Source organism: Cryptomeria japonica, chromosome 8 (genome assembly GCF_030272615.1).
Source record: "Cryptomeria japonica chromosome 8, Sugi_1.0, whole genome shotgun sequence".
NCBI lineage: Eukaryota > Viridiplantae > Streptophyta > Pinopsida > Cupressales > Cupressaceae > Cryptomeria > Cryptomeria japonica.
In genome coordinates this window covers 150,345,429-150,489,607 of record NC_081412.1, presented here as the reverse complement: position 1 = coordinate 150,489,607, position 144,179 = coordinate 150,345,429, and the positions used below count along the sequence as shown (strand labels likewise).

General features: G+C 37.4%; 1 protein-coding gene across 1 annotated transcript; it reads right to left on the bottom strand.

Annotated features, from left to right (window-relative positions):
• Positions 1-41,393: 41,393 nt before the first annotated feature.
• Positions 41,394-110,804, bottom strand: LOC131031559 (uncharacterized). The gene is made up of 3 exons (XM_057962706.1): positions 110,434-110,804; positions 63,165-63,244; positions 41,394-42,820 (listed from the first exon to the last, which is right to left on the bottom strand). The coding sequence occupies exons 1-3, from the start codon at positions 110,722-110,724 to the stop codon at positions 41,965-41,967; spliced, it is 1,227 nt and encodes a 408-aa protein (XP_057818689.1). The 5' UTR covers positions 110,725-110,804; the 3' UTR covers positions 41,394-41,964.
• Between the last annotated feature and the right edge of the window lie 33,375 nt (positions 110,805-144,179).

The window sequence follows — 144,179 nt, the reverse complement described above, 5'->3', positions numbered from 1 at the left end:
CTTATGCAGAGTCATCGGTATCTGGTACACCGGTAGGATAAAATGATCATCGGCACATGGAATGACATGGAAAACACATGCTTATGTCGAAGACATCATGTGGACACCTTGTCTTGGAGTTTTGTTAATTGGCATATTCGTATTTACATATTTGTTGTTACTGGCAAATAGGTTCAGGTTACACCGGCAGGCTTATCTTCTTCAGATCAGCATGGCACGCTATGGAGATGACTTATTATTGTTGTAAATGCATTGAGCCGACATGTTGAATCGGTTATTGCATCGAATATTGTTTTGTTTATAAAATGATTTTATTGTAATATATCTTGTAGAGCCAACCTATTAAAATTGGTCCTAGGTTATGGTATAAATGTAAGATCTTATTTGTAAGATCAAATGTGGAGTGCAAAAAAAGATTGTGTGAAGATATATGTGAGAATAAGCAGAGCTATACACGCAGACATCATTTGAAGATTGAAGGAGGGTTTTTGTGAAGGCAATCAGAACTACACCGGTACTGAATCCAGCATATGAAGATGTTATTTTGAGTAGTACATTCTTATTGGATTTAACCATCCAATTGTAGTCAGTGTGACTCCCATTTTGTGTTTGAGCAATGATCTCTAGGCGCTTGGCCTTTCTGCATGTGCAGACCCCATTTGTATGCACTTACTATCTGCAGTACTATCATCTGATTGTGGGTAAGGTTTCCCATCGTGGTTTTTCCCCTTATAGGGTTTCCACGTACAAATATTGGTGTTATGTGTTTGTCCTTTTGTTTCATGCATTAATCCTTACCGGTATTGCAATTAACTGTTAAAACTGTCTACCGGCATATTAGACTGGTTTACCGGTATTAAGCATTAAGTTGATTAAGTTGTTTTTGGTTTAAATTTATTTGACAAAAAATTCACACCCCCCCCTCTCAGTTGTCTCCGGGACCTAACAATTGGTATCAAAGCAAGGTCCTCTTTTACAGAAGTTTAATAGCTTGAGGAGATCAAATGTCTACTAACTATTTTAGGAAGGACAACCCTAAACTTGATGGAACCAACTATGGCATGTGGAAGATCAGAATGGAGACACATTTAAATTGCATTGGAAAGGATATCTGGGATGTTACAAAGAATGGTTATACTGCTCCTACTCCTGGTCAGACTAATCCACCTACCTTGGGAAAAGATGAAGAAAATGATTGCAAAGCAAAAGAAGCACTTTTGAGCGCATAATCAAATCAACAAATCATGGGATTATCAAATAGGTCCACTGCTAAAGCTATTTGGGATCATTTGGAAACACTGAATGAAGGAGATTCCATAGTACTTGAAAGCTTTCGGGTCAGGTATGAACATCTGAAAATGGAAGAAGATGAAAGGATTTCTACTTTTATGGAAAGAGTAAATGAGATTGTTTTGGGTATTAAATGTTGTGGAAGAACCTTAAGTGAGGACGAAATTGTTTCAAAAGTCTTAAGAGGATTGTCACCGGCATATAAAATGAAAGGCACTGCTATAAATGAGTTAAGAACAATGCCTAATACATCAGTAACTAGGGATACATTGATTGGAAAACTTTCAGCTTTTGAAATTGAAGAATTTGGTCTTGTTGCTACTATAAAGATAGATTTAGCCTTTAAAGCATCAACATCATCTGCACCATCATTTGATAAATCAGATTGGAAAGCCTTTTATGCAAGAGAACTTGAAGAAAGCGGGAAAGAAAATGAAGAACTTGAAGAACTTGAAGCATTATTTGCAAGGAAAATGCCTAAAGGTCCAGCTGGAAGTAAGTATGAAGGTAAAGCACCCTTTAAATGTTTTAACTGCAATAAGATTGGTCATATGGCTTCAAGATGCCCTGATAGACATGCTAGACTAAGAGAAGAAGCTAGAAGAACATACAGGCCTAACCCTGAATATCAAAGATACGGATTTAAGAAGAATAAAGACAAATCTTGTTACATTGCTGATGAAGGTGTGACTAATGATTCTGATGAGGATCCGGCAGACAATGGATGGGTTTTTGTTGCTATAACAGAAGATCAACTGGCACCTACTGCTCAACCGGTAGAACAGGCCTTGGCAGCTAAAGTTGAAGTAAAAGTTGAGTGGATCATTGATTCAAGATGCTCACATCATATGACAGGAGATAAAGGTAAATTCTTGAACTTTCAAGAATACAATGGAGGCTTAGTAAGATTTGGAGATGATAAAGCTTGTTTGATCAAAGGTAAGGGTACAATATCTCTTGATGGTAAGCATAATACTGACAATGTTTACTATGTTGAAGGTTTAAAGCATAATCTTTTGAGTGTTGGTCAATTAGTTGAGAAAGGATTTTAGTTACAATTCAAAAATGCAAAATGCAAAATCATGAATAGAACTGATTTGGAAATTGCAACCGGTAATCAGACTAGAGGTAATATCTTTCATTTGAATAACAGTGAAAAGACATGCTTAATTGCACATATTGATGAAAGTTGGATATGGCATAAGAGACTCTGTCATGTAAACTTTGATTGCATGGTGAAAATCAGTACTATTATGGCAGTTAGAGATTTACCTAAAATTGTCAAACCTCACAATACAGTATGTAAGGAATGTCAATTTGGAAAACAAGTTAGAGCCAGTTTCAAAAGTATTCCAGAAAAATCCAATAATGCTCTTGATTTAATTCATACCGATTTATGTGGTCCAGCTAGAACTAAAAGCTTACAAAGTGATAGATATTTCATGTTAATCATTGATGACTATTCTAGAATGTGTTGGGTTACTTTTCTAAGAGAAAAATTAGAAACACTTGGAAAGTTCAAACTGTTCAAAGCTATGGTAGAAAATGAAACCAGTAAGAAAATCAAATGTCTAAGATCAGATCAGGGAGGAGAATTTACATCTAAAGAATTTAATACATTCTGTGAAGTAAATGGAATCAGAAGACAGCTATCAGCACCTCGGACAACATAACAAAATGGAGTTGTTGAAAGGAAAAACAGAACTATCTTGGATGCAGCAAGAAGTATGTTATCAGAAGCAAACCTACCACATGTATATTGGAGAGAGGCAGTTAGTACAGCGGTCTATACATTCAACAAAGTTCACATCAAAGGTGAAACCGGTAAGAACCCTCATGAACTATGGTTTGGTATTAATCTTACTCTTAAATATTTCTGAATTTTTGGAAGTAAATGTTATATCAGAAGAGATGAGTATATTGGCAAATTTGATCCTAGAAGTGATGAAGGAATATTTCTTGTTTATTCATCTAAGAGCAAGGCATATAGATGTTTTAACAAAAGATTGCAGAAAATTGTTGTAAGTACAAATGTAAAGATTGATGAACAATTCAAAGGAACTTCAAGGTATATAGACTCTGAACCGGCAACAGAAATTTTGACAAATGAACCTACACTGAATCCACCAATATAGAATGAAGATCTAGTTACACCGGTATCATCTGAAAATTCCACAGTAACTGAGGAACAGCAGCAAACAAAGGCACCACGGTATGTAAGACTGAATCATTTTGCAGATCAGATAATTGGAAACAAGTATAAAGGAGTTATGACAACAAGAAGATTGGCAAATGAAGAGGTATGTCTTATTTCTCAAATTGAACCATCATATGTTAATGAGGCATGTGAAGATAAATATTGGACTAAAGCTATGGAAGAAGAATTGGAACAAATTGAGAAAAATAACACTTAGACATTAGTTCCCTGGCCTAAAGATAAAAATGTAATTGGAACCAAATGGGCATTCAAAAACAAACTTAATGAAAATGGTAAGGTTATCAAAAATAAAGCAAGACTAGTGTGTAAGGGATATTCTCAGAAAGAAGGAATTGATTACAATGAAACCTTTGCACCAGTAGTCAGAATTTAGGCAATTAGATTATTTTTGGCTTTTGCAGCACATAAGAACTACAAAGTATATCAAATGGATATTAAATGTGCATTTCTAAATGGAGATATTGAAGAAGAAGTTTACATTGAACAACCTGATGGATTTTCTTTGATAGATAACAAAGATATGGTTTGTAGGTTAGGAAAAGCTTTGTATGGATTGAAGCAAGCTCCAAGAGCTTGGTATGCAAGATTGGATAAGTATCTTTTAAAGATTGGTTTTTCTACAGGTAATGCTGACAACAACTTATACTATAAAGTGACTAATGATGACATCTTGGTTATAGAAGTTTTTGTTGATGATATAATCTTTAGAGGAGAAGATGGATTATGTAAAGAATTTTCTATTAAAATGCAGCAAAAATTTGAAATGTCTATGATTGGAGAAATAAAATTCTTTTTAGGATTGCAGATTTCACAGACTGATAAAGGTATATTCTTGAGTCAATCCAAGTACTTAAAAGAGTTACTAAAGAAATTTGGGATGGAGAACTCTAAACCGGTAAGCACACCTATGACTACAAATGGCAAACTATCACTAAGGGATGAATTTACACCTGTAAATCCAACGAGATACAAATCTATGATAGGAGGTTTACAGTATTTGACACAAACCAGACCTCATATTATGAATGCAGTATGTATTGTTTCAAGAGTTCAGAGTAATCCTAGAGAAAATCATGAATCAGCAGTAAAAAGGATTTTCCGGTACTTACAAGGCACTATAAATCTTGGATTATGGTATCCTAGAGATGAAAACTTTGAATTATGTGCATACACAGATGCAAATTGGGCAAGAGATGTGGATGATAGAAAAAGCACCATCGGAGGAGCATTCTTTCTTGGAAACAGACTAGTTTCTTGGTTGAGTAAGAAACAAAGTTGTACATCTTTATCAATAGCAGAATCAAAATATGTTGCAGCAGCAACTAACTGTACACAGGTACTATGGCTTAAGCAAATGTTGAAAGACATAAAGATAAAATGCAAGGAACCTATTACTATCTATTGTGATAACACTGTAGCAATTGATATATCCAAGAATCTGGTATTACATTCTAAAACCAAACATGTTTCTATCAAACTAAATTTTCTAAGGGAAAATGTTGAAGCAAAGAAAATAAAACTGGTTTATGTGAATACTAAAGAGCAAATTGCAGATATCTTCACTAACCCTCTGCCTAAGGAGACTTTTGAATATCTTAGAGACCGGCTTGGGGTCATACCCCCACCAATAGAGACTTAGGAAGTTGATGTTTATCATCAACCGGCAGAATTAACAGAGAAATCTTTTTACTCTGGCTCTGATGAGGAAGCTACTTCCCAGGGGGAGTAGTTGGTATACTAATTTGGTTGGTATTTTGTATATGAACTTGGTTTTGTACTAACTTTGGCATTTGATGTCAAAGGGGGAGAGATTGGTATGGAAAAACACAAGGAAAACACATATTGCTCCCAGGGGGAGAGATTGTTATTTGGGAGAGATTATTACTCTCTGTATCTGTAATTTAATTTCTGGTTATGATCTCTTTTTGGGAGATTGTTGGCTTTTGGTATTTGGCATTTCTATTTTGGCACTTTGATGGTTTTTTCCATCTGGTGTTACCATCAATACCAAAGGGAAAGATTGTTGGTATTTTGGTATAGTTTTGTCATTGATGTCAACACCTACTAAACACTTATCAACTCTGGCACTTTGGAGAATCAGCAACATTCACCAGCAAGCGACTTATGCACAGTCACCGATATCTAGTACACCGGCAGGATATAATGATCACTGACACATGGAATGACATGGAAAACACTTGGTTATGTCAAAGACATCGTGTGGACACCTTGTCTTGGAGTTTTGTTAATTGGCATATTCGTATTTACATATTTGTTGTTACCGGCAAATAAGTCTACGTTACACGGACAGGCTTATCTTCTCCATATCAGCATGGCACGCTATGGAGATGACTTAGTATTGTTGTAAATGCATTGAGCCAACATGTTGAATCGGTTATTGCATCAGATATTGTTTTGTTTATAAAATGATTTTATTGTAAAATATCTTGTAGAGCCGACCTACTAAAATTGGTCCTAGGTTATGGTATAAATGTAAGATCTTATTTGTAAGATCAAATGTGGAGTGCGAAAAAGGATTGTGTGAAGATATATGCGAGAATAAGAAGAGCTATACACACAGACATCATTTGAAGATTGAATGAGGGTTTTTGTGAAGACAATCAGAACTACACCGGTACTGAATCCAGCATATGAAGATGTTATTTTGAGCAGTACATTCTTATTGGATTTAACCATCCAATTGTAGTCAGTGTGACTCCCATTTTGTTTTTGAGAAGTGAGCTCTAGGCACTTGGCCTTTCTGCATGTGCAAACCCCATTTGTATACACTTACTATCTCCAGTAGTATCATCTGATTGTGGGTAAGGTTTCCCACCGTGGTTTTTCCCCTTACAGGGTTTCCACGTACAAATATTGGTGTTATGTGTTTGTCATTTTGTTTCATGCATTAATCCTTACCGGTATTGCAATTAACTGTTAAAATTATCTACCGACATATTAGACTGGTTTACCGATATTAAGCATTAAATTGATTAAGTTGTTTTTGGTTTAAATTTATTTGACAACTGAATCACACCCCCCCCCCTCTCAGTTGTCTGCGGGACCTAACACAAAGTGTGTGCTAAGGTTGAGCTTGCCTACATTCCCATCCACTTAAAGCAAAGTCTTACTTTACCCCCTCCATTATCCAACACCTCTTTTCCATCCTTTCATCCATCCTATCCAATCCTTTGCATAAAGCCTCAGCTTAGTCCCATCTCATTTCCATGTCATTGTCCTACCAACATCTTTGAGCATACTTTTAATAGTCATGGTCCATCTTCCAAAAGGTACTATCCAAACAACAAGATGTTTGAGTCCTTCCATCCTCTATCACATGTCCATTTTCTACTAAAAAGTCAAACAAAAATGAAAAAAAAAAAAGAATAAAGAAATAATAATTCGTCCACTAGTGAAAACCTGGCAAACAGGCACCTTTGGCAAGTACCATGATGAAAACTTGGCAAACGGGCATCATGTGTAATCAATGAACTTCTTGCATACCATACTTGGGGGCAGGTTTTATCCTATCATATCATTTGTTCCCTTCATTGCTCCATTATCATGTCATAGCCTATTGTACCCCTATCATACCCTCCATTATCCTATTGTCCCTCATGTCCATATTCCCTTTTCCACCTTTGATCTTGACAAGGCTGAGGATCTTCATGAATGTCATGCATCCTATTTGCAGCTTCCATTCTATCATAGCTTTTGGTCTTCATCCATTGGATTATTACAACCTTTCTTCCATATTCCTTGGCTTATTGCAACCTTCTACCACTATCCCTTATCCTATCACAATCTTCAGTCCATATCCCTTATCCATTTTTTATCTTGCTTATCCAATCTATATCCTATCCCCGTCCATACACTCTTCTTCGTCCCTTGATCTTGATCTAACATAAGGACCTGTAATGCAAAACATGGTTTCAAAAACCTCTTGACATGTCCCTCATTCCATGCCATTGCTTTACATTGTCATATCCAATCCCTTATCCCATCACGCGATAGCCCTTGGACATTGAATTTTCTCTGTCTCCATAACAACTGGTCTCTATCTTCCCTCTACCCACCAACATTTCAACAAGCTTATTTGTCCATTTGTCATATTCTTTGTATTGCTAGACACTGGGGGCAAATATTTGTTACACTCATTTGACAGTTATCATAGTGAACAGCTCGGACGCTAAGGCATGTACATAACTATAAAGTCCTGACAAAACAACTAAAAATCAAATAAAGTCCTGAAAAATCCATAAAATTTGCAAAATGTCATGAAATAAAAACAAAAAAATGAAAAACATCCTAAAATTATCGAAAAAAATTGCAAAATGTTATGAAATAATCCAAAAAAACATTCAAAAAATATCCTGAAATAATCCAAAAACATCAAAAAATGACCTAAAAAAAATCCATTAAAAATCGTAAAATGTCTTGAAATAATCCAAAAACATCATAAAATGTCCCGAAAACACACAAAAAAAATCAATAAACTCAAAAAAACCCTAAAAATTGGAAAACATCAAAATCTAAAAATAGTCTTTTCATTTCATCAATTAAATTTCTCCTTTGTATATAGACAGACATTTTCAGCAGACATCAAACAGATGACGCATTAAACATTGTGCTTAACAAATCACGCATTAACATATGAACTATTCAATCAATCAAGCTTTCAAACTGATCAAAGTTGTCCTATCAATCAAATCGACATCAACATTATCATTGTCTTTTGTCAAACATTATCATGGGTCTTATACAGGGTGTAGTATACTTGAAACCAAACTGTGTCCTGTCTTAGACAGGGTACTACATTCTCTGAAACCAAACACCATAATTGTCCTTTAAACACAACATTCTCACTTTTGGCAATGAAGATCAGGATGTTTGTTTGACTTGTTTGAACTTTTGAATCTTATCTTTCTTTGATTTATCTTTGATCATGTTCCTATGCTACTTGATGATGTCACAAAGTGATTTAGAGTGGCCGAGATGGCTCATGGTCATTTTTGTTTTGTTTTCTGTTTGTGGAGTGTTTCATAAAATTATGGGGCAAATACACTCATGTCTTAGGATGTTTTGAACCATTCCTTGTTTGCAATGTGTCTATTTTATGCAAAGGGATTGCATTTATCGCCCTGGCCTATTAGGTCTCGGAGACAACTGAGAGGGGGGGTGAATCAGTTGTCAAATAAATTCAAACCAAAAACAACTTAGCCAGCTTAATGCTTAATACCGGTAAACTAGTCTTTTATACCGGTTGATAGTTTTATCAGTTAATTGCAATACCGGTAAAGATTAATGCATGAAACAAAAAGACAAAGTCATCCACAACACATAACACCAATATTTGTACGTGGAAACCCTTTAAGGGGAAAAACCACGGTGGGAAACCTTACCCACAATCAGATGATATTACTGCAGATAGTAAGTGTATACAAATGGGGTCTGCACATGCAAAAAGGCCAAGCGCCTAGAGCTCACTACTTAAGCACAAAATAGGAGTCACACTGACTACAATTGGATGGTTAAATCCAATAAGGATGTACTGCTCAAAATAGCATCTTCATATGTTGGATTTAGTACTGGTGTAGTTCTAATATGCTTTCACAAAAACCTTGCTTCACCTTCAAATGATGTCTGCATGTATAGCTTTGTTTATTCTCGCATATACCTTCACACAATTCTTTTTCGTACTCCACATTTGATCTTACAAATAAAATTTTCATTTATATCATAACCTAGGACCAATTTTAGTAGGTCGGCTCTAAAGGATATTACAATAAAATCAATTTACAAATAAATAAATGCCCGATGCAATAACTGATTCAACATGTCGGCTTAATGCATTTACAACAATAATAAATCATCTCCATAGTGTGCCATGCTGATCTAGAAAAGATAATCTTGTCGATGTATAACCTGGACCTATTTGTCGGTAATAGCAAATATGCTAATACGAATATGCCAATAAACAAATCTCAAAGACAAAGTGTCCAAATGATGTTTTTGACATAACCAAGTGTTTTCCATGCCATTCCAAGTGTCGGTGATCATTATATCCTGCCGGTGTACCAAATACCGGTGACTGTGCATGAGTCATTTGCTTGCCGATGAATGTTGTTGATTCTCCAAAGTGCCAGAGTTGATAAGGTTTAGTAGGTGTTGACATCAATGACAAAACCATACCAAAATACCAACATGGCCTTCATTGCCATGGTGCGCTACATCCGTTTTGCCATATCAAATAAAGGTTCTCACCTGCTATTTGCATTTGTGAAAGCAAGATTTCATCACACTACTCATTCTTCACTTCTCACTTGCATTTCTTCTAGCTAACATTTCTTCTATCCCATCAATCCTTCTATCTATTCATCAAATCAATCATTATCATGCTACCTATTCAATCTGATCAATCAAGAATTTCTTCATTTGATATCAATCAACTCTTTTCTACAATCCATTAACATTCTTCCCTTCCTATTAACATTTTTCTCTTTCATCATAATTTCTCTTTCTAATATTCTTCTCTTCTTTGAGAGATCATTCATTTATTTCATACATAAACAATCTCTCGAGGGGGCATCCTACCTCCATACTTTTCTCTACTAGGGCATGATTTCTCAATTTTTTCTTTGAAACAACGCTCAAAATCACATAATCTCAAAGAGGGGCAAAAATGTAGACACTAAAAAATGCTCAACACTTGTGTCTCCTATTTTTTTTAACATATCATGCGCATAGTGCCTCTTAGGTTTAATTATTTAATCAAAACCCCTATTACTAACAATTCTTCCAAGTCATATAGCCTGAGTTGGCCTAGTGGTGGAGAACTTGTGCTCTTGAAAGAGAGGTCACAAGTTCAAATCCCAAAGGGGGTAGGGTATGTACACCTTATCGACTTCGGCCCATTATGAATCAAAAAAAAGACAATTCTTCTAAGTCCTAAATAAATAAATTTAATATAGACTTGATTCCCGAAGCTAATTTGTCTAACAAGGTTGCACATTGGATGACACCGGCAAAAATGAAGAGTTCAATAGACAAGTGCAGGAGCTATCGAAGAAAGGTTTGATCAGAGAAGAGAAATTTTGAGTCCCTGTGCAGTACCAACAGTGTTAGCACCTAAGAAGAATAGAGAATGGAGGATGTGTACCGATTCCAGAGCAATAAACAAGATCACAGTGAAGTACCGATTTCCTTTACTGAGGATGGATGACATAATGGATTGTTTGAGTGGAGCCAAATACTACACAAAGATAGACTTGAAGAGTGGATATCATCAAATCAGAATCAGAGAAGGAGATGAATGGAAGACAGCATTCCAGATAAATGAAGGATTGTATGAATGGTTGGTGATGTCTTTTGGATTGACTAATGCACAAAGTACTTTCATGAGATTGATGAATGAGGTATTAAATAAATTCTTGGGTAAGTTTGTTATTATATATTTGGATGGCATTTTGATTTTCAGTAAGACAAGAGAGGAGCATTTGTTGCATTTAAGACAACTTTTGTAGAGGTTTGGAGAAGAAAAGTTATTGATAAACCTTAAGAAGTGCAGTTTCATGAAAGAAACAGTTAGTCTATTTGGGATTTGTGATATCTATAGATGGATTGAAGATGGATCCTAAGAAGGTAAGAGCAATTGTTGAATGGCCTACACCGGAAAGCATAAGAGAGGTAAGATCATTTCATGGATTGGCTAGCTTCTACCAGAAGTTTATCATAAATTTCAGTTCAATTTGTAGCCCTATGACTAAGACGATGAGAGGAGATAGGAAAGAATTCAAGTGGACAACTGGAGCAAATAAAAGTTTTGAATTGCTGGAGCAGAAGGTCATTGAACAGCCTATGTTAGCTTTACCAGATTTCAACAAAGTATTTCAAGTGGATTGTGATGCAAGTGGGAATGCAATTGGAACAGTATTGAGTCAAAAAGGGAGAGCAGTAGCTTATTTCAGTGAAAATTTGAATGATGTCAGGAGGATATATTCAATGTATGATCAACAATTTTATGCCATAGTTCAATCCTTTAAGAAATGAAGACATTACCTGTTGCCTAAGGAATTTGTGTGTATACTGACCATCAAGCTTTGTAGTATTTGAACAGTCAGAGCAAGTTGAATCAGAGACATATGAGATGGGTAGAATTTTTACATTGTTACACCTTTGTATTGAATTACAGTAGTGGGAAGTCAAACAAAGTTGTTGATGCATTAAGTAGAAGGAGGAATTTGCTGACAGAGATGAGAGTGATAGTATTAGGATTTGAGGAGTTAAAGACCTTGTATGATTATGACCCAGATTTTGTAGAACCTTGGAGAGCATGTAGAGAACCGATTATGGTAGACAGAAGAAAATGGTTGGATTATTTCATTCAGGATGGGATGTTATTCAGAGGAATTCAATTGTGTATACCTAACAGTTCTATGAGGGTGAATCTGATAAAGGAGAAGCATAGTGGAGGATTAGTTGGACACTTTGATGTTGACAAAATAGTAGCCTTAGTGAGTGAACATTACTTTTAGCCTCAAATTCATAAGGATGTCAAGATATTTGTGCAGAGCTGTAGAATTTTTCAAGTTGCAAAAGGTAGTAGTCAAAATGTGGGATCGCATAAATCTTTGACAGTACCGAAGAGACCGTGGGAAGACATATGCATGGATTTCATACTTGGGTTGCCTAAGACACAGAGAGGAAATGAATCTATATTTGTGGTAGTGGATAGATTCTCAAAGATGGTTCATTTCATACCTTGTAAGAAGACATCAAATGCAATGCATGTAGCTGACCTATCCTTCAAGGAAGTGGTGAGATTGCATGGATTGCCTAAGAGCATAGTTTCAGACAGGGACACTAAGTTTGTTGGTTATTATTGGAGAACACTTTAGAAGAAGATGAAGACAGATTTGAAGTTCAGTTCTACTTTTCACCCACAGACTGATGGATAGACAAAGGTAGTAAATAGGAGCTTGGGAAATTTGTTTGAGATGCTTATTTGGAGAGAAAACCGTAAGTTGGGATTTGATTCTTGCACAAGCAGAGTTTGCCTACAATAATTCAGTGAACAAGAGTGCTGGAAGAACACCTTTTGAAATTGTTACCAAAGCACACCCTAGAGGTATATCATAATTGAGAGATATTGGTGTTGAAGACAAGAGGAGTGCAGAAGTAGAATAATTTGCAGATCACATGGAGGCCTTGCATATTCAGGTTAAGTAGCATTTGGAGGATATGAACAGTAAGTATAAGGAGAAAGCAGAAGAGGAGACATAAGGAATTTGAAATTGGCGATGAAGTGATGGTATAGCTAAGAAAAGAGAGATTTCTAGTTGGAACCTATAACAAGTTACAGATGAAGAAGTTTGGACCTTGTAAGATCTTGAGGAAATTTAGTTCCGGAAATGCATATGAAGTAGAATTACCGGATAGTTTGAGTATTTCACCTATATTCAATGTTGCAGATCTACATCAGTATCATGGATCAAAATTCAGTGAAGACAGTATTGCAGACTTAGAGAAACAGTTGCCCCGGAAGGAACCAAAACAGATTGAAGACATTTTGGACAATAGGATTGGGTGAATTACCCAGAGCAGTTAGTATAAGGAGTATCTTGTCAAATGGAAGAACAAACCAGTTGAAGATTCATCTTGGATTTCTCAGGCAGAGGTAGACCACCTTGGTTTTCCTTTGACCCCAACAAAGTGAGAGACTTACTTTTTTCAACAACCCTGTAAAAATATTGTAATTTCCAATTTGATAAACAGGTTATATGCAGGATGGTGTATTTTAATTTTGATATTATGGCTATGACACTAATATTGCTATCTTTCTTTTACTACAGGTTAGGAAAATGAACATGTATCGATTTCAATGTCATCTCCTTTCGTTTGAATGATGTATAAGTAGAAGGATGACCACGATCAAGTGGCACCTTGATCGGACATGTCTTTTAGACATGTCCGACCAAGATGTCACTTGGTCATGACCCTTACTTATCTTTAACCGATCCATAACTAATCAGTGCTTCAAACATTAATGTATCGATATACTGATAACAATGCTTATACTCGATAATGAATCAGTTAATGCTTATGAACATACCCGATGGTGAATCGGTATCATGAATCGGTTAATGCTTATGAACACATCCGATCATGAATAGGTATTTGTTTAATTGTTTCAGATAAAACATACCCAATAATGAATCGGTATCAAAGCATATAATATAAAGTAAACAGTAACAATTACGGTTAGCATTATATGCTATCGGGTTAATACCCCGATAGCATATTAATGCCAATTCATATATGAATCGACTTTAGTATGCTATCAAGTTAGTAGCCCGATAGCCCTTTAGATTGACGCTTAACATAGTTAAGTAGATCGTCAATCTAATCCATCATTATCCAATATCAATAGCATAATTATGATCAATGTTATAGTCTAATAAACATAAAGCATGAATAAGTAAACTAATAACAGAGTAGAGAGTTAGGAGATTCTTATCTTGCAGAAGCTACTAATGCATTAACACTCCCTCTTAGCTTTTGGAAGATAGATAAAGTAACCTGCATCACATTTCTTTTCATAATGTCAGTCTCCAAGAATATATATCATCTATACATATGATATGAAGTATCATCAAGACATAGGATACAAATATAAGATTTTACTCTAAGTATGTATCACCCAATCATGTGATATAAAGAATTCATCATTTTATTATAATAAAATATCACCTAGACACGTGATATTAGTATTGCCTAAACACACAATGCTGAGGATAAACATATGAGGATGGTTAAATTCTCATTTTATCCATATTATGATATGTGCACAAACATTTTATTTAAAAGTTTTATCACAACACCATCATGGCACATCCATGATATACCAGAGATCCAACATGATAACTGGTTTGAGAATCATAAGATCGTCACCTTATGATGTTTGCATACAAGTGTTCATAATCTGAAAAATCGTCACCTCTTAGATATGAACACAGGGGGTAAAACCCATAATGTCTCAACATGACAAAAGAAGTTTACATTTTCAACATCTTATTTACAAAGCAGATTACCTTTCTATCATACCTAAACCTTTTCTGAAGTGATCAACCTTCACTCTGGAAAGTGGTTTGGTCAGAATATCTGCAATCTGATCTCTTGTACTAACATATTCTAATTTGATCACATTTTTGTCTACCATGTCTCGTACATAATGGTATGGGATCTCAATATGTTTGGATCTATCATGGAATACTGGATTCACTGAAAGTTTTATGCAACTTTGATTGTCGCAGTGGATGATTGTAGGTTTCATCGAATTACCAAACAATCTCACAAGCAACTTTCTAAGCCACACCGCTTCTCGGGCGGCCATAGAGGTTGCAATGTATTCGGCCTCGGTGGAACTTTGCGCTACAGAAGACTGCTTTCTGCTGATCCAGGATATCATGGCTGATCCCAAACTGAAGCAACACCCAGAGGTGCTTTTCCGATCAGTCACACTTCCAGCCCAATCTGAATCTAAGAATCCGTGTAGATTAAGATCAATTTTCTTATACTTGAGACCAAGGTTTAAGGTGCCTTGTAGATATCTCATAATGTGTTTTATTGCTACCAGGTGTATCTCCTTTGGCTCACACATAAACTGACTCAACACATTTACTGCATAGCATATATCTGATCTTGTATTTACCAGATACATAAGAGACCTAATCATTTGCCTGTATAGAGTGGGGTCAGTAGAAGGTGATTCTGTTGCTGCTTCTTTGAGTTTATGAAGATTGGTCTCCATTGGAGAGGTCATAGGTCTGTAGTTAAGCATTCCAAATCTCTTCAGAATGTCTAATGTATACTTGCCTTGGTTTAGAACAATGTTATCAGGATTCTGCCATACTTCCAACCCTAGGAAATAATGAAGGAATCTCAAGTCCTTCATATCAAATTCTTTGGATAGCTCTTTCTTGCATTGATCTATAAGGTGATCTTCTCCAGAGATTAATAAGTCATCAACATATAAAATTATTATTAGCATATCACCTTTGTTCTGTTTGTAGTAGAGATTATTATCTGCATCATTTTTAGAGAAGCCTAGTTTTGATAGATATGTGTCAATTCTTTCATACCAGACCCTGGGAGCCTGTTTGAGCCCATATAGAGCTTTCTTGAGTCTGCACACATGAGATTCTGCATGATGGATCTCAAACCCCTCAGGTTGCTCTAGGTATACTTCTTTAGATATCTCTCCATTAAGAAAAGTTGTCTTTACATCCATTTGATGTACCTTCCATCACTTAGCTATTGCAATGGCTAGTACAGCCTTGACTGAGGTATATCTGGCTACAAGAGCAAATGTTTCTTCATAGTCTATTCCTTCCTTTTGAGAGAATCCTCTGTCTACAAATCTTGCCTTATATTTTTCAATGCTACCATCTGCTGCATGTTTGATCTTAAAAAGCCATTTAGAAGAAACAACAGACTTCTTAGTTGGCCTGGGAACAATTTCCCATACATCATTTTTCATTATGGATTGATACTCTTCAGACATAGCAACTTTCCATACTTGATGTTTAAGGGCATCTGTCACATTGTCAGGTTCGTTTTTAGATAGATCATTCATAAGAGCAACATAGCTAGTAAATTCATTAGGTCTTTTGCTTTCTCTGAAGGTTCCAGAAGGAGCAGCAAACCTCTGAGCTTCTTCTACTGTTTTGGTGGCCCATAGTGGTCTTTTCTTGAGATATCTAGGTGAGTTTTCATTTTCATTTTCAGTTTCATCTAGATTCTCCCTCTAAAACTCAGGGGCAGGATTTTCATCTAAGTTAGAGGTGGGTACATAGATTTCAGGTTCTATGAAGTTCTGAGCTCTTTTGAAAGCTAGATCCTCTTCAAATATTACATCCCTACTTAGTTCAATATTTCTTTGACCAGGTACATAGATTCTGTAGGCTTTGGAGGTTTCACTATATCCTACAAGTAATCCTCTTTTTCCAGAAGGCTCTAGTTTTAGTCTCTTTTCTTTAGGTATATGGATATAGACAGGGCATCCAAATATCCTAAGGTGGCTAATATCAGGTTTAATCTTAGTGAATACTTCTTCAGAAGTTTTGTCCTCAAGATGGGAGTGAGGGCACCTGTTCTGTATATATACAGCGGTGATGGATGCTTCAGCCCAGAGATTTGTGTTAAGGTTTTCATCTAGGATCATGGCCTTGGCAGCTTCAACTATGGTCCTATTTTTCCTTTCTGCTACCCCATTTTGTTGAGGGTTATAAGGTATAGTAAGCTCCCTCTTAATCCCATTATCTCTACAAAATTCTTTAAATGAATCTGATGTGTATTCTCCCCCATTGTCGGTTCTTAGAGTTTTAACTTTGTTTCCTGAGTGGTTTTCAGTTAGTGATTTAAATTCTTTAAATCTAGAGAGGATCTCTTCTGATTCTTTACTTTTCAGAAAGTAGATCCAAGTCTTCCTAGAGTAGTCATCAACAAATATTACATAATACAAGAACCCCCCTAGAGAGGATACGGACATAGGTCCGCATACATCAGAATGAACTAATTCTAGAATTTTGCTAGTATTCCTAGTACTATTTTGAAATGCACCTTTAGTATTCTTACCTAGGGCGCATCCTTTGCATGCCCCTGAATGATCTTGCTTTAACTTGGGTAGACCTATGACAAGGTTTCCCATCGAAGATAAAGCTCTAAAATTCAAATGACCTAATCTTTTATGCCAAACTTCATTTGCATTAGTGGCTTCATTGATTAGGGCTAGATTAGGTTCTGTGCACAGTTCATACAGATAGCCCCGTCTCTGTCCAATGGTCTTTACCTTCTTGATGGAGGAATTCTTTGGCCAAGCCAATACTTTGTTGTCCATGAATGTCACTCTGTATCCGTTATCTTCTAGTGCCGATATAGAGACTAGATTTCTTTTGATGTCAGGGACATATAGTACTCCTTCAAGCCGTAGGGTTATGCCTATCTTCAATTTGATGGTGCAGGTTCCTACTCCTCTGACTGGATGTGTGGAGTCATCTCCAATGGTTACGTCCTCATCACTATCCTTTGTCATGGAATCAAGTACTTCTCTAAACCCAGTGATGTGCCTGGATGAACCACTGTCAATCACCCATGAGTTGATTTTGTTAGAAGTTTGACTTGTGAGTGCTAAGTAGAATACGTATTTCCCGGAGTCATCTTCTCCTTTAGTCTTTCTTGCTTTAACAAATGTAGCATGTTTCTTTGTTCTTTCTGGGCATTTTGCAACGAAGTGTCCAAACTGATCACATCTATAACATTGAATGTAAGATAAGTCCTTTGAAGTATTCTTGCCTTGACGACCTTTTCTCTTTCTAAACTGCCTTTTCTTGTTATGCTTGGTGGTGTTGGTGTTCAGAACTTGTAGGTCTTCATCTATATTCTTATGTTTCATTCCCATCTTGTTCAATCTTGATTCTTCTTGGAGACAGTCATCCCTTAATCTTTCAAACTTGGGATATTTGGACCTTGCACTGATGCCTTGGACGAATGTGCTCCATCCACTAGGCAACCCATCTAAAGCAATGAGTGTTAACGCTTTGCTTAGGATCTCATAGTCCAGAGTTGCAAGTTCATCATTTAGAACTGATATCCGCATAAAGTAGGCATTGATTGTCTCGCCTTTGTTCATGGTGATGTGATTTATTTCTCGTTTTAATGCTAGAGTTCGACTTGCATTCGATATCTCAAATGTGCTTTCAAGAGCTTTGAACATTTTATAGGTTGTTTGATGTTTTCTTATGATGGGCATTATGTTGTTTCTTACCCCATCAACTATTATTTTTATTGCCTTTTCATTTTCCTCAATCCATGTTGATTTGTCAGGTTCATTTTCGGTTTGAACATTTTTGGTTTGAACAAACGAATCCACTTTGTTCTCCTTTAAGATCATTTGAATTCTGAATTTCCAAGCTGAAAAATCATCGCCACCTCCGAGTCTATCTTCGAATCTGATAGCACTGGCCATTTGAAGAAATGTGATGTAGTATATAAACTTGTTCTTAAATTTGTTTCACGAAATTAAATAACCTCAAGTTCGGTCAACTTGGCTCTGATACCATGTAAAAGTATTGTAATTTCCAATTTGATGAACAGGTTATATGCAGGATGGTGTATTTTAATTTTGATATTATGGCTATGACACTAATATTGCTATCTTTCTTTTACTACAGGTTAGGAGAATGAACATGTATCGATTTCAATGTCATCTCCTTTGGTTTGAATGATGTATAAGTAGAAGGATGACCATGATCAAGTGGCACCTTGATCAGACATGTCTTTTAGACATGTCCAACCAAGATGTCACTTGGTCGTGACCCTTACTTATCTTTAACCGATCCATAACTAATCGGTGCTTCAAACATTAATGTATCGGTATACTGATAACAGTGCTTATACCCAATAATGAATCAGTTAATGCTTATGAACATACCCGATGGTGAATCAGTATCATGAATCAGTTAATTCTTATGAACACATCCGATCATGAATCGGTATTTGTTTAATTGTTTCAGATAAAACATACCCGATAATGAATCGGTATCAAAGCATATAATATAAAGTAAACAGTAACAATTACGGTTAGCATTATATGCTATCGGGTTAATACCCTGATAGCATATTAATGTTGATTCATATATGAATCGACATTAGTATGCTATTGGGTTAGTAGCCCGATAGACCTTTAGATTGACACTTAACATAGTTAAGTAGATCGTCAATCTAACCCATCATTATCCAATATCAATAGCATAATTATGATCAATGTTATAGTCTGATAAACATAAAGCATGAATAAGTAAACCAATAACATAGTAGAGAGTTAGGAGAGTCTTATCTTGCAAAAGCTACTAATGCATTAACAAACCCCAGAATCTGATGCAGGAGCATCCCCGGTTCTTGGCAATCTTGCATCAACCAAAAATATTTCTTTTCAGTTTGTTTTTGTTTTGCAATTTCGGCATTTCTTTCTGCATTTTCTTGCATTGGCTCACTGGATCTTGCGGAGCTAGATTTTGCTTGTTGACATGATCATCTTTCTTATTCCTAAACTGTGGAGCGTTTGGAGCATTTACCGGCAAGTTATCGATTCTGGATTCTGAGAGTTTTCTGGCCCCGAAACCGCTTGGACCTATTTTTATTGGTGAATCTTGTGGATCCCTTCCGTAGCTTGTGGAGCCTCAGTTCGTTGATCTTGATGTTCCTTGGCGTGTGGTCAACCTTCCCTTTGATCTGCACTTCATCCTTTGGATTTTCCGGAGGAATCTCTTTGGTGAAGGCCGACCTAGTGGTTCTTCACGTTTGATCTTGTTCTTTCCTTCTTGGGCCGACTGAATCCCTCTAGACCATATAAGTCAATGTAATTAAGCATCATAATCTAGTTAGGAAGAATATAGAAGGTAGATCTTAAGAATTAGAGGTCCAAAGTTGACCAATTCTATAATTGAGCATGTATGTGGCAGGCCAGTGAGCTGAATCTTGTAACTCGGATGTTGTCGGTTATCGGTAATCAGTTTTCATGATCTAATTCAATCAGTTTTGCATTGCCTCTATCATATCATCTTGTTTTCGTTGTGTTTACTCTTCCTGGCCGGTCTGGATTGATCTCTTTGAGGGCCCTCCTAACTGGTGACCACACCACTATAAATCTATTTGTTTGGCAATACTCTTTTACCTTTAGGAAATTCAACTAATTCTCAAGTCTAGTTTTGTATCAAAGAGTCCATCTACCTTTTTCATTCCTTGCTCTCACTTCTTTCTGGTTTCTACTTGCATTGCTTCTACATAACTTTTGGGTTCACCAAAATCAGTCAATAATACATAATATAATTAATGGCAATTTGGAGGAATTGATTGTGTTGCATTGAGGTTTTGTCATTGATGGCAACACCGACTGTTTTGGTTGTTTACCGGTTTCCAGTTGGTTCTGGTAGAGTGGTTGGATTCGATATTGATCAGGTATGCTCCAGTATGCTTTGGTTGGTGGAATTGGTTTGGATTGGTTACTCATGTGTTTTGATGTGTATCACATGCAATTGGTATTGACTTCATGATCGGATGCTATCTTATGTTCTAGTAAGCTTGCTTTGTAGGTCCAGTAAGGGTTTCACCGGAAGATCTTTATTGAAGATCTTTGATGTAATGCATAAGTGGTGTTGGTGCAGCTTCTAGAAGGGATTTAGGATGTTGATGGTGATTGTGTTTGTGCCTCGACTAATTGGTGTCATGGCTTTGGCATGTGTGGATCTAATTTAGGTCTGGTGCTATCTAGGTTATGGACCGGTTTCATGAAACGTGTTGGTGGATCCTTCTGATGCGCTTTCGGGATGTTTTATTGATTGGATGATGTTTGTTTGGCATTAGGCCGACATGTTTTATGATTTTATTTCTAGATTATGTAATGGATCTATTGAATTATCATTTGATTGGCTAACCTAATTAGTTAGGTCTCGGGTTCATATAAATATATGTAAGATCTCATTGTAGAATACACATACATAGGCAAGGAGCGAATAATGTAATAACCATTTGCGCAGAGGATTTGGTCGATCATAGGTGATCGAGTTGAGTTTATGTAAGAGGTTTTAGACCTCTGGTATTGAGCTTAACCGGAAGTGTAATCTGGCATGTTTGATGCTATCATAGGCAGTTCTTCTTTCCAGATTGTTTTCGAATATTTTGAGGTGCTTAACCTCTTTTGTAGTCAGTGAGACTCCATTGTGATGAGCAGTGCACTCTAGGCAGTGTGCCTTCCTGCATGTGCAGGACCTTATTGTAATATTTATTCATCTGATCAGTGGATAGATATTGTGGGTCTCCAATCCCATCGTGGTTTTTCCTCTTTGAGGTTTTCCGCGTATAAATATATGGTGTTATGGCGTTCATCTTTGTGGTTGCAATGTTGTTTATTGTTATATGCGTTATATTTACTGGTTGTTGAGTTGTTGTATTAATAAGGTTAAATTTCTCCATTCTGATAGAACACTGATTCACCCCCCCCCCCCTCTCAGTGTTCTTGGATTGTGCCTCAGAGGAAGCCTAACAGCTTCAGGGAGATCCTAAAACCAAAATCCATGGAGATGTGTTTTAGGTAGCAGCTTGAAGTTGCTCTTGAAGATTTTGAAGCTGAAAATTTTAAGAACATAAAGTTGGAAGATGAACTTAGATATGCAAAAGAATTCATTATCACTCTGCAAGAAAATCTATCTAATGCTCAAGCTAAAAGGAAGGAACCTATGCAAAATTAGAATGATGAAGAAAAGGATACTCTGAAGAACCTATGTCAGAAGATGAATCAAGAAAACGAAGTTATGAAGAATGAAATGCAAGCCCTAACTATGAGGATGTGCAAGGAGATTGAAGACCAAGAGAAGAATGAAGAAAATCTTGCTACATCTCTGAAAGACAGATCTAAGGAATGCATTAGGTTGGCGCATGAGAATGATATGTTGAAAACTGAATTGGTGCAATCAGAGAACAATGAGCAAGAGTTGGAAAGAATGATGATAATCCTAAGAGGAGATCTAGATGTTGCAAATGAATACAAAGATAAGTTTAAGGTTAGTTCTGCTAAACTTGATGAGCTACTGAAGGATCAAAGGTGCAAGGGAGACACTAGAGGACTTAGATTTGAACAAGGTCAGAGCTCCGATACTGCAAATGAAGATCAAACGTCCGGTATGTAGAATGATCAGAAGGTCAACCGGAATCAGAGGTCACCGATAAGGCAACCCAACGCACATAAATTTAATGGTAGATTTTTGTTTGCAATAAATTTGGTCATATCTCAAGACATTGTAGGAATAGAGCAAATTAGGATGACAATGCAGTTCCTGGTCAATGTTCAAATTGTAAAAGGTATGGTCATAAGGCAGAAGATTGTAGAATGAATGTGAAATGTCATGCATGTGGAAAGTTTGGACATATGGCTAATCAATGCAGGTCAATGAACGGTCAAGGTTACAGTAAGGCAATTCAGAAGAATAATATCACTTGTTATGCATGCAACATAGTAGGACATATTGCTAAATTTTCCAGAAGCAAGAACCTACCGGCAGGAAGTGATAAATCTGATGAAAAAGGAAAGAAGAGGGTTGATGACATTCAGAAGGAGCATGAGAAGAAGTGGGTTATGAAGTCTGAGGCTCAACCGGAAGAATCAATTGCCCCAGATGTTCATTTGGCTGAAGGATATACCTTGGCAGAGCATAATGTTCCTACACCAACAGGAAACTCATCCAGTAACTAAGGCATTTTCCTCAAGGGGAGGCAAATTGATGACAGATCTTGCATTTCCCTTAGTAGTGGTCTGAAAGCCTGTTTCAGATCTTTGGAGAAGTTAGTTTGAAGGTTAAACGATGAAGATTTGTTGGATCTTGGATCTGGTTTGGTTTATCGATAAGTCACTTTATGAGTTATGATTTGGTCATACACCTACAGTTACGTATTTCAAAATCGTTGACAGTGAATTGGAAGTTTGGTCCTAGATATGATGAAGGGATATTTCTTGGTTATTCTAAAAGCAAAGCATATAGATGTTATAACAAAAGACTACAGAGAATTGTGAAGACTGTTAATCAGAACTTATAAATGAGAACCGGAAGTGGAGATGATCATAACTGAACTGGTAGCACCTATACCGGAACAGAATGTTAAACCAGTTACCCCGGCAGTATCAGAAAATTCAACAGTAACTGAAGATCAGAGCATAGAAACGAAAGTCAAAAAACACCAAGGTATGTAAGGCTAAATCATTCTGAAAATTAAATCATTGGAGACAAAAACAAGGGAGTCATGACAAGAAGATGGTTGGCAGCTGATGAGGTGTGTTTCATTTCTCAAGTTGAACCGGCATCAGTAATTGAAGCTTGTAAAGATAAATGTTGGATGTAAACTATGAAGAGAAATTAGATCAGTTAGAAAAAGGACAATACATGGACTTGGATGTTTTTTGGAACTAGGCTAGATTGGTCTGCAAAGGATATTCTCAGAAAGAAGGAATTGATTATGTTGAATCCTTGCTCCGGTAGCTAGGATTTTTAGATATTTTCAAGGTTTTTCTAATATGGTTTTTGGTTTATGAGGACTTTACACTATGAGCATATTCAAATGCAGATTGGGCAGGTGATGTTGATAACCGGATAGGCACATCCGGTGGAGCATTCTTTCTTGGGAAGAAGTTGGTTTCACGGATCAACAAGAAGCAATCATGCATTTCTTTATCTACTGTTAAAGTTGAATATGTTGCAACTACAACTAATTGCGCTCAAGTTCTATGGATGAAGCAGATAAGGGTAGATTGCAATGAATTGGTAGTTATTCACTGTGATAACTCTGCTGCTATTGACATATCAAACAGTCTGGTATTTCACTCCAAGACTAAGCACATTTCTATCAAGTATAATTTTCTGATGGAGAAGAAAATGAAGTCAGATTGGCCTGAGGAATCATTTAAGCATTTGAGAAACAGATTGGGAGTTTCTGCCCCATCGGTAGAGACTTGAGTGATACTGATTAGCATCGGTCAAGTATGCATTTACAGAGGTTCTACTCATTCTAGATTGATGAGTTGGTGCTACTACTCAGGGGGAGTAGTCAGTTGTGTGGTTCAGAGGCTCTATGATTTTTTTTGGGTGTTTATGTCAGATTTTTGGCATTGATGTCAAAGGGGGAGAGATATATATGTGAAAAACAAATCTTAACAAGATATCAAACTAAAGGGGAAGATTGTTGGCACAAGGAGGAGAAACAAAATTTCAGATTAGTTGTATCCCATTGGGGGAGTTTTGGTTCAGGTCTATGGATGGTTAATTGGTACAGAGATATTTGGTTAAGAGCTTCATTGATATATCAGTTTATGGAAAATTGTTGGTTGTCTTCCATAGGGGGAGACTTGTTTGGTATTTCTTGGCACTTGGATGTTTTTCACATCTAGTGTTGCCATCAATGCCAAAGCGGGAGATTGTTGGCAATTTGGAGGAATTGATTATGTATTGCATTGATGTTTTGTCATCGATGGAAACAATGGTTGTTTTGGTTGTTTACCGGTTTCCAGTTGGTTCCGATAGAGTGGTTGGATTACGATATTGATCCGGTATTTCTCTGGTATGCTTTGGTTGGTGGAATTGGTTTGGATTGGTTATTAATGTGTTATGATGCGTATCACATTTAGTTGGTATTGACTTGATGATCGGATGCTATCTTATGTTCTAGTAAGTTTGCTTTGTAGGTCTGATAAGGGTTTCATCGACAGAGCTTTATTGAAGATCTTTGATGTAATGCATAAGTGGTGTTGGTGCAACTTCTAGAAGGGATTCAAGATGTTGATAGTGATTGTGTTCATGCCTCGACTGATTGGTGTCATTTCTTTGGTGTGTGTGGATCTAATTTAGGTCTGGTGTTATCTAGGTTATGGACCGGTTTCATGAAACATGTTGGTGGATCCTTCTGATGTGCTTTTGGGATGTTTTATTGATTCGATGATGTTTGTTTGGCCTTAGGCTGACATGTCTTATGATTTTATTTCTGAATTATGTAACGGATCTATTGAATTATCATTTGGGTGGCCGACCTAATTGGTTAGGTCCCGGGTTGGTATAAATATATGTAAGATCTCATTGTAGAATACACATACATAGGCAAGGAGCGAATAATGTAATAACCATTTGTGCAAAGGATTTGGTCGATTATAGGTGATCAATTCTGGTTTATGTAAGAGGTTTTAGACCTCCGGTATTGAACTTAACTGGAATTGTAATATGGCATGTTTGATGTTGTCATGGGTATTTCTTCTTTCTGGATTATTGTCTGAATATTTTGAGGTGGTTAACCTCTTTTGTAGTCAGTGAGACTCCTTTGTGATGAGCAGTGCGCTCTAGGAAGTGTGCCTTCCTGCATGTGCAGGCCCCTTATTGTAATATTTATTCATCTGATCAGTGGATAGATATTGTGGGTCTCCAATCCCACTGTGGTTTTTCCTCTTTGAAGTTTTCCACGTATAAATCTATGGTGTTATGGTGTTCATCTTTGTGGTTGCACTGTTGCTTATTGTTATATGCTTTTATATTTACCGATTGTTGAGTTGTTGTATTAATAAGGTTAAATTTCTCCATTCTGGTAGAACATTGATTCACCCCTCCCTCCTCTAAGTGTTCTTGGATTCCAACAATAATAAGGGATAGTATCTTTCAAGGGATCTACTTATCCAAGTAGACCTTCTTGCAAGAGTTTGAGGTACATATTGTTGTTCTAGTTGAAATTTTTAATTTTCTAGCACTATTGATACTATATTTTCTGGGACTTCATCGAGCACTGTATATTTTGTGTTTTCCTTTTCTTGTTTTGCTCCCTACAATTGTAATTTATACATGACCTTCTCATTGAATATGACATCTCTACTCATGATTTTGTGATTCTCATAACCCCATAGACGATAACCAAAATCATTAACTCCATATCTAGTAAAAGTAGGACAACTTTTTTTATTTTTCCTCAAGATTTGTTCTATTTTCTATGTCAATATGGAGAAATACTTCACAACCAAAAGTTTTCAAAAATGTGTAATTTACCTTTTTACCTATCCATCCCTCCTCTAGAATAGCACCATTTAAGGAACCTGAAGGCCCTTTATTTATTAAGTAAACAACAATATCCACAACATCTACCAAACTTGTAATTGCAATCCTGCATCCAATATCATACTCCATGCATGCTCCATGATTGTTCCATTCATCCTTTCAGACACCATTTTCTTGTGGTATTCCTGGAACGGTCTTTCGTCTACGAATCCCATGGTATGAAAAGTAACTATCAAACTCTTTGTTATAATATTCACCTCCATTAATTTAATTTGAGACACTCCAACTCATTTCTTGTATCATTCTCAACCAAAGCTTTCCAATTCGTAAAAGCGTCAAATACATTAGTTTTTTCGGGAATGAAATTGTTGCAAATGTGAAGTTAATGGTTGTCATTGATGTCAACATATGGTATTAATGTTGGTGATCCAGAAGATGTGTTCCTGGAATATTTGGTGCTCTGGAAGATGTGTTTCAGTTGATATTTAGTGTTGATTGATTGAGTTGATGGTGATCTGGATTTCTCTTTTTACCAGATATGGTGTTGATCAATTGTATCCATGAGTATCTTGGTTCCATTGTTATTTTTGTTGTATTGGGTAGTGCTTTTTTTTGGCAATTGACACTCTATTGGTTAGGTTTCATTATGTTGTCATTGATGGCGACATGTTTTTGGGTTCAGGCTTCATATGGTGTATCGGCAGGCACTTCACAGACTCTACACCGGCACCGACATAGGATAGAAGATTTATTTGGTCACCGGCAATGCAGGCCGACATGGTATGGTAAAGGATATCGGTATTGGAGGCCGACACATCTTGGATCCAGCATCGGCAACTTGTTTTAATGCTTATTCATTTATGTTATAAGGCCTACATGTAATATGTAACTATTCATATCCTTGTAAGCCGACATAAGGCATAAATTTATATAGGGTACATAGGGGAGATTGATGAGATCACTTTTTAGATGTATGAAAAAAAAAGGGGGATGGATGTAATGTAATGTGAAATATATCAGAGAGTATATATGTGAGGAATTCATTGTAAGGGTTATTCTAATACTGAGGTTTAGGGTTTTAACCGAAGGAGACAGAGCTTAAATCGGAATTGTATTCTGGCATAGGAGATGTTATACTAAGCAGTCCACTATTCTTTGGATTGTTCTCTGGATTTTTATGTAGTCAATGAGGCTCCTTTTGTGATGAGCAATGTGCTCTAGGTTGTAAGCCTTCTTGCAAGTGCAGGCCCATCATACATTGTAATATCTCTTCATATGGCTAGTGAATTGATATTGTGGGTCACAAATCCCACCGTGTTTTTTCCTCATTGAGGTTTTCCACATATAAATATGTGTATTATGATTCGCATTTATGTGTTTGAATTATTGGTTGCATTACTTCTTTCAATTCAGTTTATACCGGTATACCGATTGGTGTATGTGTGTTTTGCTAAGGCTAAAATCTTATATTCCGGTATAACACTGATTCACCCCCCTCCCCCCTCTTAGTGTTATTGGTTTCCAACACTTTTTGGGTCCGGATTAAGTTTAGAATTCGAGGATGAGTAACGGTATTTGTGTAGCATGTGAGTCATGATTTGGGTCCAGAATTTGTGATGGATGTAACGTGTTGATCTAATCGATGATGTGTGTTGCAATATGGTCTACTTATCATTCCTTCCCACCACTGGAATGTTTAGTGTTGACCTATTTTAAATCTTTGTCTTGGCCGACTTAGAAGATTATGTTTTCTGGAGACTGTATAAATATGAGGATGATCTTAATGAGTTAGTGTGGCATTTTTGTGGTAATGATATATGGAAGATATGCGAGACTGAAAAGGAAAAATCCAATTTGTTGATGATGCGTGAAGTGTGTTGTTGCTAAGGCACTAGAAACCATTCCAGTATTGCAAATTGTGTTACAGTGGTGGATTTATTTTTTTTTCTTCTTCTTTCGGTAGTGTGCCTTTTCTAGGCAATGAGCCCTCCTGTAGTGGGCCACCCTTTGTAAAAATCACCTTAACGGGTGTTATATATTGAGAACTAACATTCTCTGTGGTTTTTCCCTTCTTGGGTTTTCCACGTCATATCTAGTATTCATTGTGTGATTTGTGTTGTGGATGTGCTTCCATGCTATATCTATTTTAATTAATTTTGTTGGTTATTTCGGATCTGTGAAAATATTGAGGAAAAGTTTATTGTCAACTGATACAAACCCCCCCCCCCCCTCTCAGTTGCCCAAATATTTAACACAAATAAACCCACATTTTTCTAGTTGCATCATCAATGAAAGTTACATAATAATAAGAGAGTCATTAAGAGATGATACCTAAGTTGGTCCCCATACATCTAAATGCACAACCTCTAACTTTTCACTCTTCTTTTCCTTCCCAACTTTGAGAAATTTAACTCTCTTTTGTTTTCAATAAACAAAATTTTCATCGAAATCCAAATCAACTTACTCCTGCAATGGAAAATCTTCATCCCCTTCTCACTCATGTGCCCAAGTCTATTGTGCCATAACGTTGTATATGTTCTTGTGGAAGCTACAATGTACCAGTACACAGAAAAATGAAAATTACCAGTAAACAAATACAATGTACCTACGTTTTCCTTTTTTGCTATTATCAATGAGCCTTTAGTGACCTTCCATGAATTGTTTGTAGATGTAATTGTGCAACCTTCACTTCCTAGTTCCCTGCTAATTTAAAATTTCTTCCCAAATTAGGAACATGTTACACCTCTTTCAACAACCATTGATTTCCACTTGGTAATTTTACCTATAGATTGTCATTTCCAACAAATTGCATGTTTCATCATCACCCAAATAACCCTGTCAAAAATCACCTTGAACACAATCTAGAAAATATTTCTTATGGGGTGTGCCATGAAATGAAGCCCCTGAGCCTAACTCCCAAGAATCAATAATATTATCTAAAAAATGAATTAAAGCATCTTGTAACACATCATCTACTACATTTGCTTCCTTATTATTTTCTTGTTGTCCATCCCCCTGTTTCCTTTCAAGACAAACAATCTTTCTTTAGATCTCCTTTCTTCCCACAATGCCAACACTCCAACCTTACCCTAGATATGGTATTTGCACCTCCTAGATTTCCCATGGTTTGCTAGGATCTTTCCACTTTTTGTCTTCCCTTCTTCTCAACAGTCAAAGCATTACCTGATGTCTCACCTATGCTTTTTTGTTGCATTTTCTCGCTAAGGATAACACCAACAATATCATCAAACTTTAAAGTGTTTGAACCAGAGACAGAATTACTTACAATTATGACCAAGCTATTCTAGCTTAATGGCAATGACCACAAAACCAAGAGAGCCCTAACCTCATCATCAAAAGTTACTATTACATATCTTAGTTGACTAGTGATCATGTTAAACTCATTTAAATGATTGACAACAAATTCACCTTTTGGCATCTACATATTAAATAAACATTTCCTAAGGAATATCTTATCAGAATTTGAGGGTTTCTAATACAATTTGTCTAACACCACCATCAAGTCCACCATTTTTTCTTTTGCTATATTGAAAGCCACTAATGTTGCCAAGCACAGTCAGATTGTTTCAAGTGCCTTCCTATCAAGAACCTTCCATTATGGATATGTCATAGTCAACAACTTTTTTGCTTTTCCACCCAATAATAAGTAAAGATCCTTTTGGTATATATAATCTTCCATTTACATCTTCCATAGTTGATAGCGTTGATGTATAGCTAGGTCGGAGCCTTCTAGGGGCCGACCTAGCACGTTTGATGGCTAAGTGGCATGTCGGCCTTAGCCATAATGATGATATAATTTAATATGTAATCATGGGCGATAGCATGTAACTTGTGTAACTTGTAAATCAATTAAGTCTGGCCCTAAGTGGGCGAACCCCTTGTGCAATAATGTAACTTGTCAATATGTATTGGTCTAGCCCTAATTGGGCATCGTGTGTAACTTGTAATTAGGGCCGACCTATATGTAACTTGTAATTAAAGGTCTGACCCTAAAATTAACATGGTATCAGATTGATAGTAGTTTGCTTCACTTCTCCTACTTCACGCTACTCACCGCTTCATTCAAGATGGTGAACAATCTGAGGGTTGAAGAGAGATTGGATAGAGCATCAAACTTTACATCATGGAGATTCAGAATCACACTCGCTTTGAATGAAAGTGAGCTGCCAGAATTTGTGGACAGCGAACCTCCCGAGCCTAAGGAAGATGAAGAAAAGATTCAATGGAAAAAGAAAGACATCAAGGCGCAGAAGATGTTAGTTGACTTCCTGAAGGACCACATTGTTCCTATCATCTCCAAGTTGAAGACAACAAAAGAGATGTTTAAAACTTTGGAGGAGATGTACGAAATCAACAACACAAGTCATGCTCTAGCATTAAAGCAACAACTTCATCACATCAAGATGGCAAAAGGAGAATTTGTTACTGCTTACTTCATGAGGAGCTCTGAGTTGAGAGATCTGCTCTCTTCTATTGGTCATGTTGTTACTGCTTAATTTTTTTTGTTTTTAAGAGCAATAAGAATTATCAACCAACACATAACCCGTTAAGGTTAGAAAGCATAAACTCAAAGCTTGCTGAAAATGCAACCCTTCCACTTTCTGATCACCAAGTGTCCAATGTGGGAAGGTGGGAGCATACGGTGAAGAGGGGATCGTTAGATCACAAATCTGCTGAAATGACAAAGTAAATACAATACTAGGCGGTAAGCCAACCCCTTCCACTTATCCAACGAGAAAGAAAGAAACTTGGTGGTGAACTAGCCAAGAGAAACATACAACAGACACAAATCACTCAACCGCAATATTTCAGCGGGAGGACTGAATTACAAAATACTCAACTCAACCGCTTATGCAGCGGGATGACCATTACAACCAATCAACACTCGACCGCTTATGCATGGGAGGACTCAGTTACAATTTAACAGATGTAGGCGGCAAGCCAGCCTCTTCCACTTTCCAGCGGGATGAGAGATTACAATCCAGAATGGGTTAGTAGTACTACTACTTAACCTTACAATGAAAGGGAAAGTGAGAGAAGAAGAATGATGTTGAACATAAAGATAATGATCATGAAACTCTTCTAACATCAAAAACAGCAGGCTGGAAATGCATAACCAGCATTCTGTGAACCCACTAAGACACTCATATCTCCCTCAATACTCACTCAAAACACCCCAAATCACTCCCAAACTAACACTATAACAACAGCGACTAAAACAAATCAAATGGAAGCCATCAAAACCCCCCACATTATTTGGCATGCATCCCAATGCACCTTCAAAACCCCACGCCTAGCTAAGGAATTTCAATTTTCTTTACTAAATTCAATACTCAATGAAAGGTGCCACAAACTTACAATGTGAATCGCCAGCAGCGGGAAGGATGAATGAGTCGGTACCCAGAATGACCAGACACTCAGGCAGAGAGGTGTGATCAAAAACGTGCTTCAGCCACAGGGAAACTAGCAACTCCAGAAATCACTCCAAACACCAAAAAGACTAAGATATGCACTGAAAGTATGGTAGATTACAGCACATGGCTAGGTACTATATTTCAAGTACAAAACTGGAAAGCACTAGGGAGCCGCACTCCGAAGCCTCAAAGTTCTGACGCCAATCTAGCAACATAATAATGCAAATTTTCAAGATGTCCAGAATGAGAGCCCAAGATTCATATTTATAACTCCACGCCTCCCCAAATGCAAATGCAAATGGCACCAAACTTCATTCAAATTCAACTTCATTTCACCTTATGTCTCCCCACTAACTTGGCGCCTACTTACCTTTCTAGGCAAGTTTGAACTTCCTCATGGTGGCGTCTTTTTTGCAATAATAAACATTAGACGAAAGATGTTTAATCCCCTAAATGGCCACCACAAATTCGCCCTCTAACTTAGGAGATAATCAAATGAATATTAATTAATAATTTTTCCTAAGTCATCTCCACAATTAATCAGTAACTGCAAATATTTAAATATTAAACCTTTGACAAGGATATAATATTTAATTAAATTACTTATGACTCACATACTGATCATTAACAGAAACCAGGATGAAGAGGAGTGAAGAAGACCAAAGAACTATTGCAAGACTAGGACCATGTCCACTGCCAAAAATAGAAATATTCCATATTGTCACTTACTAAAAATAGTAAGTCATGAACTACTACTACAAAAAGCATGATCTTCGCACCCAGTGATAGAACATGGAAAGCTTAGTAGGACAGTATCATCAAAACAACCAACCCCTGACTTACTAAAAATAGTAAGTTCTCACATCATCAATGTTTGAAACCCTAATGCTTCTTTCCACATAGCCTACGGGTCTCAAGAATAGGCCAATGGACCACTGAAAGTACATCATCGAGAAGGGGACATTGCAGTCTGCCCTCCCCAAAATTGCTTGTCCTCAAGCAACTGTAAGGCTGGATGTAGGAAAATCTCCTCATTTTCCCATGTAGCATCCTATGCTGGTAAATTTTTCCATTTGATCAAATATTCGTTGGTCACCCTTCTCCTCACAGAACGTTCCCTGAAATCAAGGATAGCTTCAGGAACCAAAACTAGCTCTCCCTCCTCATCAAGGGGGGGTAACTCAGCTGAAGCAACAACATTGTGTCCCAGAGCCTTCTTGAGGCGTGACACATGAAATACATTATGAATCCTACTGCTTGTCGGTAATTCCAGGCTCATGCACACTTCTCCAATTCTTTTGTTGACTCTGAAAGGCCCATAGAATCATGGCTTCAATTTCTCAACCCCACTCTTCTTGAGAGTAGATTGTCTATAGGGTTGGAGCCTCAAGTAAACCATGTCGCCCACCTCAAAGGTGCATTCTATTTGTTGTTGATTAGCATACAACTTTTGTTGATTTTGTCCATGTTGGAGATTGTCTCTCAGAATCCTCAGAATATCCTAACTTTGTTGCATCATATCCTTCGCCTGAGGGGTTCTGCTATCACCAAATACTAAGTCAGCGAAGCTAGGAGCTTCATAACCATATAGTGCCATGAATGGTGACATCTGGATGGACATGTGATAGGAGGAATTGTAGCAATACTCTCCCAGGTGAAGCCATCATAGTTTCTAAGATATCCTTCCAACCACTTATTCACTATCTCGGTCTGCCCATCAGTTTGTGGGTGATAACTTGTGCTTCGAGTGAGCACAGTACCACATAATCTGAAAATCTCCTACCAAAAAGCACTTAGGAACTTGTTGTCCCTATCACTCACAATGTTCTTCGGTAACCCATGTAACCTGAACACCTCCCGAAAGAACACTTCAGCAACCTGACTTGTTGTAAACGAGTTGGTGATGGCAAAAAAATGAGCAAACTTACTTAGTTTGTCCACCACCACATAGATACTGACCTTCCCTTGAGCCCGTGGCAACCCAGTGATGAAGTCCATGGAAATACTTTCTCATTTTTTACTAGGAATGGGCAAGGGTTGTAACAAACCAGCTGGTAGAGTGTGCTCATCTTTGTTTCTCTGGCATGTGTGACACTCCTTGATGTACTTCAAGACATCATTTTTTAGTCCCTTCCAAGAAAATCTCTCTCGGATTTGCTTGTATGTTTTGAAGTAACCTTGGTGACCAGCAAGGGGGATATCATGGAAAGTCTTCAAAATCTTCTCCTTTAGCTTAGATTTAGCCACAATGAAGATCCTCCCTTTGTATAGAATCAACCCCTCAACCAATTTGTACCTTTCATCATGAAAAGTACCTTCTATAATGTCGGTTGCAAACTGATTTTTGGCATAATCAGCAAGCAACAACTCCCTCCAACCAGTAGTAAGCTCGCACAATTAGCTCAAATGGGGCCTTCTAGACAAGGCATTAGCCACTACATTGTTCTTTCCCTTAACATACTCACTATCAAAGTCGTAAGCATGTAGCTTACTCACCCACTTCTACTGCCTTCCATTCAAATCCTTCTGATGCATGAAGTGTTTAAGCCTATTATGATCAGTCTTAACAATGAACTTACTCCCCACCAGGTACTGCCTGAACTTCTTAAGGGCATGCATTATGGCAAGCATTTCCTTGTCATATATCGAATACAGTCTTTCAGGTCCTCCCAACTTCCTACTCTCAAAGACTATAGGATGCTTATCTTGCATGAGGACTACACCAACACCTTCTCCAGATGCATCACACTGCAGTTCAAAAGGTTTGGTGACATCAGGTAAAGCCAAAACGGGGCAGGAACTCATGACCCCCTTAAACTGATCAAAAAATGTCTGTGCCTTTTCAGACCATTCAAAAGCTCCTTTCCTTGTAAGATCTGTGAGGGGGGCATCCAACTGAGAGTATCCCTTCACAAACCTCCGATAAAAACCACACAGACCCAAGAATCCCTTCAAGTGTGTTATGTTTTCAAGAGGAGGCCAATCAATGATGGCTCTAATCTTTTCAAAGTCTACCTTCACACCCCCTGCACTGATAATGTGGCCAAGGTAAAGCAATTCTTCCTTTCCAAATTCACATTTGGACTCCTTGGCAAACAAGGATTCGAATTCCAGTATGCTTAGCACTTCATCCAAGTGTTGTAAATGCTCCTTCCAAGATTTGTTGAATATGAGTATGTCATAAAAGAATACCAGCATGAACTTCCTCAGCTGTTTCAGGAAGATTTTGTTCATGCATGACTGAAATGTGGGAGGTGCATTCGTCAAGCCAAAGGGCATGACTAGGAACTCAAAATGCCCAAAGTGGCATCTGAAAGCGGTCTTCTCCACATCTGAAGCTCTCATCCTAATCTAATGATACCCTGACCTGAGGTCAATCTTAGAGAAGAACACTACACCATGTAGCTCATCAATTCTCTGCATAGGATACTGGTTCTTGATAGTTTTTTGATTCAAGGCCCTGTAATCCACACATATGTGCATGGTCTCATCCTTCTTTCTTACCAAAACAACAGTCGACGCAAAGGGGCTTTTGCTTGGCCGTATGTAACCCATGTCAAGCAATTCTTGGATTGCTTTCTCAGTCTCATCCTTCTTCTTCTTAGGATACCGATAAGGAGCAGTCATAATTGTCTTAGCTCCTTCAAGCTCAATGATGTATTATGCACCTCTCTCAAGGGGTCTGCCAAGAGGTGGGTTCTCAAACACCTTACTTCTCTTGGTTATCAAGGCTTGAATATCTTCAAGATAGTTCTGATTTTGTTTTAGTGGTTCAGAGGGCATGACCATGACCTTACTTCTATCTGTGATCAATGCTTGAATGTCTGTGGAATAGCTACCCTTGTCTACCAATGGATTTGAAGGCATTATCAAACACTCTGTTGCCCACTCCACCTGGTTATAGTGGATCAACCTCTCCATCCTTTTCAGAGATACAACTCGAAGTCCACCATGCGACATTCCTCTCAGTACTACCTTCTTCCCTTCAGACATGAATTTCGACTCCATGGTTTGCAAGTTTAATGTAATCTCTCCAAGAGGTCTGAGCCATTAAATCCCAGGGACTGCATCATCAGTCCCACCAATGCTAACCACAAAGAAATCATCTCTGATTTCATGATTTCCCACCTTTAGAGACATGTTGGAAATCATCTAGTTGCAGGATATAGTGGAGCCATCTGCTACCATGACTTTGAAGCCCTCAACTTCCTCTGCCACTAGGCCCCTCTTTGCAACAATCCTCTCATCAATGAAATTGTGAGTCGCCCCTGTGTCAATGAGAGCAATGACATGATGCTCTCCAATCACACCCTGAACTCTAAAGGACTCATTCTTGTGAATGCTCAAGAGTTGAGCAACCACTCCTCTATCCTCTGACTCAATTTCAGGCCCTTCGGGAGCCTCTTCATACTCATTGTCCTCAACTTCGGTTTGTTGTTCTGAAATTTTAGAATCTGACCCATCTGCAGAATAGCACTCCATCTGATGCAAATTGCCCTTTCCATGACACTTATGTCCTAGGGCCCAAGGTTCTTTGCAAGAATAACAAAGATTCTTCCTTTGAAGCTCTTTATGGATCTCATCATCCATTCCCAAAAGAAACCTCTTGGTCTGATTTGTGAATTTCTTCTTATCCTTTCGGAAAGGAAAAAGCTTGGACTGAATTTTGTTCCTTGGGGCAGCCAACTCCATGTTTCGAGATTTCTTAATAGCTTCTGCCAAGGTGGGCGGATCAAATGCTTTAACCCAACCCCTCAAAGGTTCCTCAAGTCCTTTAGTGAAAAGACCAACTAACCGCTTCTCATAGATGCTACTTACCATAACTAATAGATTTTGGAATTAAGTTACGTAAGTGTCCAACGAACCTTGTTGTTTGAGTTGAGCAAGTTCTCTAAATTTCACCTCTGGATCCTTGGTGTCGAATCTCTCGATCAACTTGTTGGTGAAATCAGCATAGGTGGTGATCAAGTTATGACCAAGGGTGACCAACCCATGGTACCACCATTTGTGGGCCACTCCATCCAGGTGCAAGGTAGCAAACTTGATGGCATCTTCTTTCGGCATAGGCCTCAAGGACAAGTAATTGTCCAACTTCTGCACCAATGCACTAGTTGTGCTCTTAGTGCTTCCATCAAAGTGTGTCAAAGTCACTCTTCCAAGAGCTTGTTGATAATCTCTTGGGGCAGCAAATCTATTGTCATTCCTCCTTCCTCTCTTCATTTTCTGATTCATAAATTGATTCAAAGTGAGGATATCTCGGATCTCACCAGGAAGAGAAGCATACTCCATGTAGTTGTTCCTTATTTCATCAGTTGTAGGTATCTCCATTTCAGCTTGTTGTGCTTCTCTTGGTAGGAACACAGGTTGTAGAGGTCTTGGGGTTGAACCTCCACTATTGCTCCTATTGTTACTCCCATTTCCATTGCCTACAGGAGCATTAGAAGTGTTGGTTGCCGGTCCATTGTTCGGTTGGTTAGGGATCCCAACAACGTTCTGGTTAAGTTTGGCCAGCAGTAGAGACATCATGTCCATCATGGCATTGAATTGTCTCTCAGCCTTCTTATCAGGTGCCCCATTCTGTTTTGTAGCCGTGTCTGCCATTTAATCCACTGAATCTGCAGAATCCAAATCCTTCCCTCTATTTCTCAAAACCTCTGAAAATGTATCCTCTTTCGGCAATATCGGAATCTGAAACTGTTGTCTCTTCTGTTCACAGTTGTAGTATCGGACGTCTCTGTCACTCATGGAGAATTCTAACTCCTCTAAAACTCACAGGCTGGTAGGAAAACCAGCTTTGATACCACTGTAATATCTCAGATTAAAAAAATTTTGTTTTTAGGAGCAATAAGAATTATCAACCAACACATAACCCGTTAAGGTTAGAAAGCATAAACTCAAAGCTTGCTGAAAATGCAACCCTTCCACTTTTTGATCACCAAGTGCCCAATGTGGGAAGGTGAGAGCATACGGTGAAGAGGGGATTGTTAGATCACAAATCTGTTGAAATGACAAAGTAAATACAATACTAGACGGCAAGCCAGCCCCTTCCGCTTATCCACCGGGAAAGCAAAAAACTTGGCGGTGAACCAACCAAGAGAAACATACAGCAGACACAAATCACTCAACAGCAATATTTCAGCGGGAGGACTGAATTACAAAATACTCAACTCAACCGTTTATGCAGTGGGAGGACCATTACAACCAATCATCACTCGACCGCTTATGCACCGGGAGGACTGAATTACAATTTAACAGATGTAGGCTGCAAGCCAGCCTCTTCCACTTTCCAGCGAGATGAGAGATTACAATCCAGAATGGGTTAGTAGTACTACTACTTAACCTTACAATGAAAGGGAAAGTGAGAGAAGAAGAAGAATGTTGAACATAAAGATAATGATCATGAAACTCTTCTAACATCAAAAACAGTAGGCTGGAAATGCATAACCAGCAGCCTATGAACCCACTAAAACACTCATATCTCCCTCAATACTCACTCAAAACACCCCAAATCACTCCCAAACTAACACTATAACAACAGTGACTAAAACAAATCAAATGGAAGCCATCAAAACCCCCCACATTATTTGGCATGCATCCCAATGCACCTTCAAAACCCCATGCCTAGCTGAATTTTGATTTGCTTTAATAAATTCAATACTCAATGAAAGGTGCCACAAACTTACAGTGTGAATCGCCAGCAGCAGGAAGGATGAATGAGACGGTACCCAAAATGACCAAACACTCAAGCAAAGAGGTGTGATCAAAAACGTGCTTCAGCCATAGGGAAACCAGCAACTCCAGAAATCACTCCAAACACTAAAAAGACTAAGATATGCACTTAAAGTATGGTAGATTACAGCACACAGCTAGGTACTATATTTCAAGTACGAAACTGGAAAGCACTAGGAAGCCACACTTCAAAGCCTCAAAGTTCTGACACCAATCCAGTAGCATAACAATGCAAATTTTCAAGATGTTCAGAATGAGAGCCCAATGCTCATATTTATAACTCCACGCCTCCCGAAATGCAAATGCAAATGGCACCAAACTTCATTCAAATTCAACTTCATTTCGTCTTATGTCTCCCCACTAACTTAGCGCCTACTTACCTTTCCTAGGCAAGTTCGAACTTCCTCATGGTGGCGTCTTTTTTGCAATAATAAACATTAGAACAAAGATGTTTAATCCCCTAAATGGCCACACAAATTCACCCTCTGACTTGGGAGATAATCAAATGAATATTAATTAATAATTTTTCCTAAGTCATCTCCACAATTATTCAGTAACTGCAAATATTTAAATATTAAACCTTTGACAAGGATATAATATTTAATTAAATTATTTACGGCTCCCATACTGATCATTAATAGAAACCAAGATGAAGCAGAGTGAAGAAGACCAAAGAACTGTTGCAAGACAAGGACCCTGTCCACTGCCAAAAATAGAAATACTGCATACTGCCACTTACTAAAAATAGTAAGTCATGAACTACTGCTCCGAAAAGCATGACCTTCGCACCCAGAGACAGAGCATAGAAAGCTCAGTAGGACAGTATCATCAAAATAGCCAACCCCTGACTTACTAAAAATAGTAAGTTCTCGCCTCATCAATGTTTGAAACCCTAATGCTTCATTCCACATAGCCTACGAGTCTCAAGAATAGGCCAATGGACCACTGAAAATACATCATCGAGAAGGGGACATTACAGTAGCCATCATGGTTGTCACTATGTGACTTGGTTATTGAGAAGGACTCCTCCCTAGCTAAGAGGGATTGTTGATGTATAGCTAGGTTGGAGCCCTTTAGGGGCTGACCTAACACATTTGATGGTTAAGTGGTCTGTCGGCCTTAGCCATAATAATGATATAATTTAATATGTAATCATGGGCGGTACCATGTAACTTGTGTAACTTGTAAAGCAATTAGGTTTGGCCCTAAATGGGCGAACCCCTTGTGCAATAATGTAACTCGTCAACATGTATTGGTCTGGCCCTAATTGGGTGTCATGTGTAACTTGTAATTAGGGCCGACCCATATGTAACTTGTAATTAAAGGTCTGATCCTAAAATTAACATATTGTTTTGGTCATTGAACTTCTCAACCTTAAGCTTGCCTTCTTCTACAATTGCTCCCACTCAAATCTAAAATCCCCTACCAAATGACTTAAAATACATGGCTCCAATACCAATTGTTAGGGTTTAGGCATATTGAAGCAATAAACAATATAAATATAATGCAAAATAAAAGAGGCAAAAATAGCAAATCACAATAACTTGGAGATTGAATGTGGTTCACCGAATGTGGGCTGCATCCACAGAGAAACAATCATCCGCTTTCTTTCTATTATCTAAAGAAGAGCAAATTACAATATGGTCTTAAATTCAAGTCCAATAGCAAGATCAATTGCCACATACCAACAATTAGGACAACCCTTAACTACTGTCCTTCAATGACCAAGGCATTGCTACTAACCAAAGCTAAAGATTTTGATTGTACTAAACCTTATGCTAAAGGAAAGGTTCTCAAACCTTTTGGGAGAGATGTTTGTGCTTCTGACAAGGTTAAGAGAAAACTAGATGCATTTTTTTTATTTGGTTGAGTTCTCAAACAATAGTAAGACTTTCCACTCCCATCCTACCCCTCTTGAGGCCTTGGATAAAGTTCGAGTTCAATCCTCCTTGACTCTTCAGGTCTCCTTGTGGCTAGTTAATTTTTCAGAAGTTGTTTGGGCTAATACTCTGCTAGTCTTGGTGGCGTTGGTTTTTCCTTTTTGCTTTGTTGTTTTTGCATCTTCTTGTCTCACTTTTGGTGAGCCATGTCTTGTTCGCCTCTATGATTGTTTTTGTATCAAGTTCAGACTCTTTCTCATGTTTATGTAATCAAAACTATATTACAAGTTCAATATACGTATTTTATTTTATTTAATACTTATTTTCAAATGAGAATATTTTATTTTTATTTTTCTTAAAAATTGTTTCTAAAGGAGAATAATTTAATTTTGTTGTTCAACTTGTTTTAATATTATTATTTTTTATAAGTTACTGATTCAATAATAACTTTATGTGAATAAAAATCAATCTATTACATTAGTGAATAACTACAGGATAGAAGGGTCAGCTGCTTTCAAAATTGAACATTTAAAATTCTATTTTTTATTTGTATCTTAAAAATTTAAATATCCAAAATAATGCTAGATATCACAAGCTCTCATATTTACAAATAAACTTTTTTTTATTAAAATTTCATAAAACTAAATATCTAAAAGAATGCTAAATTTTAGAAGCTCTCAAATTAAATTTTGAATGAGTACGAAGACAAAATTTTAGAAGCTCTCCAATTAAATTTTGAATGAGTACGAAGACTTGAAGCAAAAGTGCTATCTTTTCCAACATTTTTCTTTAATTACAAATAAACCTTTTTTTAATTAAAAGTTTTGAAAACTAAATATCTAAAAGAATGCTAAATTTTAGAAGCTCTCAAATTAAATTTTGTAATTAAAATTTGAGAAAACTAAATATCTAAAAGAATGCTAAATTTTAGAAGCTCTCGAATTAAATTTTGAATGAGTATGGAGACTTGAAGCAAAAGTGCAATCTTTTCCAACATTTTTCTTACAATGGTTAAAGGTATCACACAACCTTAATTTTCAGATTATGGGCAGCCAGAAAAAGAAAAAAAAATCAAATGATGTGATACCTAATAAGTTGTGGAAGTACCCACAATTTGAAAGAAAAATATGACAGCGTGAAGGTTAGAACATTTCATTCATCTAAAAAGGAATTTTGATGTTACGAATGCAAATCAAAGCAGCCTTAGTTATTCAAGAATATCTTACAATACAGCATTATCAATTCAAGGCCATGACTTACACCAGAATTTGCGTTGAATGTATTCAAGTTTGACCTCATATGATCATTAAATTTAAGAGACTGAAGGAATCGTCCAAAATAGGAAGAGATTGATTAAGAAAAGTGCTCTGGCATTTTGTTTTTTGATTCATCCTATCCAAAGTAGAAATGAGGAATAAATGAATAAAAATCACGCAACTAATACAAATCTATAAACTATGTACACATTCATTTTATGAAACCCAAATATATACCAGTCCCTTCTATCCCCCAGGTACAGGTGAAACTCGAGCTGTGCCCCAAAACCACGACTGGGAAACATGATTCAAAGGCAAAAGCACTTGATCGATAGGTAGAACCCCACGAAAAGATGCAATACAGAAAACTATCCCAGTAAAGACAGCATCTGGGATCTTCTGAGGAGTGAAAAGCATGACTTCATAGATCTTGTATAGCTAAATACAACTTTTATCTCGTGAAGCTGAGCACCACAACTATATACAGACTCATTCTCAAAATAAAATAAAATGATTGAGAGCTCAAAATTGAGCCAGTTCTAATGCAGAAATTCCATTCCGTCCCAACTCTGATTCCAGCCAATCTCTTTCCTGTACCCAATCACTCAGAGACTTGGTTGTCAGTTGAGAATTATATCCAAGGAATTGTTCTTTCTTGTACACTCCTTTAGATGCACTCACATGGTCTCTTTTTGTCCTATGTTTTTTCTTAAATTTGCCTGAGTCACCAATACTCAAATTTTCATCTGCATTTTCAATCTCCTTCAAATGGAAAGAGTTCTTGCCACTATTTTCTGCACAACTATGCTCCCCATTTGGACTTTTCCCCAATTTCTTTCCCAATCTTTTTTCTCTGTTTTCTGCTTTTACTTGCCGCTTGTGCTCCTTGCGGAGGGCTTTCCTCTCTTCCCTATCGGAAGCATGTTTTGCATTCTCCAATCCCTGGACAGCCATATCTTGTTTAAGTTCAACTGAACCATTCAGAGGCTTTTCATTTTTATTCATCACACTTGATACCATAGTATTAGATACATCTTCTGCAAGTGTGTCATCATCGTCCTGAGTCTTGTTGCTTTCACTGCTGCTTCCATCACCTTCTGTCCATGCTTCAATACGGGGTTTACTGCAATTAGCTTCTATAGAACATTCATTTGTTTCTTCCTCATGTTTGTCCCTAAACTGATTTCTTCCTTCAAAGTCTGCACCCTTTCCATGAGAAATGGCTTCAACAGCTGATCTGAGGAAAAGATAGACATAGAATTTCCTTATTCTCACCTTCTTATATTGTAAATTGTGAAGGTCTTCATCATCAAGAAGATAGCGACCCCTTGCCTCTCGTTCAGTTACAAGCGCATATTTGGGACAGGTATATTCACACCTGTAATGCATTTCATTGTACCATCAAAACCTTTGATTCTCTCATTCCCAGAATAAACATATGGACATATTCAATAATCCCCAAAATTGATGCAGTGCAGAGTGCAAGTATTATAGCATGGTGGTAGCTTTAACTGACAACATGTTAAACGCAATTGTGGACATTCTGGAATAAAAAAAGATGTTTTAAGTTATATAAAATCCAGCACGATAAAGATCACGTTGGTTCTTAGACAAACTAAAGTCAAACGGCAGATATTGTTCCAAGATTGGATTAATTTCTCAAACATAACTATGAAGGATGATCCAGAGCGCAGTATCTGAAGTTAGTCAGCCACAAAACCTCTTCCCATTTTAAAAACATAAGGATGGCATTACATATTCTACTAGTTCTCGTATTCCAGAAGGCCTATATGCCCAACAAATATACCACATAAATCAGGCCTACGATTATGAGAAAACACTGAACTTGTTTTAAGAGATGCTTAGAAACCATCACATTACTCAAAAGCCAGGATAACTAACATTACGCAGCAGCTATCACGACCCTGTTTAAGCCTATACCCCACAAAACCATGAAATAATCATTCAAGATTAATGCAATACAGTCTGCAATAAGAAATAAAAGGATTCAAACACAACAAAGAAGACCAAAGGAGATGACGGCATCGTAATATCACCATCCTATCCTTATCATTCACTCTTTTGACATCAGCAGTGACGTTTTGATATTGACGATGTGTAATTGTAGCTTTCTGTAAAGCTACACAGAACAAGTTGGCGGACACATTAAAACATTAATTGCATTATTGTATAAATGGAAAGTTAGATCTCACTAAATGAATGCATAAGTCAGTTTCTCTCTCCTTTGCCCAACAAGGACAAAAAGGACAAAATTGACAATTAGGAAATGTTTGCAAAAATACGTCCTCTATTATCATTATATTCATTAGCCAATCAATATTACATTGTACAATGGCTTATACTAAGTTACTGGGTTCTTCTGTTTTGGCCCAGAAACTGGTATGGGTATGGGTACAGTTCAGGTATGGCCTTGGGTACGGTTTGGGTTCTTTTTGGGAGCCTGGGTTCTCTGTGGGTCCTTCTGTCCACAGCGAACCCAGGCATCTAGGAAGTACCAAGGACCGTACCCAAGCATAGTTTTGTAAATTAAAACCTCAGTTTCACTCTCATAGCTTTGTGACAGCATTTTTTATCAGAATATGCCCACAAGCAAGCAATTAAATATCATTTCAGTTGCATTTGTGAGCTATACCTATAAACACGGGGTTAGTAAACTTTATATCAGCATTAATGAGATTGATTTCAGTTGATTTACATTATGCATATGTAGTAGCTGTTTGCTTATGTTTTGTGAAATCACTTTCCTTGTGTCGTTAATGATTTGGCATTTTGTCAGATATTTGAAAAATGAAATTGAACCAGCTTCGGCACTTGACACAGCTAGTGGTAGTGGCAATCCAATCTATTGTGGTTGTGTCGTTAATGATTTGGCATTTTGTCAGATGTTTGAAAAATGAAATTGAACCAGCTTCCGCACTTGACACAGCTAGTGGTAGTGGCAATCCAATTTATTGTGGTTCAAATGAAATTGAACCAAATGTTGATATTGACCTTGATGCTTCTAATGAAAAAAAACATGAATATTAAAATCAATTATAATTTGAACTTTCATTGTGTAATGCATCTTGAGACTTGAGTATTTTCATTTTTGCAAATTATGAAAGAGGTATCAAAATATTCTTTCTTTTAATATTTATTGAAATTTATTGATAATTATAGATTCATAAGTATCACTCTTCTTATAGTTATATACTGATACAGTTTATATTTTGATGCGTTTGAACATATATATATGTATAACACATATAGATATACATATATCTATATGTGTGTGCATGTGTGCACGCGCGCGCACGAATCCATACCCGATTCCATATCCGTACCCATACCTGAACCAGTAACTTAGCTTATAATATAAGCCAAAGAATGAAACAACCTATGCTATTATTAGGAACAAACTCCAAACAACCTACAATCTACATGAAGCAACTTTCAACTATGTGCTAATGATAGCACAATAATAACAAATATAAAACTAGCACATATCCCATAATGCTAATATATATCCTATAATGCTGGCATTAATCCATATTAACCTAATACGATTCCAAGTTTATCTCTAAACTTCAACAAACTTACCTTTACCAAGTGGTTAAGCCATTATGTCAGCAAATTTGATCCACTGTGGCACCATAATAAAAACAAGTGTTCATTATCAACCAAGTGGAGAATGTAATGATGATGAAATTCAATATGTTTAGTTCGGACATGATTGACTGAGTTTTTCACAATCTTGGGAACACTTTGATTGTCTCAAAAATGTGAGGTGGGTGCAATTTTATCCAATTGAATATCAACCAATAGCCTTCTTAACCACATTGCCTCACAACCTATACAAACTCCTACCCAATATTCTGCTTCAGTGGAAGAAAAGGCAACCATGTTTTGTTCCTTGCTCTGCTAGGAAATTATTCTTCAACCAACAGTGAAAACATAGCCCTATTGTAGACTTTCTTGTATCCACCAATCCAACCCAATTGGAATCAATATATCCTATTAGCATAAAATCAATAGATTGTTAATATAGAATGCCAAAGTCAAGGGACCCATCAACATATCGAAGGACTTATTTTGCAGCTTGCAATGTTCTTGAGGATTAAACATGAATAGAGAAAGACATCTAACTACAAAACATTACTATGATCTAGTGGTAGTAATATAATTAAAAAATCTACCAAATGTTGTTACATAGGTTCTGTTGATGAGTGTTATGATCACACCAACACAGAATAAAATACCAAGGTATCTTATCCTCTCTTGAGCAAAATCTCGTGTATGCTAAGATTGCGAAAGATCATACAAGTGACTCCAAGGTTCTTCTCTGTCAGGTCCTGACATGTGGATAAGCTTAATGGTCGTTGTGATATGCTGGTAACACAAAGGGACTTACATTTGGATAGTTCTTCACTTCTTTTGCAATGCTGGCTAGAACTTCTTCAACAGATATTGCAATCTCGTGATGCTTCTTCTTTGAATGGACACAATTGAAATGAACCGAAATAAAAAGGGGAAAGGGTTAGAAGAATCTAAATCTACTCCTAAGGACAATGATATCAATGGATAGTGCTCTAATGGACGAATTCCAAATAAACCAAGTGCTGCTACACCAAGATCAACTACAACTCCACAAGAACTGGTGCAATCTTCCAAGGGTTATGCAAAGAATTTTCATATCATAATGAACACCATCATAACAAACAATGCACATTCAATGATTGAAGTTAAGCATCCATATAAAAGGCTCAGGCTAACTTTACACTGCAACTTATAATCAATAAGATGCAAAACGTATGAGCCATGGAAATTCATTAAAAACATTGCATTCTCCATTAAAACCAAAGTACTTCATCTGACAATTGAGAAATTGGAAGAACGCAATGCAAAAAGTTGAAATAAACATGAATCCACCATATCTTCAATGAAATCAAATTTTATTTCTCCAAGTCTTACAACAATGTCTTCTCCTTCTCCTACTCTACTTCTACTCTAGGGAGCAAGAGCTCTTCACTTCTAATGAGCTAACTATGAATTACAAATGAGAAGGCAAGGCCTTTTATAGAGCTCCTCCCACAAATGAACGGCCAAGTTTGATTTGAAATCAAGGGCTGAGATTTCAAGATGGAAACCTAATTAGAGTTTTACTAACAATAGCTTATGTGGCATAGAAAAGTGGGGCCAAGTCGACCAATAGGAAAATTACATACTGGGACACTTGTCCTCTAAAATATAAACCAATAATAAAATAGAAGGTTATTGCATCGTGAAATGTGCCTTCTAGAAGCTTTCTTGGATAAGTCAAGTTCATTGAATCTGGACATGTCGATTGGGAGACATTCGATTGGTCGGAGAAGGTGACGAGGCGCCACCTCAGCATGTTGGATGCCATGTAAACCCGGTAACTCATCGCGAAGAATATTCCATTTTGACTAATTGTGATGGAGCATATTCCCAAATTGCATCATCTAGAACGAGGTTCTAACTTTGATTAACTCTTATGAAATTATCCTTGATCATTTTCTTCTTTCCACATACTTGGGTTTCGAGAACTCGCCTTATTAGAATATCTTTCCTTGTCGACATTTGTCATTCCTTAAGTCTTTTCCTTCTGACTTTTGATCTTGGATTTCTAGAGGAAATTCTTCCTTCTACATTTGTACTTGAAATTTGATCTTTGAGGTCTTGAACCTTGAATGCCTTGAACTGGATTGTCTTGAATTAGACAACTTCACCCTGGGTCTCCATGCTTCTTGATAACCTAATGTTGTATTTGGATTGGCTAGATGAATATTTGATGTTTTATCATTTTCTGACTTGTCAAGAATGCCATGTTTATCAAAATATCTCCTTAGGAACTTCAATTTTATGTCTTCAATCACCTCTCTTCCATGGGCGCATTCTAGACATGGGGAGGGATTCTCGTCCTTTGACGTTTATCCTTGGCAAAAGAGAGGATTTATGCCAGAGTGTACCCTTGGGCATTGGAGGAGGATTTGTCCTTGTGACAAAATCCTTGCACATGGTGGAATTGCACTCATGAGTGCGGCTGAACCTGGGAGAAGGAATTTCTCCACACTTAATCAAATTTTGATCATTTCATACAATTTGAGAGGTGGGCGCATTTTGGAGGGGGTCAAAGAATTTCTCCATACAACCAAATTTTGCCCCATATCACTGAGTTCTTGAGCGCATTTGGACCTTGGAAAAGTTTTACCATACTTAGCCAAATTTTGGGTTTTATGCCATTTGAGTGCATGGGCACACTTTGACCCTTAGCCAAATTTTGGGTTTTATGCCATTTGAGTGCATGGGCGCACTTTGACCTTGAAGGAGGAATTTTGGACTTGAGGAAGAATCCTTCCCTCGTTGATATTTGCACTCCAGGATGCTTCCTTGGGCGTACTTTAAGGGTGGAGGAGGATTTTTCCATGCCTTAACCAAAATTTCTTGCCTTAGTCGAAATTCCATTATTTCTACTTCAGTCGTTCACTTCAATTGACTCGGATTTGGATATTCCTTGTTCCTTCATTGTCGACGTTCATTTGTAGCCCAAGAAAAAAGACTTACTAAAAATAGAAACTGCTAAAAATAGTAATTTTGTCCAAACTCAGAATCAGGCCAAATGGAGACCCAATGAAATTTACTAAAAATAGACTTACTAAAAATAGCCACTGCTAAAAATCGTGTCCAAACTCCAAACAAGCCAAAACTAAGACGCGCTAAAACTTACTAAAATAGTAAGTGCTAAAAATAGAAACTTCTGCCAGAAGCACCAAAAAAACACTACCACCAAGCCCCATGAAGGATTTTTCCTTGCCTTGGAAGAAATTCCTACTTCCTACCTTGCACTGACTCTCAAAGCGCAAATAAGACCCTGAGGAGGATTTATTGATGTACGGAATTGCTTCCTTGGGCGCAAATTCATGGGTAAGGAGGAATTTTCCTTGCCTTAGCCAAAATTTGCCTTTTCATTTTGATTTATACTCTGCCACCAGCAATACTGAATTGCTTCCTTGGGCGCAAATTCATGAGTAAGGAGGAATTTTCCTTGCCTTAGCCAGAATTTGCCTTTTCATTTTGATTTATACTCTACCACCAACAATTTCTAACTAGCAACCACCCAACTAACCTCAATCACGATGAGGGATGGGGTTTAAGTCCTTCCTGGCTTCCCCTTCTTTCTTCCATTAAGAGCCTCAATCACCCTCTTGGTTGAACCCCTCTTTCTCCCCCTTGCTTTTCCCCCCCTTTCCCCTTCCCCTTCCCCCTTGTGCCATCCCCTTTTCCGCCTTTACCTCTTCCCTCTATTAGTCCTTTTGTGTTTATTTTTTCTTCTTAGTCTTTTTGCTTTTTTGTTTCTCTTTTTTCCTCCCCTTCTTGTGTTGTTTTCCTATTTAATTTTTTATTTGTGCCTTTTCATTTATCTTACTTTTTCTTTGGTCTTCCCTTTCTCTCTTTGGTTCTCTTATTTCGTTTTTTAATTGCGCCTTTCTATTTATCGAATTCCTTTTTCGTTTTTAGTCTTTTTGTTCTTTTTGCTTATAGTATATTCATTTGCATGTATATATAGATATATACATGAATTTTGGTTTATGTGTGTGTGTGTGTGGGTGTGTGTGTGTGTGTATACATATAGGTATATATAAATATATAGATGTATGTATACACACACACGCGCATGCATATACACACACACGCGCACGCATATACACACACACGCACACGCATATACATTCATTTATTCATACACATGCACACACATTTATATATTTGGTTGAATGTATACATATTCTTGTGTATTTATAGGTAAGCTATTTTATATATATATATATATTTTGTTAGGCTTCCTTTTTATTTTTATTTTTAATTTCTTTTCCTTGATTTTGTTGTCATTATTTCTATTCCTTCTTTTTATTATTATTATTGCTTCTTATCTAATGTAATGTGCTTTCTTGGGGCATTCTTTTGTCCTTTTTCCTTTAATTGGTAGTTAAAACCTTCCTTTTCATTTTATCTTTTATTATTTTGTTATTTATATTATTTATTTCTCCCACTCCTCGTTTTATGTGCTTGGGTGTGTCTCTATGCCTAATCCTTTAAATACAATCTTGAGCTTGTCTGAGTTTGCAATTGACATTCTTTCATATCCTAACATTCTCTATACATCCTGATGATGGATCACAGAGTGTGATCCAAAACATTGATGCAAAAAAAGGTCACACAATCATATCTAGAAGCAGCTCCAATAATATTTTTCGTTGCAACACTGAATTCCTCCTTGTTGACTCCTTTGATAGACTTTGTCCAAGCTCCCCCTTTATCAATTTTCATCATTCCAAGTCATTATATCATCAAACACTGAATTCCTTGATCTGGAGCGCATTTTCACCCCTGGGGAGGAATTTTTCCAAACTTAGCCCAAATTTTGGCTATTCAATTTCATTCCTTCATGCAGACCTTTCAACACGTAGTCAAATTTCCATTAGTTCATCCTCCTTCTAGTGAATTCCTTGTTATATCATTGCAATCTCTTCCTTGTACGATGATATCATCCACTCAACGAGGTCCTCTTCTCAACATCCAAAGTCTCGCTCCCCGCAATGTACCTAAAAAAGACAAGTTAACATTGTGAAGTACAAGTATCAATCAAGTTCATAGTTAGCAAAATGCAAAGTTTGAAGAATAAAGCAATAAGCACAATGCATTTCCTAATACATCAAAACCCTAATTCTTGACTGATGACAATATTGAGACTGACAAGGCTTTATACTCTTTAAAATCCATTCCACACTTACGCATTTCATCACCTCCAAAGGTCAATCTAGACTAACGGCTCAATCCTTAGAGTCGAGAGACGACACTAATCACAAAAGACTTGGTTTATTCAGTGAAAGAGGGGGTCCCAATTTGCGATGGGGCAATGTGTGAAAACGTCACAACAGGTTCATTAACCAATGAGGAAACAATGTTAGTTGAGAGTTTGATCCCAACTTCCATAGATGTAGATGTAGGATTACATTCAGTCATTTGAACTCTTTCTTAAAGAGATTCAGCATACTTGGATTGTGATCAATTTGCTAAAATTCCACTACTAAACAATATTGAAGCAAGCATGTTGGCAATGTGTTGTCATTGATGTCACCCTAATGTCTAACAATATGTGCTGTCCTTGATGATGGGCAGTTTTTGTGTGGTCATTGATATTTTTGTGTTGTTGATGTCAATGAGGAGAGTGTTGGTAGTGTTGTCTATATTGGGTTGTTAGATGTATTTTTGGTAAGACACGAGGAGATAGTTATTACTGATTGCAATTGCTTTGGGTTGTGGATGTCCACCTTCTTGGTGTCTAATGTCTACATTCAGTATAATTTCTTAATGGTAATAAATTATGGATTTGTAGCATGATGATTAGGATGGTTAGGATGTGTTTTTCCTTGGCCCTAACACTCTTGTTCAGGATAGTGTTGTTTTTGGAATGTTTGTGGTATGAGATGTGATATGCAAACAAGAGTATTTGAAGTCTAGCTGGAAGAATGCTTTGCATTCCTCCACATTTGAGAACTTGGTCTTGTGGATTTGGACATGATGTTTATGCTCTATGGACATTGCGCTACTATCTTTTCATGTTCCTGGTGTTGCAGCTGAAGTGGCTAGTGATTGTTGTTTGTTGACAATTTGACTGTATCAGAAGTGGATTTGATTGGTCCGAAAAATACTCTGCATTTCTCTACATTGATGTTTCAAGTGTTGCGACTTGGAGGACATGTTTGTTGTGTTTGTGGTCTTAGTTTCAATTTTAGGTGTTGAGGTGTTCTACAAGAAGACTTATTGATGTTTTGTTCAGGAATGTGTTTCCTAGCATTCTAATAATGAAGTGATCTATATCTGTTTGGGTTGCACCAGCATGTATAGATGTGACAATGAAAAAGAAGTATTTGGGAATGATGCCAGATGTTCTAGGAATGTCCTTGTGTGCATCGCATGGTGCTGGATAGTCAGGTTGGTGTTGCATTGTGTTTGATGTTGTCTGTGAAAATAATTAGATGACTTATTTACGAATATACAACGTATATAAAGAGAATTACAAAACAATGTTCTAAAAAGAACAAACCGTTAAACTAAAGCTTCAACCTGAAGCTAAAAAGTTAAATAGCTAAAAAACTAAAAAACTATGCGTCCTAATAAAAGAAGCAATAGTTGAACTTAAAACACTAAATGAACTAAAAAGCTAAGTCGACAACTAAGATGACCATTATAGAATAGATATAATATTATTTTAATACCCTCCCTAATGGTCATCGTACTCAATACCCTACACAAGACACCACAGTTCTTTTTATCACAAATGCAATGCAAAGAACACTATGCTACTATGAAGACCCTCCTAGGATTTACAGAATGTTAATGACCAAGAGTACCAAAAGTTGTCCAACTTGATGTAATCTCACACACGAATTATAGAATTGTCACATGTGAATTATTGAGTCTAAAACCAAGATTTTGAGGAAAAAATGACAAACCCTTCAAAAAGCAACAAACACAATTTTGACAAAAACCGCAAAAACTTTTGCAAAAGAGCACTGAGCACTATTTGCTCCAGCAACTCCAAAATAGACTGCAAGATACCACGGTTGCAGATGTTTGCCCCAGCAACGCCAGGTGCAACTGATAACAAACTACAACAAACCACGATTTTTGTGGAAAAAACCGTCAAACCATGAAAGTTGGATTTACAAATCATCGTTTTTTGTGGAAAAAAACAGTAAAACCCAGATAACCAAAATCCCATGGAAACATTGTGAACCACAGATGATAATTTTTTAAGGAAAAATTATAAACCCTATGAACAATTTTTGAGGAAAAAATCGTCAAAACCCACCAAAACTGAAGATACAAATCATCATTTTTTGTGGAAAAAATGGTAAAACCCCTAAACAGGAACAAAAACCTTGAAACAATTTTTGAGGAAAAAAAATCGAACAAAACCCTAAAACGTCACACAGCAAAACCCCAAACATCATGCACCTTGATTTTTAAGCAAAACCCTCCCATGATTTCTTGTGGAGAAAAATCAGAAAACCCATAAAAAATAATAATAATATTTTTTATGGAAAAAATTAATAAAACCCAAAATAAGTTTTTTGAAGACAAAATTATAAAATTATTAATAATTTTATTTTTTTAAGGGAAAAATTCTAAAAAAAACACAATTTCAACGCAGTCTGAAATATTCTGCAAAACACCCCAATCACAAAACAATGTCCTTGTGCGATTTCTACAACAAAAGCCAGCCTTAAAAAATTTGTTGAAAATATTATTGACGTTGGCAAAAAACCCTTGATTGCAGCAAGAAAATACCCCACAAGTCATGGGAATTTGCAGAAGAAAAATACAGGAAGCAAAACCATCCGCGTCACGTAGCAACTGAATTGCAAAAATTGCGCGCAGGGGAAAAAAACCACAAAAATTGTGTCGTCGTCGTCCAAAAAGGTATGAAAATTGTAGGAGAAAATCGAGTTTCTTCTTTGAAAAAAAACTACGCACAAGCACTGACAAAAAAACTTTTACCGTCACGGATCTCAAAATAAAGACATAGAAAACTTTGTGCGCATGAGCAGAAGCTGAGGACGAAGCAAAAGAAATCGTGTCATAGGAAAAAACACAAAATAGAAACCCTTGCTGAGATAAAAACGCGAACATAGTCACGATTTTTTTTTAAAATTGTTCAAAAAAATTCTAACCAAAACCCTAGCTCGTGATTCCCAGAAACCCTCCTTCAACAGCCCCTTCAAAAACAGCACTAATGATTTTTTCATTAAAAATCACTTCAGAAAAATTTCTAGAAATAATAAAAATTCGCCAAATTCTAAAGAATCCCATTGACCCGCTCTAATACCATGAAAAATAATTGGATGATTTATTTACGAATATACAACATATATAAAGAGAAATACAAGACAGTGTTCTAAGAAGAATGAACCGTTAAACTAAAGCTTCAACCTGAAGCTAAAAAGCTAAAAACGCTTAAAATGGCTAAATAGCTAAAAACTAAAAAACTAACTACACTTTCTAATAAAAGAAGCAATAGTTGAACTAAAAAGCTAACTAAGTCGACAACTAATATGACCATTATAGAATAGATATAATATTATTTTAATAGTCTGTCTGGGTAATTGGTGTGATCTAGCATACAAAGCTTTGTTTTTCAGCTTGTGCAGAGATTTTAATGATATATTATGACTTTGGAGAGAGTGTTAAGTTGTGTTTGGGTCCTATCCTTGACGTGTGGGAATCAGCATTATGTTAATTTCTTTAGATGCTATGTTTTTGGGCCAATTGGTTAAGTGCTACATTGTTTTTCTAAACGTTACCTTGTTACCATCCTTGGATGATGTGCGCCAGCATGTATATTATTTGAAACTACTTAGAGAAGTGTAATACGATGTTTTAAGTCCTCTCTATCTCCTGAATTGGATTGCATTCACCGCAATTATGTTTGGTGGCCGGCTTAATAGGACCTATGCTTATCCTCTATTTTGGTTGACCTAATTGATGTTTGCAATGATGAAGATGGTATATATAGAAGACCAATTTGGAGGTGTGGAGGGTGGTTTTGTGATGTGAACGTGTAAATCAAAATATGTGTGAATGTGCTTTCATGACCATATCATTTGCAAAGTTTTGTGATGTGAAGGTAGTGAAAGTGTGGCAATGATTGTCATTGAAGTTGGTTACTTGTGACAGTGGTTCAAGTGCAGCTTCATATTTGAAGAAGACTTTATCTTGCAAATCCAAGTGTTATGATATTGTATCTTGCCCTAGAGCAATGAGCTTCAGCTAGCAAGTCCTCTTTGTATCTTGCCCTGGAGTAGTGAGTTTCAGCTTGCAAGTCCTCTTTGTATCTTGCCCTAGAGCAGTGAGCTTCAACCTGCAAGTCCTCTTTGTATCTTGCCCTAAGATAGTGCATCTCAGACATCAAGTCCTTGTTAGGCGGCAGTGTGCTTCCTTGGCAATGAACCTAAAATAGATTTGTAATCATTTCATATATTGTGAGTTGATTCTCCCCATGGTTTTTCCCTGTTTGGGTTTTCCACATAAATATGGTGTTCTCTTGTGCATTGTGTTTCATTGCTCTACTTTCCACTGCTACTAATGAGGTTAAAGATAAGTTGAAATTGTTTTGGGAAATGAAGTTTAAGTTTAAATGTTTTAACGTCTGGGCTGGTTCACCCTCTTGCCCCCTCTCAATCCTAAGGTTGAAAAATAAATTGAATGAATGATTCAATAATCGGATAATTACATTGAACGATATACACACGTATATATAGAGGTTACAAGACGATGTTCTATAATTAGAACATAACGTTAAAGTAAAAGATTAAAGAGCTAAACGCTAAATTAAGCGTGAAAGCTAAATTAAGCTTAAAAGCTAAATAAAGATTAAAAGCAAATTACATAATAAAAAGCTAACTTAACAAGCTAAATAAGTCAACAACTTAAAATAGAAGATGACCATTATAGAAGATATTAATATTATTTTAACAAAGGTGTGTTCAACAAAGCCTAGATCTGACATTTCAAAAACAAAACATATATTATATTTCACATGTTCAATAAAAACAACACTACTTCCAATGATGGCAAGATCGTCAACATAAACAATCAAGATCACTATGTCAGCACCAATGATTTTGACACAGAATGGGTTCAAAATAGCTTTTATCTAAAAATCAAAATCTCTAAGATATCAATCAATTTTTAAATACCAAGTTCAAGGCGCCTACTTAAGTCCATACAAAGACTTCACCAACCTGCAAACCAAAATGTTATTTTCCTAGAACCTACAACCTCTACAATTTGAGTCATGTAGATCTCTTCCTTCAAGTCTTCACGCAAGAAGGCACTTTTGACATCCATATGATATACCTTCCATCCAAATTGAGCAAAAGTGGAGATAACCAACCAAAAGGTTACCATTTTTACAAGAGGGGCAAAGATCTCTTTAGAATCTACCCCTTTCTCTAATGCATATCCTTTAGCAACAAGAAAATGTTTGTAATTGTCTAAAGAACCAATAAATCCATTTGCAACCAATGGATTTCTTTCCTCGGAGAAATGTTGACAAAACCCAAGTCTTATTTTTCATCAAGGAATCAGATTCCATCTTCATGGCAACTTCCCTTGGCCTCTGCAAATATACTAGGCTCAAATATCTATGAAATGAAAAAACATAAGAGCAAAATTTACTTGCTCACCACCTTGCATATGTTGTTCTCTTGATCATATAGATTGATCTCCTATTGCCTTTGGAAATCCATCCTCTCGAACATCATCATGGTATAGTACCACTTTGGTCTCTTTTGTTGGCCCTCCTAATTGTGTTGTGAAGATGCAACATCACTCTCTTCTCCAATTGATCCCTCCTAGAATGTGATGCTTTAAATGTTTCTTGTTTGCTTTCAACATCAAAACCAATTCTACCATTGAAACTTTTGTCAAGTATTATATTCATTATTCATTACTGTTTCTATCTAAATTTTTAACATTTTAAATAAGTTATGCAAACCAAAACCATTTACAGTGTTCAGTATTAATGATGTTTATAGTTCACGTTAACAAGTCAAGCTGTCATGATTGAAATGCCGTATCTATCAATGACATCTACGGTTTCATCCCTTTTAATTTTTGAGTAATAAGGAGACTTTATTTCTTTATTTTATTCCAAGTGAATGGGAAATATTCCTCTTAATAATCTTCCAAAATTTATTAAAGAACTAATAATCTTTCTATAAGCCAAAACTCATAATGAAAATACAACTTAGAAATCAAGTAGGTTGTCGTCGGTTTATCCAACAGGGTAGCAATCAATAGGAACTATCAAGGGAACTAGGCCCTAGAAAGGGTCATGTACCCCCTTATAGTCAACCAACTCTAAAATACAAATTTGTTAGAATTAACACCTTATAAATACTAAAGGTTAAAACTTAGGACTGATATATTAAGAGAGTTATCATGTTTTTTATCATGATCGTGAAAACTAGTTGATTATAGTATTATACTATTTTTGATACTTTAAAGGATGGAATAAACTCACTCAAGAAGTCCTTATAAACCATCTTCTTCCAAGAATATAATAGAATCAACTAATTCTAAATTTTAGTCCATATTGAATAGTATTAACCCACTACAATGTGGTATAAATCTCCTATGATTAATATATGATTGAATAAAGTGAATATAGCACTGGTTCAAATCTCTCTCCTCTTGGATAATTTAGCCAACAGTTGATTCAAAACATAATTGATGATTTTAACTAATGATCATTAGGGTGGTTGAATTATATGATTGTAATGGCTTGTAATGTCCCCACTTTAGCAGTTGACCAAGTGTATGTGTGTTAGCCTAGCTCTACATGGTCCCGAGGGCTAATGAAGGGTTTAAGGGGATCCTGGAGTGTTTTGGCCTAGTCATTTCCAGTTTGGGCTAAAACGGAGTTGATTTACTTAGTTTCAGGCATACTTACTATTTTTAGTAAGTCAACAGGACACGACGGAAGCTAGCTTTGGTGATTGGATTCGATACTCCTCGGCGAGAGCTTTCCGACGAGCTATCACTCGCGCTATTCGGAGTCCGATTGCTAATATATTTTAATGCCTGAAGTGTTATTAAAGTAACATTTAATTTAATTGTAAAGTATTAAAGTGTTACTTTAATATTTATTTTACGGGGATGTGTGCAAATCAAAGGGGCACCCAAGGGAGACATAAGTGAATATTTCAATATGTTTTATATTGAACATCTTTTATCCCACATTGCTCAAGTGAGTTGGGTCGACCCTTGGAGAAAGAATAAAAGGAAGCTTTTGTGGCTTCACTCAGCATGTTGAATATGAGAAGAAATTGATGTGTGAGTTGCAAATCCATTCTTGGCATTAGGGGACGTCTATCCTCTCTTGTGACATTCTAGACGTCATTCCTTTGGGGTTTGGCCTTTGGAATCCATTGCTATCAGCTTCATTAGCAGGCAGATTGGGTGCATCTCCAGCTATAGGCAGATTTGGTGTTTTTGCTCATACCTTCTTCACTTCTTGTCCAATGCTTATGCCATTCTGAAGGGATGATTTTATGAAGATATTGGACTGATTGAAGACTAATTAATACTGTAGCAGCACTGTAGCACAGCACTATTCACGTTACTGTAGCACGACACTATTCACACCACTGTAGCGCGGCACTATTCATGTTACTGTAGCAGCAAGATGGGAAGTCATTGTTGGAACATTATGTCAAAAATGTTGGAGTATTTAGTGAGTTGAAAAATCTGCTATGTATTTGATTTTATTAATTCTGGAAATAATATCATATCAGCAGTAGTTCAATCTTCATGTTGCATATTATTGTAATTTCCTTCTAGTTCATGTTATGTGATTTCAAATCTATGCAAAGACTTAAAAACAAACAAACATTTCATTTTCGAAGCCATAAGGGGGTTTAAACATTAAACGGAGAAATAAGGAGTTGGATGCAAACTGTTTGACTAAATTCCTATCAGCAGTTGGTTTAGTTTTTGGGCATTTTAGGGTGTCCTTACAGTGGTATCAGAGCTTGTTTTTCCTACCATCCTGTGAGGGTTTCATGCGTCCAGCACATCAGTATTACTTGAGGAGAAACAAGTCAAATCCAAACTTACAGAATTCACCAGAGATTGAAGAGGAGGGTGACCCTTTTTCAGCACCAGCCATGGGTGACAGAGATGGGGAAAGGGGAGAACCTAGCACTAGGGAGATGCTCAGTGATCTTGCTAGGGGTCAGAGGGAGCTCCAGGCTACATTGCAGCAGATGGCTATAGCCATTACACAACATTTGACGAGAGCAAATCAAGGCAATAATGCCAACCAAGGTAATAATGGCAACCAAGTTAATAATACCAATCAGGGTAATAATGCTAACCAAGGAGGTGGACAGGGTAATGGAGGTAATGGAGACGCATCGGTTAACAGGGGAACCAAGACATATGCTAGAGCAGGTTCTTCTACTACGAGACCACTCATGCCACAGTTTCCTCCGAGACAGAATGACCAGAATAATGCCGGTCCTACACAGCAAGAGATTCAAGATATGATTATGGATGATTGGAGGAACTCTAGCCCTGATTTACAGGTTGAGATGACATTCAGGGAATATATGGATGTTAGACTCAAGAATATGCCCATGAGAGGAAACCGACAACAAAATTATGAGATGAGGAAGAAGTTGGGAAAGTTGTCTATTCCATACTATGATGGTACAGGGAAGGCTTCAGCACGAACATGGGTCCAGAAATTAGATACTTATTTCCAGCTTAATCCCATGCTTGAGGAGGATGCGATTAAGTATGTTGCATTGCACTTGGATGGGAGTGCACACGAGTGGTGGCACCATGGTATGGTCACATTGGGCCATAACCAGATAGACACATATGCAGAGTTCACTGAGAGGTTGATTGACAGGTTTGATACGAAGGATCCAGAACTCCATTTCAAGGAGTTAGCCCAGTTGAGACAATGGGGTCCTATCGACAGTTACATCTCAGATTTCCAGAGTCTATCAGTGTTGGTTACAGACATTTCGAAGAGGAGGTTGATTGTACTGTTTGTGGATGGATTGTCAGAGCCTCTTCGTGGTTGGGTGAAGGGACATGATCCCCTCACATTGCAGGATGCCATTCAGAAGGTGGGAGATCTTGCACCTTCCGCTTGTAGGAGTAAGTTCACTCCTAAGGATCCACACTTCAAGAAGGATAAGGATAAGAAACCTCTACATAAGGATTCTCAGCCTCAGAAAAAAGAATCAAAGAGGTTAGACGATGAGACACTGAACGAGTTGAGGCGGAAAAAACTATGTTTTCAGTGTAGGGAACCGTGGGATTTATCTCACAAGTGTCCTCTGAAGGCTAAGGCCAACCAGATGGAGTACTTCTCTGCTGAGGAGTCACAGTCAGAGGATGAGGAGCAGCAATCAGAGTCTGATGGTGAGAGCAATGCCACTGAGGAGGGTTCAGGGAATGAGAAGTCCCTAGCTAGATTGACAGGTGCTCAAAAGGCAATTACTTTTAAGGTGCGTGGCACCATACAGAGACAGAAGGTGGTTTCTTTGTTGGACACTGGGGCCACACATAATTTCATAGATTCACAGTTAGTGGCTAGGAGAGGGTGGCAAACTGAAGAACATTCAGGATTCCAAGTCATGGTAGCTAGTGGTCACAAGTTACTATGCACACAGAAGATTACAAATCTTCGCATCAGATTGGGAGATGGTTATGAGCTCCAGGATGAGTTCTATGTTGTGGAAATGTGTGATTATGACGTTATCTTAGGGATGACTTGGATGGCACCGTTGAGAGAGTTTACTCTCAACATGGAGAGAGTAGAGATGAGGTTCTAGCATGAGGGCAGGACCGTGGTACTCAGAGGATTATCAGATGGCAGTTGTAGGGTAGTTGGAACATTATGTCAAAAATGCTGGAGTATTTAGTGAGTTGGAAAATCTGCTATGTATTTGATTTTATTAATTTTGGAAATAATATCATATCAACAGTAGTTCAATCTTCATGTTGCATATTATTGTAATTTCCTTCTAGTTCATGTTATGTGATTTCAAATCTATGCAAAGACTTAAAAACAAACAAACATTTCATTTCCGAAGCCATAAGGGGGTTTAAATATTAAACGGAGAAATAAGGAGTTGGATGCAAACTGTTTGACTAAATTCCTATCAGCAGTTGGTTTAGTTTTTGGGCATTCTAGGGTGTCCATTACATGGCTATTTATTTGAGTTTAGTTATTACTCGTCATGAATTCGAAGTAATTATTGCGAGGTAGGCATTAGTAACCCCTCATGTAATTCATCATAAGTTGTAAGAATTTGAAAATTGGATAATCTTTTAAGTTCTCATACTAAGAATATGTGATCGTTTATTATAGAATTTTGGATGTATTATTGATTTTGTGGACCAAATTAATTATAAACTTAGGTGGTGGGGGATGACAAATCTTAAGAATGGGATCAATTCATGATCCAATTTTAAAAGTAAATAATAGAAGAACTTAATGATCACAGATAACAATGAAGCCCTATTAGTATTAGTTTATAACAACTGGAAAAGGTAAGCTTAAGCAATCAACTCAAGTACATTTTGCAAACACAAGAGTAACTATAAGTAGCCTAGAAATTAATATTACTTTTAAATGTTTAAATTAGGCTTAAATCATCTTTGATACCAACTTCACAAAAACCAACCTCCTTTGTATTAATTTTTTTTGGTGCAAACACAAAGTTCTCCCATTTCTTCGTAGCATATCATTCCAACCTTGAGAATTGCATTCCTCTTTTTCATCCTCAAGAAAGAATCATTCGGTTGATGTTAATGCTTTTGGAATGAACAGGATTCCCAAAGCATCAGGCAAACTTGTCATGGTTTCTAGCTGCAGACATGGTGTAAGAGGAATCTTCTCAAATTACTAAAATTAGTGACATATTTGGAAACAAGTTTGCAGCAAAAGAGAATGTATTTCGAAAAAAACAATCACTATGCTCAATAGTGAATAGGTATATTTAGCCTAGCATAATGTGGTTATAAGATTATAACTAAACACGATGGCACCATACCAAAGCCAACATCTCAGAAGATCAGTCAAATTGATATCAGAAAAAGTATAATAATAACTATGAAAATAAGCAAGTGATTCTAGATGGCACAGGAATGGAAGAGCTCAGTATCATACTCAATGAAAGCAGGTTATAAATTCCTTTCGAACAAATGTGGCCACATGACAGAAAAATTACTCATAGTCAGGTCTTGATCCCTCACAGATGAACAATGGTTGATTTTTTCTCTTGGCTGCCTTCTGTCAGTAATTTTCAGTCATTTGTGAATCTTGTGAAGGTGGATCCTGCGTGATCCCATAAGATCTGAACCATGTCCATCTGAAGGACAGAAAAAGAAACATGCTGTACCATCATGGCCTTATGTTACTGCTGCACACCAGCAATTACTGGATGTTTTTAATCAACCCAAGCATCCTGTCTCTTCTCAGGTTCTGGAGGAATCCTGGTAGCTCAGCCCAACTATCATTTGGTGGAAAATATGGCTCTGTCTTAAAAGAAATATCTCTCAAGGTACTCAATGATTGGTTTGTTGGGTTGAGGCCCATATAGTTGGGAACATTTAAGAAGAAATCAGCTTTTTGTAATTTACTTTATCCACTTTTAATCAGACGTGTCCATTCTGAAAAGATTTGTTCCCCTTCCAAAGCCAATCCTTAGACCCAGTTATGTGGTTGATGAGAAAGCTTATAAGTCAGGAAAGTGGAAACCTACCCCTCTCCTCCCCTTTTTTTCTGTAGAAGCTAAGCAGAGATTGGAGAGTCAATGGACATGACGAGCGAAGCTGCAGCCAAAAGGAATTTTTAGTGACCACATTGGGAATCCTGTCTGTTGGTATATGGAGGGCCTAGGACTTCACATCAATAACTTTGAGGAAGCCATATGAATTAGTTGGAATCTTCCCATGGCCTTAGCATCATGGGCTGTAGAATATTATTGTGGTAATAGATATGCAGGCTCCCACCCCACATTTGTCAAAACTCTCCCAGCAATAAGCATCTGAAAATACTTGTTCAGGAGATAAACAAACAATGAAATTTCTGAGTTTAATGCAATTTCTACTCCACAAGAAAAAAATGAGGTTACTGACCCGTTGGCAAAGTGGACCACATCACTAAATCCTATGAAGTATCTTTCCAAGAGCAGTAAAGTAAGGACTTGAGGCAGATAAGGCCATAAGTATTCTCAAGTTTACTCTTACAAGGTGGGTAAACAGTTCCTCAGCTGCGGGATAAGGCATCCTTTGCTAATCCTGACTGAAATACATGCTGTAATTTATACTTACCTCTTTTTACTATTAATACTAAATCTAATCCTTTGTTTAAGGCTAAGCTATATCAGAATTGCAATTTGGTTGCTAACAGGAAGACTATTATTAAAGAAAGATGCACGTCAAATGCTACTGAGTGATTTGTTTTAAGGAATTTTATCTCCAAACGTGTGGAAGTTGAGCAGAGCACCAGACATGACCCTTGGGCAGGTTGTTGATAGTTATTTTACAATTTTTAAAATTTTCATTAGTAATATAAACTTTTTTATCTTGGAAAAAAAGCAAAGTATTTGAGAACGCTTTGTAAATCTATAATGAAATGAGAACTATCCTTTCACAAAGCCTGACATTAGATGGCAAGAAGGTGAAAACATTGAGGAAGTCTGTTATTTTAGAGAGATATTTCAAATGCTACCAAGTAATTCTTTGTGAATAAACCTTTTATCTCCAAATGTGTGGAAGTTGAGCAGATTAGAAAACCCAAACAGTCAGTTGAAGACATTAAGTTTCCACAAACAATTAGATTTGGAAGAGCAGTTTCTGAATTAGATTGTGTGGTAGTTTTTGCATCAACGTTTCGGATCATAGAATGAATGATCCGAAACGTTGAACTAAAAACTACCACACAATCTAATTCAGAAACTGCTCTTCCCAATCAGTCAGGCCGTTGATGGTTATTGTACAATCCTTAAAAGTAACAATACTTTTTTTATCTTGAAAAGAAAAAAATAAATTATTTGGGAAACATATATTTACATGCTTTGTAAATCTCTTATGAACTGAGAACTAACCTTTCACAAAGCCTGACATTAGACGGCAATAAGGTGAAAACATAAGGAGTATGTTCCTTGCATTCAACACATCTTATATTCTGTTCAACGAAAGCAAAAGCATATGAGCAGTCCATATTAGAATGATTCAAAGCAAACTTAACATATAAAAATTGCAGAATGATTAGTTCAGGATTGATTGCTTATTTATTTATTTTTAAGCTACAACAACAATCAGCAGAAATCGTAATGATACAATTCCCAATTACAGAACCAAAATAATCAAAGAATAGGATGCTGCTTAAGATAGGAAAGATCTATGCAGCAAGAAAAAGAACCACTTCTTATATCAACATAATCAGGGTTACCAGCAATAGGCACCTGAGATATTTCAGGGATTAACATTACTTCCTAGATATAATTTGTATCAAATTAATTACAAACATTTGAATCGCTTGTTATCTCAAAACAATATGTATCTCAATGAGTGAACTACAAACATTATTATTAGTCATTTCCCCTCCACCTATCTCGCCCTCTATCTCTCTCTACATATACATGTATATATAAACGCATAGATATGTATGTATATATTCATGCATTCATACATTATAGTGGTAAAGTAAAATTATTTGTATGGCACTTATTGCAATAGATTGGAGGACTTCAGGAATAATCTCGAATATAGTCAAGCTGCATCAGTAATGGTTCTTGGGCCAAGATTTGGCATATTAGCCACAAGAAGTGCTGGATTCTTCTCCTAATATTTTCCACTCTTTTCAATAGCCAAATGCAATGCTAAATTCTACTTCTGTATTTTCCACTCCATACATTAAAAAAAAAGGTTCCCCAGAAAGTGCATCCTGCCAAACTTCCAACTCCCCTTACCCCCCACAATTCGTTTACCCATTTCCAATACTCAGAGACGCTTAGGATACATTTTCTCATCATCCCTGGCCAATTTTTTCAAAAGCTATACCCAATAAAGTAAATAATCAGAGTAGCATTTCACAAGTGTCCCCAAGTTTCATGACATTTTTGTAACCTCTCACCATACGGCCGTATGGTGTACCCAATAGAGAAAACACCAAATGGGCAATTTGAAAGTGCCCCCAAGTTTCATGTTAATATAGGAAACCCCTACCTGGCCCGGGGATGGCAAGAGGTTTTAAAATTGCTGAGGATACCAAGAATCTCTTTACAGTTTCAAGGATGTTCTGCCATCCCCAATAGTATTCTACATCCCATGATTTAAAAAAATAAAAAATTACATTAAGTCTAATGGAGTATCATTTTTTTTCCTTGGATATTTATGGAACAGTGGACTGAGCTATACCTGATTTTAATTTTAAATTATAGTAAACTAATTGTTACAAGTCAAGACCCATGTAAGTTATAGATTGCAAACTTGCTAAGTGCTCACGACTCACAATTACCTGCAAGAAAATATCACAGCCAAGTAACTTGCTTATTTACTTGCCTATGCCAAGTTTCGCTAAGTTAATGAATTTTAGCATTCTTTCTAATTTGCCAACTTTGAGTCAAAATTGGGTTTGCCAGGTTTTTTCTGAATCAAAAGCTTTAAAATTGTAATGTCCCCTTTTTGGGATCACCTTATACTTTGCCCTAAATTCACAAATCCAGAATGAAACAAGGGCAAAACATAGTTAGAGACATAATCTTCACTCAAGAATAAGATGAGATAAGTCTGTTTGGAAACCTGCGACCAGATCTGACAACAATGTAGATATAACTCATGAAATACATCCAAATCTAGGGTTAGTAAATATATACATATCGATGTACACAACAAATCTCAATGTTTACATGGAAGCTCAACCATAACAAGGGTTGTGTTGGGGGATATGATGAGGTGCCCCAAGTATCCTCTACCCTAGGCCCAACAGAAAGACCTTATCCTCTATGGCCTCATATGGTCCTTAACCGATGGTCCTTAACCATCATCATGAGGTGGTGTACCTAGTGAAGGCTTTACGCCGTTCCCCTCCATCATGTCAACCTCTCACCTGTTAAGATTGATTCACTTCAATAATTGATCAATGTGGAGATAGTAGGGGAGCTGCAATAGGGTGCCCTTGACCCTCAACCCTAGGCCCAAGGTCAAGACCTTATCCTCCTTGGCCTCATGTGGTCCTTAACTGATGGTCCTTAACCATCATCATGAGGTGGCCTTGTGGTCCTTATCTTTACGAGGCGCCATACCTAGTAAGGAATCTTTCACCGTTCCCCCTCTTTGCACTCTCTTCCTTTCACATAATTGATAAGTGCATGGATATTTAGATTCAAGCATATTTCTGATTGCATATATATATATAAGCAATATTACTTCTTCATACCACAGTAATCTAATAGATTATAACAGATTGCATTTGCTGATGCAGATGTCATTCTGGTTTGAATACTGCCATAATCCTTAAATTTCACTCACAAGTCTGCTATATATCTGCTCATAAGTCTGCCATGATGATCTTCAAATCGGCACATAAATCTCCTTCAGAAATCTGCTATAATTTACAATCAGATCTTGTCTAAACAAAATCTCCTCCCAGGTCAACTATTAGAGTCTGATTCTTCATTTCTTCAGATCTGCTCATGTGTGACAGGATAATCCCGAATTGCTTCTGCTGTTTGTTTGATTGTCTCTGCAATATGAGTGCTTTTGCTGGATGATCGATTGTGTCCTCTTCCCCTCGCTTCCTTCCAATGGAGTGTTTCTACATATTTTCTTTGATTAGGAAGGAAAGGTTATGCTCTTTCCAGCAGTCATGGCTCTTGAAAAGGGGTAGCCTTTCATATGGTCTTTTCTACTTCTTAACTAATCGCTGTTAATATAGACAAATTCATGCTATTTCTGTTTATGATGTATTTCTGCTTATGTCTGCTCTTACAATTCAGAAAGATATTGCAATGGATGGATGCCCAAATGAGTCTCAACATACCTCTTATTTATACCTTTCAATTAACACCCCTTTATCAAAGGTTGCAACTTTCCTAAGAAGGTCGGCTAGCAACAAGTTTAATTATATAATTTTTATTATTCCCAAACCTTGTCCAAATCTGGGCACTCCATAATGGAGGTCGGCCCTAGCAAAGTAAATTTAATTTAATTTAAAAAATAGACAGGTCCGCCATAAGTCTTATTTCATTCATCTTGACTTGAGTCGGCCCTCCTTGATCACCCCAGATATTAATTGCCTTTCTCCCTAGTTGGCCCTTTGCATTTGTTTAATCATTTGCACTTGGCTATATAATGGAGGTCGGCCCTGGTAAAGTAAATTTAATTTAATTTAAAAAATAGACAGGTCGGCCATAAGTCTTATTTCATTCATCTTGACTTGAGTCGGCCCTCCTTGATCACCCCAGATATTAATTGCCTTTCTCCCTAGTTGGCCCTTTGCATTTGTTTAATCATTTGCACTTGGCTATATAAATTTGTGACTGGGTTTAAAACTGCTGCGACCAATGGTTTAGGACTACTGCAACTAGGGTTTTAAAACTACTGAGACCAGGGGGTATGACAAAAACTTTGATGTATGTGTTACACCCATATGAAACTCAATGTCTGTACTCAATCATAACCTGTACTTGATTGAGAATTTGAGGCTCAAGACAAAGTTTACACTTCGTGATTGAAAACATTGAACAAATTCTATTTTTATGTTATATGTTTTTTCTATCTCTACAGACTATATCTACAAGTGTTTTATCATTTGCAAGAGTAACACTTTTTTCCCCTGTTTTCACAAATATTTCACTGTTCTTTAGTTTACTGAGCTTTTCCCTCTTTAAAAGCAAATAATTGGCTTCCATTTACATTTTCAGTTTGCCAATTAAACTGAAAGCGATTGTGGTTGTATACCCTAAACTTCTGGCACCAGCGAACTAGGCATAAATACACTATCAACAAAGACTCAACAGTGAAGACATCTGCAAAGGCAACACCAGAGAGGAGCCTAATAGGCTAACTTACAGATACAGCTACCCTATGATCCATGTACAAGCACAAATACTTCAGCAAACTAACTTCATGGTCTTTCCTTATTTTACTTAGAGGGATCAAAGGGTGGCAAGATTGTGGAGCAGCATCCCAAACCAACATCATTGAGGACCTGCAATCACCAGCTTTCTCACTACACTTCACATCATTACTGATATTTGTTTAATATCATTTTTGGCTATTAGTTGCATGTTACCATCAATTTGACCTTCATGACCCATATTTCATAAGATGTGATTCATTAGAGGCCATCTCTCATGAGCTCATATGTTCCATTTAGCACTTATTCGCAGTGGCTAATGGAGGATGTCCATCCTAACCAAATACACTCTTTCTAAATTCTCCCAACCTTAAAGTCACCAAGTTGGTATCGGTGACTTCTTTCCATTTTAAAATAATCTTTGTTTCTGGGAGGAATCATCTTCATTCGTTTTTTATCTGTGCTTGCCGGGACATATTCGCCACCTTGCTGGATTCTGCCATTCCTGCAAAATAAAATAATTAACATTAAATTCCTGACAAGAGAATTCTAGAAATTTGCCAGGGGAAGAATTTCATGTTGCTACTTCTAGACTTGGAATAAATATAAAAAAACCTCCAAAAATGAGAACTTCTGGATAAAAATCACGCCCTAGCTTGTTCTTCACTTTGCTCTTGCTTCAATTTCTCCAAAACATGATGTGAAGAATGAATTCCAAGACCTTGTTTAAATAGAAAACGTCCACCAAGCTGCTAAGTTGGAGATGAGATAATTTTAGCAATTGCATTTATTCATTCTAATCACACTTGATGTTTCCTTAATGAGGAGATAACTCGCCATTCCGGTGGACCCCGCTGTCTCTTGAGTTCAAAAATAGGAATTTCCATAATCTCTTAAGTTACACTTCATTAATTCAGAATATTCCATTTTGCATGTTGCCAACTCATCTTTCACAAGATTCTTTCTATCTAAGCCATGGATTCCACCAAGTGATGGACAAATTGCTGTTATTCAATACCTACCTAAGCCATGGATTTGGGAGGCTACTGGAAATATCTTAGAGTAGGCTGGACTTTTCAACCTGAAGTGGAAGTTAATGCCTTATAGCTGGACCTTTTGGCACCAAGTGGAAGTAAGCATGATGGCCAGGCTTTTAGGCCTCGACTAGAATTGTTATATGCTTGGCTAGGCTTTTCATGGCCAGCTGGAAATAATCTGAGTTTGAGCGTGGATTTTGCTAGCAATTGGAAGTGACCTTAAGACAAGTCGAGGATATTGAGGGTAAGTGGAAGTCATGCCAAGCAGGTCGTGGATTTGACCACCAAATGGAAGTCCTCACTAGTTGGTCGGGCTTTTAGTGGGTCCCTCGAAGTGCAACATCAACATCAATTGTTCAATATATCGTCCAAGGCCTCCTCATTATTGCTTAGTTGACTTTACCAACCTTAATCAACTTTCTCCTTCAAAACATTAAGTGTTCAACTTCACCAAGCATTGATCTCAGCAAAATGAAGGGCATGTACACCTAGCCGTGCTTTTGATAGCCAAGTGGCAGTAGTCCAAGACTGGTCAGGCCTTTTGGGTGCCACAGGAAGGTGATGTGAAGGCAGGCCGGGGTTTTAGGCCTGAAGTGGAAATGAGCAAAGAAGTCCGGACTTTTCCAGGGTAAGTGGAAATGGTGTGAAGCTGGCCAGACTTCTAGTCCCCAAGTGGAAGTGCTAAATTTTACTGATCTTAATCACTTCTTCTTTTCTTCATTAAATCAATCAATTGCCTGATTGAACTTTCAAATTATTCTTACCTTTTTCCATCAAAGCAACCTCATCTCCCTTGAGGCATTAAGACAGCAATGCTTCCATTCATCATTGCTCCCCCTCCTTAGGTCGGGCTTTCGGTATGGCCAGACTTATGAGGGTCAAGTGGAAGTACCTAAGGCTGGCCAGGGTTTGGGGGGTTCACTGGAAATCCTCCAAGATGGTCGTGGATTTCACCAGCAAGTGGAAGTCCGGGGATCCCAACATGTGGAGGAAGTGAGGATGACTTCTCTAAGTTATTGATCTTGTGAATCCTTCCACCTTTCATCAAACTTTCCTTTGCTTGATCTTCATAAAGATGTGAATGAGCAATGTTTCCTCTCCTCCTCCTTCACCAACCTTGCTACCTTCAAGCACCTAAATGATACCTTCAATATGATGCTAACCATCCTTCAATATGATGCTAAGGAGGATTCCCCCTAGGCCATGGATTTGAGGGTATGAAGGAAGTTTCCTCCCTTGATTCTAACCTAAGGAATCCCACAGGCTTGCTTGACTGCCCACCACACTTAAGAGTCATTATGTCTTGACCTAGAGGTTGCACTGTGAAGAATCACTCAAAGACCACCCTGACTCTATCTATCATTTGGCTTGCACCTATCACTTAAGAAGACATTTAATCTAGTCTGGAGGGAGACCTGACTGCTGTCAGACTACCCGACTTGATCACTTCCTGACAATCAGAGGCACTGCATCTCTTCACAAGAAAAAGGTTAAAGATTGAAGAAACTACTGGCAAGCTAGACAACTAAACTAAGGCAACTAACCTACAAGCAAAAATTGAGGGTCCCCATTTGCAATGGGGCTATGTGTGAAAACGTCACAACATTGCCCATGGAAGAAGAAACTATTAAATTTCTATTTTTATTTGATTGTTTGTGAAAACACTGAATTTACAGACTTTGTGTTGTGAATCCTTGTGAATGGACTTTGTGGCATATACATGTAATCAAATGTAAGAGAAGACTTTGTGCTTTTAGATTATCTTTTTGCCCTGTTTACATATATTGCTCTTTTCTCCATTCTCATTTGAGATAAGGATTTTCTCATTCATTCTTGTCTATTTTTGAGTGATGCATATGGATTTCTATGTTTATTCCATCTTGGGTTTCTCCTGTTCTCCCTTTCCATTCTTTTTTCCATTTTGCTTCTTTTAAAAGTACTCAAAAAGCCCCCAAACCCTCAAGGACACGAGGGAGCTAGTCCTCTCAAATGTAGAGAAAAATCACTTGTCACATGGTGATTTTGTAATGACCCCTGACTATAATATTCATATAAATTGCTAAAATCTGGAATAATGCAATGAAAATCAGCCAAAGCATTCATACAAAATACTTAGGTCTGAAATGCCCATATAAATAAACAAATCTACACATATAAACTGGCTAAAACCGAGTATTTGATTCAAATAGTTCATTCAATGATTACAAGATTTGTTGCTTCAATTGTTTGTTGATAACAAAGATTACAATTATCACAGATATATTTGAAATGTTCAAACACCCAAATGTTATAATCCATTAAGCTTGAAGTCCAGATGCAACCTCCATATGATGTTGCCCTTGGGAGTCCTAAGAGGTTTCATCCTCTAAACTCCCATAAATCAATGGCATTTCATCCACTATTCTCCAAAACCTAATAGTTTTCGTCCTCAAATCCAACAAGCGAACACAAGTGCTCGTCTCTACAATTTTGGGTTTGTTGAGACGATGTCCAAATGGCAAAGACAATCCAACTTGATGAAATTGCCCACCTTATAAAGATTTTGGAGGCCTAGAGTGGACCTCATCATGTTGAGAGTCATATGAAGTTTAATGACATTTTACATTCAAATTTGGGCACATGAATGGCATCCTTGATCCGCCCTAATGATCAGTGAATCCCTTTTTTTCCTAATTTCATTGCAATTCTACCAATTTCATTGCCAAGAATGATCACGCCAAAAATGCTATCAAGCCCACACCAAAATCCTTTTCTTCCGGAAGAAGGAAATGGTCACGCCAAAATGCATTCTTCTTCCCTTTTCCATCTTCTAGAAAAATCAGCTCTTATTATTTTGGCTTTATTTCTTATTAATTTGAATGCATTTAAAATCACATAAGAGGCATGCCATAATTATGTCTTACCACTACAGCGATTCAAACCAAAAACATTTTTCCTTATTTATGCCCAATAATGTTCGCATTTAAATCATTTATATTTCATTTAATTTCCACCATTCAATATATGGCTTTTATACCCAAGCCAATAAAAATTATTTGGTGCTTAAAAGTTATATTATACTTCTTCCAATAACGGCACCCAATAAGAATTTAATAAAAAGACCATATCGAAAGATTGGTCAAAATATTTAATAACAATATAATATGATAAAAGGGATATAAATTAATATTTATATTTATATTAATGCATGAGCGATAAAATGATTAAATTTCATAATTAAAATAATTGATAAATTAACTTGGTATACCAATCCACGACTAGAGTCGTGAAACCCTAAAAACTCCTATACAAACCAAATTAGGGTTACTTGACACAACTGATTGACGAAAACATGGTCAACATGAGACGACCTGACTCAACTTATGGTTAGGGTTTCCAGATGGCATGAGTTCTCTTTTATTTACCTCCCGACCTGATGATACTTCCCCTCCCTTCTCGGAGTGTTGATGTGTGTTTTATGCACATAACATTTCAGAATAAAATACCAAGGTAATTTACCCTCCCTTGAACAAAATCACCTCAGATGCTAAGAATGAGATCAACTAAAATGATTCCAAGGTTTCTACATGTCAGGTCTTGACGAGTGGGTAACTCAATGGTCGATGTGAATTGCTGTTTTCACTTGGGGACTTACGCAATTCACATCGACCATTGAGTTACCCACTCGTCAAGACCTGACATGTAGAAACCTTGGAATCATTTTAGTTGATCTCATTCTTGGCATCTGAAGTGATTTTGTTCAAGAGAGGGTAAATTACCTTGGTATTTTATTCTGAAATTTTATGTGCATAAAACACACATCAACATTCTGTTGGCGCTAGAAGGAGGGCTCGATCGCGATGAATGCCTAAACAGCTAGACTTTTGATTCTATCAATTCATGTTTGCGGGAGTAATCTTAAAGAATTTTTTTCACCCTCCTCCAGCGCTCAACAAATAATTGGTGCTAGAAGGAGGGCTGAGCATTATCATGCCGTGAGTAGCTGAACTGCAGATCCTATCAATTCATATTTGCAAGGAGTTTTTCACGCTCAACATTCTTTTTGGCCAGCCTGATTTGCAATCATCTTCGAAGATTATGTTCCAGAATGGTGTTGCCTGAAGAAGAACTTATCCAAGGTGAACAAATAGATATCATTTCACAATTCAACACTCTTGCTTGGAGAAACCAAAGTAGTCACGCTGAATTCAGATAAGTGAGAAAAGTGATAGACAAAGAAGAGCAGTTGGGAAACTTGCCTCCGATTATCATTGTTCCTGGAGCAGTTGATCGTGAGAACCAGTCTACCAATCAGCCTTGAAGAAATTGAACCAGTTGAAGATTTCAAGTTAGTATGAGACACAATGGTGATGCCTGATCCTGATAGAACGAACGAGCTTGAATTGGACGAACTTGAGTTCAAGCAACCGAACCTGGGAGACAAAAGAAAGATTATATCCAATTTGAACAACTTTGCCTAGGATGTAAAAACAAGTGCACCACAATACATCGGAGTTTCTTTTGTCTTGGACGAAGAAGAAGAGATAGCTGAACGAATTGACGAACGAATTGAGGAGCAGATTGAAAGAGATTTACTTGCTCAAATATTACAACGTCTGGATAGATCACGTTGGATCACATCAATTCCTTTTCACCTGAGAGACTTCAGAGAATTCTAAAATCTACTCCTGGAGAACGAAGACATTGTGAGTTGAGGACTCCTCGTAGATCCAGACTTGGAAGGCGGGAGGCTTCACCAAGTTCAAATATATCAGATAGAGATAGATTATTCAATCAAAGGGACGTGCTGAGAGAAGACAATACTTTTCTAGATCCTCCAGATCCAAATCAAGAGGAAGCTCGGCAGTTTCAACGAGAAGACCAAGAGATGGATGAGAATCAAGGACAACCTCCAAATGGTGCTACCTAGTTGGTTACAACCCGTCACCGCTCGCTTTCGATGACATTCATGAGACGCCGAAGAATCCAAAGAATTTCTGTTCGAAGTACAATGCTAGTGACTCAAGCCGGACGGCGGAAGATCACATCAAGATGTTTGAAGACCATTTGAGAAATAGACCAATTGAGTATGGAGATGTGGCTTGCAGACTCTTTTCCTATTCCTTGGGAGAAGAAGCGTATCATTGGTTCATCCATTTGCCTGCAGGATCCATCACCTCATGGGAAGAATTGAAGGAGACATTCATTGGAAAGTTTGGAATCCAAATTTCCCCATCGGAGTTGCATAGACAGTTTGTTGAATGTTAAAGACAAGAGAATGAACCTATCAATTCATTCAACAGCCGATTCTAGAAAGCTTATACAAGGTTACAGACTCCTTATCTCATTCCACATGCTCGAGAGATATACTATCATGCTTTAGATCCACTTACAACTATGTTTGTGCAAACTCATCCCTCTCCAGCAAATTTGAACAAAGCATATGCAAAGGCGATAGAAGTTAGTAAAATATTACGTCATAATCTTAGTGGACCTTTGCTCAATTTGGGGTTGCCCGCGGCCGCAAATCAAATTCAGAATTTAAGGCATCATACGCCGATAATGACTCAAGTTCCAGAGCCGATGTATCCAGTTGCTCAGCCATCAAATCAGTTGGTACTCCATCGTGGAGCACCCGTTTCTCAAGCTCCGCGCACGCATCCAATGTACCTGCAGAATGTCGTGATATCCACAAGGACACAGGAGGAGAAAGAAGAAATGAAAGAGTTAATAGACCAAGTAAAGAAATTATCTACAGAGGTTACTCATTTGAGGAACCAGAACAATCAGCTCTACAGTATGCATAGAAATTATCAAGGTGGTAATCAAAACAACAATCAAGGTTACCAGAGTAACAATCAGAATTATCAGAGCAACAATCAGAATAACCAAGGATATCGTGGCAATAATCAGAATTACCAGAAGAGAACGTGGAATACTGCGCCCAACAATGGAAATGTGTCGTCACCTCTTCACAATCCGCCAGCTTCGGAAAGTCGACCGGTTGACAGAGTCTTCCTTGCGGAGGTTGCCTTATCAAATTGGTGCAGATTACACAACACTAGTCAGCATTCAGAATTGCATTGACCCGAATTCAAGGTTGCTGCTAATATTTTCGAGCAGGAAGTGCGAAATAATGAAGCATCAGAAAGCATTCCAACAACGGGATATGAAATTGTCCCCACTACAAGATATGACCAAGCGTTAATCATTGAGGATTTCAAGTTTCCTCCAGTTTATGAAGAAAGTTTAATATGCGAACAAGGTGGGAGATTTCCTCCAAAATCGACGAATGGACCTATGGTTCCGCCTAATTCTCAGTTCCCACCTACTTCAGCCAATGGACCTATTGAAGATCCAGACTACAATTTCCCACCATTGAATAACAGTATTTTAGTTGAAGGAATTAAAGAAGTGTTTCATCAGTCGTCAGGAAACACTGGACCAAGAATTTATCAAAGGAATCAGAGGAATCAAGAGCCTTTAACTACTTTCATTCCTCCGAGCAATTTTGCTACGCCACCAAATCCAAGTGCTAGCAATACACCAAGCTATCCACAAGATTCACCTGAGTATAGACAGAAGAACATTCCCCCTCCAAGAGAGGAGTTGAAGCGGCTGAGTCTGTGTGTGTTAGAAGAATTCAAGAAAGTCAAGGTAAGCCTACCATTGTTCGAACTAATGAAGGTACCTGATATCAAAGATACATTAATGAATGTACTAAATGAGAATACTGTCTGAAGAGCAACAGCTCAAATCAGTTCCAACATTCAAAGAGGTACAAATGTTCCTCAAGCAAGCATAAATGTGGTTCAGGATGAACCAAATATTCAACAGTCACCAAAAGAGGCATGTGCAATTCAAGATTCATCTAATATGCCCAACAAAGAAGAGTTAGTAAAGACGGCAAATGTGCCAAAGAAAGAAGATATGCTAGAAGGCAAAGCTTTTCTCACAAGAGATAATGTAAAGAGAGTTAAGAATTCACTAGTTACGACCGAAAATCCTACCAAGGGTAAAATTCTTCCTAAGAGTGAGATTGCTTCTGTCAAAAGCGCAGTTAAAAATGATGAAGTTTCCAAAGAAAGTGTGAAAAAAGAAGAGAGCTTGCAAGTCCATAGGGATAAGCCAGCAGTGAATTATCAAGATGAGCCAACCCCGTTCTTGCTTTCAGTAAGGATATTCGGCAAGTTTTTGCATAATTGTCTGGTAGATTCCGGAGCTTCAAGTAATGTAATGCCAAAGACTATATGCGAGGAATTGGGTCTCATTCCCATACAGACTAGTAAGAGAATTACGCAATTAGATAAGACAAAGGTACCTATGATTGGAGAGTTAAACAATATTCATATGCAGTTGGTTGCGGATCCAAGAGTTCAGCACTTCATAGATATATCAGTTGTAGACATTCCAGACGAATATGGCATGCTCCTGAGTCGAGATTGGTCACAAAGACTGAATGGTTACTTTTCGACCGATTTCTCTCACATGTGGTTGCCATGGAGAGGTGTACCAAACCAGATCAAGATAGATAGTACGCCAAGATTAAGACTGATGATAACAGAATATGGGGAAAACAATGAAATTCTTTTCCTAGAAACAGATCTAGGGAATTACAGACCAAAAGTTGCAGAGGTTTTGATGCTTCAAAACCCAGTTGAAAAGATAGAAGAAAATCATGGGATTGTGAATTCCACAGAAGTTGTAGTAGAAAGTGATCATCATACAGATGAGGAAATTGATATGTTTGAAAGTTTCAGAGGATTTGTATTCAAGAATATCCAGCAAGGAGTTGAGTTAGGCAACCGTGCTCGCATTCAAGATTTATTGTTGCCTAATTGGTGCCGAATCCACGATACTGCTCATTCTAAATTCTCTTGCATGATGTGCAAGGTAGCTTTGAATCGGGTACACAAGAGAATTCCTAAAATTCTGACACTTGAAGAAATTAGAGAGGTCTCTCCTAGGCCAGATGAAGAAATTACAGATAAGACCAAAGAAGAAATACATGACGAAGATCAAGTTTGGACATTGAGATTTGACGGTTCAAAGTCAAAGAAAGGATCAGGAGCCGGATTTGAATTAATCAGTCCCTCAGGGGAAACTTATTTGGCCTCCCATAGATTACAATTTCCATGTACGAACAATGTTGCTGAGTATGAATCCTTAGTTCATGGATTGTTGTTAGCCATTCAGAAGAGAGTGAAGATTTTACATGTTTTTGGAGATTCAAAAATTGTAGTAAGACAAGTACGGAAGCAGTATGTCTGCCACGACAAAAGATTGACAAAATACCACAATAGGATATGGGATCTCATCAAAAGCTTTGATGCCTTCAATATCAAGTCAATATATAGATCACAGAACCAAGTGGCAAATGCACTTGCGCAGGCTGCTAGTTCCTTGGCACCCATCGCCATGTTAGGATTGAAGAAGTTTACATTGGAACTCGCATCAGTTCCATCCGTACCAGATAATGTCACCAATTTCCAAGTTTTTGAAGACGATAAGCATATATTGGATTTTCTGACAAATACAAATATTTTCCTGAGTCAGGTTATTGATGAAGAGGAAGCCAAAGAAGCAGAATATGATTCAGATGGTATCCTAGATTTGAAGACAAGCTTCATTCCTAAGGGAATGATAGAGCTAGAAAGATTATTTGATAGAGATAAAATGAAGATAGAAAGATTGCATGACTCAAGTGGAAGTGCCTATGAAACGGTGAATTTGGGAAATGTCAAATAAGTTAAGAATGTATTCATAGGGAAAGCATGCACACCCAGTGAAAGGGAAGGCATACTGAAGAACATGAGAGATTTTCCCGATCTGATTGCATGGGGATATGATGATTTGAAGACATATGATACATCAATCATTACACATACTATTCCCTTGAAACCAGACAGTAAGCCATTTAGGCAGAGGCAGAGGCCAGTGAACCCTTTGTTGGAGCCTCTTATATATCAAGAAGTGAAGAAATTGATATCAGCAAGGATTATCTTTCCCATGCGACACTCGACGTGGGTCGCCAATTTGGTCCCAGCTAGAAAAATGAGTGGAGAGATAAGGCTTTGTGTTGATTTCAAAAATTTGAATAAAGCGTCAGAGAAAGATAACTACCCACTTCCATCATTGGATGAAGTTTTACAGATTGTGAATGGATCGCAGATGATGTCCTTTTTGGACGGATATTCAGGATACAATCAGGTGATGGTAGAATATGAAGATAGATTAAAGACAGCCTTCACCACAAAGTGGGGTACGTTTGCATACTGAAGGATGCCATTTGGCTTAATCAATGTTGGAGCCACGTTCCAGAGAGCTATGGACATTACATTTCAAGATTTGATTGGAAAATGCATCATTATTTACATGGATGACATTACACTTTTTTCAGGCAAAAGAGATCACATTGAAGATTTGAGAAAAGTATTTAAAAGATGCAGAAAGTACGAGATATCTCTTAATCCCAACAAATGCATATTCGGGGTTACAGAAGGTAAATTGTTAGGACATATTATCTCGGAGAAAGGAATCTCCATTGATCCAAAAAGAGTTGAGGCTATATCCAAGATATACCTCCTGAACAGTAAGAAAGAACTGAAGTCGATCTTTGGTAAGGTCAATTTTGTGAGGAAATTTATCTCCGGATTTGCTGAGATAATACGACCATTGAATGAAATGTTGAAGAAAGATGCTAAGATGGAACGGATGACAGAAGCAAAGAAAGCATTTGAAGAAATCAAGTCCACCATCGTTGAGGCTCCTGTTTTGGTCAGTCCTGATTATGCGAGACCTTTTCATGTGTATTCATTCGCCTCAAAACATACTTGTGTTGCAGTCCTTATACAGAAGAACGAAGATAAAAATGAACATCCCATAGCATTTATGAGCGCACCATTGAAAGATGCGGAGCTGAGATATCTGAACGTAGAGAAACAAGCTTATGCTTTGGTGAAAGCAATAAAGAAATTCAGACATCACATTTTGAGGACAAAAGTTCATGCCATTGTCCTAGATCCAGCAGTTAAGACACTCCTTATGCAGAATGAATCAGGAGAAAGAAGAGGAAAGTGGGTTGCCACTATCCAGGAGTACGACATTGAGATCCAACCAATGAGACTTGTTTGAGGTCAAGCCTTAGCGCTGACTCTAGCAGTTGATGGACCCGGATTAGTCCAACAAGTCTATGCAATTAAAAATGTCACTCCAGATGAATGGTATAAAGATATTGTTTGCTATTTATTAAACCAGAAATGCCCCAAGCATATGAGCCTTGCTCAGAAGAGAGCATTAAGATTGAAGTGTCAACATTTTATGTTACATGGTTCGGTTTTATATCGAAGAAATCATGAAGGAATATATTTGAGATGTATTGGAAAGAATGAAGCTAAACAGATTGTGGAGCATTTTCAAAACAGACTTGGGACAGGTCATGGTGCAAGCTTACTTACTACGCACCAAATTTTGAGAGCACGCTATTACTGGCCTACCTTGTTTCGAGATATTCATGAACATGTGAAGACGTGTCACACATGTCAGGTTGCTATCGTTCGAGAGAAGAATCCAGCTATGCCGCTGCAACCCGTGATCGAGTCCAGACCTTTCGCTATGTGGGGTATCGACTTCATTGGTATGATCAATCCACCTTCCTCTGTGCAACACAGGTACATTCTAACTGCGACTGATTACTGTACTCGGTGGTCAGAAGCTCAAGCTTTGAAGTTATGTACAATTGATGCTGTGATTAAATTTTTAGAAGAGAACATCATTACCAGGTTTGGTTGTCCACATGCTATTGTTTGTGATAATGGTTCTGCCTTTACATCATTAAAATTTTCGAATTGGACTTTTGAATATGGTATAACCCTTAAGTTTTCATCGAATTATTATCCTCAGGGTAATGGGTTAGCCGAATCAACGAATAAGAATTTGTTGAGTGTGATTAAGAAATTGTTAGAGAAAAATCCGAAAGATTGGCACACACAATTGAGATTCGCCCTTTGGGTAGATAGAACGAGAGTTAAGAATTCATTGGGGACATCCCCATATTTTCTGGTATATGGCCAAGAACCTGTCTTCCCCGTACAACTGAGAATTCCTACACTGAGATTCATACAAGATTACATGAAGGGCGAAGACAGAGTGCAAACGAGACTGACACGGTTGATGAATTTAGAAGAAAAAAGAGATAAAGCATTAGAGAATTTCGCCAAACACCAAGGCATAGTTAAGAGATGGTTTGACAGACAAGCACGGGTAAAAGCCTTTAGGATTTCTGACCTAGTGCTATATTGGGATAAAGCCCATGAAAGAAGGGGAGACCACGACAAATTTGACAAACTATGGAAAGGCCCCTATCAAACTGGGAGAGAATGCATTCAAGCTGAGAACCTTAACTGGTGAGGATGTTTCGTTGCCCGTCAATGGACAATTCCTCAAGCATTACTTCCAACCTTAGGTTTATTTTGAAGCCTACCCCTTGTATCATAGTTAGAATAGGTTTGCTTTGGTTTGCCTTAGTTTAGGTTTGCTTCCGATTCTGCTTTAGGTTTTAGGCCGGCTTTGCTTAGGTGTTAGTTCCGAGGGATATCCGCTAGTGATGTGGGAGTTGTTATCAAGACACACTCTGCATTCCACCAAGTTTTGTTTAGTCCATTTCTTGAGCGATACATCATGAAGTTCTTTGAATTAGAGATTGCTTTTGTATAGTGTATCATAGGTTGAATCCGTATTTGACAGGATTGGAAAACTTTTATTGTATTTTGACGCTGACATCATTTGATCATTATATTTTACACATTAATTTTATCCGAGTTATTATAAATTCTCGAGTGAAGCTGTGACTAGTGAAAAATCTTATATCCTGCTTCAGTGCCATTATAATTCTCGAACCCAAGTAAGTTTATCACTTATGAGCCAAAGGAATTGACGGAATTTGAAAGTACGTGAAAAGCGAAATATCAAAAGAAAAAGAAAGAAAAGAAAGAAATGCAATATCCAAATTGGCTAATGGGAATATACGAGTAACTCCATCGGGGCTATAGACGCCTGGCCAATAGTGGAGCAATATTCGTGAGGTTATAATTGGCCGCTCGCGAAGTATAGACATCTTACGTAGCTAGTCTCATTGGATCCTTTGACTTTACAATATTCTCGTGAGGGTAATGAACGCAATTGCACACATGTGGATAATCAATGACTAAGTAACTTGATACAATTCTTGGATTCCATCTTTTCAAATGTGTTTTCTGGCCTTTTGCTATGTTGTGCAAGGATTAATTGAAGATTCTAAGGGTTGGATTGAGCTTTGTTCTTGAAATGTTCTAGAACATTTCCCCAATGGAGTCGCCAAATGTAGTGCCCTTTTCACACATCGCCCCATTGCTAACGGCAACCCCCTCTTTTCCGGCTTTCTGCGTTGTTAGGTTAGGGTTTTGACTGCTTAGTGGGCAATTTTGCATTTCCCGTGCCCGAGTCTCGGAGTTTTGATCATGCCTAGTGCCATTTAGGGTTTTGAAGTTATAGGATCAAGTTGCTAACGTTGATATTTTAATGATCCTAAATTTGGTCTAAGTGTTGACCCTTTTGAGCGTTAACGTGTTTTTTAACACGCGCATCAGTGATTTTAAAGTGCCAAGGTATTCCTAGACCTTTTGGAGTTGTTTTCTCGCTCCTAAGGTATTATTTATATTGATTTCGCACTTTATCCCGATAATTTCCTAGTGTTTCGCTCAATTTTTGGAAAATTTGCCTAAGTCCAGTCTAATTTTGAAGTTTCTATGCGATTTTGAGTGGTTAAAATGTCAAATTCCTAAGGGAAATCCATATTCCAAGGATTAGAAGGTCAAATTCCATGCTAGAGGTTCTTTTCCCCTCATATTCCAGACTACCCACCCTTTTCCCCCACTCAAAATCCACACTACACATGGGTTTCCCCTGAAATCCATACTGGCTATGATTTTCCACCACTATTTATCCATACCTGGATCGATTTTCCCCTGGAAGTGCTAAAATTTGGCTAAGTGTCAGGATTTTTCCAGACTGCCACCGATTTTCTACCAGGAGTGCAGACTGGAGTGTGAACTATAGTGCGGATAACGTTAAGGATTATTCCATACCTAGGTCGATTTTCCACTAGGCTGTTTTGTGACAAGTTAATGCGGATTTTTGTGCAGACTCTCAGTCCATACCCAAGTCGATTTTCCACTGAGAGCAATTTGATGAGTTTTAAGTCCATATTTTCATCCAGACTGAGGTCGAAATTCCACCAGGAAGTGTTTTTTGCAAATGAAGTAAATTTGGAGTGTGGATTCCTTGTCCATGCCCCCATCGATTTTCTCCCGGCCTGTTTTATGTGCATTTTGATGAAATTTTGCATGGATTTTTATCCAAGCGAAGATCAATTTTCCCTTGTGGGGAATTTTTGACGTTTTAATGATTTTTAATGGGATTTTTTAATCCCTACCCAAATCGATTTTCCCCTACAGACTCAATTTTGATTTAAAATTGAAATATTTAATAAGTGAGCCCCATTTTAATTGTTTTTAAATGATGATTGACGATTTTTTAAAATTTTAAAAACAAAATTAAATAACTTGCAATAAACATTTAATGTTTTTACCCTTCTAGAAGCAAGTTAGTTTTGTCAAACAAGTATATAAGTCGTTGTTTTATCCCACATTGCTTGTGTGGTGAAAGTGAGAGGCAAAAGCAAGTATAAGAGAGGAGTCTCCAGCAATATTTTATTATTAAATCTGCCAGGTGTCTCCATGAACAGCGATTTTTCTCTCTTATTGGCGAATTTTGGCGAAGTGTTGAAGTGAAGTGTTGGATTGAGGATTTCTTTCCTCCATTTTTTCCAGCTTGGCAATCCTTTCTATTGCTGCCATTGAAGATCATTTTCAGATTTTTTGATTTTTCCCAAGTTTGGCGATTTTTCCAAGTTTGGTGATTTTTGGTGTTGGAGGCTTTGGCGATTTTGTCTACCATTATTGCTTGTTGTTCCAGACTTCCATTGTTGCAGATTTGAGCTACACTGAAGACATTTTTCAGAATTTTCAAAAATGGCAATATAGCTGGGAAAGTTCGATTTTTTATTTTGCAAGTGCTGGGAGCTTACTTTGGGGAATTCCATGCATGTTTGATGCCACCTTTGCCTCCCTACTTGCTGTCATTTGAGTTTGCTTCAGATTTAGACCTCCATTGTTGGCTGAACGTTCAATTTTCAGACTTAACTTTTATTGCCCAGCCAGCTGCAACTTTAGCGATTTAGATTTGGAGAGTATTTGGAGGCATTTTGGAATCATTTTCAGACTATTAGAAGGTTGTCTTAAGGTCTGCAACTGTGTTAATGGCTGCTTGTCCTCAGAAATTTATCTTTTACCAGCCATAACTATGTTTCCAAGATTAATCATTTTCATCATCAAGACTGACTTTTTATCAAGTTTGTGCATATTTTTGAAGGATTGCAACATGTTTTTTGAAGTTAATTTATTAGTTGCAGGTTATCTTCAGATTTGTGACCTCCATTGTTGACTGCGGAAGGTGTCTTCAGACCTACTTTGTGTGAAAACACAACCTTTCACACCTTTCCTTAGTCATCGTTGATCTGGTATACTCCTATGCATAATTTATAAGCATAAGGAGGTATTAATGAATTTTATAGAGGGTTTCCATGCCCTAGCGTTGTCACACTTTGAATCTAATTGTCAAAATCTACCAAGAATATGGACTATTTTCTTGACTTTACGCTCTAATTAGCTAAAATCTTTAGAAAGTCAAGAATTTTATCAAGAGCATTATTTATTTTCCTAAGTCCAACTTCAAGCTTCGTACAGGTACGATGTCGAAGTCCGGATTTAAGGAAAGGAAAGAACTACTGAAGATGCTGGAGACTGGATTCTATCCAAAGCTCAAGATTTCATCCAGATGGAAGAAGATCACAGATACAAACATGCATTTCCTAGACTTGGACCAGATGTGTTGTCCTCAATTTTTTATTTCAAAAATTGGACTATCATATAGAAATTTTTGTTAAAAAATGAAAAAAATTACTCTATGGCACGCTTCTCGAGGCAAAAATTCGCCCCATCCTTGGACCGGATCGATCGTTGATCCATCCCCAAGCTACGCTTCGAATTTCATCGCCTTTCGAGTCCGTTTGCTATGTTTTTGCTTCAATGTAGGGGAATTTTTCGATAATTACCAGTAACTAGTAATTTGTTTTTCAAAACCCCCTTGAAGCTTTTAGGCTTGTAGGGGAATTTTTCTCCAACTGAAAGTTTTTATAAAACTTGTTATGAGGGTTTTAAAACCCCCATTACCAGTAGTTTGACTTTAAGTTAAAATAAAACTTGTAAATGGGATTTTAAAACCTCTTTACATGTCTTTGTAACTTAAAGTTATTTTGATAATGTTAAAATAAAACTTGTAAATGGGATTTTAAAACCCCTTTACATGTTTTAAGTGAAATCACTTGTAAAGGGAATTCTATTTCCCTATTACAAGTAATTTAACTTGTAATTTCTTTTCTAAAACCCGAAATTTGCCTTAGAGGCAAAAATATGAACATTTTATAAAACTTCTTGTTTTGTTTCCAAAACCCGAAATTCTTCCATGCCATTGCAAGCTGATTTGGGTTCAAATTTTTTGGAGGAAATGTAGGGATTCCTTCCAAGTGTGGATTTGCTGCAACTTTGAAGGATTCAAACCCATTTTCCATGCATTCATTAAACCATTTTTTCGCCATTTGTCTTCTTCAAAGCGTTTTTTTTGAATCATGCATTTATGCGATTTGCCATGGTTTGGGGGTTTCAATCCATCTATTTCTAAGGCGTTTTTAACTCAACCATAAATGCATTGGATTCTAAGCATTTATCAAACCATTTTATGCGCATTTTTGGTTTCGGATTTGCAAAAAGGCCCTAAAAACCAATCACGTTTTTTGCCAAAAATGCATTCTTCGCCAATAAGGTATGCTTTCAATCCTAAATCGTTTTTGCTTTGTCTTGTATTTAATGATGAATGAAATCAGTTTCGAACTACTTCCTTGGCATTTTTATAGCAATTCGGTTTTGCTTTTGTCACAATGCGTGGCTAAGTTTTTCCCATTGTGTAAATTCTATTTAAAGGGCATCATCTTCCATGTTGGGTTGATTCTCCAAGTTTGGATTTCTTCTCAACCTTGCAAGGTAATTTTTATTTATGTATTTCTTTCTTATTTCTTTCCTTGCATTTTCTTGTTTAGTTTTAGTTTTGTTCATGTTCATAACGGGTTTATGAGAGGAAATTCCCCATTTTACAAAGAAATTTGTAAAGTAAAGTTGTTCTTCCCCTTTGTAATTCTCCTTCATTACTTGCATTCGGGTTTTAGAAACCCGATTGCAAGTAAGAGGAAAATTTGTGTTCTTCCCCTTTTTGAACAAAGACTTAACCTTCTTTGGTCCAAAAAAAATCAAGTTTCAAAATAAGAAAGATGTGCTCTTCCCAAATTTGCAAGTGTAAAAAGTTCTACCTCAAGATATGCTCTTCCCAAATTTGCAAGTGTAAAAAGTTCTACCTCAAGATGTGTTCTTCCCTTTTTGGACAAAGACTTAACCTTCTTTAGTCCAAAAATCAAGTTTCAATGACGAAAAAATCAAGTTCTTCCCAATTTCGGGTTTTGAAATCCGGATTGCAAGTTGAAAGTTCTTTCCATTTTGGCATGATAAAGTTCCAAGTGATCTTCTTGAAATTCATTTTTACCTATCAGTTTCCAATTCCCTCATCCGTACTTATCATCCTCGCCATTTCCTACTTGCCTAAAAACTATTTTTTCATCCATTCCTTCGATTTTCAGTTTGTAAAATAAGTTTGCATTTGGATTTAAAAAACCAATTGCAAATGTGTTCTTCCCAACTTCCAAACTGAAAATTCATTCTCCTTCCATTTATTTATGCTTCGTGTTTTGCAAATATAATTGCATTCAGAATTTGGAAACCCGATTACACGTTTGTACTTCCCTCTTGTGTACTTGCAAAACATGTTTCAAAACCCGAAATAAGTCAAAAGCTTATTTTTCCACCTCTTATATTTCCTCTCACAAAGCCAAAGTACGAAAGTTGAACTTTCCCATTTGGAGGAGTGAAAATGTCTAAAGGTACTGACTTTGATGTTGCCTTGATACTCTTGGATTTACATTGCAGCATTCCCAGTTGTTTCCAGATGACAGATGTACCATCATCTCCCACTCCAAAAAAGATGAAATACAGGTATGATAAATACCAAAATGAAGTTTCGCAGTCACAGGTTTCCTCCTCCCTTGATCATATCAAGGATACTGAGATAGGGCATGTTGACATGTCCGAATTCATACAAAGGATTGAAGATCCGAAGGAGGGGGATATGCAACGGTTGCTGGACAGCCATATCCATCATGCCGCATCCTTTCCAGTTGCTGCCCTAGAACCGGAATTTGTTCTAGCATGTGCCCATCATTTTGATAAAGAGACACGAGTTATTAAAAATGATGATGGAGAAGTGATCATTCACCTAGATGCAGAAGCTATAGAGAGGGTTTTCAAAAAACCTTCTGAAACCATTTATATAGAGATCTCCAAGGAAAATGCAGCTGAATACTTTGCCAAAAGGGAGAAAGACTGTAAGCGTCATATCAACAAATGGATTCATGAACCTCGCACTGCGCTTACCAGATGGGCAAAGTTATATCGATCTGATTTCAAGAATGAGATCGGTGATACTATTACTCTTCTGAGTCGTATGATGGGATTGGAACATTCCAATGTTTTTGAACCTTGGATGTACCAATTTATTATGTTAATAAGGCAGTCTCAACACATCTGTTGGGGTGAGATCATCAGTGATGCTTTGTGTGAACAACTTGTTGTCGTCTCTACTACTTTCACCTTCTACATGAATTCATATCTCGTGTATATTGCTGCGTCACTTAGACATTTCCCAGGTCTTTCCACCAAGGGTGACCGCATGCTTGTACCGGTTTGGGAATACTATGATCAGTTGCCTCTAAGATCAAGTAGGTCTCATTTCAGAAGGTTCAGGACGCTTTCTTTGGTCATTACTTGTGTCAATTTGACAAGAACTTGAAGAACAAAAGAGTCTCAGATGAAGCATGGGAAAAGGTGAAAGAATATGGTTGTTTGTTTCTCCAGTTTCCAACTTTTACCTACATGAGAGTTGGATGCTATGGCGGGCAGCCTTACATGCTCCCACGATACCCAACAGATAAGATTATTCTCATGGAATTGGGAAGGCAGATCATGGCTATGCATACACATCAGTCAGTTAAGCACAAGGTTGGCATGGGTATTTCTTCTAACAACCCATTGAAGATTGGTCAATATTCTCTAATGACTTCAATCAAGGCCAGGGCTATGGAGACCGAGTTGCAAGAAATTAGACTCAAAAGATTCAAACCTAGAGCTGATTTCGATTACCGAGGCATGAAGGAGAAGATCAAGAAGACCTTCATCCATGTACATCGGATAGAAGATATCTGGGTTGATCTCCGTACCGAAAAGGAGATTCGCAAGATGGATTATTGCCGACTCACTGCAGAACAGATTGTGGATCTAAACCTCGTGAACGTGCCACAAGGGATGATTGATGATGGCAACATTCTTGATCTTGAGTTTGTCAATCAGAATGTTGATGAGGCTCCACTTCCTTCTATCCACTAGTCCCATAAGGAAGGCACTTCTATCTTGGATTTCAGTCAGTTCTTGTCAATACTAATATCTGGCTTAAAACAATGGTGTCAAGCTCATTAAGATTAAACTTGGTAAAGAAGATGATTCTACAGGTCCTCTTGGGCGAAAGTCTGAAATTCAACTGGACAACAAAGAAGGTGCATCCTCTTCTAGTACAAGGATCAAACTGCGCGTCAGTCGTGCAATGGTGCTTCCTCCTCAGGAAATAACAGTCCAAGGTAAGGAGAAGCCACGGTTGGAAATTCATGTGATTGATCCTGAAGCTTCAGAGGAAGAAACTCAATCTGATAATGCTCCTCAGTCGTTTTCTACAGACCACATAATTCTCTTTCTTCACTTCCTATTAAGGTACCCATGTTTCCTCCTATGATAGATGTGAGCTCTCAATCTGCCCCTTCAGTTTCAGAATCTCCGCAGAACATCCTTCCACTTTCAACAGCAGAACCATCTCAAGGTCGTTCTCAGGAAAATTTGTTGAATATCTTTTCAGATGATCCTTCATATGTACCTGTGTCTGATATTGATACTTCTATGACCTGTTTTGATGAGTTCATGACGTCTTCATCACATCCTGTCGTCACTCAGTAGACTATGGTGGCTATCCAGATGGACACTTCTCCCAAGATCACCACAATTGTTCAAACAGAAACTGTTTCTCCCTCTATCCCAGAATTAGAGTTAATGGCTTTACCTCCATGGCTCAATTCTTTCACTACAAAGAGGAAGAAGCAGGTGATCTCACCTGATGCCTTTGACTACCAACAGTTGAAACAATCAAAACCTAAAGCTATTAAGAGGGCAAAGACAGTTTCGAGGGTGATCGTTGATGAAAATCGAATGAGTGGCAGAAATTTCTGAACCAATATCAGATAAACCAATTGAAGAAATGCAAGCAGCTGATTATCGGATCACAAAAGTGCAACTGGGTAAGCAAACTCATGAGGTGGTCAAACATGATGCTCAACAAACAGTGGCTACATTGGTACAACGGTATGATGAGGTGTTGACCAAGAAAGATCAATTGGAAGTAGAGAATCAAAGACTCATGGCAGCCATCCAAAGTATTACTCAACCTTCAAGTGGAGAAGGCCAAGTACCTATTTCTTCCAGGTTCAGTGAACCAATCCAAGGTATCGAGAGAGCCGCCCAAAAGGTTCAAGCCTTAGACACCTGGGTTGATCAATTGCATGACTTATGTTCACAAGTCATAAAACAGGTATTTGAAACAATGGTCAAATTGGAGATCATTGAAGATAAGTTGAATCAAATCTTGGGTGCTTTCAAACTAAATTTGGAGAAGGTTGAGGGAAATTTAGTTTCTTGGTGAAAGATGCCTCAACATCAGTTAGGCGTTCTTCAGGTGCATAACGTAATTCCTTCCAGAGTCATGTACATTGAATATGAGGAACTTCTGGAGAACAAATCTCTTGTTCTCAAGTCACTCATTGAAGAAATTGATGAGACCTTAAAGTTGCGTGAAGCAATCTTTCAAGATGTTACCTCCCATTGTAAAAAGGCATCCTGCGACATTTTAAATCAGAATGATGAGTTGCTGCCAGAGGAAGAAGTTCTTGCAAATCTAAAACTCAAGATTCATGATGAATGGAGAAGTGAGCAATTCTCAGCCGCTTCCATTCAAATATTGATTAAGTATCAAACTGAGTTGCAAGAAATCCGGTCCGCATTGGAAAAGGGCAACTCCATGCAATGCCATGATGTTGTCGTAAGACTAGGGTGGTGGCTATGAACACTCACGAACCAGATCTTGATGAATTGCAGAAAGTTATTCAGAAGTTCGAATTGTTCATATCTTCAAGAGGTGCAACTTAAGTGTTTTTAACACTCGTTGTAAAATTTTAAAATTGTAATTTCATAATTGTAGTTTCCCTTTCGGCAAGTTGTCATCACTTGCATTTTTGTAATTGCAAGTTAACTCCTTACTTGCACTTTTGTAATTACTTGTAAGCCAACTACAAGTTGTGTCCGATTAGGATTGTAGTTGGAATAAGTCTTAGTTAGTTAATGAAGTCATAATTAGTTGTTGAATAGGTCTTGGTGATTGAGGGAATTTCTCAAGTTAGTTAAGATCCTCCCACCTTTTTCTCAAGGCTCCTCTCCTATAAATAGAAGAGAGGGTCCTTTGTAATCTTTATCTTTTGGGAAAGCAAGCAAAAACTCTGCCAAATTTACAGCAAGAAGTTTTTGAGCTTATGTATGTGAATTGAAGGTTTTGAAGAATAATAAAGAAGGATTACTCAAGTTTTGAGTCTTTGAGCTACATGTTTGAGTTTGACTCTTTTTTATTTATTCTATGCAAAGTGTTTCTAAAGGAGCTTAGTCCAATCTGATTTGAAGTCTTTGAGCTGCAAGTAAAGAAGATTAATTAAAATAGGAAATCTCTAGAAGGAGCAGCAAGTCTTTGAGCTTGCGTCTATTCTTGAGGGAAAAATTATTGTTTGATGAGAAATAGCAGCAAGTCTTCGAGCTTGCATTAGTTCTTGTCTTTGTTTTGAAAGAATAAATTATTCCAGTCTTTAAGCTGTTGTCTTTTATTCGTTGTAAAATTTAGTATAGCAAAGGGTAGATAGGACTTTTAATAATCAAGTCTTTGAGCTTGATATTGCTGTCCTGTCCCGAAGGAAGTGACGGAAGTCTTTGCGGTTTCAGGAAACTTCATTTCCTTTCTCTCATTTTACTTGAAAGTGGTTACTCCTATTCATATTCAATCGCTATCATTTTCTGTGAAGAGAAAAGGATATTGTCTTTCTTGAAGAAAGAAGGAAGACTGTTGTCCCATCCTGTTTTTATTTCAGTTTTAGTTAAATAGGGGGAGCCTTCCCTTAATTAGGAGAGTTTTTACTCGTGTGCTGTGGTTGAAACCACAATTTTGTATATTTCCCCAAGTGTACAAAATTTTCAACCAACAAGATGCGACAACGGATGTTCGGAGTCGGAAATTAGGTTCCTTCCCCAGCATATGCGAACATTATGAAGAGTGGTATTTTTCATGCCGTTGGATTTCCACAGTCCATATAGTGCAGTGAGCTTATCCTGGAGTGTGCACGATGTTATGATCTGCTCACGCGAATGATCAAAACTCCTAAGGACGTTGTTATTGCCTACCTTGCTGAGGATGCTATTGCTGAAGTGTTCGGAATTCCACGCGGAACAGATATGAAGGATGTGACCAAGGATGAATATACAGAAAGATACACGAAGAAGATGGGTGCCTGCAAGAATATGATAAACAAAGAATGGATGATTGAGCCTAGGTCTCATCATTCCAAGGCTCCCAAGACACTCATGTGCATAGACTTCAAAGAGGAGTATAGCGACTTGATATTCCTGCTCAACAGAGTGATGGGGATGTCGCAGGGAGCAATATTCGATGGATGGATGTTGTATTTCATCCAGGATTGTCTTAGAGGGACATTGGTAAATTGGTCTAAGATTATAAGTGACAATCTGAACTTTCAGTTGATGAATGTAGAGCGGTCCAAGTCATTCGCCATGACTTCTTACCTGGTATACATGCTTGCACGGTTTGTTTCATACAGAGGATTGATATGCAAAGGTGAAGTCGGGAATGGGCAAGGACAATTCAGGAGTCATGAATGCTACCCCCAGCTGAGCATGTATAGAATTGAAGACTATAAGAGAGTGAATGATGCATTCACTATGTACATCACGCGGATGCTACAAGGCGAAGTCCACAGAAGATTGTCCAAGGAGGCAACAGAGTTAATAGAGAAATATGGATCATGGCATATTCAGTTTCCCACTTTCACATACCTTGGGATTCATGGGTTTCAATCTGAACCCTACAGACTTCCTAGGTATCCGACCGACAGAATGATCTTGTTGGAGGTGGTGAGACAGCTTCTAGAGTTCGATGTCATTCAAAGAGAGAAGCATAGGATATGCATGACATTCCCTATTTCAGTTGGGAAGACATCAAAGGTTTGTTAGTCTGCCATAGCCGCCAGCACTGCGAGTGAGGAGCTTGCATTCTATCGATTTGCTACATATAGGAAAAGAGAAAGATTTGATCCAGATAAAAAAGTTGGAAGGATCAGGGGAGAGAAGTTCATTCACAAAGTTGACATAGAAGATTATTCGGCCAACCTGATGGACGAGCAAGCAGTGAAGAGAAGAATATGGTCCAGAATGTCAATGGATTTCATGAAGAAGTGTGGACTTTTCCTCATTCCTAATCAAGTGTTAGATAACAAGGATCATGCACATCCACAATATGAGAATGAAATGAAGAAGGCAATCTTATTGCCAAATTGGTCAGAGTCAGAAGAGATTGACCTGAATGTATTGATGAGAGAGGTCTTGAGTTTCTCTCATGCATGGGTAGATATACAGATGAATAAGTTAGTTGATAATGGTGTTCCCTTCACTTATGAAAGGATGAAGCCAAAAGAGTCTACTTTCGAGGATGATCAGAGGACTGTCAGTGATGTTAGGATTCATGCAGACGAAGAGAGTCAAGCTCCCAAGAGAAGGAAGAAAACTCTAGGAGAAGTCAAGGCCAGAGAGAAGAAGATTGAGGAGGTGAAGAAAAAACAGAAGACTATCATTCCTCCACCTATCATTCCTTCACCACCTCTCAATGTCTCATCAATCAAAGTGATTGAAGTAATAGAGCATAGCAAGGAGACCCAGCAATGTTCCAACACAGTGATACTACCAGGGAATATTCAGGAGTTACATGCCACAGCGACATTTGCACCTCCAAATGAGAATGATGATCAGCCGGGATCCCCTACTGTCCTTTTGGAAGTTAGTTTGGGAAATGAGGTATACAATTGGACCAAGAATAATCCTGATGATGATGATGTTATCTTTGGATTATTCTTGGTCCAATCGTATACCTCATTTCCCAAAATAACTTTCAAAAGGACAGTAGGGGATCCCACCTGATCATCATTCTCATTTGGAGATGCAGATGCCGTTATGGCATGTAACTCCTGAATATTCCCTGGTAGTATCACTGTGTTGGAACATTGTTGGGTCTCCTTGTTATGCTCTGTTACTTCAATCACTTTGATTGATGAGACACTAAGAGGTGGTGAAGGAATGATAGGTGGAGGAATGATAGTCTTATGTTTCTTCTTCACCTCCTCAATCTTCTTCCCTTTGGCCTTGACTTCTCTTGGCATGTTCTTCCTTCTCTTGGGAGCTTGACTTTCTTTGTCTGCATGAATCCTGACATCACTGATAGTCCTTTGATCATCCTCGGAAGTAGACTCTTCTGGCTTCATCCTTTCATAAGTGAAGGGAACACCCATATCAACTAACTTATTCATCTGTATATCTACCCATGCACGGGAGAAACTCACGAGCTCTTTCATCAATACATTCATGTCAAAATCTTCTGACTCTAACCAATTTGGCAATAAGATTGCCTTCTTCATTTCATTCTCATATTATGGATGTGTATGATCCCTATTATCTAACACTTGATCAGGAATGAGGATAAGTCCACACTTCCTCATGAAATCCACTGACATTCTGGACCACATTCTTCTCTTCACTGCTTGCTCATCCATCAGGTTGGCCCAATCATCTTCTATGTCAACTTTGTGAATGAACTTCTCTCCCCTGATCCTTCCAACTTTCTTATTTGGATCAAATCTTTCTCTTTTCCTATATGTAGCAAATCGATAGAATGCAAGCTCCTCACTCGCAGTGTTGGCAGTTATGGCAGACTGGCAAACCTTCGATGTCTTCCCAACTGAAATAGGGAATGTCATGCCTGTCCTATGCTTCTCTCTTTGAATGACATTGAACTCTAGAAGCTCTCTCACCACTTCCAACAAGATCATTCTATCAATCGGATACCTAGGAAGTTTTTAGGGTTCAGATTGAAACCCATGAATCCTAAGCTATGTGAAAGTGGGAAATTGAATATACCATGATCCATATTTCTCTATTAACTCTGTTGACTCCATGAACAATCTTCTGTGGATTCCACCTTGCAGCATCCGCGTGATGTACATAGTGAATGCATCATTCACTCTTTTATAGTCTTCAATTCTATACATGCTCAGCTGGGGGTAGAATTCATGACTCCTGAATTGTCCTTGCCCATTCCTGACTTCACCTTTGCATATCAATCCTCTGTATGAAACAAACCATGCAAGCACATATACCAGGTAAGAAGTCATGGCGAATGACTTGGACCGCTCTGCATTCCTCAATTGAAAGTCCAGATTGTCACTTCTAATCTTAGACCAATTTACCAATGTCCATCTAAGACAATCCTGGATGAAATACAACATCCATCCACCGAATATTGCTCCCTACGGCATCCCCATCACTCTGTTGGGCAGGAATATCAAGTCGCTATACTCCTCTTTGAAGTCTATACACATGAGTGTCTTGGGAGCCTTGGAATGATGAGACCTAGGCTCAATTATCCACTCTTTGTTTATCATATTCTTGTAGGCACCCATCTTCTTCGTGTATCTTTCTGTATATTCATCCTTGGTCACATCCTTCATATCTGTTCCACGTGGAATTCCGAACACCTCAGCAATAGCATCCTCGGCAAGGTAGGCAATAACAATGCCCTTAGCAGTTTTGATCATTCGCGTGAGCCGATCATAACATCGTGCACACTCAAGGATAAGCTCACTGCACTGTATGGGCTATGGAAATCCAACAACATGAAAAATACCACTCTTCATAATGTTCACATATGCTGAGGAAGGAACCTGATTTCCGACTCCGAACATCCACTGTCGCATCTGGTCAAGTCTAGGAAATGCATGTTTGTATCTGTGATCTCCTTCCATCTGGATGAAATCTTGAGCTTTGGATAGAATCCAAAATCCAGTCTCCAGCATCTTCAGTAGTTCTTTCCTTTCCTTAAATCCGGACTTCGACATCGTACCTGTACGAAGCTTGAAGTTAGACTTAGGAAAATAAATAATGCTCTTGATAAAATTCCTGACTTTCTAAAGATTTTAGCTAATTAGAGCATAAAGTCACGAAAATAATCCATACTCTTAGTAGATTTTGACAATAGATTCAAAGTGTGACAATGCTAGGCCATGGAAACCCTCTATAAAATTCATTAATACCTCCTTATGCTTATAGATTATGCAAAGGAGTATACCGGATCAACGATGACTAAGGAAAGGTGTGAAAGGTTGTTTTTTCACACAAAGTAGGTCAGAAGACACCTTCCGCAGTCAACAATGGAGGTCACAAATCTGAAGACAACCTGAAACTAATAAATTAACTTCAAAAAACATGTTGCAATCCTTCAAAAATATGCACAAACTTGATAAAAATCAATCTTGATGATGAAAATAATTAATCTTGGAAACATAGTTATGGCTGGTAAAAGATAAATTTATGAGGACAAGCAGCCATTAACACAGTTGCAGACCTTAAGACAGCCTTTTAATGGTCTGAAAATGATTCCAAAATGCCTCCAAGTACTCTCCAAATGTAAATCGCTAAAGTTGCAGCTGGCTGGGCAATAAAAGTTAAGTCTGAAAATTGAATGTTCAGCCAACAATGGAGGTCTAAATCTGAAGCAAACTCAAATGACAGCAAGTAGGGAGGCAAAGGTGGCATCAAACATGCATGGAATTCCCCAAATTAAGCTCCCAGCACTTGCAAAATAAAAATCGAACTTTCCCAGCTATAGCACCATTTTTGAAAATTCTGAAAATGTCTTCAATGTAGCTCAAATCTGCAACAATGGAGGTCTGGAACAGCAAGCAATAATGGTGGACAAAATCGCCAAAGCCTCAAACACCAAAAGTCACCATCCTCAACAAAAATCGTCAAATTTGGAAAAATCGCCAAACTTGGGAAAAATTGAAAAATCTGGAAATGATCTTCAATGGCAGCAATAGAAAGGATTGCCAAGCTGGAAAAAATGGAGGAGGAAAGAAATCCTCAATCCAACACTTCACTTCAACACTTCGCCAAAATTCGCCAATAAGAGAGAAAAATCGCCTTTCATGGAGACACCTGGCAGATTTAATAATAAAATATTGTTGAAGACTCCTCTCTTATACTTGCTTTTGCCTCTCACTTTCACCACACAAGCAATGTGGGATAAAACAACGACTTATATACTTGTTTGACAAAACTAACTTGCTTCTAGAAGGGTAAAAACATTAAATGTTTATTGCAAGTTATTTAATTTTGTTTTTAAAATTTTAAATAATCGTCAATCATCATTTAAAAACAATTAAAATGGGGCTCACTTATTAAATATTTCAATTTTAAGTCAAAATTGAGCCACTTATTAAATATTTCAATTTGAAGTCAAAATTGAGCCTCTAGGGGAAAATCGATTTGGGTTGGGATTAAAAAATCCCATTAAAAATCATTTAAAACATAAAAAATTCCCCACAAGGGAAAATCGATCTTAGCTTGGATAAAAATCCATGCAAAATTTCATCAAAATGCACATAAAACAGGCCAGGGGAAAATCGATGGGGGCATGAACAAGGAATGCACACTCCAAATTCACTTCATTTGCAAAAAACACTCCCTGGTGGAATTTCGACCTCAATCTAGATGAAAATCTGGACTTAAAACTCATCAAATTGCTCTCAGTGGAAAATTGACTTGCATAAGGACTGAGAGTCTGCACAAAAATCCGCATTAACTTGTCACAAAACAGCCTGGTGGAAAATCGAGCCAGGCATGGAATCATCCTTAACATTGTCCGCACTATAGTCTGCACTCCAGTCTACACTCCTGGTGGAAAATCGATGGCAATTTGAAAAAATCCTGACACTTAGCCAAATTTTAGCACTTCAAGGGGAAAATCAATCCAGGTATGGATAAACAGTGGTGGAAAATCATAGCCAGTATGGATTTCAGGGGAAACCCATGTGTAGTGTAGAATTTGAGTTGGGGAAAAGGATGGGTAGTCTGGAATATGAGGGGAAAAGCACCTCTAGCATGGAATTTGACTTTCTAACCCTTGGAATATGGATTTTCCTTAGGAATTTGGCATATTAACCACTCAAAATCGCTTAGAAACTTCAAAATTAGACTGGACTTAGGCAAATTTTCCGAAAAATTGAGCGAAACACTAGGAAATTATCGGGATAAAGTGCAAAATCAATTTAAATAATACCTTAGGAGTGAGAAAACAACTCCAAAAGGTCTGGGAATACCTTGGCACTTTTAAATCACTGATGCACGTGTTAAAAAACACGTTAACGCTCAAAAGGGTCAACACTTAGACAAAATTTAGGATCATTAAAATATCAACGTTAGTAACTTGATCCTATAACTTCAAAACCCTAAACGGCACTAGTCATGATCAAAACTCCGAGACTCAGACATGGGAAACGCAAAATTGTCCACTAAGCAACCAAAACCCTAACTTAACAACGCAGAAAGCCGGAAAAGAGGGGGTCCCCGTTAGCAATGGGGCGATGTGTGAAAAAGTCACGACACGGAGGACAACAAACTCCTGCACGCACTTGGCCAGTTCAAACAGTTAGCTTGAAATCTTGTCATAACTCTGACATTTCAAAAATATTATCAACAAAAATAAAACATCTTAAATGTCATGTTAAATATCAAAACATCAATTTAAAAGTTATCATTTCATTGTACTGAGCACAAATACCATCTAGGGCATCATCACTCAATTATAACATGAAACACCTAGGGCACGATTAACATCACGTAAATATAGCACAAAACAGCCAGGGCAAAAACAACATGGCGTGAATGTAGCATAAAAACAACTAGGGCACAAATGGAATGTAATAAAGCACCACAAACCATGAAGCAACATATTGGAATCCATGTGGACTAATGTACCAAGCAAATCAATACCCGGATCCCATATCAAAATGAAGAATCTGCTGTAGGAGATGAAGTAGGAGAATGTCAAATGATCACCATGAAGTAACCATACAAGTATGTAGAATATCAAAACAATGTGAAAGCGAACCCCCACATGCCAGTGAACCAACATAAATGGCCACCCAACTTCACTATTATAACTCTAATCAGCAATATGTGTGATATCAAACATGTCAACAAACCAATGCCAATCAAGGAAAATCACTCCACACTCCATCTCTATCCCAGAGGTATACCTCCAAACACTCCCATACTGCTTAGAAACTAATGTAGAAAATGAAAAGTCCGAATATGCTATATGATTCCAACTAGGACAGCCACTAGTCCATAAGGAATCAAAGAATATGAAGTCACCAATCAACAAAGATATCGCTGCCATATCAAGTGAAATAGGTGACAAACTCAGAAATGAAGTATATATGCCATCACTACTCCACATAGACAACTCTCGAGTGGCTGGCCCACTAAGAAATCCATCAACCAAATCACTATCATCACCGAGAGAATGATCAAATACCTCAACTGAAAATTCTGAATCAAACAACTCATGTCTCTCATCATCAAATGAATGGTGAACATCACAAACATGTTGAAGATTGATCTTGGCTTGTTGAGCCAATAACTTGCCTTGCCTTGCCCTTTCTAGCCAGTCATCATTCATCATTTGGGACTGAGTTATATCAGCTGCTCCAAAGTGTCTAAACCCAATCCTAAAATGAGATATACCATGTGACTTATCATCACCAAAGCATGCATGATGTGTACCCATCATAATAGAATTATCATGACTCATTTCCCAATGATTAGAAGCACTGACATATAAAAAAGGGAGGATGAATCACTGCTGTTATAAATCAGAAAATTAGGATCATACCTTGGTAGCAAATCTTCAGTTGAGACAAGCACCTTTTTCTTGTAAACTTCATCCTCAACCTTTATATCTTGAATGCCAATATTTGGAGAGTCCATAGCACTTATTTTTTCATGAAAATAGGCAGTTAACTCATGAGTATAAAGAGATATAGTGTCGCTTCCCTTAATCAAGGATTTAGGACTGATTGTAATTTTTCTTTTTTTGCCTTGTGAGTCTTCAATACTAGAGTACACTTGCATACATTTCACAGCCCTATCTTGAAGCATATCATGTTTTGAAGCAAAGTCATTATCATACTCCATCAAGGTATCACAAATTGATTCATGCCCTTCTTCAACTGCTGGTATAAAATCAGATTGTTGGCAATTTGAAGTTTCAATCTTAACCTCATATTTATCTATCCAGTCACAAATGTTTACCATGCTACATTTCTTGTCACCACTATCCCTCTTGGATTTGTGCCCATGTGCTGTCACGATATTGCTGTCCCAACTCAAAGAGCTAGAATTATGCTCATACCTTTCCAAGGTGCCTTTATTGCTCTTTCTTGTATCTTTTTTGAGGGAAGATTGTTCCTCCATGAGTGCTGGCCTATGAGGTGTGACCTGCTGCAAGTAACATAAATTTCTAGCTGCTAAAGCCGATCTGTCTTTCATTGGTAACCAACTCCATGGTACAGTATGCAAAACAAACCAAACATTATCAAATTGTACGATCTTACTATTAGGGAATCTCTTAGTCTCTATAGTCAGCTATCTGAGACAAAATGCCTCATATGATCTTAGCACTTGTTCTTTCATTGTGGATGATGCATGTTTAATCAAAACGGAATCAATAATGTTTCCTTCTACACAAATAGGTATAATACTAATGGCTGGTCCACCAAGTGTGTGTCCATTAAAATCATAGCTTTGAACCTTGAAAGAACTCTCTAAAAGAGGGAACTCATGGTCCTCATGATGCAAACTAGATAAACATTCAGAATTATACCTCTTCTCTTGTTCACACACAACAACATGTTCTTCTTGTTTGTTTACCTCAAGAAGATCTTCCTTTGCACGTTCAACTTGTATACACTCTTCTCTTGGAAGAAATAATTATCTAATGTATGGTTCCCTTCGTTTCCTTGCATTTTCTAGCCGGTTCCATTGTTCCTTGACCTCTTGTAGGTGTTGTCTTGCTTGGGCAGCAAGCATCTTTGCCTTCTTAGCTCTTTGTAACCACCCATCACACATATCTTGTGTCCTTTTAACATCTTCCACGGTACGATGCACAAAGTTAGAACCTTTGTGGCTTGAATCCACAATATATACTTCATGTTTGACTCCCAAATCTTGAGTGCCATGTTCTGATTTTTCTTCACGTGTAAGAATAATGTCACCATTGGAATCAACTATCACACTAGAAGATGCATTGTGATCACCTAAAGAATCCATACCATCATTATCCATGCCAATCTCATGCCCTACATCAAGGGAAGCCATGCTTATCTCTCCTATAGAATCCTCTTGTGAATCTTCTCGCAAAAATGATGAAGCCTCATGTGAGTCACTCCCTGATGCTATTTTTTTGTCTTCATGAACCGGATTTGCATGTTTATCAAATTCTTCATGTAGATTTTTGCATACTTCATTTGAATAATCTTTCCTCTTACACTGCTGATTTGAACTTATAGATACCAAATCATCATCATCCTCTTCGGGTACACCCATAAATTGAGTGAAGGAAAGGTCACATGCCTTCTTAGGAAGGGAACAATACTTATGGTAGCTGCTCATAATTGCATCATTTGTTGCCATGGAATGAGGTGTCTTAATTGTACATGTGGATGGAGATGAAACCTTCGAGTACCCAAATTTCCTTGAATGTGAATCATCAAAATGTTGCAATTCTTGATTGTTCTGAGGGTGAGTTTCTCTTAACTTTGTAGGATCCTTCATTATTTTCTCACAGCTAGGTATCTTTTCCTTCATTGGTGAAGCAGGAAGGAAGGTAGCTAATAATCTTCCACCCTTAATCCTAGCCATTGATGTAATCGGCAAATGAAGCAAATTGATTTCTACCCTCAGGCTGGCAAAACCAAGGCTCTAATACCACTGAAAGATCCCTTTCCAACCGCTGTACTGATTTTCTGAGTTTTGAACTTGTTGTTTGAGGTTTTTTGTGGAAATTTTAAGTGGTTTTGATTTCTATTTGTTCCCAAAGGATCATATAGGGTTTATGCTTGCTTCTTTGTCAATGAACAAGTGATTTTGAATGCAAAATATAATGAAATAATGGACTGATAAACTATTTCAGAATTCTGATTTTTATAACAGCACAATAATTATTGCAATTTTGAAAGATTTATTTCATCAGAAGAACTTACAGCATACCAGGGTCCAACGCCTAGCCTAGAAATGAGTGTTTTATTGGATGAATTCTGATCTACTGCAAAATAATGGCGTCCAAGCAAAACTAATGCCTCTAATGAGGTTTATTTGCTTCAACTATATTATTAAAAACAATTATTGAAAGAGTTGACACATCTGCTATTGAGCAAGATCACTGAATTTGCCTAATTTTCCACAAAGAATTGCTCTTATCAAATCCCATATGCCTGGATAAGTCTGATAAATCACTTTATTTGCTGATTGCCAATGCTGACAATGAATTTCCTTCCTTATTCCAACCCTAATCACTGTTGTATGAATTATTTGATATTCCAGCTGCCTCCAAAGTGGTACGGCTGGCTAGGAGAGGCCACGCAGGTGCTGGAAAAGGTTGTGGCTGCCTTTGATTGCTTCCAAAAGCTGATTCCCTTGCTGTTACAGGTCTGCAATTGCTGATAAAATCTGATTATTGTAGCCCAAATAGGAATTCTGGATGAATTCCGCAGTTCTATGACTTGGAGTTTCGTCCAAGCTCACCTGTTATTGAGTAGATTTCGTTTCCCAATGTAGATTTGTTGTTGTTCTGATTTGCAGAGCTCCAAACCTCCAAAAGATTCAATAAAAATGATGAAAAGAATACCCAAAAGCTGCCGTACAACTTTTATGCCTCTCAAATTCCAACGCCCAAATTAGGGTTCCAAATTATTAAATTTAATAAACTTTAATCAAGTTTATTCCCCTCCAATAATTCGAACTTCATGAAGCCTTTATTATTCATTAACAAAGGGGCCATTTATTATAAAAATGACTTAACACTCTGGTGCCTAGGGAAGTGTGCCAAGGGCTCGCTTTATTATGTTTTATTGTAAGGTATAAAGTGATTATAACACTTTATCATTATTTATTTAAATCCAACTTTGGAAATATTTAATATTTTCTAATTAATTCATAAAATGCTCATCTAGACTCATAACTGAAATCTGACTGAAGCCACCCGGAAGTATTTAATATTTTCCAATTAATTCATAAAATGCTCATCTAGACTCATAACTGAAATCTGACTGAAGCCACCCGGAAGTGGAAGATCCCTGAGTCCTACAGGCCAATTGATAGTTCCCCCTAAAAAGTAGGAACTACCACCGAAGTCTCCAGAATGATCCTGGAGGTCCCCTATCGCGTCTTGTTTAACTATTAGTCAACCCCTAAAAATAGGGATCCCTCCTAAAATCTAGGAAACTGTCATAAACTGCTCAAAAACTGCTTACAAAGCCCCTGCAATGCTCCAAAACCTCGAAATGAGTCCCCTATCCATACTGTTGACCTACGGAAACTCGACTAATAGGTGAACCATCTATCATTTGCTTGTCTCCTAGAAAGGGGGCATTACAATGAGGAATATAAAATGTGTGGGTTTATTCATTGAGAAGGGCATGGAAGGAATTGGAATAAGTTCTTGTCTGAAATATACGACAATTCTGATCTGCAAAAGAGGGGTCAGAAATTGAGGTATGTTGTGGATAAGAAGGCAGTGAGTAATTGGGATTATTAATTAGTAATAATTTGAAACTATAAAGCAGTAAGATATAGCAGAGAATATTATATTTTTAAAGTAATTGGTATGCTATATGTTGAATCCAATATTTGTTATTTTGTGAATCCATCAAGAATTTACGATTAGTAATTATTCATTGGATTTTAATAATCATATTAGAAACTAGCAAGAAACCATAATAGGGAGATGCAGGAGTACAGGTCCCCTCAATTGAGTAGACACCGATTGACTTGGTTGCTTGTGGGCCCCCATTGAGTTGGTTGATTGTGGGCCAAGGGATCGGATTGACTTGGTTGGTTGTTCGACGCTCTTGGGCTTAATTGTGGAGGATAATCTCCCAACATCCTATAGTGCTTTCCCCCCAAATTTCGGATATGATTGATTCTTAGGAATGAACTATAATGTGCATGTTTGCAACAAGATTTATCATTATTATTTTGTTTCATGTTAATTGATTATTTTCCTAAACTCAATTGTTATTGTGTGATTTAGTGAAATAATACTATTGTAGATAAATTGTATTTTGAGATTTGTTATTTTTGGGCAAAAATGGGTATTATCCCAAAGGGGGACATTACATGACATCAATTGAGAATGAGTGGAGAATCTTAGTTAGCTAAAATAGTTAAAAGGGTGGCCCGTTCATGGGCTTTGTCGGGTTAATCCGATTGGGGTCCTGAGATGTAAAGTGAAATGGGAGGCACCTCAACAAAGATGGTATAAAGCAAACTTTGATGGAGCATCAAAAGGAAACCCTGGAGTATCAAGGACAAGTTTTGTTATCAAAGATTGGCTGGGGAATATCTTGGTGATGGGAGCTCAAAAATTATCAGAGGGAACGAATAATGAGGCTAAGGCTAAAGCGGCTTTATTGGCCATTCAATTGGGGATCAAATTGAAAATACAAAAACTATATCTAGAGGATGACTCCCAAATAATTACCAATGCAATTATCAAAGGAGAAGCCCAAACTTGGCATTTGAATAAATTTATTTTCAGTATCACAAATGATTTAAACTTTTTTAGATATTACACCATTTCACATGTGAAGAGGGAAGGTAATGAAGGGGTAGATGTACTTTCCAAGTGGGCGATATCATTTGGGGAAGTGGATGAAACTCATGTGAAGGATTTTAGAGATCTATCGAAGGATGAAATGGGCAGAAATGTACAGATTGGCATTTAATTGCCATTATTATTTGGCATGGTCAAGAATGTTGTGATGGTGATGGAGTGTGATGTCCCCTATCTGTTGACATCGGTTCTTTAGTGAGGATTAGCCTATTACCCTGACCCTCGTAGGCTAATGGGATTGGTTAGAGGGTCTTTTGAGGATTGGTATCATCCCCAGTGTTCAGAGTGCTTCAGTTTGGTCTTCCTTTGACTTCATTCGGACATCATTTGCTCTCCTTACTATTTTTAGTAAGTCTTGGGATGTCAGAGATGGACCCCTGCTATTTTTAGTAAAGGGGGTATGGTCATATGCAGTCTCCTCATGTTAGCTCCCAGTTCAGATGACGTTCGAAAATACAAAGTATTCATGGAGATATTAATGTTTAATTGGCTCAATTAAACATTAATTATTTGGACATTATATTATTAAGTTATAAAATGACTTTATATTATAAAGCACTTAAATGAGGGTCTATTTATCATGAGAGGGGGCCAAGTTTATTAATAATTTATGAGCACATAACCCCAGGTTTAATTACATTATTGATGCCAATGAAATATTATAATATTTTAATGTTAATTAAGAGTTTTTTGAAGAAGTTCAAACTTCTTGAGGAAATATAAGTGTGCAAAAAGGAATCGAACTTCATTATGTGATTGGAGTTTTTGATTGAAGTTTCTCTAGAGCATTAAAGAGTAGAATACCAAGGGTTTCTGCAGGATTCAAGGCTCGTCGGCATTGGAGAGGGTTGCTTCTTCATTGTAACAGCATATAGAGGGTGTGCGATATCATCTGATTATGCTTGTGAGAGTTGGCTTCATTCAGGAGTCAATATTGAGCTGATTGGAGGGTTTATTTCAGAGTTTGTTTGCAGATTGAAAGGGATTATATTCAGAGATTTATTTGCTGCTACAGTGCCCGTGAACCACTACAGTACCCGTGAATAGTAAATCGCTACAGTACCCATGAATAGTAAACGCTGCAGTACTAATGCATTTTAGAAGAGTTAATCTACATAAATTCAAAGGGGTTTGAAGAGCGATTTCAAATTGTTGGAGGCTACATTTATTGCTATTAGTACCACTCATTGGCATGTGGAAATTACATGTATGTATGACAAGTGTTTGTGTTAATGATAATCTGTTGTAAGTGCATTTTGGTCTCTTAGAATGCATGCCAAATGTTCGTAGAAATGTCTAACAGCTGTAGATGCATATTTCATATGATTTCAATCACACATTGTCATTGAAAGGTTAGTGGTAGGTGCTACATTGCATTCTCATTTAACTTCAGACTTTGATATATGTCTTTTTGAGTTCAATGAATGCATATTATCATCTCTTAAATCAGAATATCAAAAAAAACACAATCAGCAAGTACAGAAGTTTCATGACAAGTGTTTGACAATATTCCTTGAGCATTTAAATCAGAAATTTCCAATCAGATTAACCAAGGGATACTACAGTGGTATCAGAGTGGTTTCCTGCCAACCTGTTGGGTAGATTGATTGAGCTAGTTAATCATGGTTACTTCAAGTACCCAAAATCAGTGGGACCAGAACATGAAGCAAGTGTATTCCTCATTGGAAAAGTTAAAACAAAATCAGAAGAAGCTGGATGAATTGATTTCACACCCTGCAAAACTTGATAGAACTGCTCGGTATATGACATCTATTTTTAAGGGGAAAGAGAAACAAGAGGACTTTACAGGGGAAGTATCTAGAAACCTTTGTAATGAATTTTTAGCAACCCGTGACCAGCATACGGCTGAACCTATGGCGAGCAAAAATCAGACTTACATGGAGGAAGATGTTGGGCACAAGACACTTCATGATGACTCCAAGAGTGAGGAGGCACATGTGCAGGAAGTGAGGGTCAGATTTGAAGAGAATGTTGACACTGATAGCACTTTAGAATTCGTTATCAGTCATGATAACAATTCTGATTTTTGCAACAGCAGTCATATTTCTTTGCCTAATCGTGAACAGCCATCTCAAGTGAGATTGATGGTTGTGTGGAGGCACCTAATGCACACACTCAAGTTACGGGTGATGTTGAGGCCATAGGTGTTGTGGATTCAAACCACAACAAGTCTGATTTTTCCAATCAAACCATGGAAAACAAATCAGAAAATTTGCCTAATGGTGATGGTTTCGAGGATTGTTTGACCGATGTGCACACATCTATATGGATAGGGGACATGAGCATTGATATTGGCGGTTCAGCAGTCTCTAACATGTTATTTGAGCCATTCCAAGAGGTACATGACAGTGGTACACTTGTTGAGGATGTGTGCGAAGAAGATAGCACACATGATGATGCTTACCACTCAATGAGCGATGACGACTCCGCCTCTTACCAGAGTGTAGATTTCAAACCAGGAAATTTGAATGGAAGTGAGAAGTTCAAGGGTTCTCACCATTTAGTAGGGCAACTGAAGGTGAACGAAAGTATGATAACTTCAGCCTTAGAACACTTCAATGTTGTGCAGCAATCGGTGGCACATTGTTGCTGGACTCCTGGTATATGTGAGCACTTGGATGGTGGGCTTACCCTTGCAAAGTTTCAATCGCTCAGAGATGTCGTTGGGGTAATGCGGAATCATTACCTACAGATATTATCAGATAGAGATCACCTCCTTATGCTTGACGGTATCTATTATGATGCATTGAGGGGGAAGGAAGAGGAGGTTGACGAGCTCACTCACGAGCTTGAGGTGACTTTGGACTCGTTGGAGAGCACTCAGTTGGCCCTTCAGGAGTCGCAGGCACGGGTTGATAATCTTACTGTGGAGTTGAGTCGAGCTCACTCTTCACCAGTTACATATACAGTACAGTCTCCTACAGTGGCAGTTGGTGATGGTCTTATATCCATGGATCATGGATGTGGTGATGGATATGTTAAGGATGTTGTTGTCTCCATCACTGAGTTAGGTGCAGTTGATTCAGATGAGATGAGCATCTTGGTTGAGAGCAGTGGAGAACCACGTCACACCAGGTTCTTCAATGATTGGTGCTACGACAGGTGATGCAGGTCAAATTGCTGATAGTGCTAGTATGGCAGTGATGGATTCTCCAGAGAGTTGTGAGTTGGTGCACCGTGACACTCCCACATCTACACAAGTGACTGGCAGAGCGTTACTTGGTTGGGAGTATGGCTCTCACACTAATTTGTTTCCCTCTCCTGGAACCAAATCTGTTTCCTCATCTCATGCAGTTGATGTGGGTGGACAGTTTGTTGCGACTCAGAGTCAGAGTCATTAGCTGCCGGTTTTTGGAGATAAGGTTGACTCAACCTTATTTCATTTTTACGGCGCCAACTTATTTGTTGAGCACTTACTTGAGAGTTCTGAGTTTCAGGATGGTCTGTATGGAGCTACCGGGGATACTCGCATTCGAGGTTCTCATGCCATCAAGCGTCTTGTGGGAGCAACTGTAGACACTTTGGCTACAATGCTTCCAAATAGAGATTTTGCGATTAGGTTCATTGAGCAAGCTGCCAGAGGCCCTACCCAATCCGCTTTTCGGGGCCAGAATTTGGAGTCATCTTTTGATTCCAGAGCTGTTAGTGATGAGTCGTTGATCAAGGTTGGAGCCTGCTACAAGAATTACATTGTGAGGAGTGCTCACCATTTTTCCTTTGATCCACACGTGGATGACCTGATGATGTGTAGGTGTGGATTGGCTCAGGGATTATATCATTCCTTGTGGGATGGCGGTTCGCCATCTACAGAAGATGGGACTAAGGCTGCAAGTACTTGATTCAGATGGTTGTAGGAAATTATTTGCGAGGACACCAGTCAGTTTTCCATTATACTGATGTGTATCCGACAGGTGTGGTCACTCTTATATCACCAAGATTTTGTACGGATACATGGTTACAGGGTGATTATGGTGTCAGTAGCTGCAAGCTAGATTACTTGTCGAGTCAGCACATCTGTGGGAGTCTAGCAGAGTTGAGAGATAGTTGTGGAGTTGCAGATACCTTCAGGAATTTGTATCTCTTTATTGAAGATGGATGTGAGTGCAGTTTGCTTTAGGACCCCAATGATGACAGGGTTAACACTGTAGTTTGGGTGGGTTCCATTGGTTGGCTTCACCACTTTTGGCATGGTGAAGATGAGATCAAAGTTGAGCAGCAGGAGTTTGAGGATCTATGTGGCATGCTTCCATTCGAGGTTTGGGATCTTTTGAGTGCATCGAGATTTCAAACAGAGCTTGCAAAGGAATTTATGGGTGTGCACATGATACCGAACATGTACATTTTCACATTTGACCCTCATGTACGTGATTTGTTTCAGATGCACAGTTCAATGGCACTTGTGATGGACAGTTTGTATGACCGCATACCTTGTGCCAAGTTTGGTAGCAACCAAGATCAGTGTTATGAGTTGCCTCCACTTGAGACTCTTACTCCAGTGACACCAGATGGCGGGGATGAGTTGATTCAGCAGGTTCAGCTTGATGTGTCAGGGTTACAGGAGTCATTTGTTGATAGCAGGGACATTGTGCGGGTCTTCACTTGGGATCCAGGTGGAGAAGTTTATTTGCTGTCGAGATTGCTTGGGGACAAGCAATTTCAGGAGGGGCGGACTGTGATGTCCCCTTTTTGTTGACATCAGTTCTTTAGTGAGGATTAGCCTATTACCCTGACCCTCGTAGGCTAATGGGATTGGTTAGAGGGTCTTTTGAGGATTGGTATCATTCCCAGTGTTCAGAGTGCTTCAATTTGGTCTTCGTTTGGCTTCATTCAGACATCATTTGCTCTACTTACTATTTTTAGTAAGTCTTGGGATGTCAGAGATGGACCCCTGCTATTTTTAGTAAAGGGGGTATGGTCATATGCAATCTCCTCATGTTAGCTCCCAATTCAAACGGCGTTCGAAAATACAGAGTATTCATGGAGATATTAATGTTTAATTGGCTCAATTAAACATTAATTATATGGAGATTATATTATTAAGTTATAAAATGACTTTATATTATAAAGCACTTAAATGAGGGTCTATTTATCATGAGAGGGGGCCAAGTTTATTAATAATTTATGAGCACATAACCCAAGGTTTAATTACATTATTGATGCTAATGAAATATTATAACATTTTAATGTTAATTAAGAGCTTTTTGAAGAAGTTCGAACTTCTTGAGGAAATATAAGTGTGCAAAAAGGAATCGAACTTCATTATGTGATTGGAGTTTTTGATTGGAGTTTCTCTAGGGCATTGAAGTGTAGAATACCAAAGGTTTCTGCAGGATTCAAGGCTCGTCAGCATTGGAGAGTGCGGCTTCTTCATTGTAACAGCATATAGAGGGTGTGCGATATCATCTGATTATGCTTGTGAGAGTTGGCTTCATTCAAGAGTCAATATGGAGCTGATTGGAGGGTTTATTTCAGAGTTTGTTTGCAGATTGAAAGGGATTATATTCAGAGATTTATTTGCTGCTACAGTGTCCGTGAAAAGTGTGCTACAGTACCCATGAATAGTAAATCGCTACAGTATCCGTGAATAGTAAACGCTACGGTACTAATGCATTTTAGAAGAGTTAATATACATAAATTCAAATGGGTTTGAAGAGCGATTTCAGACTGTTGGAGGCTACATTTATTGCTATTAGTACCACTCATTGGCACGTGGGAATTACATGTATGTATGACAAGTGTTTGTGTTAATGACAATCTGTTGTAAGTGCATTTTGGTCTCTTAGAATGCATGCCAGATGTTCGTAGAAATGTCTAATAGTTGTAGATGCATATTTCATAGGATTTCAGTCACACATTGTCAATAAAAGGTTAGTGGTAGGTGTTACATTGCATTCTCATTTAACTTCAGACTTTGATATATCATATATGTCCTTTTGAGTTCAATGAATGCATATTATCATCTCTTAAATCAGAATATCAAAAAAAAACACAATCAGCAAATACAAAAGTTTCATGACACGTGTTTGACAATACTCCTTGAGCATTTAAATCAGAAATTTTCAAGGGATTTTACATGGAGCATTATTTATAGATGTTTGGGCCCATTTTTGGTTGTATCCAAAAGCGATGGTTGTTGAGGTGTTGACAAGGATGGAAGCAACTTTCACTCTTTTTACTTCCAAACAACAGCTAGCGTTCATGGGTGACATTACTGCAAAGCGGATTAAATGTATTTTCAAGTTTGGAGATGGAGCATTTGTGCAGATTATGGAGACCCTTCTGGGTGAGTGTTTTCTAAAGACCACACACAAGTATCGAATGAATGTGGATGTAGTCACAATGGTGATGGCCTGGGGTTTTGAGTTGGGCGAGCAAAAGGATGTTTTGGTGCAAGTGTTGAGGGGGTGCATTGAGGATGATTGGTTGTGTGAGTTGATGGAATTGCTCAACATGGCCATGCCTGGAGCAGGGTTTGATCCTGGTGAGGGTCTTGACATTGATGGCATTCATGAATTGAGGGAGCTAGTGCCTTTTATTTGATGGCCTTTTGAGGTTGACTGAGGTGAACATCGAGCGGAAGCCGTAATAGGCTGGTATTCACTCAAGCTTTACCTGAAGGATAGGGAGGTGGAGTCTCGTGGTATTGGTGCTTTTGGACTTGTAATGAGGGAAGTGAAGGTGAAGGGCAAGAGGATGACAATGGAAGTGAGGAGGTTGAAGTAGAAAAAACGGCCGGTGGCACTTGCTAGAGCTATGACAGAAGGAGCAGAAATGAAAAATGCAAGCGAAGGTTCAAGCGGTCAAATTCACAGTGTGCCCTAGCTTTGGGCTCGAGAGTTTTTTGATCGTTTCTTTTAAATTTTGTTTTACAATGTTGGCCCATTTTAAAGCTCGCTCGTTATGTAAATTTTGAAAGAGTGTTATACTTGTAAAATGATGAAGATTTAGTTATGCTTTTAGTTATGTTGGCTGTTTTGAATCAAGCCCACCGGTTGATGGTGCATTGTATGGTTTATGGTGCATTATAAAATATACTTATTACCGACCACAAAAAAAATATATATATATAGTTAAAAGGGAGTTATGGCAGCTTCTAGTTGGCTCGAGGGTAATTAATTTTTTTATTTAAACTAATTAGTTATGCTGGATTAAAAATGTGAGGGACCCATGGAATGTGAGTGGTCAGATAAATTTTATTATTATTTGTGAAGGAAAGATGAAAATAAATTCATTTATTTATTATTATTATGGAATTAAATGAAAAAATGTCACATGGAATTAAAATACAATGTTAGTTAGTGAAAATTAGGTGTTACACATATATTGGCCCGTCACATGTTAAGTTGCGAAATCTGGAATTAACCAGGTCCAGGTACAAGTCCAGGTCCCTCGGAACCAGTACAGTGAACGCTGGGCCACTTGATGAGCTAGTCTTGAGAAGTGAATACCCTATATTTTTGCTTTGGGCAGTAGCCGGTAAATTCATGGGGAGAATGTGATTTGCTTCACGCAAAATTTGCATTCGCTAATTAACAAATTTTAAAAAGTCGCCCAAAGTTTTCCAATAGAATTATTAACCTTGGGAAAGAAAAAATTCCAATGTTTTTCTTTCGCTAATTAACAGATTTTAGAAAGTCGCCCAATGTTTTTCTACAAAATTTGCCTGCAATTTTTTGGTTCACAACATTCGGCTGGCACCCTATACTTAGGCAAGAATAAATTCCAGTCCTTATAAACCTTGTCCAGACTTAATTAACTTTTGCCACCCAAAAAAAATGTAAAGCGTACCTGCTTGGAGCAGAATGCCTGATGCCAAGATTGCCAGGGGTATGGAGGAGGATCGCTTAATCTCTTTTTGTTGCGGTAAGGTCTATTTATGAGGGATGAATTGTGTAGAATGAAAAGAGGGTACCATAAATGGTCTGCAAGTGCTGCTGTGTGAAGCCTTGTGTTGCAGCAGGCCAAGCGTCCAAGATCAGTAGCATTTAACAGGGGTAAAACCCTCTGTTGTAGTAAAACGTCGGGAAGCTCTTCCAAACGAGAAAAACAGCGTCCATCAGTGTTTCCAACCTCCTCCATTCGCTTAACATATGCTTCGCTTCAAATAATACGAAAGCCCGAGTTTAAATAGAGTAGCACTTGCAGCCGTAGGAAGTGCAAAAGATAAATAAAAAGAGGACGTAAATGAATATGACGGTCTTATAAATTACAGAATATTTTTATGTATGATAATTAATTGAATTAATAATAATTTTTATGTTGGAATTTATATTTATAATCATATTTCTAAGATTTAATCAGTTTTCTTATTTATAATAATTATGTTTAATGTAAACATAGTCATTTAGTAGATGATTTTTTTTTAGGATGGTAATTAAGAGCATTGTGGAAGGCATAGTTACCAAATTATAAGATTTGGTCAAACCAAGCAAAGGTATGTTGAACCTCAAACTTTTCAAGTGAATAGAATTTTTAAAAAAGTTTTAAATTAAATATTCAAAGTATAAATAAAAATTATTAATAGATTTTATTAAATTAATATATTAATTAATAATGGATTATCATTTGTTTGTCTAAATCTATGTTATGGTTTCTATAGTTTAATAAGACACTAGATCCCATTTTCCTTAAAAGGGATTTACATCTCATATTATTTGAGTTTTGATTTTTTTTTTTTTTCTTTCTCCAGTTTTGAGTTCTTATATTTATTTATTTTTTTGAGTTTTGATATTTACTATATTTAAATATTAAATTATCAAATTTGTTGTTAATTAAACTATCAAATATGTTGTTTACTTGACCATGTACACATTAAATTTCTAATTATCAAGCATTATTTGTAATTACTAAAAATCATGCATTCCCTCACATTATTTTTTATTTTTATAAATCAAGGAATTGGTTATCATAAAAAATAAAAAATAAATAGAAAAAAATTTAATGCTTTCATTCCTAATAAATGTTAGTAATTTACAAACGAAATATTTTTTAGTTATTCAATATTTTTAAAATTTTTAATTATCAATACGTTTCAAATTTTTAATAAAATATATTAGTTAAAAATTTTACCAAATAAATTTCAATGACACCAAATTAAAAATTTATGTACCCCAACACCTAAAATATTGTGCTTAGATTTGTCCATAGACAAATTAATAGTGTTACCTAGCCAAGATAATTTCAACCCAACACAAATTGAAAATAATCGATTGCAAATGCTATGAAAGAGTTGTTTGAATTTTGAAACAACTGAGATTGATACAAGGCATACAGCAGACGGCATTTATCACCTCTGGTCCTAAACATAAGCCCCTCAATAACCACCCAAACAAATTTTTAAAGCTTTATAAAGCTATTATGAAATAGTGCCCATATGGTTTATAAAGAATTGAGATTAATTAGAAGTTTTTTTATGATGGACGAGATTAGGTATATGCTTTAGACTTCCAAATTTGTAGGTTAAGCTTGTTCCATTTTGTTTGGCAAAAGCAGGATCCATTCAACATTGAGGTGAGGTGAGAGAAAGATGACAGGGAAAAGTTACTTATAAATGGTTTTAAGGAGAAAGTATCATATTTTTTTTCTTGTTAGGCAATTTCTAATCTTTTAAGAAATAAAAATGGAAATGGGAAGATCGGAGAAAAATGAGCTCAAGAGGAACTAGTTGTTGGATTTGGATAATAGGTTGTTTAGTAGAGGATGTCAACTTGAATTGGGATTGATGTTATTGTTAGAAAATCTAGTTGATGGTGATTAGATTCCACAAGTCACAAAATACTTGAATTCCATTTTTTAAATGGTTCTTACAAGTTTAGAACTCTTAACAATTCCTAGGGGTTTTCCCCTTGCTAAATTAATTGATTCAACCAAATACAGGAGGTTGCAACATTGAGGCCATGACTAGAGGATTGATCATACCAAATTAGCTTCATTGAAGTAATTTGTCAGACAAGCTTCCATATATAATTGAATGGAATAGACTTGTGAGTTTTAAAAAAGATCCAAAAGGAGTTTATCATTGTAATTGACATTGTCCCATGAGTGACCAACAAAAGAAATTAGCATGCAAATCGAACCAAATGTTTGCAATGAGCCGCTCCTCCCAAAGCTTGTAGAATCCATTTAGTGGTAAAGCAAATTAAGTTATATCAAACTTATGAGATGACACATAACAATATGAGATCTATCATGTTTTAAAAGATAAAAAAGAGATCATATTATCTAATACCACATTAGATAACAATCTCAAAATAAGAAAGCAAGTTTTTTCCAGTCCTTAAAATTCAATTATTCTAGCATATAGTCAAACAATTGTAGGAAAGATAAAATGAATGAAGAAAAACTCATTTATCTATTTAACTCCAATAAACAGGTTGATAAAGATATAAACAAAGCAAGTCATATTATACATGATAATCCATGTAAAAGATCAATTTCTATCAAAGTGAAAAAATATCATTACTAACTCCACACATATTTCTTGAATTTTATATGGTAAAATTGGTTTTCACAACTCCTTAAACATTCATATTCCTATAATAAAAAACTTACTAATTTTCTATAATTTTATTTTATATATATATATATATAATAAATATTATTTTTAATTTAAAAAAGATATATTACTTTAAAAAGTATTGTATCAAACTAATCTAAAAGTAAACAAGCTACTCTATATTATTACACCAAAGGCGTCTCATTATTTGAGATGGATGACCTGAAATCTCAAATCAACGGTTAATATTCACTTAGATGCGTGCAAGATGATTGAAACGATTGTAGCTATCGTGGCTCCAAAATGGCATGCCATGCCATGATGCTGCTCCAAAATTACATGCCCTCGCATGAGACCCACATTTGGGACCCACCATCGAGCTTCTGATGACATGGGGTAATATTGCCATTTGCGGTTGACAGAAACCATTTGCACGTAGCTAACATTTTTCAACCGCTCTCACAATCATGGCAAGTTGGAACAACAGATAACAACGCGGGAATTCCTAATTTAAATTCCTTTCTTGCTCAACCTATTTCAAAAATATTTCTCCCATTTGTGATGCAAGCCGCAACGGTGAAAGGAAAGCCATGAGAGAAAGGAAAACCAGTATACAAAGATGCAGCTTTACTGCCGCCAATCGCGTGCCTCAGATTCAAGTATTATCTCATCATTCTTCAACTTATCACATTTTCTAAAGAGATTGGAAATGATAATTATAGGGGAATTATATGTTTGTAGAGAAAATGGGTGATGTGCAGAAAATGGTTCCTTCCTCAGAATTTGCGAGGGATGTAGCTGATGTTGCCAATACACAAATCAACTGGAAAGAGATTGTCGATGCTCATATTTTCAAGGATGATCTACCAGGTAGCGATTTCATTAGGAGATTTTCCTCGATCTTTTTTTTCAATCTTATATTTCGGTCGTTGCACTTGCATTTGTGTTGATAGGGTTTAACTTTTTTATTAATTATCGGATTTGAAGAAAGAGTAGGTAAAAATAGAGGTGGAAGACGGAAGAATTTTGCAGATAAGTGGAGAATGCAGTAAAGAAGAGGAGCAAAATAAAGCTGATTTATAATAGTATTACTCCCAAGACTCGAAACTTATTCTACATTTATTCTGCCGACGAAAGTGGGGTGAAATATTGTCCATTCAATTTTCCACATTTCTTTGAATTAGTGGTGTTTAATGAAGTTATGTAAATGTGTGATGTTTATTAAAGTTCTATAAATTTTTGTTCTTGTTCAAAGTCTATTTGATAGTACAATGAATACCGTTTATTAAATTTCTCCAAATTCCCACACTTGTTCAAAGTCTATCGGATAATACAATGAATATCGTTTAATGAAGTTATGCAAATTTGTGGTGTTTATTAAAGTTCTGCAAATTTCCGCACTTGTTCAAAGTCTATTGGATTATACCATGAATAATGTTTTTTTTACAGCTTTGCTCGTTTTCACTGACCCTAGTAAATTTAATATGTTGGAAGTCAACCTAAGGTAGGAAATACCTTGTGAACCCAATATAAAGGAACCATTTCCAATTCATTTTCATCCCTAAGCAATCTTAGAGAATTCATAAGCAAGCATTATTCAGCAAATTGTATCTTCATACTTTGAGCATTATGGAGAAGCAAGTTACAACAATCTACATTCAAGTATTCTTTTGTAAAGAGTTCACAATCAAGCAATATTGCATCAACACTTTGCAATAGATTATGGGAAGATTGATCTCTAGATAGATTATAGGAAAAAATGATTGGACGAGTGATATTGTGCCAGGAATTAAGCTAGGGTTTACATTTGGTGGAAATGCACAAATGATAAAGGCGTAACTGAATAATTGATGAAAATGAACAATATAGCTAGGTCAATAATATGATTGAGGTAATTGAGCTGATTAAGCTGAATGAGATTGATTCTAGCACAAGATAAGTTGATTTCAATGATTGATTGATCAGAGGGCAATGAGATTACAAGAAGCTAATTGATTTGATGAAGCGATTAAAGATTAAGAGGCATGTATGAGCTAGATAAAGCGATTGATTGATAGATCTTTGCAACAATAAGAAGAATGAAGAGGAGGATGAAGAAGGCGATGAAAGGAAATGAAAGATAAGAAATAGTATATGAAGGTGAACAAAATCTTGTGCTTTTTTAAAGTTCTTATATCATCATCGAGCTTATTATGACAAAAGGATAAAACTATCTGGATATGGATCAGACCCAAATGAATCAACATACCAATTGCATGCAGAAAAACATATCGGATAGTCAAGAAATGCCTTGGCAGTTCACATGAGACCCATGCGTCCTTGATGATCTTAGACAATCATGTCCTAAAATGAGTCATCAAATTAATAAGGAACAATCCACGAGCAGAAAAGTAGTGAACATGCCCCATCCTCACTTTTCTAGTCAAAGACATCTTGGAGATAAAATCTCTATTCAGACACATCCCGGAAAAGCTAAAAGACATGTTAGCTAGGATAAAGTCAAAAACAATCAAAAGACATAATAAAACAAACTTAGATTATGTTTCAAGCAAAAAAAATGGGCATTTAGTAAGTTTTGTTAAAATTCATTAGTCTTTTATGAGTGTTTTTTAGTGTTACTTTTATTTTTATTTTTTATTTTTTGTTAATTTGGTCTTGGTGTGTTTTAGTTTGTCGGTGTCTTCATTAATTTTATTGGTTTGTTGGTTGGCTAGTTGGTGTGATTGTTTCAGTTTATATTGGTTTTTGAAGCTAATCCTTGTAGACTTGTGCAAGTTTCCCCCTCGTGTGACAAAGAATTGAAAACAGAACTACTAATGATGTTTGATGCAAGATGCATGTCGAAGAAATTATGATTTGAAACCAATTGTCTAGTTTTTAGATTAGATCACACTTCAATTGTTGCTTTAAAATTAACCAGTGTCTTATGTGTCTTGAGAAATAGGCTCCTCATGTTTTACCTTTTAGAGGGCCTGCCTTCTGAGAAGCCCTTAAGGCCGAGTGAGAGGGAACGACCCAAGTGGTAATCAGGCTAAGACCAAGCCCTTCCAAGCCACTATAAATAACTGTGTCCATAAGGAAACTTGCAGGCAATAGGTGTCGATGTGTCATACCAATGTATGTCTCCCTCAACATCCCTGTGATACGTAAAAACCCACAAGAGTTGGGAGGCCTCATTAATTTGAGTGAAACACTACACGTATGGCAACCTGGACGAATGACCTTACTAGAAACTCATTGTTTTAGTAGTTGAAAACCTTCTATTTGTTGGCGCAGGAGGCCGGATCTCTGAAACCATCCAACACTTTCACGGTTCTTAGTAGAGATGGCAAATTTATTGAGATCCTTGTGGTCTTAGGGAATTCAGAACTTGGTATGCCCGAGAAGTGAGTATCATGGAGGGGAGCCAGTGCTACCATGTTCCTAGGTCATTCCCTCTAAATAGGCGCGGCTAGGAGAAATCCCAAGCGGGAACCAACAAATATTATCTCGGCCAACTTAGGGTTTGTACTTGAATGTGCTTTTCGTTCATTGCAAAAATAAAAATAAACATTATGTCTGTTGTGTTTTATGTGTGTGTCCAAAACAAACATTTTTAATCACAATCAAACACCACACTTGAAACCAAAACCTTGCAAAATAAACATTGAACATTGAACTCATCCTCTTGAAACAATCATTTTAGGTCTCTTGGGACATCATTTTAAAGTTTTGATCTTTTAGGTCCTTGCATAGTCACATCAGTTTACCTAGTCACACTTTTTGTCCTTTGCATCTTTAGAACATCCACACTAGTTAGTCCTTCCATTTGGTTTCATCCTTGGTCTTTCCATATTTTTTATAATCCCATCTTTAGTCCTTGCGTCCTTTAGCTCATTTTATCTTGTTGCATATCAATCCTTGCATATTGATCCTTGAATATTGATACTTGCATATCCATTCATTCAATCAATATCCTTTTGGTCCTTGTGTATCCTTCATTGGTCAAAGATCAAAAAAAAAAAAATCTTACCCTTAGGTTGTTCTTATTATGGCTCAAATCAAATATTGGCTATTTTATCACCTTTTACACTTGAGGTCTATCATACTTGAGTTGGGAAACGTATCAATATCTGAGAATAGGGTAACTTGCTTGGAGTCTATCATCTCCTACCTTAGCATACCCTCTTTTCTAGAGCATTGTCCTTTTGTCTATCTATCAAAGCACAAGTTAAAATTCGCCTACATAATCATTTTTAGACCTAGAGTTACCTTTATCTTATTTTAGATTTGTCATCATTTGAGTCAGTCCAAATCTTAACTTTGGTCTTCATAATCCATTTGAGGTCTAGTGATTGCATTCTTTAGGTTATCTTTACATTCTAGAACTCACATTTCATTCCATTTGGAATCTCGTAGATTGTCATATTGCTTGTCTTAGGTCAAAGATCGAAACTATCATATATGCCCATGGCTACCTTGGCTCAACAAATTCAAGATCTCAAGAGAGAACTATATGACATTCCAGTCCAACAAAAAGAATCAATTACCCCTCTTAAGAGGCAAATTCATGATATCAAAAACAAAAAATTTCAAGGAATGCTAAAACGACTATATAAGGTGGAATAAAGAGTAATTGAAGACCAAAAGCCAAACCTCAAGCAAGATCACATAAATCCTTCACCAAGACAACAAGACATTTCTTCCAAATATCCCTTAGATAGATAGTTTACACCTTTGGGACAATCTATTGAGTCATATTTGAAAGAGATTCTTGAGCAAAATCTTATCACATTGCCTAACACAACCACACAAGGATGTAAATTTTTGAGTAAGTGTCTTTCATAGACAAAACAAACATACAACTTTAAATTGCATGGAATAAAAACATACAATCCAAGACCTCCATGATAATGGTATCATTGAAATTGAATATCCCAATGACTCGCCTAAAGAAAAACAAGACACTACTCCTAAGAATGATCAAAATCATATACCTATGTCTAGAAAGGCTTCACATGTGGCCTCCATCTCTTCCATGATGATTTCATCTCCTAAAGCTTGCCAACAACAATCCATACCATCTCCTTAAAAAAATGAACCTAATGATGACACTTTTCATGTTGACCCTCAAGGGCTATCTCCTATCGAAATCCAAGCTAATCACAATCTTGATACAAGTTCCTCTAATGATTTAAGTATCCCAGATCCTATGCCATCATGCACTCCAATTCTAAACGTACCCACTTTAGAGAGTCTCATCCAAAATGCTTCCCTGTCATGCTAAAATATGAACACCTTCCAAGAATCCCCCATCCATATGCAAAAATCCTATCCCTCCTTAGAGGTGGCTCCATGTCAAGAGGATAATCCAAAGAATGAAGAAACAAATCCTATCATAAATCAAGACCAAGACATGAAAACTCTCCAATCCCATCCAATGGTTGACTAAGATCATATCTCCCTATAATCCCATCATGATCCTCTTATACATTTCCATTTCTTCCAAGATAATACCCTTCCATCTCAAGAGCTAAGCATCAATCCATATCCTAGTCCTAATTCACTTCCTAAGTAAGATCTTGATGTCTCTTCCACCTTTTCAAATGATCCTATTTAAAATGAAGAGTCAAACACCCTTTCCGCTTTATCCAATTGTCCTCTTCCATGTCAAGACCGAAGTATCCCCTCATTTCCTTGTCATAATCCTCCATGTCCTCCACGAGATTCCATCTCCTAAGATGAGCATATCATGTCTCCATATCCACCTAAAGATCCCATCATTTCTCTTAGTCCCCCTCGTGACCCCAACATATATGAGCAAGTTGTTAATGAGCCTTTTATAGGCCAAATGAGTTCCTCCACTTCCATTGGGCCTGGTCTACTTTGTGATCCTATCATTTCTTTCATTTCATATCCATCTTAAAATGGACTCGTGTCTTTGTCCAAAAGCAACGAGTATCCCATTAGTCAAAATATTGATCAAGGAAAGGATTCAGGCCTCCATGAACAAGGTACATCAGAATACCTCCATATTTAAGAAAATCCTAATGGTCATGGTCCCAAAAACAAAGCTAACTTTCAAGACATTGGTACCCTATTAAATCCCACATCCCTCCATCTAAGTCAAAATATATGCATATCCCTTCATCCCTTCCATCTATTTTAGGCCCTTATTGTTGGCCATTTGGAGGAATTGATTATGTGTTGCATTGATGTTTTGTCATTGATGTCAACACTAGTTGTTTAGGATGCTTTACCGACACCCTTATGGTCCCGGTAGGTTGTATGGTTTCTGGTTGGATTGGATGTGGCATGATCTGGTATGCTTTGATATGGTTTGGTTATGGAATTGGCTTATTCATGATACTCATGTTCATATTCAGTAAGTTGGTTTTGGTTTGGTGATCAGATGCTATCATGTTTGCTTGGAAGCTTGGTTTGTGGTTCCGCTGAGGGTTTCATCGGTGGAGCTTTGATGAAGATCTTTGATGATATGCATAAGTGGTGTTGGTGCAGCTTCAAGTGGAGATTCAGGACGTTGATGGTGATCATGTTCAAGACTTGGTAGATGAAGATCATTTCTTTAGCGTGTGGACCTATATTGGGTCACGACTGATCTAGGTTATGGACCGACTTAGTGTAACATGTGGATTGGACCTCTCAATGTGTTTCTGGGATGTCTTATGTGTTGAATATTGTTTGTTTGGTCTAAGGCCGACATGTTTTGTATTTATGTAATTAATTTATTGTCTAGTGGCCAACTTGATTGTTTATGGTCGAGGGTTTGTATATATATGTGTGTATGATCTCATTGTAGATCATCATGTTATGGTCAAGGAAATGGGATATGGATATGTAATGTGCGAATAATGTAATATCATTTAGGCAAAGGATTTGGTCGATCATTGAAGATCGAGTTGGGTTTATGTAAGAGGATTTAGTCCTCTGGTATTGAGCTTAACCGAAATTGTACTCAGGCATAGGAGATGTTATCTTTGTAGTTCATTCCTTCTTCCGGATTGTAGTTTGGATTTATATGTAGTGAGTAAGACTCCTTTTGTGATGAGCAGTGCGCTCTAGGCTATTGGTCTTCCTACAAGTGTAGGACCCTCAATTGTAATTCACATACTTACTACAAAAGTATTATCTGATTGTGGCTAGGCTTCCCACCATGGTTTTTCCCTTTACCAGGTTTTCCACGTATAAATCTTGGTGTCACATGGATGGTATTTATTCTCTGATCATTGCTTATGCTTAATTGGTTTACCTACTATTCTAGTATTTGGTTTAAGCATTCTGGTTTTAATGTTTGGGGTTCTGGTATTAAAGTTTCAATTGCTAAATGTTATGGTAATCTGTGACAGCTAATTCACCCCCCCCCCCTCTCAGTTGTCTTCCGGTTATTTGAACTATCTAATAATTGGTATCAGAGCTTTGACCCTCTCTGTAGAAATCTTAACTGCTTGAGGAAGATCCTATGGCGACTAACAGTTCAAGTTCATCCAATTCATCTAGAGCTATCTTTCGAAGAGATATTCCTAGGCTTAATGGAACAAATTACACAGTATGGAAGATTCAGATGGAGACTCATCTGAGATGTCTTGGCAAGGAGATTTGCGAGATCACACAGAATGGTGTTACACCTTATAATCCGACATCTGGCAATCCTCCTTCGGAAAACTTGGATAAGGAGATTGAGAATGATTGTAGAGCAAGATAATCCCTCTTGTGTGCGCTTTCTAATTAACAAATAATGGGATTAACTAAGAAATCATCTAGAAAGGCTATATGGGATAAGTTTGAGACTCTTAATGAAGGTGATCCTATTGTGAAGATTGCTAAACTTGATGGTTACCAGGTGAGATATGAAAACTTGGAGATGGAAGAAGATGAAAGGATTACTGCATTCATGGAAAGGTTAAATGAGATTGTTATGGGAATTCAATGTTGTGGTGGAACTCTGAGCGAAGATGAAATTGTTTCTAAAGTTCTGAGAGCCCTACCACCGGCTTACAAGATGAAGGCTACTACTATTAACGAGTTGATAACAATGGCTAATACTTCTATCAATAGAGATACCTTGGTTGGATAAATATCTTTTGAAGTTTGGTTTGACTAAGGGTAATGCTGGCAATAATTTATATTACAAGATCAATGATGATGACATTGTTTTTGGAGGTGAAGACAAGTCATGCATGGAATTTCTAAGAACATGGAGAAAGAATTTGAAATGTCTATGATTGGGGAAATGAAAATTTTCTTAGGTTTGCAGATTACTCAAACTGACAAAGGTATTTTCATCTGTCAAACTAAGTATGCTAGGGAATTGTTGAAGAAATTTGGTATGGGAGATTCTAAACCGGTAAGTACTCCTATGGTTACAAGGGAGAAATTGACAAGGAAAGATGATTTTGCACCGATAAATCCTACAAGATACAAATCTATGATTGGAGGTCTGCTTTATTTGACTCAGACTAGGCCTGACATAATAAATTTTATTTGTATTGCATCTAGATATCAGAGTGATCCTAGATAAAATCATGAGAGTGCGGTGAAAAGGATTTTTAGATACTTGCAAGGTATATCCGAATATGGTTTGTGGTACCCTAAGGATGATGACTTTACTTTATGTGCATATACAGATGCTCATTGGGCTGGAGATGTTGATGACCAAAAAAGTACTTCTAATGGAGCTTTCTTTCTTGGAAAGAAGTTGGTTTCATGGATTAGCAAGAAATAGTCATGTACTTCTTTATCTACTACTCAAGATGAGTATGTTGTTGTTGCTACTAATTGTACATAGGTTCTATGGATGAAGCAAATGTTGAAGGATATCAAAGTGCATTGCACTGGACCGGTAGTTATTCACTGTGATAACTCTGTTGTTATTGACATATCAAAGAATCTGGTATTTCATTCTAAGACAAAGCACATATCTATCAAGTATAACTTTTTGAAGGAGAAGGTGGAAGAAAATGAAGTCAGATTGGTTTGTGTGAACACTAAAGAGCATATTGCAGATATTATCACTAAACCTTTGCATAAAGAACCATTTGAGTACTTGAGAGATAGGTTAGGGGTTTTTGCCCCTCCGACAGAGAACTAATTGATGCTTTTTGGGATCAGTCTGGTATGCATTATTCGATATATTATTCATTTCGACACTGATGTGGGGATGCTACTGCTCAGGGGGAGTAGTTAGCTTTGTGTTTCAATGGTTTATGTTTTTGCTTTGATATTTATGTCAGACTTCTGGCATTGATGTCAAAGGGGGAGAGATATTGATTTGAAAAAGAAAAAAAGGGAGTTGTATACATTAGGGGGAGAGAGATATGTGTAATTCAGAGCTTTATAGAGATATCATTCATAGGGGGAGTTTGGTATTTGTATCATAATTTCATTGCTATATGTTTATGTGGGAGATTGTTGGTTGTCTTCCATTTGGGGAGACTTATTTGGCATTTCTTAGTACTTAGATGTTTTTCACATCTAGTGTTGCCATCAATGTCAAAGGGGGAGATTGTTGGCCATTTGGAGGAATTAATTATGTGTTGCATTGATGTTTTGTCATTGATGTCAACACTAGTTATTTTGGATGCTTTACCGGCACCCTTCTAGTCTCGGTAGGTTGTATGGTTTTTGGTTGGATTGGATCTGGCATGATCTGGTATGCTTTGGTATGGTTTGGTTATGGAATTGGCTTATTCATGATACTCATGTTCATATTCAGTAAGTTGGTTTTGGTCTGGTGATCGGATGCTATCATGTTTGCTTGGAAGCTTGGTTTGTGGTTTTGGCGAGGGTTTCACCAGTAGAGCTTTGATGAAGATCTTTGATGATATGTATAAGTGGTGTTGGTGCAGCTTCTGGTGGAGATTCTGGATGTTGATGGTGATCATGTTCGAGACTTGGCTGATGGAGATCATTGCTTTAGCATGTGGACCTATATTGGGTCCCAGTTGATCTAGGTTATGGACCAGCTTAGTGTAACGTGTGGATTGGACCTCTCGATGTGTTTCTGGGATGTCTTATGTGTTGGATTTTTGTTTGTTTGGTCTAAGGCCGACATGTTTTGTATTTATGTAATTGGTTTTATTGTCTGGTGGTCGACCTGACTGTTTATAGTCGAGGGTTTGTATATATATGTGTATGATCTCATTGTAGATCATCATGTTATGGTCAAGGGAATGGGATATGGATATGTAATGTGAGAATAATGTAATATCATTCAGTCAGAGGATTTGGTCGATCATGGGAGATCGAGTTGGGTTTATGTAAGATGATTTAGTCCTCCAGTATTGAGCTTAATCGAAACTATACTCAGACATAGGAGATGATATCTTTGCAGTTCATTCCTTCTTCTGGATTGTAGTCTAGATTTCTATGTAGTTAGTGAGACTCCTTTTGTGATGAGCAATGCGCTCTAGGCTATTGGCCTTCCTGCAAGCGTAGGCCCCTCAATTGTAATTCACATACTTACTGCAAAAGTATTATTTGACTATGGATAGGCTTCCCACCGTGGTTTTCCCTTTACCGGGTTTTCCACGTATAAATCTTGGTGTCATGTGGATGGTATTTATTCTCTAGTTATTACTTATGCTTAATTGGTTTAACTGTTATTCTGATATTTGGTTAAGCATTCTGGTATTAATGTTTTGGGTTCTGGTATTAAATTTTTAATTGCTAAATGTTCTGGTAATCTATGACAACTGATTCACCCCCCCACCCTCCCTCTCAGTTGTCTTCCGGTTATTTGAACTGTCTAACACTTATACCCCTCTAATTCTTATTTAGGATCAATAAAGGCACACAATTTTTAGAACCTTCCCACCATCTACTTATATCACTCCATCCATCAACCCTCCAAATAATCCCTACCCACCCATGAATCACATTCCTCTTCCAAACAATCTAGACGCCAAGCATAAAATCCACATGCATTTAAGGATCAACGTGTCCCATCTAATCAATATGTAAAAACAAAGAAAAATGTGATCCGAAAAGGAAAAGAAATATCGAAAAGGTCACAAAGACTCATTGAGAAAAATAAAGAAAATCAAAAGCTATGTGGGTTCCTAAGGCACTTGTAGAAGCAATGCATTCTAAGGAACTACAAAAGAGATAAAATTCAAAAACCATATGGGTTCCCAAGGTGCTCGTAGAAGCAATGTGTTCCAATCAAAACCATTTTGGGTCCTCATGTTCCAAAATCCATTGTCATTCCTCCATCAAAATCTTAAAATCCAAAATACACTTTTCCTCCATCACTCTACCACCCCTCAAGGTGTGTGCCAATGTTGATCCTGCCAACATTTACATTCACTTATGCACCAATATTTCAATATCCCATCTATTATCCAACACCTATTTTCCATCCTTCCATTCCTCTTATCCAATCCTTTTCATTAATCCTTACCCTAGTTTCATTTCATTATCTTACCAACATCTTTGAGCATGCCTTCATAGACATGGTCTATTGCAACACATATTTCAAGGGTACCATCCAAAGAAGCAAGATGCCCGAGTCCTTCTTCCATCTCCTATCCTGTATCCATTATCTTCCCAAAAGTGAGAAAAGAAAAAAAAATGAAAAAAAGAGAAAAAGAAAAGAAAAAAGTGAGAAATAAAATATTAAATAAAAAGTAAAGAGAAATAAATTTGTCCATGTTTGAAAACCACTTCTTGTGGCGCCTTGGGCAAGTACCATGATGAAAACCTAGAAAATAGGCGTCATGCATAATCCATTATCCTTTTGCACTTTACACGGGGCATGTTCCATCTATGTGCATCCATCATTCTCAATCATCTCTCATTCACTCTGTCACCATTAAAACAATTAGTAGGATTAGTAATAACCATAAAACCAAACCATTTTAAATGTGATATCAAGAAATATTGAAATAAAAAAGTATAATGAGAGACAAACAACATCAATGAAATATACTCGACAGTCCCATTACTAATGTCTCTTTCTTGTCCTCCTTGTCCCCATGAACTGCGTTGCTTTGAATTTGACTAATGGAGAGTGGGAGAGATAGATGGGGAGAAGTGTGGAATGCTTTGAAAGTAGCACAACAACATAGTGTGGATGTGTTGATGTAGATATGGATTTAGAATCAAAAGAGCAATATGGTAGTGCAATGATAATTGGATATGCAACCAAAAGGGAAACATAAGTCTATGATGAAAAGTGGATGATTTTTCATGAGTAGACACTCAAATCTAAAATAATTAACCCAAATTAAGCATTTCGAATTTTAAAAATTAGGGTTTTAGTGAAATTAACCTCTAAATTTTTGAAATTTGCAAGGAAATCAAACTTGTAAATGAAAAATTAAATTTTAAATTGCATAAACACTCAGATCTGAGAACATAAATCATAATTAAAGGTTTAAGGAGCTGGGTTAACCAAAATGTAACGGTGAAAAATTAGGGTTTCCACCATTAGATGTATTAAAACCACTAATTTTTGCTTGGGTTGATCATTACATTCAAAAGAGGGAGAATCCAATAGATTCAGTCAAAAATCAGCAAATATTAGGACTAAACACTGATTGGATTGATTTGGGGTTTCCTCTTTTGTGAGTAGAAATCTTGAATTGAGGTAAAGTGCTGAAAAATGAAGGTAAAACTAAGAAAACAATGAGCTACAGACGCGAGATTTTCACACGCACCTAGATCTGAGTAGAATATGCAGATTCAGATCTAATCCTTGAAAAAATATTAAAAAATGTTGGGACTAGTGTGCTCGTCGCCTTGCTCCTCCTACTTTTTTGCACGCCAAAGAGGGTTGTTTCGTCTTTGCAAATAATTCTTATTATGAGAAGTAAAGCTTTGTACCTACTTCATGCACACCAAAAGAAAGGAAAATGTGTTGGGAATAGGGGCTTGCCTTAGGTCAAACCTCAATTTTGGAATTAACAATGAAATTGAGATAAAGATAATTGAAATTGCTATAATGGAAAGTTCTCCTTTTGAGGGAGATGCTGAATAACGATTGAAAATCAAGTGATATACCTCCTTGTGAAGTTCTGCTTGTCTCTACATAGAATTAGGGCTTGATGAAGTCTTCAACATAATAGGATGAATGATGTCTACTTCAATGCTTGAATCTTGACTTTATTGCTGCTCTAAGGCTTGAAGGAAGACTTATCAATGCTCAATTTCTCAAATGATTGATTATTTGATCTCATTTGTATGTTCTTGGTAATTGATAGATGATTTATAGATGTCAAATGAGAGGGGAAAACTTCCTTTTACGTACTTGTTTGTTGGATAAATTGCTAATTCCTCGACATGAGCTGACATAGAGAGGAAAATCCCGCTCAATTTTGAAATAGGACCAAGGGGTTGAATGGGGCCCACTTTAGGGGGTACCAAGGCGTGGCACCCTGGTCCTACCCCTTTTTAGGGCTAGGATAAGGTGAAAATGCATGGGAAAAGTAAAAAATAATGTGATTCTTGAGGTGCATGAGCATAATCAGGTCCCAATCAGGCCAAGGGGTGCAAACACTAAGGTGGGGACCCAATGCGGTCAAAATTATAAAAGGGTGCAATTTTAGGATGCTAGAGCTTGAAACCTGCAACACTATGCCAAGACTAGTCACGAAATATTGAACATCAAAACAAAAGCTATTGAGGATTGCACCTGCTTTGTCTAAGTTGTGTTAAACTAATAAATAAAAGTTTGGTTAAGGGTTTTGTCTATTAATTTTAGTACTGTTTCATTAGGATTATATTAGTTCTCTAAACCCAAATATTTGACATTTCTTTGAGATTAGTTTTAGGATCATTGTACGAATTAAATATCTTGAAAATCAGAGTTTTAAGAGAGTAAGGATCTAGGATTCATAAAAAGTTTATTCTATATAAATTTTAGATCTAAGAACAACTATGCAAGTCCCTTTGTGATTACCAACAAATAATATCATTCACTGAGTTATCCTCAAAGCATAGTCAATACTTGACATTCGAAACGTTGTGGTTATCTTACTTGATCAGTTTAATAGCATATAAGATTTCCTTATTCAAGAGATGATAGGATATACCCAATAAATTTTATTCTATGTTGGTAGAAGTGAAAACTTCCTCATCAATACCAATAATAATTTAAATAAATTATTTTATAATTAATCATTTTAAATATTTAGATATAGTGTAAAATATTAATATTAACAAAAAATATTTAATTAATTAAAATCAATAAATAATAAGTAATAGTAATCATTATTGATATCACTCTCTAATAATATAGTGTATGCTCTATTGAATTGATGTGAAAATTTTACCATAAAAAACAAGTGCTAAGTAGTTGCATTTGTACATTATAATAGTACTAGTTGTTTGATAGTTGATGGATGAGTTATGACATACTAATTTAGGGGTAGACCATATAATAGTTTGAGATTCATAGTTTCTTATGAACCAATATATCAGAACTTTATATGCTAATGATGATTATCGTTGTTAGGGATGATGTTGGCTTCAAGTTTGATTTGTCTTGGTCACAAGCTCTATTACTAGTATAGTTGAAGTTGAGTTTGTTCCGTGAAACAAATATTTGTTAGATATCAATGATGAAATGATTCGTTAGTAAATAAACTCCCTAGATTGATTAGTTGATTTTTAGTCTTGAGTTTCTTTGATATTAAACTATAAAAACTTCCTTCAGAATGATGAGTACCTATCTTTATGGTATTATAATAAAAGTATTTATTGTCTAGTTGATGGATGAGTCATGGAAATAATTAAGAGGTAGACTAATTAACAATTTAGGATCAACCAATTCTTATTGGTATCACTAAGGTTTGTATACTTGTTGAGCTATCAACTCAACAACTTAGTGTAACATGAGATCATTTCCAGGTTGTGTGTGACCTATGATGGAAATGAACCTTCAAAGAGGGTCGTTTCCCTTGTCTATCACCTAAATCTTAACTCTAAAATACTACTTTGATGAGAAAAGGGTGAGAAATGACCTAAGAAATAAATTATAATAATCTAATGGTGATACACCATAATTAAAATGACTTATGCTTGTTGTTTTTGTTACACAATGGCTAAAAATAGACCTATGTTTTGGACAAATTCTAGTTTTCACATCCTATGCATCAATATTTTATAGAAAGGACTCTTATATTTCATTGTTTAGAAGGAAAACAAGAAAATTTCACAACTTAATAGCTATATATATATATATATATATATATATGCATTACACAATTAATATCCTACATATCAGCGTGTTTTGTTGCCTATAGGTGTTTAATTGAGACGTATTTTGAAGGTTTTCAAGATGAAACACAAGAAAATACATGCACCATTTCATTGACACATAGTAGAACAATACATATTAAAGTAAAAATTGACATTTTATTGGAAATGAAGGTGTTCTTATTACAAAATGAGTCAAACTCTATTCTTTTTGCCTGAAAATGAAGTACAAAATGTTTTTTTAGTACTCAAACTAAGAAAATTGATTTACAATGTTGATTCTCAAAAAGAAATCTATTGGAAAACTAGAAAGAATTATCTCAAATTCTAACCTAGGCATTCTATATCTCATCTCCAACATGGGAGATAAATCATGACAACATCTAATATTGAAATGAATGTTAAAGAATTAGTCCACCTACTTGCGTGCCCATGAGGAGTATTTACTGATATATCTTCCTGGTAGACATTGAGAAGAAGGTGTTGACTCAATCCCATCTTGCATACTATCTTTAAAGCTTCTTGATACTTGGCATACATCTCTCAATCGTCTCATAATTCAATTGTTTTTCAAAATGCTCAAATAGCCTCATATCCAAATTTTACTTCTTCAATCTATTGTCAACTTCAATTGCATCTTTTAAATGCATGTGAAAAAAGTTAAAAAGTGTTTAACTACCCAAGGAAGAAATTGGAGATATCCAAGGGTTAATAGTTGACACTTGTCTTTAATCTATTAGTAGCTTCTTTCCTTCATATTTTCTATGGCAAACTTGTTGTTCATTGTGGCTATCTATCCTTCTCAAGCTTCATCTATTGGAAATTGACACTCAATTGGTTGGTTTCACTATGTTATCATTGATGGCAACATGGTAACTTGTTCCGACTTCATATTTTGGGTTAGTTATGTACTAGCAGGCACTTCACAAACACTTCACCGGCACCGACACCGGCAAGTTGGAAGGAATTCTTTGGTTATTGGCAATGCAAGCCAACATGGTTTAGAATCGAGTTATCAGTATTGGAGGCCGACATCATTTGGAGATCCGACATTGATAATTGTTTTTGATATTCATGTATTTATGTTATCTAGCCGACATGTATATTCATATTGTAAATATCTTTGTAAGCCGACATAAGGCATGATGAATTGTAAAGGGTATATAGGTCAGTAGGTTAGATCATTTTGAGATATGATATAAGAATATGTATCTAGAAGGAAATAATATAGGAGATGCAAAATATATGAGAGAGATCATGTATGTGAGGATATTTATGTAAAGGGGTATTCCAGTAAAGGGTTAAGGGTTTCAGATCGGAACAGACAAAGCTTAAACCAAAATTGTATTCAGACATAGAAAATGCTATCTTTGTAGTTCAATCATTTCTCTCAATTGTAGTGTGGATTTGTATGTAGTCACTGAGGCTCCTTTTGTGATTGAGCAGTGTGCTTTAGGCTGTAAGCCTTCCTGCAAGTGCAGGCCCCTATATTTTGTAATATCTCTTCATGTGGCCAGTGAATTAATATTGTGGGTCACAAATCCCACCACGATTTTTCCTCTTTGAGGTTTTTCACGTATAATTTTGTGTGTTATGGTATTCATTTATGTGATTGGCTTATTGGTTGCTTTACTTGTTTCAATTCTATATGTATTGGTATATCGGTTGGTGTATGCATGTTTTAATAAGGTTAAAATTGAGCTTTTTGGTAGAACACTGATTCACACCCCCCCTCTCAGTGTTCTTGGATTCCAACATCATCACCTACTCATGGTTTGTCAAAGGCATAGTAAACAATGACCTTGACTCTGATTGATTCCTCAGTCCTCACAATACCTTTTTTCTTTTCACTATCACCTACTACAAAATGCCTTCATACTTGCCTTGTGACTATCATTTGAAATATTATGTCCTAAATTGTCTTCACTAAGTAGGCAACTATGAACTCCCTGCTCTTGCGGGTCTTAACTTATGCCATTGTTACTTTAGCCTTTGACTATGGTGAGTATCACGTTCTTCATCCTAAAATAGCTTCATATACCTTGGTCACTATCCATGTCATGAATAATGCCTTTTATCACTTTAACCACTATGTTTTGATATAACCTTTTGATTGTCATAATTTTTTGTTATGTCTATCATGCATCTATGTCATTCTTTGTCATAAATCTCTTCTCCTTTATCATTATCAATAGGACCATAAGCTAAATTGTGTATCAAGCATTTCATAAGGTCCACTATCTGTGTTGTGTGGCACAAGAACGTGTTCTTAGATGTAACCTATCTTTGTTCTTGTAGAGGACTGCATTCTGAGAGCTTGGATGGCTATATTATACTCTTGATGACTACCTCTCTTGAGACTTCATGGGACCGATATACCTCATTATAGATTGACCATCCATGTACAATTCTTCATTTTGACACAATCCTCTTGATTTAGTTGTCTAGATTGCCCTTCATGTCATCAACTTCATAAGACAGTATGCTTTTACATATGACTATTTTTCAAGAAAGTGCTACTCCATTTAGATTTTCTACATTTCATTATGTTTTCTCTGTTCACTTTTGTTTGCTCCATAGACCTTATTGCCCTTGACTATCACTTCACCTCTGTCCTTATCTTACTTGAATATTTATCCACTTTTGTTGAAATGATAATGAACCCATCACGAAGCTACAAATGTCAGGGATCAACCAAAAAATATGTCTTCCACAAGAGAAAGTTTGAACAAGAGCTTGTATGAATATGGGAAATGATATTTATCAAATACAAAAAAAAATTGTGATATGATACAATATACAAGAACCTTGTATATATAGGCAAGGTGTGATAATGTAGGGACAAATACACTTTATACGAACATTAAATGCCCAATGCACAATGATAAATGCCTAAAACACATATTAAATGACCTATGATCTAAAAGTAAATAAATATTAAATATGTAGTAGAAGAACGAGAAGCCAAGTTGGGTAGACCTAAAATGAAGCCATCCCAAAACCACAAATTTGAAAAATCAAAGATGCCCTGCTGTGTTGAATTCCTAGATTCCATGTCAACTATCAACTCTAATGAAGGAGGCAATGGGGGAATCATGATTTATATCCACAAACCCATTAAGAGAAATTGAATTACTCCCAACACTAGATGGAGACCAGAGAATATATGGCTCATCAGGATTGATGAAGTGGTCAAAGGTATACACTTGGGACTCATGATCAACCCTACCTACTGCAAAAACCTCTCCTCTAGGATGTCAAATGAACACTGAATTGGAAGTGAACTCAACTTTGTTGCCTGCCTAAGTAATTTGACACACTAAAATTAGATTATGGGTACCTTAGGAATGTAATGAACATTAGCCACTAAACCATCACCCAAATCAATATCACCCTTAACATCAACATGAACGAATTGATTGTTTTCAATCAACAATCTATCACAATATAGCTCTCTAAGAGATCTTGAAACCATGAAATCAGGTGAATGAGCAATGAAAATTGAATCTCTTGAGTCAATAATCTATTCAATGTCCCTATCTGCATGAGTGGTAATCAATGCATGACCCTTTCCTTCGAAACTAGGTAAAGTGTCCTTATGTTTGGTAGAAGAAGGAGGTGAACTAGACAAAGAATGAATGAAAATGTGATGCTCCTAGAGTAATTGTTTCAACTCATGAATATCATTCTAATAACAACTTTGTTCACTATGGCCATTCCCCTTACAAAAAGTACATTTGGGTCTCTACTTCTTAGGATTAACCTTTTTAGAAGAGGTGGTGATGGAAGTCTCACTAGATTTTGTCTTGGGATTGTTCTTTTTCTTCCCTTCCACCTTAGTTGGAGTAGCTATCAATTCTTGAGACTTATGAGTGGCATCATTTTGACAGAATTTTGATTGAACCCTAGTCAACCTCTCACAAAATATCCCAAATGATGGCATGAAAAATGAAGTACCCAACCCATGCACAGTGCAATAAAAGGAAGTGGAGAAATATGAAAAACTCATTAATTTTCATAAAATCAAGAATATGATTTCCTTATTAGTTTTCTCTTTCCCACAACTTGCTAATTGAGAAAGCAAAGACTTGAACTTAACCAGATAATCCTCGATAGTAGGAAATGAATCAATAGAAAGAGATGTCAATAATGCCTCTAGTTGCAAAGGTCTTATATCGGTAACTAAACCAAAGATATAATTATATTTATCCCATACCTCTCTAGGTGTGGTGCACCCCTCAATATGGAAGAACAAGGAATTTGAAAAATGCATAGCAATCAAGCCCACGTCTCACCACATTTGTTCCTATGTGCAAACTTCTCATACTCCTTCGTGAAGATAGGTTGTTCCTTATTCAAGCTATACCATAAACCCCTAGACCAAAGCAATCTTTTCATCCTCTCTTTCCATGTGTGATAATTATGAGGAGTGAGAAACAAAAATCTTGAATTAGCCACACAAGCCACAACACAAATTGAGCAAAATATCTGATAGAAACTAATATGAAACTCCCAAGATATGATAAGTAACTGAAAATTAAGCCACACCCATAAATTGTACCTCTCCAAGTATAAAGATGTACAAGGTATGAAGAAAATGCCACAAATTACAAAAACTCAATAAATAATACGTAGGGTAAAAAATCTAGAAAAAATGCATGGACTTAATGATCTAGAACTCCTCAATACCTTTCCAATGTCACAAGGATAACATAAATAAGAGATTGTGGCAAAAATTTATGAGCTCAGGAGTCCAAAAAGAAGGGTTGACTTCAAGCTACAAAAAAATTGACAAACAACAAAATCTAGCAAAATCACTTGCTCTATTGCAAAGTCCATGGAACTAGCTTTCCAACAATACGTGATTTGTAAAAAATTAACTTTGTATGTAAAAGTTGCATGCTAGTTTGAAAAAAAGGCCTATATAAAGGCACTTTGGAAAAAATATGGGGAAAAAAAAGGGGCCCTGGTCGGATAGGCCCTCGATTTGCAATATGATTGTTTTCTTCGATAAAGCAAAAAAAGCTCTAGGGGCAAAATGTTGGCAAAAAAGGGCCGATTTGACTAAGCATGCAAGTGGGGTTAGATAGGTTGTGAGCTAAAGAATCCACAAGCTTACCTAACAAAGAAAGCTGGTGTGGTAGGGGCCCACTTGCTTGGGCATGAGACAGATCCTCAGGGCTTGTATGGATTGATTGTTGACGTTGTGAAGGTGTCAGGATTGGAGAGGTACCAACGATAGGGTAGTGAGAGGTTAGACCAACAAGTTGGGATGGTGGGAGATAGCTCAGACATTGTGAAATGACTAGAGATAGTATGCAAAAGTAAATTGGTGAGCGGTGAAGTCTCCTATCCAACACTTGTGTAGTGAGGTGACATAGACCTCACGACTCCCCCAATAATCAATGTGCTTTGGCCAAATAAAAGAACTCCCATTTTAAAAAAAATGATGCTCCCTGTAGACACCTAAAAATGTCTCATCAATAGCATACTAATTATTCATCTTATTAATTAAATAATTCATTAATTATTTAATTAAACTAATTATTATTCTTTTGAATTAATTTTAGTCATCACATTTCTCCAAAATTACTAATTATTCTATTTATATCTCTTTTAATCAATTCATCATTTAAACCACTTTTTAAATTAATTAAATATTTATTATTTTATTTTTATTTTTTGATCGGTAATATTTTTATTTTATTGAATAAAACTAAACAGTAAATCTTCAACCAGATTGTATCCCTCAAACCACCCACAAAAAACTCCAAACCACACATAAAAAAGGAAAAAACACACACATAAACCAATAGCCTGCACAAACCCTACCCCACATCTACAAGTATGTGAGTGTCATACACATTATGCCAGACAAAACTTGACATATACTATTCAAACTATTCTAACTGAAAGTTAAAATTTCAAAACAAGAATTCAACCAAAAAAAGAAATGGCACCAAGAGTTACCTTGACCTACAATATCTTTATCTCTCTTTCTTCACTGCCTCTGCATTTGATGAGCTCGCAACACCCTCAACCTTGTACACTTCACCAGTCGGTCTGTTAGCCCGTGACATATTCTACTTGGCCATTTCCGTAGATAGGAACCTGGTTATCAATCACATCCTTTGCTCCTCCTCCACCACCCCAACTTCTTCCTTCGCTTGCGTGATAATCTCCTCCAATTCCATGATTTGAATGTACATTTTTAGTCCCCCCCACCCTCTCCTTGCATCATCCTGAAATATTGCTTTTACTTCCTCTCGGCGTCTTAGAAAAGGAATTCGCATATGCCTGCCTCTAAGCTCAGTGTGCTCCTCCGGGATGCCTTCCAAAACATTAAAGCCCCATCTCGGGACCGCCCACTCCAACAAATATTTCATATTGAGCAAATAGTCTCTTGGCACTATCATCATCATCACGTTTCTCACCTCTACACAGGAATAGCCAAATTCGAGCCCCCACGCCATAATTAAGGCGTAGATGTCCACCCTTGTTCTGTATCTATGTCCGATAACAACCACCTCCTCACCAAGAACTAGTTGAACAACCCTCAAGAATAGGGGGTCCTTCATAATGAACATGTTTTGTAGCCATTTTGCAGGAACCGAAGCCCAAAAAGCAGGCATGAGTTTAGTTGTTTTGAGTGTGAAATTGTCTTCCATATCACACTCCCCACAAAACCGCCTAACTCTGCACAGAGACCACTATTACCACCACCAAAATCGCTCGACTACCATAATGAGTGAATTAAAAATCCCATTCTAATAATAAATGTAGCTCTCCCAACTCCCGCTGCAAATGCAGAGGAATTCAACATTAATTGCCTGTAATACTCGAGCCAGCCTGGGCACACGAACATAGAGAAAAGAAACACATTTTGCAAATTTCAAGTATGAAAAAGTATTGTACTTAGCAAATAATCTTAAATCCATTGAATGGTACTATCATTTCCATCCCACCACCTCACCTCTCCCTTAGCTAGATCGCATGCCACATTGGACAACCCGTCAGCAATGACATTTCCACTTCTCCTTACATGAGAAATGAAAAAATCTTGAAAAGTTTTTAATTTTGAGCAGATTAATGCGATAAACTTATTTAATCTCCAACTCGGGGTTACTCCTTTTATGATTGCGTTAACCAAAACTTGAGAATATCCCTCTAAATGCATTTTCAAAACCTTCGCGTTCACTGCCAAGCAGTTGCTAACAGAGCCGCTTGCACCTCTACATCATTATTAGTTCCATCTTGTAGCCTTTTTGCTCCTTTAAAAAGAACCTTCCCTTCGTCATTGCAAGCCACACATCTCACTCTAGAAGTACCCAAGTTACCCCTAGAAGCCCCGTCAAAGTTGATCTTAACCCATCCTTGTTCAAGTTTTGACCAAATCTCCTCCTTGTTTCCAAGGTTCTTGCAAACATGATTAACCCTTGGAAACCCATGAACGGTTAATATTTATTATTTAATTAATTACAATTAAAACCTTTAATTAAATAGTCTTCATTATTTAATTAAATTCAATTTCTCAATAATTAAATAATTCTTAAAATTATTTAATTAACTAACCTATTCTTTTCAAATATTCAAAATTCAAATTCCAAATTTCCCCCAAATTCCAATTTCATCAAATTTCAATAAATTACATGTGCATTTCACCTTTCGGAAATCCCAATTCAAATAAAATGCAAATCAAATGTGAATTTAATTTCAAATTCCTACAACACATGTTGAAATTCTAACTCCCACTCTTTTTAGTCTAATCGGGCAATCAATTTAGTCAACTGAGCAATCAAATTTGTCATCTCCCCAGTTAACTGAGTTAACTCCCTAATCTCTTTTTTCAACTCTTAATCAACTTTTTGGAACAGAGAAATCAATTTATTTCAATGATCAATCAACTCAGTCATTTGATCAATCTAATCATTTCACTAATCAATCAATCCAGTTGACACATCAATCAAATGAGTTAAACTCCCAATCAATTCTGTTGCAAGTAATCTCCACCGTTGATCAATTATGTTCCAGAATGCATCTTGGCCATCCATTTCTCTCATCCAAAATCTATAAATTCAACTCAATTTCTCCTAATTTCCTGAACCATTATCTTCAGAATCATTATGTCTAACTTATGTAGGTACTCCAATGCAGCACTGAGAGCCACACCAACTTAATAACGAAGAAGAGAAATGGAATCAAATTGAGTTGACAAAAGGGTTTTAAATTGAAAATTCATTATTATTTTGTTGAATTCAATTGATTTTCATTGTGTTTATGGATTTGCTTAATTAGATCTGAGTATTTAGTGGTTTACTCTCTTAAATATAATTAGAAAATGGCAATTTTTTCCATAGAAACACTGTTGAACTTGACCTCAAGAACAACAAACTAACGTCCTTTCTTTATTATGTGCTTTTGTAGGTTCTGTATACAGATTTCGACCCGATTTGACATTTTTTTCAATCTACCTGTACGGCGTCACGCGGATAGAGAAAAAACATTTTGCATCCGTAGGCACATAAATTTTCATGCGTCCTGTGCCCATTTTTCATACATCCTTAAAAAATTTCGCAATAATTGATAGACTACGTCGCATTCATTCGGAACATAAATACATGCCTAGAATTGAATCCTTTCAAATCACGACTAATATTTCTCCTCTGTCTTAATAAAGTTGTTTAAATCTGGAAATTTTACTTTATGTTGTTCTCATTTTTATATATTTGCTTAAAATGCTCCTAATCTATGGCATGCAAGGTAAAAATTAGAATTGCGGGATCAAGGAGGAGCATTGAATAGAGAAAACAACAACAATGCTTCCAAAAATTGTTAGAAGCAGAGAGGAATTTCAACGAACCCGAGCTAGAAATTGCTTATGCCAAATATCGAAAACTTGTCTATGGATATATATAAAAATATGGAATGATAGAAGGAACAGCGTTAGGGTTTTAGAGCAAAAGCTTGTTAAATTTTCAATTGTCTAACATTCTATTTTGATAGCATTTTAATATGTGTGTGTGTGTGTGTGTGTGTGTGTAGGATTTTGCCAAGATCAAGGGCACAATGAAAAGCATAAAAGAGACAATAGAATGACAAGAACAAACTGTATTCTCATCAATATACAAAATGATCAACTAGATTAACCAATACAATGAATAGAGGCCTGCTTATATAGGCAAGGCCATATGGATGTATGAGCACACAAATATGACATGTGGCTCAATGAGAAACAAGGGTAGGTAGGAGAAATAATATAATATTCCACAAGAGGTGGATGACCCCACCGAATGTGGAGTGTAACAACAAAATAAGACCACAAAAGGTGGAATTTCTCCTACAAGCTCTATCCCTAAGTGCACACTTCCCTAAGTGTCTCAAATCCAAACTACGAAGAGATGCATTATCCTAAGTTAACTTAAGTAAGTGTAATAATATCCAAAATGAATATTTATTTACACCAACACCCCCCCTTAAGTGCAACTTAGGGGAATGAAGACTCAAGTCAACAATGCAAGATGGGTCCCGGCTACTAGGCCATGATAGGTACCCATGTACAACATGGAAATGCAAGCAAAACAATGCAATGCAATCTCTCACAAACAGAGAAAGGGAGAAAACCCAGTGGGAAAAAATTCCCCCCCAAAAGAGAGATGAATGTACAAAAGGCTCTCAAAGAAGAAGGACAAAACCTTAAAGAGGAAAAAGTCCCCCCCCATAAGAGAGGAAGGAGAAGTCAGCTGACCCCCCCTAATGACACATCCCGCACCCCCAAGAGAGCTCGCAATTGCTGGAACTTACTCTCGGCAAAAGGTTTGGTGAATATGTCAGCAACCTGCTCTGTTGTAGGACAATACTGCAAATCAATGACCTGCTCCTGGATGAGCTCTCGGATATAATGCATATGAATCTCGATGTGTTTGGTCCGCTGGTGCTGGATCGGGTTCTTCAAGATTGCAATAGCACTCTGATTGTTGCAATGTAGAATTGTCGGTCGTGGAGTGGTGAAACCAAACTCTGTGAGAATCTGCTGGAGCCAAATGGTCTCAGTCGCTGCGTTAACAGCGCCTTGATACTCAGCCTCAGTCGAAGAGAGAGCAATAGCATGTTGCTTCTTGCTCTGCCAACAAATGGGGCCCGAACCAAGGTGAAAACTATAACCAGAAGTAGACTTACGATCAACTAGATCGCCAGCCCAATTGGAGTCTGTGTAGCCAACCAAGTGAAGTCCTGTGCCTGCTGCATAGTGAATCCCATAGTGATGTGTACCCTGGATGTAATGAAGGATGCATTTGGCGGCTTTCCAATGAAGCTCATGTGGATCCTGCATGAAGCGGGAAACCATGCCAACTGCAAATGAAATATCAAGGCGTGTATGAGTCAAGTAGATGAGACTACCCACAAGCTGATGATACAAAGTGGCATCAGCTGGTGGAGAAGAACACTGAGCCTCAAGCTTGACTCCTGAAAGAAAGGGAGTCGGGGCAGGCTTACAATCAGCCATATGAAAGCGTGCAAGTAGATCAAGAGCATACTTGGGCTGCGATAGTGTGATCCCGGAAGGTGACTGTGAAATCTCTATCCTGAGAAAGTAGTGCAAAAGACCCAAGTCAGTCATAGCAAATCTGTCATGCAAAGCAGATTTGACCGTGCTAATGATGGATGAAGTACTCCTTGTAATGATCAAGTCATCAACATGGAGCACAAGTATCAAGTGAGAGTCATCCTGTTGCAAAATGTAGACATTCAGATCGGAATGACACCTGGTGAACCCGACGGAGAGAAGAAAGGAATCCATCTTGGTGTACCAAGCCCTGGGGGCCTGCTTAAGGCCATAGAGAGATTTCCTTAGTCTGCAAACCAAGGAAGTATCCTGGATGAAACCCTGTGGCTGCTCCATATAAATCTCCTCATCAAGATCACCATGAAGAAAAGTACTCTTCACATCCATCTGATGTATAGCCCAACCATGAGCTGCAGCAATAGCAAGTGTCAAACGAATGGAGTTCATCTTGGCTATGGGGGCAAAGGTCTCAGTATAGTCAACACCTGCAACCTGCGAGAAACCCTTTGCAACAAGCCAAGCCTTATACTTATCCACACTACCATCCGCTGCAAACTTGGTCCGATAGATCCACTTACATCAAACCATCTTTCTCCCCTTAGGGAGATGGACTAAATCCCATGTGTTGTTCCTCATCAAGGAACTATACTCTTCCTCCATAGCTTGGTCCCACTCAGGAACCCCTGATGCTTCCCTAAATGTCTGTGGATCGGAAGCAGTAGCAATGAATGCATGTGGAAGATCTTGATGTTGTGATCGAGTGCTCCGTGTATCTGAAGGATCCCCAACAAGAGAACTCGCGGACTCAAGTGTCTGTCGAGCCCAACAAGGTCTAGGTGGAGGTGGAGAACGAGGCTCCTCAACTGCAAGTGGTCCCTGCAGAGGTGGAACCCTGCGAGTCAGAGTTGAGGGAGTCTCATCATCTGAATCACTAACATCACTATCCACAATGGAGGAAGGTGGAGGAGGTAGAGAGGCTAAGGAGAGATTTCCTCAAAGTGAACACTCCTCTCAATGAATACCTCATGTGTCTCTGGATCCATCAATCTGTATGCCTTAACACCCTCGGGATATCCAACAAATATGCAAGGTCGACTCTGAGGTTCCAATGCCTTGCATTTTTGTGGAGGTATGCGAGCCCATGCTGGACACCCAAAGACTTTGAAATGTCTCACAATCAGTTTCCTACCAGCCCAGGCTTCAAAAGGAGTAATACCTTGCAAAGATTTGTGAGGAACCCGATTCTGGATGTGTGTGGCACAACTGATAGCCTCTGCCCAAAAGGCGGGATCAAGAGAACATGCATGTATCATACAACTAGCCATTTCTTTGAGAGTTCTATTCTTGCGTTCTATAACCCCATTCTGCTGTGGAGTGTATGCTACAGAATGCTGAAGATCAATCCCCTCAAATGTACAAAAATCCTCAAGTCTCTTGTTCACTTATTCCCTTCCATTATCTGTGCGAAGGATCTTGACCACTTTCCCTGATTGCTTCTCCACACGAGTCTTGAAGTCCTAAAATCTATCAAATACTTCACTCTTATGAATGAGAAAGTAGACCCAAGTGAAGCAGGAGTAGTCATCAATGAAGGTAAGAACATAGCAGGCCTTACTGAATGAAGGTGTTGGAAATGGACCTGCTACATCACTGTGAACAAGTTGAAGAACTTCCAAAGCTCTCCAAGTTTTCCCTTTATCAAACTTCTATTCAGGATGCTTGCTCATGGAACAACCTGAACATACACCCTTTGAAAAACTGATTCGAGGTAGACCTGTGACCATGTCTTTAGTGCTTAGCTGCTGAAGATAGCGGTAGTTGAGGTGACCAAACCGCTCATGCCATAGCTTACTTTCTAAATTTGAATGAGTAAGCAAGGCCCTAGAAGGTGAACTTGGCACAAAGTGGGAGAATGAATAAAGCCTTGAGTTGTCATTGACTTGTCCCACTGCTACCAAGGCATCATTATCAAGTTCCTTTACCACAACTGAATCTGGTGTAAACTCAACCTTTTTCCCATTCCCATAGTGAGTGATTTGGTAGATGGAGAGAAGGTTGGTAGACAAGTTAGGAACATAGAGAGCATTCTCAAATGTTCCATCATCCATGTCAACTGAACCTTTCCCTTCAACCTCTACTTGTGTGTCATCACCTATGTAAATGTGAGGTACCTTGGATGGCTCCAATGAAGAAAACTGCTCCTTTGTAGAACCCATGTGATATGAGGCACCTGAGTCAAGTATCCATTGCTGTGAAGAACCTGTTGTAGCCACAAATGCTTGCCCTTTTCCCTTAGACTATGAGGAAGAGGAAGGAGTTGAATCCTTCTTTGTGTAGGCGGAAGGCAAGTTGATGTTGTTTTTCTTGAGAAGATTGGTTAACTCATCAACTTGTTTTGCATGGCATCGATGCTCATCATGACCATACTTTTTGCAATATGCATAAGTTGGTTTATCCTTCTCAGGTGGTGTCCCCTTCTTGGAAGAGGATGAAAAATCGCCTTGTGATGGAGAGGATGATTGTCCTTTTTCCTGGTGTGGCTTAGACTTGGATTGCTTCTTCTTCTTGTTGGAATCTCTGCCTTGACTTCCTTGATTTCCTTGATTTCCTTGATTTGCTACCAAAGCCTTGGACTTTGAAGACTTGAGAAACCCCATGTTCAACAACTTAGTTTGTTCCAATATTAACATTTCTGTGAAAGCATCAAATGAAGGCATAACATAAGAACTCCCCACTGTCAAACGATGAGTTTGGAAGCTAGATACAAATGCTGCATATTCTGGTGCAAGCTTGTCTAACAAGTTGAATATCAATTGAGCATCCTTTTTGTCAATTCCACAATCCTTTAGCTTTGCTCTTAGCTCATTTGCTTTGGTTACATAATCTTGGATTGTATCAAAACTCTTGGGATCTAAGTTGGTGAGCTCATTGTCAATCTGATAGCCTCTGATTTCATCAACTTGTCCATACAATTTCTGAAACATATCCCAAGCCTCTTTAATTGTTTTACACTTCTCAATGTGGAAAATGAGGTCATTTGATACATACTTGCGTAAGGTTCCAAGAGCCATGCAATTCTTTGTGAGCCATTCTAATTGAGCAATTGGATCAGCCTTAGGATCAGGCAGTGCTGTTATTGTTCCATCTATGTAGTGTGTGAGACCCTTTTCCATTAGTTTACTCCATACTTTAATTTTCCATGATGCATAATTATGTGGAGTTAATGGTGGAAACTTATTAGGACTCATTGCAACAAGAATGGAAAAAGCACAAAGAGAGGCACAATCACACAAGACACCCCCCCAAATTCACTCAATCAAAGAACCCCCCCAAATGTGATGATTTGACACTTTATAAGTAGTGCGTATACAATGGGCCACTTGCAAAAAATGGCAAAGTGGACTTCTGATTTACAATTTTACAACTGCCTAAATAAGGCCAAAAGAGTCTCAAACTGATAATGCAAGAGATCTAACTAAGATCCAAGCAATTTACAAGTACCTAATAGGCCAAATAAGACCAATATCTGAAAGTACCATTTTCACTCAAAATCTCTGAAATCTGATCATAGATTCTGAAAGTAGACGAAAAAATAAGCACTTTAAAAAAAAGGGCACCTGAAAAGGAGGTTGTATGAGCTCAAACGAGGCCTTTGAAGTTGCAGAATTGAGGATTGGACAGGTACAGCTGAGAGAATCCAAAAATTCCAAAAAACCTGTGCACCAAAATCAGAAAATAACCACACCACTGCGAAGATCATGAAATTTTAGCCCATTTCAAAAAAAATTGCACCAAAAAAGGAGCAAAAATGAGCAAGATATGGCCTTCCAAAGTTGGACTACAAAACTAAAAAGCCCAATGGAGAGGGGTCAAAAAAATTTCAAAAAGTGCTGATGTGGTGCTGATGTCAGCAAGTCACTGTGTTAAATTTGATGGTTGTATGACCATCTCAAAAACTTCGCCTCCCTGTTGACTGGGCATCCGTACTGTACGGACTGTTGACTGGGCAGGTGACTGTGCAGACCGTACGGATGACGTGGCACTGTACGGACGACTGTGTGGCTCTGTGGTTGTGCAGTATGGACTGTACAGATGTGACGTGGATGTGCAGATGATGTGGCATACGGAGGGCTGTTTAAGAGCCATGTGGCAGGTCGAAATGTTGACTGGGCGTCAGCGTGGCGGTCGCCGGAGGCGGTGGCTGGTCTGGTGCCGTTGGCGGCCGGAGGTGTCTGGGCAGTCGCCGGAAGACTCTGGCCGACGGCGGCGCTGGGTAGACGAGCGCGGCGGCCGGGGCACTCTGCGGCGGCGTCGCGATGTTCGTGCAGCGAGCGAGGCGCGGTGTTCAGAGCGGCCGACGGACGAAGCACGGCGGCGGGACCTGCAGAAGGGTACGGCGGCGCCTGCAACACCTGCGGGCAGAAAGGGTACGGGGGGGTCTGCAAACCCCCAAAAACTCTTTTTTATTTATTTATTTATTTTTCTTTCAATTCTTTTTTTTGAAAAAAAAAATAAATTAAATTAATTTTTTTTTTCAAAAACCGTACGACATTAGCCAAAATGGGGAAAAAAAATTTCTCACCAAAATAGGTCAACTTTATAGTCGAAATTTATGGAAATGGCCTCTCGGATTCAACAGTGATGTCCAAATCGCTGTATGATGCCCCCAAAAAATATGATGCCCCTAAAAAATGAAGATCCCCAAATCCGAAAATAGAAGCCTTCCACGATGTCTCCAAAAACCGATCAATGAAGCCCCAATAGCTCTGATACCATGTAGGATTTTGCCAAGATCAAGGGCAAAATGAAAAGCATAAAAGAGACAATAGAATGACAAGAACAAACTGTATTCTCATCAATATGCAAAATGATCAACTGGATTAACCAATACAATGAATAGAGGCCTGCTTATATAGGCAAGGCCATATGGATGTATGAGCACACAAATATGACATGTGGCTCAATGAGAAACAAGGGTAGGTAAGAAATACTAAGGGTAGGTAGGAGAAATAATATAATATTCCACAAGAGGTGGATGACCCACCGAATGTGGAGTGTAACAGCAAAATAAGACCACAAAAGGTGGAATTTCTCCTACAAGCTCTATCCCTAAGTGTCTCAAATCCAAACTACGAAGAGATGCATTATCCTAAGTTAACTTAAGTAAGTGTAATAATATCCAAAATGAATATTTATTTACACCAACAATATATATATATATATATATATATATATATATATATATATATATATATTCTATCGTTAATGGTGTCATATGCG

Coding starts and splice junctions, on each gene's coding strand:
- LOC131031559 (XM_057962706.1), bottom strand. CDS start 110,724: ATGGAGGAGGTTGGAAACACTGATGGACGCTGTTTTTCTCGTTTGGAA. Junction 63,245..110,433: donor AGGCATTCTGCTCCAAGCAG/GTACGCTTTACA, acceptor TTCGTTGAACAG/AATATAAGATGTGTTGAATG. Junction 42,821..63,164: donor AATGTCAGGCTTTGTGAAAG/GTTAGTTCTCAG, acceptor AATGCATTACAG/GTGTGAATATACCTGTCCCA.